General features: G+C 43.9%; 5 protein-coding genes across 5 annotated transcripts in view; 3 read left to right on the top strand and 2 right to left on the bottom strand.

The window, feature by feature from the left end:
* Positions 1-15,089, top strand: part of vsig10l (V-set and immunoglobulin domain containing 10 like) — a 33,667-nt gene extending 18,578 nt beyond the window's left edge. The window contains exons 4-11 of the mRNA XM_051920515.1: positions 1,206-1,490; positions 2,321-2,569; positions 3,619-3,897; positions 6,629-6,928; positions 8,649-8,780; positions 12,555-12,595; positions 13,430-13,555; positions 14,254-15,089. Of these exons, the coding sequence (XP_051776475.1) occupies positions 1,206-1,490; positions 2,321-2,569; positions 3,619-3,897; positions 6,629-6,928; positions 8,649-8,780; positions 12,555-12,595; positions 13,430-13,555; positions 14,254-14,322 (1,481 nt within the window). The 3' untranslated portion in view covers positions 14,323-15,089. The remainder of the gene's footprint in view (positions 1-1,205; positions 1,491-2,320; positions 2,570-3,618; positions 3,898-6,628; positions 6,929-8,648; positions 8,781-12,554; positions 12,596-13,429; positions 13,556-14,253) is intronic.
* A 5,212-nt stretch (positions 15,090-20,301) lies between these two features.
* Positions 20,302-26,791, top strand: LOC127526179 (uncharacterized). The gene is made up of 3 exons (XM_051920774.1): positions 20,302-20,619; positions 23,148-23,444; positions 26,481-26,791. Exons 1-3 carry the CDS (start codon positions 20,574-20,576, stop codon positions 26,789-26,791), a joined length of 654 nt encoding a protein of 217 aa, XP_051776734.1. The 5' UTR covers positions 20,302-20,573.
* A 24,014-nt stretch (positions 26,792-50,805) lies between these two features.
* On the top strand, positions 50,806-61,815 carry lim2.5 (lens intrinsic membrane protein 2.5). Its single transcript, XM_028823377.2, has 5 exons — positions 50,806-50,898; positions 54,597-54,822; positions 55,724-55,873; positions 59,549-59,683; positions 61,534-61,815. Exons 2-5 carry the CDS (start codon positions 54,648-54,650, stop codon positions 61,593-61,595), a joined length of 522 nt encoding a protein of 173 aa, XP_028679210.1. The 5' UTR covers positions 50,806-50,898; positions 54,597-54,647; the 3' UTR covers positions 61,596-61,815.
* A 3,235-nt stretch (positions 61,816-65,050) lies between these two features.
* On the bottom strand, positions 65,051-105,992 carry LOC114667527 (Schwann cell myelin protein-like). The gene is made up of 8 exons (XM_028822851.2): positions 105,772-105,992; positions 92,732-92,785; positions 86,941-87,324; positions 79,162-79,452; positions 70,922-71,182; positions 68,760-69,029; positions 68,503-68,626; positions 65,051-66,181 (listed from the first exon to the last, which is right to left on the bottom strand). The coding sequence occupies exons 2-8, from the start codon at positions 92,775-92,777 to the stop codon at positions 65,998-66,000; spliced, it is 1,560 nt and encodes a 519-aa protein (XP_028678684.2). The 5' UTR covers positions 92,778-92,785; positions 105,772-105,992; the 3' UTR covers positions 65,051-65,997.
* A 4,928-nt stretch (positions 105,993-110,920) lies between these two features.
* LOC114667524 (sialic acid-binding Ig-like lectin 14) lies at positions 110,921-142,779 on the bottom strand. Its single transcript, XM_028822848.2, has 8 exons — positions 142,505-142,779; positions 142,056-142,418; positions 137,308-137,604; positions 131,991-132,254; positions 131,338-131,604; positions 125,546-125,645; positions 114,370-114,625; positions 110,921-112,641 (listed from the first exon to the last, which is right to left on the bottom strand). Exons 1-8 carry the CDS (start codon positions 142,554-142,556, stop codon positions 112,564-112,566), a joined length of 1,677 nt encoding a protein of 558 aa, XP_028678681.1. The 5' UTR covers positions 142,557-142,779; the 3' UTR covers positions 110,921-112,563.
* Between the last annotated feature and the right edge of the window lie 1,400 nt (positions 142,780-144,179).

Genomic DNA, 144,179 nt, shown 5'->3' with positions numbered 1-144,179 from the left:
AGATGGCACTTCACTATGGGTGAAAGAGAAGATACAGGTAGCATCAGCCCCTCCTCTAGTCCTCTTGCCTCTTCAGAGCCCGCATGGTGGTCACCAGACTCACAAATGCATAACAATGTTTATCAATTAACAAAATCCTTTTAGTCCTTCATGTGCTGTCAAGTAAATCCATCCATTCATCACCAACCTGAGCCCCAAAGATTTGAGGCTTGAATGACACCATCTCAAAATCTCAATATTAAATAACTGAAATAAAACTACAAAGATTCTTAATTTATAGGCATCATGTTTCAGCCAGGATTCCTCCCATGGCTTGGGTTTGATTTCTTGTTTACTGTTCATTTTTGATTGTTTGGTCTCTATTAGTATTGTTATGCACTTCGTTTAGTTTATGTGTATTTATGAAGCCTTTGTTATGTGCTTTGTTGGTGGTCCCCCAAGAGATGGGACCACGTGCTCATCACCGCCAGGGACTGTCCTCCACCATATAAAGATGAGTGTTTCCCACAGTTCATGGTGGTTCATAATAATAATAATAATAATAATAATAATACATTTTATCTATATTGCATCTTTCTCATTCACCGGGAGTCTTTGAGTGTTTGTCGAGGTTTTGCTCCGCCTTGTGCTGTTTGTGTTTTTTGGATTTTTGACCATTTTGTTGTATGTTTTTTCTTTTTTTAAAATTATTTATTTATTTATTTTACTTTTTTTTTGGTTTTCTTGATTGCTTATGGACTTGCCTTTTTCTGGTGTTGTATGCCTTTGTGTTCTTTGGACCTTCACATTGTGAAGGTGCCTTTTTGTGATAATACACTTTTTATTTTTAATAAAGATCCTATGCTTGCCTTTGTTTCTAGCCAGTAAATCTCCCCCTAGTGGGCATTGTTGGAACTCTAAAGTGCTTTGAGCTCCATGTTCATAACAGTGGGTTTTTATCACTGGACTGCAGGCAGCGCCCTCTTTCTGTGCGATGTGAGCCCTGCAAAGGACTGGCGTGGGTGACTGAGGACTGGTGTGGTGCCACACTGAGCCAAACAGCTGATTTTTCATGAGAATAGAATCGGGATTACCAGTCCAATGACTCTGTTAAGGCCTGTAGGTGGCTGTAAGCTGCCACTCACTACTTTTCATTCATCTTTTCCATGCCCGGGTACTGCCAAAGAGTGTAATGACCCATCTTCTCTCTCTTTATTTATTTACAGATGGGCCCAACAACGTTGCAGTGCTGTCATCCACAGGCTCCAACTCTACACCCATCAGCTATGCCCTCGTGGGCAGCAATGTGAGTCTGCAATGCAATGCTGACAGTTACCCCCCGGCCACCATACTGTGGAGCGTCCCGAACTCGCCCAACAACCAACTGGTCAACACGAACCCTCTGAGTTTAACCAACATCCAGGCGAGCCAGGCTGGGAATTATACGTGTACTGCCTTTAACAGTGCCAGCAGCAGTGGTGCCACCAGCTCTTATACGCTGAACGTGTACCGTGAGTATCACACTGGAGATGAAAGGATTTAAAAAGATTATAAAGAAAGCGATCTGTGAATCAGGAACAGCAACAGAGGCAGCGTTTGTAAACCACTTCACACCTGCCGGCCGTTGTTTCAGCCACATCCTAGAATTCCTAAACACAAGAAATCCCAAACAGGGACTCAAAATGTCCACTAGAGAGGGAAATCCGTCAAACCCTGGCAATGAAGAATCTGTAAAAATAAAATAAGGCTCTGAAGCAACGAGGCCCAGCAGGGTTACCAGAAAGTCCAAAAAAAGCCACAAATCCATAAGACGAAGTCAGGAACTGAGCATCCGGTCGGCTTTCTTTCGGTTATTCCTGGTTCCTAGAGTTTTTGTTCGTATTCCTGACTTTGCCTTGGGGTTGTGTTTGGGTTTTGTTCACCTCAGATTGCCTTTGACACAAATCCTTTTTTTTTTCTTTGCTCTTTCCTGATTTTTATTAATAATTTTTCATTGATTCCTAGTTTGGATTGTCTTAACAAGCCAGGGTTTTACGTGTCCTCTCTCCCTTGTGTCATGATTTATAATTTTGTTTAAGTTATTATTCTTTTCCTGAAGTCTTTACAGATGTTAAGTGTATTCCCTCCAGTGATTTTTACCCTGAAGGGTCAGGGACACCGAGAGTGGAAGTCACAGTTTAGATCTCCATATGGAGACAAATCTGAAGGTCCAACAGTGGAGCTCAGGCCATGAGTGCAGTTTAGATCCTGGGCCACACTTTGTTCTTCTAATCCTAAAAGTGTTTGATTTCCTTCAATTTCTTTCTCTCTTTCTTTTTTTTTGTTCATGTTGTTATCACAGAGTATCCTGCTAGTAACATCAGCTGCTCCGTCTCCACACTGAATCTCATCAGTCTCCAGTTCCTCTGCTCGTGGCCTGGGGCCATCCCTGCAACCTCTCTGTCATTTCTGGGGTTGAATCCCCCTGTCACTGGCACTGGGTCCCTCACCACTGTGGTCGGCAGCTCCTCCGCACCAAACCTGAACGGCAAAACGGTGACGTGTGTGGGGGTCCACCCGCTCCTAGCGGAAAACTGCTCACTCCAGATCAGTAAGTACAAAGTGGGGACAGAAAAGGGGGCACAATCTGATTCTGCGACAAGTCAGCACCAACTCGCCTTAACTGAAGGGTGTTAAAAAAACTTACAGCTGTCAACGGGCAGGATGGGCAGCTCAAGTTCACCTCTGCCCACAGCCAGCAGCGTCTTTGAGGGGAGGCCTGACAACAGCCCTCATGTCCTAGGCTGACATCTTACAGGCGTCTCTTTCACTTCCTTCACCTCTTAAAATGTAGCATATTGACATTCATGGAAAGCGCTTTGAACCTTAGGAACTTCTCATCCTCATCTTCAAATGCCTCATGTTTTATTAAAAAGACCAACGTGAAACGTTACATGGTGGGAGTGCCACCTCCACGGTCAAATTGTACTCTGCATGTTGGACAGACTTTGTGTGATGTTTTATTGTGTCGTGCTAAATGTGTTCTTGGAGCAAACGAGCTATCTATCTGTTTTATAGTGCCTTTCACATCTGTCTATCAGTACTTGAATTATATAGTGCCTTTCATCTATCTATCTATCTATCTATCTATCTATCTATCTATCTATCTATCTATCTATCTATCTATCTATCTATCTATCTATCTATCTATCTATCTATCTATCTATCTATCTATCTATCTATCTATCTATCCTGCCTACTACACTACATTTCTGTCTGTCTGTCTGTCTCCTTTCATATCTTTATATTATTATATATATTATTATATCTATCACTCCTACTGTATGTCATGTTCTCTTGGTGTCTTGTCTCATATGTTATGTGCCTTTTAATTGTATTTACTTTCTTATATGTTTGGCTGTAACACCAAGCAAATTTCCAAGCGATGATCTTACCTGATATTAATGTTGAAGTTAATTTCAATTTTGCCTAATTGTAGCAAAGGTGGTCTTGACCCAGCAGCCTAAGAGTTTAAGATTTTTCTGCCCTCACCACAGTATGCCCCCCCCCCCCCTTAGTTGTTGCACAATCCTCCATGCCGCTTGTTCAAGTCCTTTGCCCCACCTGACTCCTCTGTTATCCTGTCTTCTGCTTTCCTAGGTGGTCCGCCTGCTTTCAGCCCCCTTCACAACGCCACATGGGACCCCACATCTGGCAACGTCTCCCTGATGCTCTTTTACCCCACCAACGTTCAGCCACCCGCCACTTTCCAGTGGTTTAAGAATGGAACTCAGCTGAAGTCGGGTGGCAATTACATAATAAGCAACAACAGCAGCATGCTGACCGTCCTCAACCTCAACACCTCCACTGACCTGGTCACGTATTCCTGTGTGGGCAGCAGTCCTGTGGGAAATCAGACAAACACCTTCCAGCTAACAGGTATTTACTAATTATTATTAGTATTATTATTATTAGTAGTATTATGATTATTGGTAGTATTATTATTATTAGTAGTAGTATTATGATTGTTCAAAACGTATTTGGGGATTGTCCCGTTGCCACCGCCTGTATCGTCCAGGGCCGTGACATCTTTTTTCCGGGCTGTGTGTATGTGTGTAGATGTTTTATGTTGTCCTCGCAATGTGACCTTTCTGTCATTTTCTGGCTGTGTTTTGGTTTCTCTGTCATGTCTGTAGGCCTTTCTGTAGCATCTGTGGGATGACACCAGTGCTGAGGGGACACTACAGTGGGCCCAGTGGTCCACTTGTCCATTCTCCATCAGTGGTGTGTTTCTCCAGTCACTTCTGCGTTTTCTTTGTCTGTGTATTTTGTACGTCGTGTGTGTTTGGTACGGCCGTGTCAGGAGAATCTGTCATTCTGTTTGTCACGACTGCTCTGTTATGGTGGCTGCTCTTTCCTGTCCCAGTCAAGTTTCTGTGTGCCATTTTCTGGTCCTCCTTACCTGGTCTGTATGTGCCCACTCATTTGTGTCACAGTGCCAGCTCATGACGTCTGCCATCAGATTGTGTGTGTGTGTGTCATGCCGTCTGTCTGATGTGACACCTTGGACTGTTTCTTGTGGCCATCATCTTTAAGCTTGGCACTGTTAAGAATCTAATCTCTGCAGTTTCTTGTGTTTACAACTTGATCCCATGTGGCCCAGCATAAGCTCTTCTGTGTCGCCACGTCTTGGACCCATGCAGGGTCTGAACTTGAAGACATTAGAGATGGCCGTTTGACGCCATCTTATCCACACCATGCTAGTCAAGTTCATGAAACTGTCTGACACACGGTGATTGCTCGGTCCAGGCTTGTGTGTTTGTGATGTCCTCCTGTGGCATGGAGGTCAAGTGGTGTGGACTTTGTGTCTTCAGGGCCTGATGTGCGTGCGTGTGTGTGTGTGTGTGTGTGTGTGTGTGTGTGTGCGCTCCTCTTAAATTCTAAATCTATGTGCCTCCTTCCTCCCTGAGTTGTTCTGTGGGTGCTTTGGGGTGCAGCTGTGTGGCCGGGTGTGGGAATGACAGGTCAGGATGCAGTGAGGAAATTTTGGGGTGCCAGCCAGGGTCGTCCCTTTTAATAAAACTGAAATAAACAAAAATGAACACTCAAAGGCGTGCCCTGCAGTGGGGATCTCAAAAATGAATAATGGCTTGTGGATGTCCCAGAGGATGGACGGGTGTCCTGGCCATGATGGAATAAAATCCCTTACCTGGCCGGGGTGCCGTAATAGAGGTATGCCACACTTATGGACATTGCCTTCCTTGGATGTCTTATAATGCCCGTCCTGATTGGGATGCCCATAGAGACAATGGATTGATAAGGACTGAAGGTGAGGAGCAGTGCGTTCCCCTCAATACTTAATGGCGACTTCCCTCACATATGGTCCCAGTTTGGACACCCGCAGGCCTGCATGGGATTTGGAGTCCAGGGGTGCAGCCCTGTAGGGGTCAATGAGGGACAATAGACGGTGCTGCTAAGGCAGGACCTCCCTGGCTTCCATATGACCCAGGAGTGCTTCCAACGAGCTATGCTGTGTCACCAGAAGTACCCCCGGGTCCACCATAAAAGGAGCCCGCTGCAAAGACACTGGGGGTCCGAGTCGGGAGGCAGTGCCCTTTACATCAACTTGGTCGAGGAGTAGGAGAAGAAAAGAAAGCATTTTGTGCAACCAGTTGTGTCTCAAGTGTTGTAAGTCACCTAGGGTAAACTTGCACCATCATCATCATCATCATCATCATAAAGGCGTCTGCCAAATAAATGCAGATTTATGCACATTGTTTCTATTTTTTGTTATGTTTGAATGATTATTTTTCAATTTTTTAATGTAATTTCTGTTCTTATTTAGTATTTATGCTCCATGTGTTTTGTGGGTGGTGCTGCAGAGGTGTGGCCACCATGATGTCACTGCTGAAGCTCCGCCCTCCTCCTTTATGTTTGAGTTTGGCGAGTTGGTCCTTCGGTGCTCCATTGATGTTTGGAGGCTTTCTGGTTTTGGGTTTGTTGTGATTGATTAATGAATTCCTGATTATTTATTGAACTTTTTTAGGCAAATACCGTTTTTCTTTTTTATCCTTTTTTTATTTATTGTTTAATAAATTTTCTACTCATCAAGGTTATTTTTTTAGTCTTATTGAGCCAGAGATCTGATGGCTTCTCCCCCTTGAATGTTATTTAGTTGTATTTTAAAAGCCAGGGCTTCACTTTAGGCCTTTGTAGGCCTAAGCCTGCCTGTGATGGCTGGGCTCCTGTCGTGGGTCTGATACGCCGGGATGAGCTTCGGCTCCGTAGATTTGAATTCTTTCTCTTCAAGATGGATGGAGAGTGGGAGCTGGCGACTGTGTGGCGGACTGGCATCCCTTCCTGGGTTGGTTTTGGGTTTATTTATTTATTTTTGCTGAATAGGATCACTTAACCCTACAAGGGTCCCCATTCATTCTGTGCCAAAGACTCATTGTGTGACCCCTGAGCTGCACAGTTTAAGGCCAGTTAGGTATGTGGCTGATGGGAATAAAAGGCATTGATTTACCATCTATATGTTAATCTTAAAAGGAAATGTAACGAATTATCGACACTTTCATGACTGAATTTGAAATTCTGTTTGGGTGGAAGGCATGAAGGGGCTTCTCAGTTTGTGTCCTCAAGGTCACCTTCTCTCACCATCTCTCTTCAGGTCCGGCCATAACAAGATCTGGGATTGTGGCTAACAGTAACCGCACCATCATCACCCTGACCTGGGAGATCCCACTCACCTCGGTGGTCTCAGGTTTTCTTGTGCAGAAGTTGGGTCCAGCTCTACAGAGACATGCCCGAGACACCACGACATCCTGGGGGACCATTCACACCAAAGGGCCCAACGATCGCAGTGATGACGTCCTCGGCCTCAGCCCCGATCTGACCTACCAGTTCAGAGTCATACCTGTGCTCGGCCAAACGCAGGGGTCACCTTCAGTGGTGCAGACCATCGGGCCGGGTGAGTGAATTGAAATGGGGCTTTGGGGCTTTTAGAAAATCGGAGACGTCAGGAAGACCACACCATCGCTGCTGAGCCTTCGCCTCCTTTCCCCAACCGCGAAAAGACAGAAGTTCTGACTTTGTTAAATGTTTCAGTGTTGAATTTGTTTTCCAGTTCTTTTCCTATTTTGAAGCGTTTTTATAGAAAAGACAAACTGATATAAAATGAACAACATAACACAGACATAAATATAAAAAAACAAAAACAACAGGATCAATCAGTGGAGGTGCATGACAGATTGATAGACTTGAAAAGTACAAAATGAAAAGAAAGATAAATGGATACGGTGCTGTACTGTTAACTGATCTATAGAAAGGAGCTATATAATAGAGAGGGAGATATCAAAGGTACTATGAGATACACAGACAGACAGACAGATAAGAAATGCAATATATGATAGATGATAGATGAAAGGCACTATTATATTGTAGGGAAACAGATATGAAAGGCACTATATAATAGGTAGGTAAACACTATTTAATCAATAGATAAATTAAGAGTGATAGATCTGGAAAGCACTATATAATAGATAGATAGATGTCAAGTGCACTGTATAATTAATAAATAGATTGATAGTCTTTCACATCTATCTATTAATTATAGGGAAAATGATATGAAGGCACTATATAATAGGAGAATACTATATAATCGAAAGATAAATTAAGAATGAAAGATATGGAAAGCACTATATAATAGATAGACAGATGTGAAAGACCATATATTAAAGGGTGGTAGTCATGAAAGGCAGTACATAATAGATAGATAAATAGATCTGAAAGGCACTATAAAATGTTACATAAATTTGAAAGGTATTCTATAACAGATATGAAAGACATACATTTAGGTCCATAAATATTTGGACAGAGACAACTTTTTTCTAATTTTGGTTCTGTACATTACCACAATGAATTTGAAATGAAACAACTCAGATGCAGTTGAAGTGCAGACTTTCAGCTTTAATTCAGTGGGGTGAACAAAACGATTGCATAAAAATGGGAGAACAGAACCAAAATGAGAAAAAAGTTGTCTCTGTCCACATATTTATGGACCTAACTGAAATGTAATAGTTACTGTAAACAGATGTAGAAGACCTGCTGTTATAGGGAGGTGGATATTAAAGGCACTATATGACAGAGAGAGATAGAAAGACACTATGAAATGTTAGATAGATGTGAAAGTCGCTATATGCACAGGAGAGATAGCTAAGACACTGCACAGCAGATACAGTACGCTACCAGTCAACACTCTGCACACATGTAGACCTTTTCATGTTTTAGATAGAAACTGATACTTTTTTTTTAATATATAAATCAAGACTCAGTTCGATTGTTTTCAAAATCCAGCTCAGACGTTCCTATTGTTTCTGAAGGCTATCACTGCCGATTTTTACTTTCTTGTTCACGCTGGACTGCAGAGCCGTGTTTTCATCAGCGGTTCTTTCAGAGTCCTCGTGGTGAACTCCCTTAAATTCTCTCTAGTTTGATGTTTGACGTGCCGATCGGTTATTAGAAAATCCTCGGTCATTGCAGTAGCGCCGCTGACACTCATCACTCTCTTCACTTGGGCTGTGAGGTGTTCCTGGTATTCCTAAAGTTCAATTCTGGGTTCAGAGATGAGTGAAACTAAACCTCTTTGTCAAGTAACATGTCCGCCTATTGTTTCCTTTTTTTCCCACCAGCGTCGTCCGGCCTGAGTCCCGGTGCGATTGCTGGCATTGTCATCGGCTCCGTCTTTGGTTTCCTCCTCCTGTTGCTTCTCCTGCTTCTTCTCATCTGCTGCTGCTGCTGCCGCCGAAAGAGACAAAACGAAGGTGCGTATTTGTGCAGACGCCTCTGGTTAGTTCTTGACAAACAACTGGGAGAAATGAGCACCAGGGAGTCAAGTCCACTTTTTCTAACTATTTCATAAAAACTTTGTTAACACTACATGACCACATACAGCACCCTGAGTGACGCGCCCCCTGGTGGTCGGCACTCTCAGATCTGCTCCTAGAAGCTCAATTCTGTTCATCACATTTGTTAACCCTTGTTGCTATTGCTGTTTTTTTTTATTAGCAATTGTTGTTATTATTTATTTATTTATTACTATATATTTCCATTTATTTCTATCTCCTCCCTTAGCTATTGCTTACTAGCCGGCGCATAATTTTGTATTGATGGGTGAACACGTCCTGAACGACACAGTTGTCCAAATGGGGTGGGTTTGAGGATACGACTGTAGGTGAATGAAAAGATGGAACTCTGGAGAGGGCAACATACAATTGTCCGTGACTGAGAATTGGAGGACCGCCGTCGCACGCTCATACAGCGATTCACATCCGCGACAAACATGATTTTTCTTAGATGGTCCTATCGCGTCCATCCTCGCACCTCCTGGTCATGTGCCCGCTCGCAAGAGCAACTCATGGAGACCCACCCACCAACTCTAAGACCATGGCATGTAAAACAGTTTGTGATGGTGGAATAATAAACAATAATGAAAACTCAACATGGCTCAGAGGTGCATGTGGACTGTAGCAGAGACAAACGCGAATGACGCCGTGTGTTGTGAGTTGCTGCGTCCGAGTTGGTGGGCGTGGCTCTGCGAGTTGTCGTCGTATCCAATGGTCTTAGAGTTGGTGGGCGTGGCTCTGCGAGTTGTCGTCGTATCCAATGGTCTTAGAGTTGGTGGGCGTGGCTCTGTCCTGCGTGCTCCATGGGTGTCTTGCTTGCGCTGGCGGTGGCTTAGTTAATTATATATATAGATTGTTTTTTAATGTATAGTGTTGTGTAACATTACTTGTTTTCCACTCGTCCCGTGTTTATGTGTATGTTGTACCGTGGTGGTCCTGTTATTTCGTGCCACCGTATGCTGCAATGTGGTGTATAGTGACAGTAAAGACACTTGACTGGACTTAATGGGACTGGGCATGGAGGACAGAGCTGACAGCTTGGAATGCTCAGGAGATGAAAAAGCTTTTTTATTTTTAACGGCACAGACAAAAGTGATAGTTGGGGGGAAAAAAAGAAAAAAAAACTTGCCAGGGTAAAAATATCAAAAATAAAAAATAAAAATTGAGCATCTCATCCAAAATAAATAAATAATGGTGGTAATGAAGTAGGCGGCATGGTGGTGCACTGGGTAGCACTGCTTCCTCACAATTAGGAGACCCGGGTTCGCTTCCCAGGTCCTCCCTGCGTGGAGTTTGCATGTTCTCCCCATGTCTGCCTGGGTTTCCTCCCACAGTCCAAAGACGTGCAGGTTAGGCGGATTGGCGATTCTAAATTGTCCCTAGTGTGTGCTTGGTGAGTGTGCTGTGTGTGTGTGTGTCCTGTGGTGGGTTGGCACCCTGCCTGGGATTGGTTCCTGCCTTGTGCCCTGTGTTGGCTGGGATTGGCTCCAGCAGACCCCCTGTGTTTGGATTCAGCGGGTTGGAAAATGGATGGATGGGTGGTTAAGAAGTAGTGGTAAATATACAGCAAAAAGTAAAATAAAAAAAGAATACTAATGATAAAGTTACAAACCTTTTATTTATTATTATTATTATTATTATCAATATGCGGACAGATGATCCACTGTGGCAACCCCTAACTGGAGCAGCCGAAAGAAGATTATTCTTATTATCAGCGGGTTGGAAAATGGATGGACGGATGGATGGATTATTTTTAATAATATTTAATATTTTTTTACCAAAACTAGGCTAGTTGAATGTGCTTTTCTGAGATCCTACCTTTTCAATGAGGTCAGATGAATGAAATGGCCATGCAAGCCACAAACAAAATGGCCACAGAAATGGATGACGACCTTCTCAAAATGGCGTCAGTAAAGGGGCCAAAACAGCAGTTGAAATGCAGAAAAATCAGACCACTCAGAATCAGCCGGAGGCTCAGGACACTTTTTAATTTGGTGCACTCCTCATTAGGCGGCACACATCGACGTAAGAATATTACTTGTATTTTCTCATTTCGTATACACATTTGCTATAATTTTATTTTTTTTAACCACCAGATGATTAAAATGCTGCGGTGGGTTGGCACCCTGCCCAGGATTGGTTCCTGCCTTGTGCCCTGTGTTGGCTGGGATTGGCTCCAGCAGACCCCCGTGACCCTGTGTTCGGATTCAGCGGGTTGGAAAATGGATGGATGGATGATTAAAATGACAGGTCAAAAAGCACAAAAATGTTTTTTCTAGAACAGCTAATGGGACAGAAGAGAGCGACAGGGCTGAGCAAAGGAGTAGCTGAAAACTGGGACAAAAATGTTTCATTGGGAATTTCAGACCTCTGAGCAAAACCGGGAGATCACATAAAGACAGCAAAAAAGAGTCAAAGCCTGGAAATCGGAAAACAGCAAACAAAACGCGAGGCAAACTTTACAGTCAGAGGGTCCGAGCAAAGGGGCCAAAACCGAATGAAATTCACAAGTCGTATATTAGCAAAAAAATAAAAAAGTTTTCTTGTTATCCATAGATTGGATAAGGAAGAGAACCCCCAGGTAACCTTTTATCCCGTTGCACTGATTTGAAACAGGTCACGACCTCTGAGGCCACGCCCCTAGAAACACTGGGCACAGAAATAACGAGGGGCACTCAAAATGGCGTCAATCGAAGGACCTAAAGTGGTAAAAAAAAAAAAAGCACACAACACTTAAACCATTAGGAAAATCAAGCAAATAACGAGGGGAGTGGAATGCTTGACCCCCAAAACCCCCAATTCAAGTAAGAGCTGGAACCATTTACTATGCAAATGAACAAAGGAGCCAACAGGCAAACCAAATCACGACCACGCGCCGCCATTGTCTTCAACCGCCAGTAACCACAGGACCTCAGCCGAAATTTCGGGGGGCTAGCCGGACCACCCTGTCTACCTCTTTGATCCAAGAACAAAATAACAAGAGCACGATTGTGCAAAAAATCAGACAAATCAATAAAGCCGTCGGCTATTACGACGTTTCTTAATCTGGCTTGTTGTCGGATTTCCTTCCTGCATGGTGGTCTTCTTCCAAGGGAGAGCCCTCTGTTTATTGCTCCTGGTCTGGAGGGGCGGCGTTAGTTGCCCTCACTGGGCCGATTGTCTGGGTTGACATTGGAAGAGGAGACAAGGCAGTTAGCGATTGCACTCCCTGGTGTCCCTGGGTGGTAGGAGCTGAGAAGGTGACCCTCTGATGCACAGGAGTGGCACCTTCTTTTATACTCTCATGGCCGATGATGCCACAGGCACCAAAATCACCTCGCTTCAGATGTGCTGCGCTATCTGCTACATGGCCTGTGCAGGAAAGTCGCCGAGATGGAGAACATCTGCTCATTTTCAGCGAGGAACCTTTTAGAAAATGGTGATTACGTCCCGTGATGCTCCGAATGTCTTTGTTTGGTGAGCTGCTTGTTTTTGACCACCCGTGTTGAAGAGGTGCTGCCTCATGGAGCTTGAACTGGTCTGTCATCTCCACCAACATTAAAAACGATTCTTTAGGAAAGAATACTAACGTACAGAATAGCACGCAAAATCTAGACGACGGTGTGGATGAACCTTCTGGAGGTCACCAGAAATCATTGAGACCCTCGGCGTGTCCTGCACTCTGCTAATCTCTTGTGTTCTTGTCACCCTTAGATAAGAAGGAGAAGATACCTGTTGGCCAAAAGCCCGTGCAGGTAAGCGTTCCTCAGTCCTGTCTGTCTTTTGTTTGTTTCAGTAGGAGTTATGGACCCATCAAGGCCGAGTCTGAAGGCCCCGAGCCTGAGTAGCCACACTTCTGTTTTTTTGGTGTCTCTTATAATGGCGTTCTGGCTGATGATGGAAGTTTTCATTTTGTAAGTCTGCAGTGAATTTGGGAGTGGATGACGTCCTACAGGGGTACACGTCAGGCTGTTAGAGGTGGCATGGTGGGCTAACGCTGCACCTTACAGTCCCGATTTCCCGAGTTCAGATCGCAGCCCCTTTCTCCTGGTACTCCAATGTTCCCCACCAAAGACACGAATGTTTCATTAACGGGTACAGCTAAACTGACCTCTGATGTATGACCTCCACCCTGTCCACCGTTAGTTCCTGCCTTGTGCCCATGGGATACGGGACAGACTCCTGCACCTATATATATATATAAGTATAGACGGCTTTCCAGTAAGCCAAGACGCCAACACTCTTGGTATGAACGTCCTCATTAAAAACCAGGAGGAGGTTCAACCAGTTGGACCAGACCAGGTGAAGCCCATTACCATGGGTGACGTATATTTAAAATAAAAATAACAAGCGCAGTCATTCCTTTACTGAGCGCCCATTTAATCAGCGATGGGGGATCTGATCCTCATGTGGTGTCCAGGATTACGGATCCTCAACAGTCAAGTCAGCCTCGCCTTCCATGGTGGCGTTCTATCGTGTCCAGAAGTGAACAGACTCTCTCTCTGGGCTCATTGGTTGGATTGGTTGGCATCAAAGTCTTCTGGATTGTTTTCCAGAAGTTTCATCTTCTTTGTTTTTTCCTTTTCCAGACACATCGGAAAACTCAGCCAGTCCGAACCCCCAATCCGCAGCTAGTTGGTGGAGTCATACCCACGAGCAATGGGGTCTCCGCCTCTGTCAGAAGGACCCCCAGTCCAGTCTCCACACTGAGCCAGGTAAGCATGTGTCCTCCTTTGTGGGTCAAACGTTCATTCAGAGTTCTCTAATTATAGTGTGGCTGATAACTTCAAGCCCACCCTTCAGCACAAAAGTGACAAGGGGTGGGTCTGCTGTCTCACCGATGCAGTGTCCTGGGTTCCGGTCTTGTGTTCTTGTGAAGTGTGCACATTCCCCCCAAAACGGTCAGCGTGGGGATTCCTTCCACATTACAATGATTTTGATGAAGAATAGCCCATTCATACCTACAGTCCTATTCATCTAGAATCTCCAAAGTAACAGCAAATTGAGATTTGAAGGTCCTGTCACACACACACCCCAGGGGGGTTCAGGCTAATGCTGAAACTCCAGTATAGGGGGCCAATCAGGCGTACTAAAGCCAACTGTGACTGACCTCACTTCTGCTCTCCTCTCCAGATGACCCGCCTCTTCCTTCCCCACCACCTTTGCTCTGCACTCGGTCCTCTTTGGTGACTCGGTCCCAATTGACTACTCGGCAGAGTGTCATGCAGCTCTGTTCCCTTATCAAGGTCTTGCGCTATACAAGGTGGATCCCCAACCCTTTATCTTTGTGTTCTCTTTTCCTTACAGTCCCTAGTGTCCTACTCGACCCCGGACTACTTATCCCTCCATGGTCTTCCTTGATGGTCTGCTGCGGTTCCATTCACATCTCAATTTTCCTTTTCTTGCCTTTCAGTTTTCATCACAGGAGTCGTCGTCCACCGAACCCCCCAAGCCAGTCATCCGTGCGGCGACCATCTTGTAGCTGTGGAGGCCACACTCCTTCTCCATTCTTTGCTATTCCTGGAGCTACTGTACGTTTTTCTTCATTTTTGTCAACTATCTCAGTCCCAACTTCTCTTGTGCTCCCCAAAATGCTTAAGAACATCAAAACAAACAAAGTGTCGGCAAACAGGAGGAGACCACCGAGCCCATCAAGCTCATTTGGCCGTCTAATACCCGAACTCTCCCAACATGTCATGCGGATACTTTTTGAATTTTGACTCCATGACTTGACAGGTTCTTCCAGGTGTGCTTCCTGGCTTTCCACTTGATTTCCATTACAACACTGTGGTAATTCCACATATGGGTGAAGATCCTTTCCTTGCTGTCACCTGGAAGAATGGCATGGATTAGGGATGTGTTGCAGGACAATGAGAAGAAAAGGATCATTTAGTGACTTGAAGCCCCTAGTCCTAGTTTACAGTTTTGAAGGACCTTTTGCCCAAGGATTAATCCAGAGGGTCAGCACTGTCTGCTAGCTCCACGGCGCCCCCATCTGGACCACCCTCTAGTTTCTCTTTTTCTCTCTGTAGTTTTGCACATGACTTCATAGTGGCACTGGCTCCAAAGGTACGTGGCCTTGGACATTGGGTAGCCCAGAGTGAGTCCAAGAAGAAGAAGAAGAAGAGGAGGAAGAATGGACCACAGAAGAGAGGCGTGACCCTGCTTTGGGCTTAAGGGTCATCAAAAATATTTTTGATATGATTTGTAAATATTTGAAAATGTATTGTAATCTTTCTTAAGTATTAACAGCGTATCTGTCATTATTTTAGTGATCTCGGGCCCATCGTCCTTAATGGGTCGTACAATTCAACTCGGAATAATAAGACCCTTGAAGATTAGCCTCAAGCATTGACCCCTCCTGAGTTTCAGTCCTTTGCTTGTGCCCTTCATCTCCTCAATGGAGCATCTCGAGCTCTTCTTGCCAGGCTTTGTGTTACCTGGACTGGTTACTTGCTCGTGGTTTTCCTCACATATGGCCATTATGATGTATCGGTCCCAGACTAACCTCTGGTTCCGGCGTTATTCATTAATATTCTATTACTGAGAGGCGAGATGGTGTTAGTTTGGTGATGTGCAGAGGAGAGATGCTGGGTATACTGAGAGAAGGGTACTAAGGATAGAGCTGCTAGGTAAGAGGAGGAGAGGAAGACCTAAGAGAAGGTTTATGGATGTGGTGAGAGGGGACATGGTGGGGGGGTGACAGAACAAGATGACAAGGACAGGAAGAGATGGAACAAGATGATCTGCTGTGGCAACCCCTAATGGGAGCAGCCGAAAGAAGAGGAAGAGCAGCATGTGTCCACTTGAACTGTCCGGTGATGAAATTCCAGTTCAGTTGTCCAAATGTCTGCCAGCATATCATGAATTGTGTGAAGAAGAAGACGAAAGCTTTAATTGGGCATAATGGGGGTACAGTGCACGGCTGTCTCTTGCTCTAAGTGAATATCTGGGGTGCCAGCTTATAGAGAAAAGAGGGGTGAGGACCCCAAGGGGACTAGAAATGGCTCTGGTGCCGTAGTTCACATTGATGGGAGGTTCTTGTTTAGTTCAGGTAAAGCTTAGCGAGTCCCAGGCTTGGATGAGTTTCAGCTCCATTGTGTTAAGCCCGATATGACTTGGGCTCGGAGGTCTGTGTAATTACGGTTAAGCCCGAGTCAGAGTCGGGGTGATGTGTACCGATCTGCTTTTAGAGCAGGGGTGTCCAACTCCGGTTCTGGTGGGCCGCAGTGGCTGCAGGTTTTCATTCTAACCCTTGTCCTAGTACGTTTTTGCTGATAATTAACTCCTTTTCCCTTCCTTTTCATAGCCCTGTTTTGATTCAGTCCTCTGAATTGATTTGTTTCTTTGTTAAACAGAAATGAGACGTGAAACGAGTTGACCGATGACCAGCTGAACCAGAACGTCAACCGCTAGCCAATTTCATTCCAACCAGTTCCTTAATAAGAAGTCGATTCTTGCTGTTAATTAAAGCCGTTATTGAATATTAGGACTTGTTGCTGCTCTCGTTCTGCCACAGCCGACTGTCGATTTTCTGTTTCTCCTGAGACCACCGTCAAGATGTTTGGGTGACATGAGCAGACCAACATGACCGAGACCTTCGCCTTTCTTCATTTTCAAGTGAGCTGGTCAGGTGGCGGCTCGTTTTGGGTCTCATTCTTGTTTGGCTGCTCGTTAAGGAAAAAGAAACAATTAAGGGGGTCTGAGTCAAGTCAATTAGAAGCGAAGGCAAAACAAGTGAATCCGCAGCAAAAATGGTTCACTGATTAAAACAATGGTGAGAATGAAAACCTGCCCACCAGGATCGGAGTTGTTCTCCCACCCCATAAGTGTATTAAGCCTAAGTAATGCTCAGGACAGTATTCTGATGCCACCTAGTGGATAAATGAACTGTAAGCTGCAAAGAGATCATCAAGATTTCTATGCAGGCACTTCATTAATATTTATGAGTTGGGCGGAGCCTCCAACCACAACACAATGGCGTGTTAACGTACATATGAAAGGAACCATATAATTGATAGATAGATAGAAAAGAAAGGCACTATATAATAAATACTGATTCAGTAGAAAAGGCACTATAAAACTAAACTAAAAAAAATTAATAAAAAAAGAGAAATAGATGAGAAGCCACTATATTTAGATTGATAGGAAAGGCACTATATAAATAGATACACATATATGAAAGGCACTATATAATTGATAGATATGAATAAAAGCACTTCATGATAGATTGGAAAGGCACTATATAATAGATAGATATGAAAGGCACTATATAGATAAATAGATATGAAAGGCACTATATAATTGATACATATAAATGAACAGCAATTCATGATAGATTGGAACAGCACTATATAATAAATAGATGTGAAAGGCACTAGATAGATAGGTAGATAGATAGATACGAAAATAACAATATGTGAAGCATGCAGCTATACCACATTATAGTGCCTTTCATCTTACTTATCAGTTTAAATAGATATGAAAGGCACCATATAATTGATAGATAGAAAAGAAAGGCACTATATAATAGATAGATAGATTCAGTAGAAAAGACACTATAAAACTAAACAAAAAAGTAAAAAAGAAAAGAAAAATAGATGTGAGGGTACTATATTTACATAGATAGGAAAAGCACTATGTAGATAGATGTGAAAGGCACTATATAGAGAGACTGATAGATAGAAAAAATACAATATGTGAAGTATGGAGCCATACCACATATTTATAGTGCTTTTCATATTACTTATCAGTTTTAGATAGACCATTACACAGATATGAAAGGCACTATATAATAGAAAATGTGTGAAAACTACAAGTGTGAAATATTAGTCATCGACTGAAGATATGCCTGTCCTAAATGAGTATATTCCCCATATTTAATTTATTGTGTGTTCATTAAAACCAGAGCACAATTTCAGTGTTCAACCAACAGGCCCACCTGATTACCAAAGGGTATCTCGCATACTTTAAAACTACAGAAAAAAATATATATATTTCTGTTTTTCTTATAGATGATTTCTTATAGACCTTTCTAAATGCAGAATAAAAAGAGATAAAAAACAAACCCAGCTAATCAAATGAGAGCAATTTGACAGAATAAAAAGCAGGGAGAAACAAAAACCTGCCACCAGGGGACGCCACAAGACAGAACGTGGTGTTCGGACAGTTTTGGCCTCATAGTAACAGCGAATCACCTAAAAAAAATCTCATGTGGAGTCCTCCCAGAGGGGATAGAATTCTGCTGTGACATCGTCCACAGCTCACTTGTGTCTCACAGTTTTGAACCCACCTTCCATAATGAGCATACTGAGGTCTTCATCTATCATGTGCAATGAACCAAGCGTGCATGAAAACAACCTTCTCCAAGCTGATTTGTGCAATTTAGGGATGTAGTGGGGCTGGAGCCTATCATAGCAGCACCGAGCGCAAGGCAGGAACCAACCCGAGATGAATAACCCCCTTTTTCGGGGCTATCTTGGCTACAAGCAAAAGTCAGGGGCCTGCTTTCAGTGAGAGAATCGGTTTATATGGCGGATGTACTTGCGCCGTTTCTGTGGCCGCAGGAGACCCCGAAGGGATTGAGGCGATGCAAGTGCTTTTGGTGTTTATCTGATGGTCTCAGAAGGCTGAATATTCTGCTGACTTTCTTTAGTATCAGAAATAGAAACGCGATAAAGAGTTCAAGATGAGCGGCTCGGGCTTCGTGGAAACGATAAAGAGGCGGCCGCCCTCAGTTTGGGCTTTGTCGTCTCCCTTTTAGGGGCATCGATAGGTGCACTTTTTATGTTATTTTATGTTTTTTTTTTTATTTATTTGTTTGAAGATTCTGGCTTATTTGATTTAATGCTGGGCGGCACGGTGGCGCAGTGGGTAGCACTGCTCGTTTCCCGGGTCCTCCCTGCGTGGAGTTTGCATGTTCTCCCCGTGTCTGCGTGGGTTTCCTCCCACAGTCCAAAGACATTCAGGTTAGGGGCATTGGCGATTCTAAACTGTCTCTAGTGTGTGTTTGGTGTGTGTGCGCCCTGCGGTGGGCTGGCACCCTGCCCGCGGTTTGTTTCCTGCCTTGCGCCCTTTGTTGGCTAGGATTGGCTCCAGCAGACCCCCGTGACCCTGTAGTTAGGATATAGCGGGTTGGATAATGGATGGATGATTTAATGCTGAAGATGGAGGCTCCCTATCTACTTACGTTAAACGCCCCTCTGATGGCAATTGCGTTAACGGGCTCCCAATGGTGTCTCTTTTATCCATCCATTCATCCATCCATCCTTCTTTCCAGCCTGCTTATGCAGAGCCCTTTATTGATTTTAAATAAAGCTATTAAAACGTGTTGTATTTTGTCAGCTTCTGTCCATTACAGTTACTGTGTAATATTCAAATGGCATTTTCGTTTTGATTTACCGTCATATTCGTACGATATAATTGTGCAGAAAGTTGCAGAAATAATAAACTGAAGGCTTATAATAATTAAAAAAAGGTAACTAATGCTAAAACCAATTCTAATTACCCATCACAATTTTTACAGTTCTGCATGCAGCCACCATTCTGTTGAGCTGCCAAACGCCATCATCGCGACGGACGAATTCTCGTTGACATCACAACGCCATGTCAGTCGGTGCCCGAGCGTCACTGTTAATAATCACAATTCACAAAATCGGGGCATTAGGGGGCCCGTCAAAAGTCGCAATCCGAGTCAAAAACGACGGAGGGGCTGCAGTGCTGAGACACGGACTGTGCCACACAGCAGGTCTAACATCAGAAACGGTGTCTCCCACATTTTAAAACGAACAAATCAATAATAAAAAGTGTTCAACACCAAATGTCCCTATACTCTCCTATGTACTGCAACGACAAGGACATCTGGAAACGGGACAAAGCGTGAACAGGTCGATCCTGCCAAAAATAAAAAATAAAAACGTTAAAATGAAAAGCTCAACTTGCGTTAAATGTCTCATCATTTGTACCCTGCACGTCTGTCACCGGAGCGCAGACTTGTAGACGGCTGATAGCATCGCCAGCGTGCCGCCCACCGCTCCGCTCTTCACTGCCTCGGCTGCGCATTCACTTCGACTTGTGACTCAAAACGCGGACCACGCCGGTAAGTTTGTCCTTTTTTGTCGCGCTTTTTGATTCTCTGCCACATCATGAAAAATAATTTAAAGGTAAAAACAACGCGCTCGGAGCGCAGGAATGTCCTCCTAATTCTTATTGCTTATGTGTGTGTGTTTTAAAAACCTTTTAGACACAAGACAGCCCGTGTGCAGTAGTAAGACAGACGGACTAACCGGTAAGTCTTTTGTTAGTTTCCGTTATTGTCACTTTATTAATAATAATCCGTCGATCTGCACACATCTCAAGAAGACAAAGTCAATCACCTTAAAAGACGAGACAGGACTGCGCTCTGCTTTGGCTCCGTGTTTGTGCGGTGCCAGTGAGAAACGTGAAAGAGAAATAAAGGAGTGTTGTGTGCCGCCTGCCTATGTCGGGGTTGGGGCGGCTGGAGCTCCCCTGGGCACCACCACAGACATCGATGAGTACGGACAGTCGTCCTCCTTACCAAAAGTTCCCAAGTACGCTCAACAAACGCTAATTTTCTCCTACGATTTTCTTCCTGTTACAAAATCGGACTGATTTGTGGGCACAACTCTTCACTCAAGTAACTCGCATTCTTGGTGTGTTCTTATTTCATCTCAATGTTCTTTATTTTAATTTTCTCTCCTCAGATTTCCAGTCATGCTGCCCAGAAGAGGACGCTTCTTCGTTTGCTTCACTCCTCCTGGTAGGTCCTTTCTATGAGAGCGGCAGGTGTAGCCATCTCGGTGGTGGGGGGTTGGGGTTGTATGGGGGCAATGCATATATCTCTGTTACATGTCATTTGGTATGTGATTCGTAAAAGCAGTGTTAAAATTTATGATGCACCATCTGTTGGAATGACAAATGCAATACATTTTATTACTACAAATGTTTGTGATTTGCCATCTGTTGGAATGATGAATGCAATGTATTTTATTAGTACATGCATTACAAAATGCATTTCAATAGATGGTGCACTGCAAACATTGTCTCTGGAGTCTACGTTGGTTACTTAAATTTTAGCCTATCTTAGATGAGTAGCCCCGCTAATTAAATATAAACTATTTTTTGTGGAACTAAACTAAACACGTATAGTAATAAAATGCATCACTTCAAATGTTTGTGATGCACCATCTGTTGGAATGATGATTGCAATGCATATGTCTTTGTTACATGTCATTTGGTATGTGATTCGTGAAAGCAATGTTAAAATTTATGATGCACCATCTGTTGAAATGACAAATACAATAAATTTTATTAGTACAAATTTTGTTATGTGCCATCTGTTGAAATGATATATGCATTGTATTTTATTACTACATGCATTACAAAATAAATTCCAATAGATGATGCACTGCAAACGTTGTCTCTGAGGTTTACTTTGGTTACATACATTTTAGCCTGTCTTAGATGAGTAGCCCAGCTAGTTAAATATAAACTAGTTTTTGTCTACTTACTATTCACCTTAATAAAAGGACAAGTGTCTCTGTGTCTGCATATTTGTGTGTCCATGCGGTTGCTATGTTTCTGTCATTTCAACAGATGGCACATCACAATTTTTTTTTTGTAGTAATAAACATTCTAACAGATGGTGCATGACAAAGATTTGTAGTACTAAAATGCATCACTACAAATGTTTGTGATGCACCATCTGTTAGAATGAAAAATGCAATTTATATGCCTCTGTTATATGCCATTTAGTATGGGATTATTAAAAGCAGAGTTAATGTTTGGGATGCACCATCTGTTGGAATGACAAATGAAATGCATATGCCCCTGTTATATGGCATTTAGTATGGGATTATTAAAAGCAGAGTTAATGTTTGTGATGCACCATCTGTTGGAATGAAAAATACAATGTATATGCCTCTATTATATGCCATTTAGTTGGGATTATTAAAAGCAGAGTTAATGTTTGGGATGCACCATCTGTTGGAATGAAAAACACAATGCACATGCCCCTGTTATATGCCATTTAGTATGGGATTATTAAAAAGCAGCGTTGTTTCTGTTTTGACAGCACCTTTCATTTGTAAACCTTTAATGGGATGCCATGGAGGTCCCCAACTCTTTGTGTCATCTCCTTACTATCCACCTTAGTGTCTGTGTGTATGTTTGGTTGGCAGGTCTTTCTCATTCCAGCAGATGCCACATCACAAGCATTTGTAGTAATAAAATGTGTCTTTTATTAAGGTGGACAAGTTTGGTATTTTTCAAGTCAAAGAGATTTTGTCACAAACATTGTATGTGCGTATTTTCCGCAGGAAATTGTGTTCAAAAGTCAAGCATTTGCTATAAATTCATAGCCAGTCCTTGCATATTACAATGCAGTCTTATATGGCATGAGGTGCCACTGGAAAATAAAAGCCTAAAAACTTACTGATGAAGTAAGAAAACACGCCTTCTGTGTTTGAGACGCATGTTTGTGATAACGAAAGAAATCTGGAAATTATCGTTTAATCGCATATTCCTGGTGCTCTTTGCGCGAGGTAAGGAGACGTTTTCTGTTCAAGTGTGTGCGTTGACACACAAGTGTGAAAGCTAATCAAAACGAAACCAACCACATGACATGAAAAGTCAACTGTGATTTGGTCTTTCAAGAGGAAACCCCGCCCCCCCGGAGGGTGAAAGGTCACGGTAGGAGAAGGTAAACGTTGAGGTTGCACCAACAGCTGGTCTTCTTTTAAAATGGCTGAGTTTCATCGTTTTGGCGTTAATGTTTTGTTTAAACTCGTGTGAAAAGGTGCTATATATGCGCCCGACCCGAAACACAGATTCATACGGAGGCACGTGTAAAATAAGCAGTTATTTATTTTTTTCTTCACCTGTGGGCGCACATCTTCCTTGTGTCCCACAGACATTACACAGTCCCAAAGCACAGTACACAAATACACACAGTTTTCTTCCTCCACCACTCCTCCTCCCTGGCAACCTCGTCCTCCTCCACTCGATTCTGGTCCCTGAGTGGTGGTCGCTGGCTCCCTTTTTTGGGTACCTGGGTGAGGCGAAACCAATGCCCACTATAAAACGGCAGAACTGGCTGTGCATTTAAAAAAATTGATAGAAAACGCTTAACTTTAGGACACACTTTCACGTGGCAAATGCTTCAACAATTGTGAAGAAATAACTTTTGACTTGGAAAATCCCAAATGTCTTCCTTTAAGTGATTTCTAAAGCGTGTGTTTCTTGTTTTGGGGTTTGTAACTGGTGGCTTTCTTTCATTTTCCCTGCCAGGCCTTTTGCTAATGGCTTTGTGGGGAGCCAGCAGCATGCCAGCTTCATCTTCAGCACCAGACCAAGACTCCTGTCTGCCCATCCACTGCACCTGCAACTTCTCTGCAGCTGCAGCCCCCCAGATTGTAACGGTGGTCTGGCACCAGTATGCGGATACACTGCAAAGCACTCTGGGGCCTAGTGATCAGCATCTCATGGACGGCAAAGACATTCGAGTTAATTGTGGCCTTCTGGTGGACAACTGTAACGGGACGTGTGGCGCCACTCTGTGCTTCAGGACTCACTCGCACGCCTCTGGTAGGGATGCAAGTTTAATGTTCGTTTACACATGATATGTTAATACATGAGTAGCACAGCTAGTTAAATATAAAATATTTTTTGTGGAAATAAACTAAGCATGTGTAGTAATAAAATGCATCATTACAAATGTTTGTGATGCACCATCTGTTGGAATGACAATTGCAATGCATATGCTCCTGTTGCAGGCCATTTAGTATGGGAATTGTTAAAGCAGTGTTAACGTTTGAGATGCACCATCTGCTGGAAAGACAATTGCAATGCATTTAATTCCAACAAATGTTTGTGATGTGCCATCTGTTGGAATGATATATGCAATGTATTGTATTAATACATGCACTACAAAATACATTCCAATAGATGGTGCACTGCAAACGTTGTCTCTGAGGTCTATGTTGGTTACTTAAATTTTAGCCTATCTTAGACGAGTAGCCCAGCTAGTTAAATATAAACTACTTTTCGTGGAACTAAACAAAACATGTGTAGTAATAAAATGCATCACTAGAAATGTTTATGATACACCATCTGTTGGAATGACAAATGCAATGCGTATGCCTCTGTTACTTGTCATTTGGTAGGGGATTCTTAAAAGCAGAGTTAATGTTTGTGAAACAATAAGCCAAATTTCCCCCTGAGACAAAATGAAATTCTCACTATCCATCTCTCTATCTAGACCTCAGAATTAATGTTTAACAATAAAATGCATTGCATTTCTCACCATGTAGTTTATTTTGCCCCCATCGTCTGTTTAATATTCACCTTAATAAAAGAACAAGCGTCTCTCTGTGTCTGCATATTTATGTGTCCATGCGGTTGCTACGTCTCTATCATTCCAACAGATGGCATATGAACATTTTTTTTCATAGTAATGAGCATTCCAACAGATGGCGCATGACAAAAATTTGTAGTATTAATAAATGCATGCTACAAATGTTTGAAATGTGCCATCTGTTGGAATGACAAATGCAATGCATATGTCTCTGCTATATGTTGTAAAAGCAGTGTTGCTACTGTTTATGCCTTGTAACCAACTTTTTAAACTAAAAGTGATATTTTAATAAGCAGCTAAATTTAAAAATGTGCTTTTCTGTTTCTTCTTGCATATAGAATTGAGATAAAGCAAACTGATAAGATAGCCACTACTGAGTTGGGTCAGCATTATCAAGGCCCTCGTGCTCTCGCCTGTTACACACGCTTATCTGCAGGAAGCTTCGGCCGCTACATGTCTGACGCTGTGTGTTTCAATGGCTATCCTAGATTCAGCAGTTTACGCTTATATTTACCCGCATAAGTGACATGCAGTTGATCTCTGTCCATAGTGTGCAAGGTGACCTGCTCAGGTCTGTGAATGTCAGCAGAAAGAGCTCTTAGCAGACAGGACATGGCCACTAAAGCTCTGAGAGAGAAGGACGGAAAGGCACTGGGACAAAGACAGGCCTGGCTAGTGGTGATAAAGGCGCCAGTAGAGACCAATAGAATTTTGTAGATTGTTATTTGTCCCCAGGGGGACATTTAGTGGAGTACTCTGCATGAAATGCATTAGGCAGTGGCAGCCCTCGGACCGAGAGCACAGAGCAGAGGTGGTAACACCTCCCGGCCACTAGAGGGCACACGATCTTCATGCTGAATGATTAAGTTTGTGCTTCCTCTCAGCAGCAGAGTTACTTGCCAGATCTGCTTCATTAAAGCTTTTGGGCAAGGTGGGGCTTCACTTGTCAAGCACATCAAAGACGATGATTAAATGATGAAGAACAATAAAGAATAAGCAGACAATAATAATGATAATTCTTTGCATTTACGTATATAGCGCTTTTCTCACTACTCAAAGCGCTTATCAATTTCAGGTTAAGGGCTTTGCTCAAGGGCCCAACAGAGCAGAGTTCCTATTGGCATTTACGGGATTTGAACCGGCAACCTTCTGATTGCCAGTGCAGATCCCTAGCCTCAGAGCCACCACTCCGAGGCAAGACACTGAAAGAAACAGGCAATCAAGACATAATCCTGAATATGGCCCAATATGTTCTGGAAATTCAAAAAATTTGGCGGGTGGCACTTTACTGGTCTATTATAATAAAAGTATGGCCCCCCTGCAAGCTTTTCTATTGATGACCCCCCCCCCCCCAGGACAAGATACATGCATGCAAGTGTATGTATGGCATTCATTGATCGCTGAAGTGATGGCAAAACCAAGTGATTGCTGCCATGATGGCAGAAAGAAAAAGAACAGTGGTGACATCTGCTGAGTGTCAATCACATTGCACAAGGCAATTCATTGATAAAGAACAAGAACGAATAAAAATCCAAAATGCTGAACCACATCGAGGAAAAAAGAAGTAGATAGATAGATAGATAGATAGATAGATAGATAGATAGATAGATAGATAGATAGATAGATAGATAGATAGATAGATACTAATTCTGAATATGGAGCAGTAGGTGAACTGGAAAGCTCATAGACTTGCAAGGCAAAGTCCAAGATAGAGAATGTAAGAAGGAGAACAAGAGAGGAAGATGTGATGACAATCAAGAAGATCTGCACATCGTTGGAACTTCTGATCATATGAAAGCTTTGCCTTTACATCTTTACAGTGATGTTTCTTTGAAGGGCACTGCTTTAGCTATGGGAGACTATTTGCGCCAAAATAAAACGCAATCCATCATGTTAACTACATTGCCATGCCATTTATATGCCCGCGGTGCATTTCATTTTCTGAAGGTTCAATCATGTGTCACACATGCGTGTCAGAAGGTCACCTTCCAGGCTTGTCAGAAGTGTAAGCACTAGGACACTAGAGGGCGCGATCACAGACTCCTCTTTTGTTGTCCACAGCTCAGAGGAGACGCCCATTGAGGGCACCTGGCCCCGCCCCTTCTGGTCCAAGAGCTTGAAAGCAGGGCGCTCCCGGTAGCCGAGATTAAATGACATTTATTCCACTTTTGCTTGTTTCCTGTGAGACAGAACTTCTTAATCACCTTGTAACCCATCAGAGGGCACTAATGCCATTTCATGTCGTCTTTTCTCTGATGACCAAACAGATCTGACTGTGATGCTACGCAGAAACAATGCCACATTGTTGGCCAGTGACAACGTGTTTATGTCCTGCTACAGCCGTGCCAGTCTTCCTGCTACGACACACCTGAATGGGACCAGGATGGTCGGCTTAACTTGGCTCTCCAAGGACCTGACGATATCGGATGTGGAGCGAGGTAGGAACATCTCCTTCCACAGGGAACAGAATGAAACAGGCAAAAGAAAATTGTTTGCCCCCCTGATTCCGACCCATCTTCCACTTTTACTTGCTTTATTTTTGGACATTTCCAACGATGAGATGCCCGAGGGAATCTGACTGGAAGCTTAGCTGACAGTGAAGTTAAGCAGATTACGTCTGCTGTGCTTATTTAAGATACCCTCCATCTTCGAGGAATCTCCCAGGTATGGAGTTTAGGGAAAAATACAAATTGGAAACCTGGGGTAGCAGGGTGGTGCAGAAGTTAGTGCTGGGAGAAATGGAGGCCTGCCTTTGATTACTGGACTAATTACTGCTGAGGTGGAATTTGCATCTTCTCCACATGTTCTTGTGAGTTCATTTCCATTGTCAAAAATGAACAACAACAAACATGAAAAGTGTGGGAGTTCCTCCATGAAACTCTCCGTTTAGTGGCCGTAAGCCTATAAGGCGTTGAGGTCATCCCGGCCTTAGGATAAGACAGCAGACAGTAGGCCTGTGGTCACCTCAACGCCTCACCTCCCCTGTGTGGCATTTAAATCAGACTCACTGCCCCCTCTGTCCTCAGGACCACCCCGTGTATCCCCAAAGACAAGAATGACAGTGAGAATGGAGAAAGGCCAGGGGTGTACTGCACATAGTACGGTGACCTGTTCATGTCCTTTGTTTTTCTTTCAGTACCAGAAACAAACCTGACAGCCACAGCTCTTATTTTAGTGGCCATCGTCGTCATCAGCATTCCTGTGATATACAAGGTGTACAAAAAAATGTAAGTAAGCAAGACGTCTGACCGTCAAACCAGTTGGCTTCTTCAGCTCCTCCATTTACCTGCTGTGTCTGTGAGAATCTACAGTGTGACTGCCCCCTGGTGGTGCCCTAACAAAAGTGATCGGACTGAAAGGCAGTATATGACAGATCGATAGATCGATAGATCGATAGATAGATAGATAGATAGATAGATAGATAGATAGACGTGAAAGGCACTATATAATAGATAGATAGATAGAAAGATAGATAGATAGATAGATAGATAGATAGATAGATAGATAGATAGATAGATGTGAAAGGCACTATATAATAGATAGATAGATAGATAGATAGATAGATAGATAGATAGATAGATAGATGTGAAAGGCACTATATAATAGATAGATAGATAGATAGATAGATAGATAGATAGATAGATAGATAGATAGATAGATAGATAGATGTGAAAGGCACTATATAATAGATAGATAGATAGATAGATAGATAGATAGATAGATAGATAGATAGATAGATAGATAGATAGATAGATAGATAGATAGATAGATAGATAGATAGATAGATGAAAATGAGTAATGGAACTCTAACATATAAGGTAGGTAGGCTGGTTGGTTGATTTACTTTTAAATGTCCACTTCTTTTTTTACATATTTCAAATTCAGTGTCTGTAGATGCTTTTACACAGAATTACAGTAAGTCTTTCACCACTTTCTCTCTATAGAGCCTTTCATATTTATCTTTATATATATATATATATATATATATATATATATATATATATATACATACATACATATATATCTAAATGCAGACACATTTTAAAGTTAATAGGAAATATATAAACATTAATATCACTAAGCATATATTTATTTAAGTTAACTAATAACATTGACACCTTCATGTCCATCTTCAGTGGCTCTTACTCACTTGTCTTGTTGACCCTTTGTGAGTTTTGCTGCTGCTTCAGCTTTTTGTACTCGGTGGTGCTGCTGGCAAATGGGTGATGTCCTGGTGCCAGTCAGCATGGTACTATATGATAGGTAGATAGACAGTAAATGTACTATATAGGATAGATTGATTGAGGTGAAAGGCACTATATAATTAATAGATAAATAGATAATAATACTTTATATTTATATAGCGCTTTTCTCACTGCTAAAAACACAGTCCATGGAGGGAGGACCCAGGAAGCAAACCCACAACCTCCTTACTGAAAAGCAGCAGCGCTAGATAGATAGATAGATAGATGTGAATGGCACTATATGATAGATAGATAGATAGATAGATAGATAGATAGATAGATAGATAGATAGATAGATAGATAGATAGATAGATAGATAGATAGATAGATGTGAATGGCACTATATTATAGATAGATAGATAGATAGATAGATAGATAGATAGATAGATAGATAGATAGATAGATAGATAGATAGATAGATAGATAGATAGATAGATAGATAGATAGATGTGAATGGCACTATATAATAGATAGATAGATAGATAGATAGATAGATAGATAGATAGATAGATAGATAGATAGATAGATAGATAGATAGATAGATAGATAGATAGATAGATGTGAATGGCACTATATTATAGATAGATAGATAGATAGATAGATAGATAGATAGATAGATAGATAGATAGATAGATAGATAGATAGATAGATAGATAGATAGATCTTTATTTGTCCCAAGGGGGATGTGACAGTTTTTGAAAGGAAAGTGTGAATGTCTAGAGAGACTTAGACAAGCACTAAATCAATCAATAAACTTATAAACAATGGATCCACAGATTTTATTTCCTGGTCTAATGTTCTGGTTTGGATGTTTATTGGAGGAGCCACAAGTCACAGGTGACATTGCAGTGGTTGTGCTGCTGCTTTACAGTAAGGAGATTGTGGGTTTGTTTCCCAGGTCCTCCCTGTGTGGAGAGCGCTTTGAGTAGTGAGAAGCGCTATATAAATGTAATGAATTAGTATTATTATTATTATTACTAAGTCATTGGAAGGTTAACATCAACAACAACATAACTGACTGACATTGCAGATTTCAAACATTAACAAGCTATGAAATGAAAGCAGATCTCTTAATGGTAAGGACTGGTTTGCGTTTATTCCATCAGATTGGAACTAAAACCCTGCAGCCACTGAGGCCCCCCAAGACCAGCGTTGCTCAGCCCTGCCTTAGATGAGCAGCGCCCCCTACATGTCCACCACAGCACGTCACTTGGACTTTCCCAGGACGTGCAACTTCCCCTTCTGGAGGCGTCTGGTGTTTGAATCTTTTTATTTTTCGGTGTCACGTGTCATTTTGAGCTTATGCTTGCTGTTTGTCATGTTTGCATATTTTTATTGTTTCGACAGAGCTGTCCGTCTGTTACAGATTCGTATGAATTTATGTGCATCTCATAGTTTATTGATGCTTTTGAGATGTTATCTTTATGCTATTTGGAGAGCACTCGATCCCAACACATGCTCGATAAACACCAAACACGGACCCTCCGGCTGTACCCAAGCACTCCAGTCTTTCACTTGACTGTCCAGCATAAACGTTTATGGCCGGCACAACGCTGTATACAAAGATTATTCCTTATTTGCCACTGAGAAGGCCTCTCATCTTTAACATTTTCCTTTTCTTTATTTTTCAATACAAACATTGCTTTCAGGTCTGCCCGGACTCCCATTGTTCCAAAAATAACGATTGATACGGCGGAAACAACGAAGAAGGAGTCGACGTACGTGAACAGTAAAAAGCTGAGCGATGACGACGGTGAGAAGTCTGCAGAACCTCTGTACAAGAATTTACAGGAGACTCCCCAAATGAAGACCATGAAAAAACTGGTAAGAACCGGTCTCATCTGCACATATCTAGCGTCCAGGATTCCCGGACATGGGCTATGGGGGTCTACATGTCCTCCTTAGGTCTTTATGGGTTTGATTGGAATGGTAAATCTGTCTGGTGGATGGATGGATGGATATAAGTGTACTGTTTGTGGACAGCCGTCCAAATGGTGGAGTTCAGGTGTTTCATTGTGAGCAGGTTCATCAAAGCCATGCAGTCCCCATTGACAATGAAGAGCCCAGAGCTGTCGCTGGATGTCACCTTTGTCACAAATGTGCTCTACTAGATTTGCCCCGGTCAACTGTCATTGCCATTATTGAGAAACGTCGAGGAGCAACAGCAGCTTGGCCATTAAGTTGTCAACAGAGCCACAGAGTACTGAAACCTGTGAAAATCACTCGCCACACAAGAGTCCAGGTGGCCTCCGGAAGTGACATCAGCTCAGGAACTGTGAATCAGGAGCTTCACGGAAAGAGCTTCCATGGCCAAGCCTAAGATCACCATGGGCAATGCCAGACATTGGCCAGAGTGTTGTGAAGACCACCGCTGTTGGATACTCGAGATGTGTCCACTGGATGGGCCAGTCTGGCAGTCGGCCTCCACCTTCTGGACTGCATGGTACCTGCTGTAAAGTAGGGGAGGGTTTGGGCTCGGCCCCCTTGGTTCCAGTGAGGGGTCCTGTTAATGCTACAGCAGACAAAGACATCTGAGACAATTGTGGCCTTTAGTTTGGGGAAGGCCCCCTTTTCTGCTCCGGCGTGTGGTCCATGAAGAGATGAATGAGCTGGAGTGGTCTTCTCATCCAACACCTGATCTGAATGGCCACAGACACACCCCAAAATCTCGTGGAAAGAAAAGTGGGGGCGGCCATAAGGCGGCCAACTCCATACTGACGTCCAAGGCTTTGGAATGGGATATCCAACAAGCTCATATAGGTGTGATGCTCCGGTGTCCACAAACGTTTGTCCATTTAATGCATAAATAGTGGCAGGATGGCACTGGCATGGTGATGAATGCTGCTAAATTACAGTTCTGGGAGGCTGGGTTCAAATCCTACCTCAGCTCTCCCTCATCATCAAGTTAGCAATTCCCAACTGGCAACTGTATGGCAAGCCTGAAAAACAGGAAAACGAGAGGGCCTGACTAGACCTCGGGCGGGGGCAGCGGCATCACTAGGGTTGGTGTCGCCAAGGGTGGTAATCAAGGCCGCATTAAGATCCCCACAGGTCCCCGTGGGTGACTTAATGAAAGGGGCTTCTTACCCAAGAGTTCCTCATACTTTAAACAATGCGGACGTTTATTAGTAATTCCCACTATTAAGAGCGAGCCAACTACTCGATCATTTCATCGAGTGGAAGTGGGGGCACAAAACATCTACAGACAGTCATTAGGTGTCACCCCCTCTGATGGTGTGACCAGGTGCGGGTCCACCCCCACCACTGAAACAGAGGTCAGGCTTTCAGATTTAAAACTAAAGCACTTTGAACTTTAGCTGACCAGAGGGAGATCTGTGAAAACTCTGGCTGGAGAAGACATAAGACCACCAATAATCTTTTACAAAACAGGAGGTTTATTATACGAAAGCAGAATTTAAAGAGCAATAAAGGAGTTGCAAAAAACAATCCAGAGTCAAAAAACACAATACGTTGTAAGACAAAAAAAAATCAGAAATCACAAAGAAAGCCAAAACTTATAAAAACCCGCGACATCAGAGCGCTTTTACAATGAACCGCACCGGACTTGAGTTTCCAGCCTGACTTTATAGGGCTGGGGGCGGTCCTTGAACTGTGATGGACGGGTGGGGGCCCCGCCTCTTAGGGAGGTCCACCTACAGAATACAAGAAACATAAAAGACCTGCAAAACACACAGAGATACTACAAAATAACGAAATAGGGAAAAAAATAACACAATTAGGCATGGGAAAAACGAACGGAATAACACAACATAAATAAAGAAGAGCCAATAAAAACACACAAAAGCACTCCTGCGGTGGGATCTGTTTTACACCAGTAATTCTTAGCGGTGATTTTAGTCCTGTCTGAGTCACTCCATGTCAGCAGGGGCGGCCTTAGGCCTGTGCAAACTGTGTACCTGCACAGGGCCGCCACGCCAATATATATTGAATATAAAACAGAAAGAGAAAATAACGACACAGCTGACGGCAATGTGGCCGAAAGACATTGTGTTTCTAGTTAATTAGTACGCTGTATTTACTAATGTCGCTAGAGTCGGAGCAGTAAGCTATATGGAGTATTATAACGTTCTGCCGTAATGAGAATATCATGGGCCGCCATTTGGTTTTCAAGTTACGGACACGCACATATAGAAGCGAAGCTGGTGCAAGTGGGCGAGGCGTCTTACAAGTTAATAAGATACCATACTGACATTGGCGGGCGAAGGGGCCACCGATTCTTTCTCTGCCCAGGGCCGCCACGAGTCTAGAGCCGCCCCTGATGTCAGACTGTGTGTCCTCGTCTCAGTAAAGATTACAGAGCCTTTTAACTCGTGTTATTATTCACACATGAGTTGACGTGTCAGTAAAATGGCATCATTTGGGTGATTCGGGCAGGACTAACGTTCCAGAGGTCCTCTGGTTAGAACAACTTCTTAATAAAAAGTGCCTGAAGTGGAGATCAAGAACGGCCTGGTCCCCCAAATTGTGCCTGCTGGAGAACGGTGGTGGTGGTGGTGGTGGTGGGGTATCTCCAGGGTCCGAAGACGCGGTGAATTATATTTCTTTATAGCTTGGGGTCAGTAATGTTGGCCGAACAGGCGTTACTCACAGGGTAGGAACTGGGAAATGCTAGGATGGAGTCCCAGTTCAAAGACTAACGTTAGTCCTCAAATCCCATTAAATAGGACAAAAGGAAGCACTTTAGAGAGGAGCCATGGAGGAACCCGGGCTTGATTGGGGTCATTGTCTAAAATGATGGACAACAGCCTGTTGATTTTGCTTTAATGCGTTTTTTCTTGTTTATTAATCTTTTTCAGGAGAAGATGAACAGACAGCGGCAGGCAGATAAGCACCTTTATGAAAACGTTGCTCTCACCTAATAACGATAATAATGACGATTATACGAGTAGAAACGCCTGAACGAGACATCCCCCCAGAAGAGGACTCCGACAAACCCCGGGTGCTTTCCTGAATTCCACTCTCCACCCTAAATGAACTCGCCAGCTGACCCTTGACGTTTCAGTTTGTGTTTTTATCCCTTCGCCCCTTTGTGTTGTTGCTCAATTGCCGTCCGTGGGCCTCTCATCAACTTCACCGCGTTCACTCGGGTGCTGCTGTGTCTAGGGCTGCAGTCACCTGAGTCGGCTCTTTAAGATGCAGCCACTCCGCTCTGTAATCAGAGAACTTTGACCCCTTTTGTTTTTTTTTTTTATTATTAATTTGATTGTAAGGGAAATTTACTGCGTATTTAAAATTTCATATACCAGATGATGTGACGAGTGGTGACACAGTGGCCACATGGTCTGGCTATGTTATGGCTTTTAGGTTTTCTTAAATTCATTTCTGTTTTGTTTACTTTTATGGCCTTTACATGTCACATGACATCAAGCCTGTGTGTCATGTGATCTGCTTCTGTCTCGTGATTGCAGCTTTGTGTCATTGCTCTGCACTTCCTGATTGGTGGAAATGTTCTTGTCAAGCCAATTATGGCTGGGATAATTATGGCCACGCCTCCAATGTTTAACATTCCGTGTGAAAATCAGACGGTTTTAGGTTGCGATCGGCTCTTCTGGTTTCTCAACTCCTTTATTTTTTGTTGTTTTGATTTACTTCTCTGTTTTCCCTTTTTATTTCCTTCCTTCACTTGGTATTCATCTCTCTTTCTGGCTTCTGACGACCACCCGCTCCTTTGGACTCTTGGCAGCCTCTTATTGCAGGGTGGACCCCCAGAGTCATATCGAGATATCGGAGTCGGCTGTTGCCCTGCTAACTTCTCCAGACTTCCCCGGGAACATGAGCTGTGTGACATCTTTAGGGTGACCCTATAAATGGAGTGGCAGGTTAGGGCAGTGGGTCTCAAACTGTGGGGCGCAAATGTTGCCATATGTGGCGTAATTTCACTATTCGTAGGAAAATTTTAAACTTGTAGCGGTGTATCGGCAGCAAAAAATATAGCAATACATTTTATTAGGGTTTCAAAAAAAACATTAGGGGGGCGCGATTAAAACTGTTATGAAACTCGGGTCGCAAAAACTTAAAGGTTGAGAAACGTTGGGTTAGGGCTTCCTGTTTTGAAAGTCCTTGGCTTCGGTTGTAGGATTTTATCCCCTGACGTATCCTTTGGGTTCATTTGTTTCTGAAATCTACAGTAGTTATAGTTTGAATTTGGATTTGTTATTTGTGTTGTTACGCAGCTGCCATTCTGATTCCACTGTTGTTTATTTCTATCACTAAGCCCGTCCCAGAGTGGGCGTGTCCTTATAGGGTGTGGCCTGTCACTCACCACATGACGGGATAAAAGGTCATCCAGCGGTCAGCCTCCTCATTCCGACTGTATGGATTCCTAAAGCCCTTCATAACTTTTTGAATATTTTCCTTGATTTTTGAACTCTCTGTGCTTTTTTCCGTCTTCGGTTTTGTCTCGTGATTCTTGGTTTCCCTGTTCTTCGGGTTCTGACCCCGGTTTCGTTTTTTTTTTTGACTACATCCTTGTCTTTCAGTTGCCTTCTTCAATCTCATCCCTGCCGGCATAACGGTGCTGTTTGGATTATCAAACGACTTCATACGCCTGTGTGCTCCTCCGCGCCTTTTCATCTCCGCTTTCCGATTCGCTTTTCATCTTACGCCTCTGATTCTCGTCTACGTTTCCAGCTTGACGAAAGAGCAAATTGGCGTTTTGGAGTTTCGACCCCTGTGCGCACTTGTCCTTGATCTCGTTACGTCTTCTGATCTTTTAATTCAAATTCTTTCGACTGAGACAGAACAATCTCAAACTCTTGGACTGACGACACAGTGCGGTGTAGTCAAATGCAGTTTTACGTGTGCTACCATACCGGCCGTTTCTCGTGATGCTTTCGGGCAGACGCCTCAGTAATTTAGTGTATTGTGGTTCATTAAAAAATCTGTCCATGCGGGAAACAAACTTTTTTATTAAGATGTCAGTTAATGTTGAAAAATAGGATCATCATTGTCTTGATGTTCAATATGACCAGACATTTTGTTTTTGGCTTCGAGAAAAAAAAAATCGTCGAAGTCGCGCAGACGACTAAAGAACAAACATCAGAAATATGGTGTGTCACACCTGTGTGATTGGGAGGCAGCCAGAGGGCCTAAATAATAGTAGTACCATGCCTGACCAGGGGGTGGCGAGCTGAACTAACTTTCTCTCTCCATCCTGCCGACTACGCTACTGTAACAAAGATGGCCAAGAGACATCAAAGGTTTGGGGCAGCCACCCATATAATATTCCCTGGTTGCAAACGGGTATTTCAACCTGAACACAACTCACAAAAAATACCCGTTTGCAGCCAGGGGATATTATATGGGTGGCTGCCCCAAACCTTTGATGTCTCTTGGCCATCTTTGTTACAACGGACTCGATCAAATCAGCACGACGTCACTGGCGGACTGATTCAAAAGAGTGTAGGCATACCCTACCTCGCAGCTCAGTCCATAACTACACCCTACTATTGACCGATTTCGGGAGTTTATGGGTCCCCCATCGTATGTGCGATCCCTCAGATCTGACTTAATAATCTACATCAGTTGTGGTGGACAGCCAGGGGCCCTTGCCCAGCTGGGACTCCCCTATAATGGAAGGACCAGGGCATATTCAGGGCATTACCTCCCCCGGAATGCTAGAGGGCAGTCCCCCTGGCTTGCAGTGGGTGTCACACAGGTTTGGAGCATGGAAGCTCAACCCTGCTGAGGCCTGTGGCCACCACCCGGGGGGCGCCTGGACGTTTGCTGAGCCCTTTAGTGCAGCACCTCCACCACACCTGGTCATCAAGCATCTGGAGCACCTCTATAAGGGTCCTGGACGTCAGAGTCAGGAGGTGGTGGACAAAGCTTCCTAGGAGGAGTGGCGGCCAAAGGATTAAGAGAAAGAGAGAGAAAGAGAAGAAGAAGAAGAAGAAGAGAATGGTGCTTTGGTGCTGTCTTTGTACTGCGAAACCAAAGTGTTCCCAATAGAAATAAAGTGCTGGAACTCGCGTCTCTGCCTGTCTGTGTCGGGGTTTGGGGCGGCTGGAGCGCCCTGGTAGTCCACACAGAGTTAAACAGCTTCTTTTGGTGTCGTGACCCATTTTTTGCTACGTAACTGTCTTTGTGACCCAGACAGGGGGGAGTCCCCCTCTCCGTCCACCTTGTTAAATCAAGTGTGGTCATTCAAGTGGGGAGGGTTATCCCTTTCTTGGTAAATTGAGCCTGATCATCCGACTGGAAGGGGTGTCCCCACCTAGTGAATTGAGTGAGTGCAATACTCAGAGTAAGGGGCGGCACCCCTATGTGACTCGAGTTTGATCATAAGAGCTACGAGGAGATTTCAAGTGGGGGGGTGGGGGTCTTCTCCCTGGGTGAATTGAGCGTTCGAATCGTATCACCTGTTGGTGACTCGAGTGGGTGACTTGAGTGGTGAGCGGATATCACCGGCGTGCTGCGACCCACCTCATGAGCCATCACGACCCGCTGCCACCATAAACGAGAGCAACTCGCTACCCACCGGCGCCAGATCTGACTTCATAAAGGGCGACCATAGTGGAGCCGCTAGAGCGGTGATATCAGCCGTTATTAAAGCAAATTGCATCGACATCCAACCATTAATAACTTGGAGTTTTGGGATTCCTCGCCTTTGCCACTTTACTCGACTTTCTTTTTAGTTGCATAATTTGAAAAGTTTCTCTGTGTTTGTTAAATTGTTCACTGAATTATTCAGTTTCTTCATTACTTTGTTCTTCATCTTATTGTTATAATTATTGAATATGTTCTTCTTAGCATTTAAAACTTTTGAAATCTTTCTTGTACTTTTTAAAAAATATATTCAAATAAAATTAACAGCATTGTGTTGTGGAGAGTTTTGGTCTTTGTGTGTGGGGAAAACTCACAAAAAATCCATTTACCTTAAAGAATTAAGTTTGTTGTTATTAAAGTTATTCTCTTGTAATCGTGTCATACATTCATTTGGCAGGAAGAGGAAAACAAAGTTAAAAAAAAAAATTCTCATGTCTAAATTTGAACCCTGACCGTCAACCTTCTCGGTGCCTTGGCCCAGAAACTTGTCTTGTAAAGTGAAATCCATCCATCCATCCATCCATTATCCAACCCTCTACATCCTAATTACAGGGTCACGGAGGTCTACTGGAGCCAATCCCAGCCAACCCAGGGTGCAAGGCAGGAACCAATCCTGGGCAGGGCGCCAGCCCACCACAGGGCACATAAACACACACACCAAGCACACATTAGGGACAATTTAGGATCGCCAATGCACCTAACCTGCATGTCTTTGGACTGTGGGAGGAAACCCACGCAGACACGGAGAGAACATGCAAACTCCCAGGCAGGGAGGACCCGGGAAGTGAACCCAGGTGTAAAGTGAAATTGCATTCATAATCTGATTACATTATAAAATGCTAACATCTATCTGTGTGTCCCAGTCCCTCTAAGAAATCTGATTGGTCAGTGTAGCTTTGCCCTGATTGGTCAGTTTCACTGGGGTTGCTCAGTCAAACACAATCGAAACAGGAATTGACTCACTTAACGCTCTGACGCTCTGGTGATCACATGGGATGCCACCCCCAAACTTGAACTATCTCATTTGGTTCACCTAGGGGGACCACCCCATTGCCCCCATTGTTCATTAGACACCCCTGGAAGGTCGCAAACACACTAGCAGGTGAATAACCCAGTCTGTGACACTACAAAGACTGAGAAGCACTGCACTATTAGACAGATAGATACTTTACAATGGATATAAGGCAGTGTGATGTAGTGGTTAAAACACTGGACTTCAAACATCAGGGGTTTTCAATTCAAATCCCACTTCTGACACCAGGTGTCCATGAGCAAGTCACTTCACCAGCCTGAGCTCCATCTGGAAAAAACAAAAGAAATGTGTAAAATCGTATCTCACGTGTGGAAAGTTAGCTTAAGTAAAGGCGTGAGCCAAATAATAACCAATAATAAAATAATAGATAGATAGATATGAAAGGCATTATATAATAGATAGATAAAAAGGGCACTATAGATAGATAGATGTGAATGGCCCTATATTATAGATAGATAGATAGCGTAGTTGGCAGGATTAGATAGATAGATAGATAGATAGATAGATAGATAGATAGATAGATAGATAGATAGATAGATAGATAGATAGATAGATAGATAGATGTGAATGGCACTATATTATATATAGATAGATAGCGTAGTTGGCAGGATTAGATAGATAGATAGATAGATAGATAGATAGATAGATAGATAGATAGATAGATAGATAGATAGATAGATAGATAGATAGATAGATAGATAGATAGATGTATGTGAATGGCACTATATTATAGATAGATAGATAGATGTGAATGGCATTATATTATAGATAGATAGATAGATAGATAGATAGATAGATAGATAGATAGATAGATAGATAGATAGATAGATAGATAGATAGATAGATAGATAGATAGATAGATAGATAGATAGATAGATGTGAATGGCATTATATGATAGATAGATAGATAGATAGATAGATAGATAGATAGATAGATAGATAGATAGATAGATAGATAGATAGATAGATAGATGTGAAAGGCACTATATAATAGATAGATAGATAGATAGATAGATAGATAGATAGATAGATAGATAGATAGATAGATAGATAGATAGATAGATAGATAGATAGATAGATAGATGAAAATGAGTAATGGAACTCTGTAACATATAAGGTAGGTAGGCTGGTTGGTTGATTTACTTTTAAATGTCCACTTCTTTTTTTACATATTTCAAATTCAGTGTCTGTAGATGCTTTTACACAGAATTACAGTAAGTCTTTCACCACTTTCTCTCTATAGAGCCTTTCATATTTATCTTTATATATATATATATATATATATATATATATATATATATATATATATATATATATATATATATATATATATATACATACATATATATCTAAATGCAGACACATTTTAAAGTTAATAGGAAATATATAAACATTAATATCACTAAGCATATATTTATTTAAGTTAACTAATAACATTGACACCTTCATGTCCATCTTCAGTGGCTCTTACTCACTTGTCTTGTTGACCCTTTGTGAGTTTTGCTGCTGCTTCAGCTTTTTGTACTCGGTGGCGCTGCTGGCAAATGGGTGATGTCCGGGTACCAGTCAGCATGGCACTATATGATAGGTAGATAGACAGGAAATGTACTATATAGGATAGATTGATTGAGGTGAAAGGCACTATATAATTCATAGATAAATAGATAATAATACTTTATATTTATATAGCGCTTTTCTCACTGCTAAAAACACACTCCATGGAGGGAGGACCCAGGAAGCAAACCCACAACCTCCTTACTGAAAAGCAGCAGCGCTAGATAGATAGATAGATAGATAGATAGATAGATAGATAGATAGATAGATAGATAGATAGATAGATAGATAGATAGATAGATAGATAGATAGATAGATAGATCTTTATTTGTCCCAAGGGGGATGTGACAGTTTTTGAAAGGAAAGTGTGAATGTCTAGAGAGACTTAGACAAGCACTAAATCAATCAATAAACTTATAAACAATGGATCCACAGATTTTATTTCCTGGTCTAATGTTCTGGTTTGGATGTTTATTGGAGGAGCCACAAGTCACAGGTGACATTGCAGTGGTTGTGCTGCTGCTTTACAGTAAGGAGATTGTGGGTTTGTTTCCCGGTTCCTCCCTGTGTGGAGAGCGCTTTGAGTAGTGAGAAGCGCTATATAAATGTAATGAATTAGTATTATTATTATTATTACTAAGTCATTGGAAGGTTAACATCAACAACAACATAACTGACTGACATTGCAGATTTCAAACACTAACAAGCTATGAAATGAAAGCAGATCTCTTAATGGTAAGGACTGGTTTGCGTTTATTCCATCAGATTGGAACTAAAACCCTGCAGCCACTGAGGCCCCCCAAGACCAGCGTTGCTCAGCCCTGCCTTAGATGAGCAGCGCCCCCTACATGTCCACCACAGCACGTCACTTGGACTTTCCCAGGACGTGCAACTTCCCCTTCTGGAGGCGTCTGGTGTTTGAATCTTTTTATTTTTCGGTGTCACGTGTCATTTTGAGCTTATGCTTGCTGTTTGTCATGTTTGCATATTTTTATTGTTTCGACAGAGCTGTCCGTCTGTTACAGATTCGTATGAATTTATGTGCATCTCATAGTTTATTGATGCTTTTGAGATGTTATCTTTATGCTATTTGGAGAGCACTCGATCCCAACACATGCTCGATAAACACCAAACACGGACCCTCCGGCTGTACCCAAGCACTCCAGTCTTTCACTTGACTGTCCAGCGTAAACGTTTACGGCCGGCACAACGCTGTATACAAAGATTATTCCTTATTTGCCACTGAGAAGGCCTCTCATCTTTAACATTTTCCTTTTCTTTATTTTTCAATACAAACATTGCTTTCAGGTCTGCCCGGACTCCCATTGTTCCAAAAATAACGATTGATACGGCGGAAACAACGAAGAACGTACGTGAACAGTAAAAAGCTGAGCGATGACGACGGTGAGAAGTCTGCAGAACCTCTGTACAAGAATTTACAGGAGACTCCCCAAATGAAGACCATGAAAAAACTGGTAAGAACCGGTCTCATCTGCACATATCTAGCGTCCAGGATTCCCGGACATGGGCTATGGGGGTCTACATGTCCTCCTTAGGTCTTTATGGGTTTGATTGGAATGGTAAATCTGTCTGGTGGATGGATGGATGGATATAAGTGTACTGTTTGTGGACAGCCGTCCAAATGGTGGAGTTCAGGTGTTTCATTGTGAGCAGGTTCATCAAAGCCATGCAGTCCCCATTGACAATGAAGAGCCCAGAGCTGTCGCTGGATGTCACCTTTGTCACAAATGTGCTCTACTAGATTTGCCCCGGTCAACTGTCATTGCCATTATTGAGAAACGTCGAGGAGCAACAGCAGCTTGGCCATTAAGTTGTCAACAGAGCCACAGAGTACTGAAGCCTGTGAAAATCACTCGCCACACAAGAGTCCAGGTGGCCTCCGGAAGTGACATCAGCTCAGGAACTGTGAATCAGGAGCTTCACGGAAAGAGCTTCCATGGCCAAGCCTAAGATTACCATGGGCAATGCCAGACATTGGCCAGAGTGTTGTGAAGACCACCGCTGTTGGATACTGGAGCACTCGAGATGTGTCCACTGGATGGGCCAGTCTGGCAGTCGGCCACCACCTTCTGGACTGCATGGTACCTGCTGTAAAGTAGGGGAGGGTTTGGGCTCAGCCCCCTTGTTTCCAGTGAGGGGTCCTGTTAATGCTACAGCAGACAAAGACATCTGAGACAATTGTGGCCTTTAGTTTGGGGAAGGCCCCCTTTTCTGCTCCGGCGTGTGGTCCATGAAGAGATGAATGAGCTGGAGTGGTCTTCTCATCCAACACCTGACCTCACAAATGCTCCTTGTGACTGAATGGCCACAGACACACCCCAAAATCTCATGGAAAGAAAAGTGGGGGCGGCTATAAGGCGGCCAACTCCATACTGACGTCCAAGGCTTTGGAATGGGATATCCAACAAGCTCATATAGGTGTGATGCTCCGGTGTCCACAAACATTTGTCCATTTAATGCATAAATAGTGGCAGGGTGGCACTGGCATGGTGATGAATGCTGCTAAATTACAGTTCTGGGAGGCTGGGTTCAAATCCTACCTCAGCTCTCCCTCATCATCAAGTTAGCAATTCCCAACTGGCAACTGTATGGCAAGCCTGAAAAACAGGAAAACGAGAGGGCCTGACTAGACCTCGGGCGGGGGCAGCGGCATCACTAGGGTTGGTGTCGCCAAGGGTGGTAATCAAGGCCGCATTAAGATCCCCACAGGTCCCCGTGGGTGACTTAATGAAAGGGGCTTCTTACCCAAGAGTTCCTCATACTTTAAACAATGCGGACATTTATTAGTAATTCCCACTATTAAGAGCGAGCCAACTACTCGATCATTTCATCGAGTGGAAGTGGGGGCACAAAACATCTACAGACAGTCATTAGGTGTCACCCCCTCTGATGGTGTGACCAGGTGCGGGTCCACCCCCACCACTGAAACAGAGGTCAGGCTTTCAGATTTAAAACTAAAGCACTTTGAACTTTAGCTGACCAGAGGGAGATCTGTGAAAACTCTGGCTGGAGAAGACATAAGACCACCAATAATCTTTTACAAAACAGGAGGTTTATTATACGAAAGCAGAATTTAAAGAGCAATAAAGGAGTTGCAAAAAAAATCCAGAGTCAAAAAACACAATACGTTGTAAGACAAAAAAAAATCAGAAATCACAAAGAAAGCCAAAACTTATAAAAACCCGCGACATCAGAGCGCTTTTACAATGAACCGCACCGGACTTGAGTTTCCAGCCTGACTTTATAGGGCTGGGGGCGGTCCTTGAACTGTGATGGACGGGTGGTGGCCCCGCCTCTTAGGGAGGTCCACCCACAGAATACAAGAAACATAAAAGACCTGCAAAACACACAGAGATACTACAAAATAACAAAACAGGGAAAAAAATAACACAATTAGGCATGGGAAAAACGAACGGAATAACACAACAAAAAGAAATAAAGCAGAGCCAATAAAAACACACAAAAGCACTCCTGCGGTGGGATCTGTTTTACACCAGTAATTCTTAGCGGTGATTTTAGTCCTGTCTGAGTCACTCCATGTCAGCAGGGGCGGCCTTAGGCCTGTGCAAACTGTGCACCTGCACAGGGCCGCCACGCCAATATATATTGAATATAAAACAGAAAGAGAAAATAACGACACAGCTGACGGCAATGTGGCCGAAAGACATTGTGTTTCTAGTTAATTAGTACGCTGTATTTACTAATGTCGCTAGAGTCGGAGCAGTAAGCTATATGGAGTATCATAACGTTCTGCCGTAATGAGAATATCATGGGCCGCCATTTGGTTTTCAAGTTACGGACACGCACATATAGAAGCGAAGCTGGTGCAAGTGGGCGAGGCGTCTTACAAGTTAATAAGATACCATACTGACATTGGCGGGCGAAGGGGCCACCGATTCTTTTTCTGCCCAGGGCCGCCACGAGCCTAGAGCCGCCCCTGATGTCAGACTGTGTGTCCTCGTCTCAGTAAAGATTACAGAGCCTTTTAACTCGTGTAATTATTCACACATGAGTTGACGTGTCAGTAAAATGGCATCATTTGGGTGATTCGGGCAGGACTAACGTTCCAGAGGTCCTCTGGTTAGAACAACTTCTTAATAAAAAGTGCCTGAAGTGGAGATCAAGAACGGCCTGGTCCCCCAAATTGTGCCTGCTGGAGAACGGTGGTGGTGGTGGTGGTGGTGGGGTATCTCCAGGGTCCGAAGACGCGGTGAATTATATTTCTTTATAGCTTGGGGTCAGTAATGTCGGCCGAACAGGCGTTACTCACAGGGTAGGAACTGGGAAATGCTAGGATGGAGTCCCAGTTCAAAGACTAACGTTAGCCCTCAAATCCCATTAAATAGGACAAAAGGAAGCACTTTAGAGAGGAGCCATGGAGGAACCCGGGCTTGATTGGGGTCATTGTCTAAAATGATGGACTACAGCCTGTTGATTTTGCTTTAATGCGTTTTTTCTTGTTTATTAATCTTTTTCAGGAGAAGATGAACAGACAGCGGCAGGCAGATAAGCACCTTTATGAAAACGTTGCTCTCACCTAATAACGATAATAATGACGATTATACGAGTAGAAACGCCTGAACGTGACATCCCCCCAGAAGAGGACTCCGACAAACCCCGGGTGCTTTCCTGAATTCCACTCTCCACCCTAAATGAACTCACCAGCTGACCCTTGACGTTTCAGTTTGTGTTTTTATCCCTTCGCCCCTTTGTGTTGTTGCTCAATTGCCAGCCGTGGGCCTCTCATCAACTTCACCGCGTTCACTCGGGTGCTGCTGTGTCTAGGGCTGCAGTCACCTGAGTCGGCTCTTTAAGACACAGCCACTCCGCTCTGTAATCAGAGAACTTTGACCCCTTTTGTTTTTTTTTTTTATTATTAATTTGATTGTAAGGGAAATTTACTGCGTATTTAAAATTTCATATACCAGATGATGTGACGAGTGGTGACACAGTGCCCACACGGTCTGGCTATGTTATGGCTTTTAGGTTTTCTTAAATTCATTTGTTTTGTTTACTTTTATGGCCTTTACATGTCACATGACGTCAAGCCTGTGTGTCATGTGATCTGCTTCTGTCTCGTGATTGCAGCTTTGTGTCATTGCTCTGCACTTCCTGATTGGTGGAAATGTTCTTGTCAAGCCAATTATGGCTGGGATAATTATGGCCACGCCTCCAATGTTTAACATTCCGTGTGAAAATCAGACGGTTTTAGGTTGCGATCGGCTCTTCTGGTTTCTCAACTCCTTTATTTTTTTGTTGTTTTGATTTACTTCTCTGTTTTCCCTTTTTATTTCCTTCCTTCACTTGGTATTCATCTCTCTTTCTGGCTTCTGACGACCACCCGCTCCTTTGGACTCTCGGCAGCCTCTTATTGCAGGGTGGACCCCCAGCGTCATATCGAGATATCGGAGTCGGCTGTTGCCCTGCTAACTTCTCCAGACTTCCCCGGGAACGTGAGCTGTGTGACATCTTTAGGGTGACCCTATAAATGGAATGGCAGGTTAGGGCAGTGGGTCTCAAACAGTGGGGCGCGAATGTTGGCATATGTGGCGTAATTTCACTATTCGTAGGAAAATTTTAAACTTGTAGCGGTGTATCGGCAGCAAAAACTATAGGAATACATTTTATTAGGGTTTCAAAAAAAACGTTAGGGGGGCGCGATTAAAACTGTTATGAAAACTCGGGTCGCAAAAACTTAAAGGTTGAGAAACGTTGGGTTAGGGCTTCCTGTTTTGAAAGTCCTTGGCTACGGTTGTAGGATTTTATCCCCTGACGTATCCTTTGGGTTCATTTGTTTCTGAAATCTACAGTAGTTATAGTTTGAATTTGGATTTGTTATTTGTATTGTTACGCAGCTGCCATTCTGATTCCACTGTTGTTTATTTCTATCACTAAGCCCGTCCCAGAGTGGGCGTGTCCTTATAGGGTGTGGCCTGTCACTCACCACATGACGGGATAAAAGGTCATCCAGCGGTCGGCCTCCTCATTCCGACTGTAAGGATTCCTAAAGCCCTTCATAACTTTTTGAACATTTTCCTTGATTTTTGAACTCTCTGTGCTTTTTTCCGTCTTCGGTTTTGTCTCGTGATTCTTGGTTTCCCTGTTCTTCGGGTTCTGACCCCGGTTTCGTTTTTTTTTTTGACTACATCCTTGTCTTTCAGTTGCCTTCTTCAATCTCATCCCTGCCGGCATAACGGTGCTGTTTGGATTATCAAACGACTTCATACGCCTGTGTGCTCCTCCGCGCCTTTTCATCTCCACTTTCCGATTCGCTTTTCATCTTACGCCTCTGATTCTCGTCTACGTTTCCAGCTTGACGAAAGAGCAAATTGACGTTTTGGAGTTTCGACTCCTGTGCGCACTTGTCCTTGATCTCGTTACGTCTTCTGATCTTTTAATTCAAATTCTTTCGGCTGAGACAGAACAATCTCAAACTCTTGGACTGATGACACAGTGCGGTGTAGTCAAATGCAGTTTTACGTGTGCTACCATACCGGCCGTTTCTCGTGATGCTTTCGGGCAGACGCCTCAGTAATTCAGTGTATTGTGGTTCATTAAAAAATCTGTCCATGCGGGAAATAAACTTTTTTATTAAGATGTCAGTTAATGTTGAAAAATAGGATCATCATTGTCTTGATGTTCAATATGACCAGACATTTTGTTTTTGGCTTCGAGAAAAAAAAAATCGTCGAAGTCGCGCAGACGACTAAAGAACAAACATCAGAAATATGGTGTGTCACACCTGTGTGATTGGGAGGCAGCCAGAGGGCCTAAATAATAGTAGTACCATGCCTGACCAGGGGGTGGCGAGCTGAACTAACTTTCTCTCTCCATCCTGCCGACTACGCTACTGTAACAAAGATGGCCAAGAGACATCAAAGGTTTGGGGCAGCCACCCATATAATATTCCCTGGTTGCAAACGGGTATTTCAACCTGAACACAACTCACAAAAAATACCCGTTTGCAGCCAGGGGATATTATATGGGTGGCTGCCCCAAACCTTTGATGTCTCTTGGCCATCTTTGTTACAACGGACTCGATCAAATCAGCACGATGTCACTGGCGGACTGATTTAAAAGAGTGTAGGCATACCCTACCTCGCAGCTCAGTCCATAACTACACCCTACTATTGACCGATTTCGGGAGTTTATGGGTCCCCCATCGTATGTGCGATCCCTCAGATCTGACTTAATAATCTACATCAGTTGTGGTGGACAGCCAGGGGCCCTTGCCCAGCTGCGACTCCCCTTTAATGGAAGGATCAGGGCATATTCAGGGCATTACCTCCCCCGGAATGCTAGAGGGCAGTCCCCCTGGCTTGCAGTGGGTGTCACACAGGTTTGGAGCATGGAAACTCAACCCTGCTGAGGCCTGTGGCCACCACCCGGGGGGCGCCTGGACGTTTGCTGAGCCCTTTAGTGCAGCACCTCCACCACACCTGGTCATCAAGCATCTGGAGCACCTCTATAAGGGTCCTGGACGTCAGAGTCAGGAGGTGGTGGACAAAGCTTGCTAGGAGGAGTGGCGGCCAAAGGATTAAGAGAAAGAGAGAGAAAGAGAAGAAGAAGAAGAGAATGGTGCTTTGGTGCTGTCTTTGTACTGTGAAACCAAAGTGTTCCCAATAGAAATAAAGTGCTGGAACTCGCGTCTCTGCCTGTCTGTGTCGGGGTTTGGGGCGGCTGGAGCGCCCTGGTAGTCCACACAGAGTTAAACAGCTTCTTTTGGTGTCGTGACCCATTTTTTGCTACGTAACTGTCTTTGTGACCCAGACAGGGGGGAGTCCCCCCCTCCGTCCACCTTGTTAAATCAAGTGTGGTCATTCAAGTGGGGAGGGTTATCCCTTTCTTGGTAAACTGAGCCTGATCATCCGACTGGAAGGGGTGTCCCAATCCCGTGAATCGAGTGAGTGCAATACTCAGAGTAAGGGGCGGCACCCCTATGTGACTCGAGTTTGATCATAAGAGCTACGAGGAGATTTCAAGTGGGGGGGTGGGGGTCTTCTCCCTGGGTGAATTGAGCGTTCGAATCGTATCACCTGTTGGTGACTCGAGTGGGTGACTTGAGTGGTGAGCGGATATCACCGGCGTGCTGCGACCCACCTCATGAGCCATCACGACCCGCTGCCACCATAAACGAGAGCAACTCGCTACCCACCGGCGCCAGATCTGACTTCATAAAGGGCGACCATAGTGGAGCCGCTAGAGCGGTGATATCAGCCGTTATTAAAGCAAATTGCATCGACATCCAACCATTAATAACTTGGAGTTTTGGGATTCCTCGCCTTTGCCACTTTACTCGACTTTCTTTTTAGTTGCATAATTTGAAAAGTTTCTCTGTGTTTGTTAAATTGTTCACTGAATTATTCAGTTTCTTCATTACTTTGTTCTTCATCTTATTGTTATAATTATTGAATATGTTCTTCTTAGCATTTAAAACTTTTGAAATCTTTCTTGTACTTTTTAAAAAATATATTCAAATAAAATTAACAGCATTGTGTTGTGGAGAGTTTTGGTCTTTGTGTGTGGGGAAAACTCACAAAAAATCCATTTACCTTAAAGAATTAAGTTTGTTGTTATTAAAGTTATTCTCTTGTAATCGTGTCATACATTCATTTGGCAGGAAGAGGAAAACAAAGTTAAAAAAAAAAATTCTCATGTCTAAATTTGAACCCTGACCGTCAACCTTCTCGGTGCCTTGGCCCAGAAACTTGTCTTGTAAAGTGAAATCCATCCATCCATCCATCCATTATCCAACCCTCTACATCCTAATTACAGGGTCACGGAGGTCTACTGGAGCCAATCCCAGCCAACCCAGGGTGCAAGGCAGGAACCAATCCTGGGCAGGGCGCCAGCCCACCACAGGGCACATAAACACACACACCAAGCACACATTAGGGACAATTTAGGATCGCCAATGCACCTAACCTGCATGTCTTTGGACTGTGGGAGGAAACCCACGCAGACACGGAGAGAACATGCAAACTCCAGGCAGGGAGGACCCGGGAAGTGAACCCAGGTGTAAAGTGAAATTGCATTCATAATCTGATTACATTATAAAATGCTAACATCTATCTGTGTGTCCAGTCCCTCTAAGAAATCTGATTGGTCAGTGTAGCTTTGCCCTGATTGGTCAGTTTCACTGGGGTTGCTCAGTCAAACACAATCGAAACAGGAATTGACTCACTTAACGCTCTGACGCTCTGGTGATCACATGGGATGCCACCCCCAAACTTGAACTATCTCATTTGGTTCACCTAGGGGGACCACCCCATTGCCCCCATTGTTCATTAGACACCCCTGGAAGGTCGCAAACACACTAGCAGGTGAATAACCCAGTCTGTGACACTACAAAGACTGAGAAGCACTGCACTATTAGACAGATAGATACTTTACAATGGATATAAGGCAGTGTGATGTAGTGGTTAAAACACTGGACTTCAAACATCAGGGGTTTTCAATTCAAATCCCACTTCTGACACCAGGTGTCCATGAGCAAGTCACTTCAGCAGCCTGAGCTCCATCTGGAAAAAACAAAAGAAATGTGTAAAATCGTATCTCAGGTGTGGAAAGTTAGCTTAAGTAAAGGCGTGAGCCAAATAATAACCAATAATAAAATAATAGATAGATAGATATGAAAGGCATTATATAATAGACAGATAAAAAGGGCACTATAGATAGATAGATGTGAATGGCCCTATATTATAGATAGATAGATAGCGTAGTTGGCAGGATTAGATAGATAGATAGATAGATAGATAGATAGATAGATAGATAGATAGATAGATAGATAGATAGATAGATAGATAGATAGATAGATAGATAGATGTGAATGGCACTATATTATATATAGATAGATAGCGTAGTTGGCAGGATTAGATAGATAGATAGATAGATAGATAGATAGATAGATAGATAGATAGATAGATAGATAGATAGATAGATAGATAGATAGATAGATAGATGTGAATGGCACTATATTATAGATAGATAGATAGATAGATAGATAGATAGATAGATAGATAGATAGATAGATAGATAGATAGATGTGAATGGCATTATATTATAGATAGATAGATAGATGTGAATGGCACTATATAATAGATAGAGGCTGTAGGTTCAGATCCCACCGCTGACACCATGTGGCCTTGAGCAAGTCACTGCACCTGCCTGAGCCCCAACAGGAAACACAAAAGAAACGGGACCAGCTGTAGCTCAAATATTGGATGAAGCCGTCAGCCTAATAATTGTAATCATACACAAGACTGTAGAAACACAGAACCAGTGTGTCACATTCAGAAGTTCTGGTGGCTTCCATCTTGAGTCAAGTGTAATTTTGGGCCCAGTTGTACTCACAGCAGGCAGGTAAGTTATAAGAGAGGCCAATGATCCTCATTTGTTTTCCTGTGGGATGTGAAGGGAAGCTGGCGTGCCCCTACTACTAGGGCATTAGAGGAATGTGCCAAGCTGACCAGGACATGAGCCCAAATCTTTGGGGCTATTTGTTGATTTCTCACACAGGTGTGCCACCCATATTCCCTAGAAGCTTTTCTCAGACCCCTAACTCTTAATATCAGGGTTGCCCCAACCAGAAATGAATGCATGCCAATGAGAGCGTTGGCTTCACAGATGGCGCCCATGACGTTTCTGCTCCTCTTGTGGCCCCTTTGGTGTCTTGTTCAATGCCACCGTTCTCGTGACTCTCTTTTGATCCCTCTTTGTGTATAGGAGGGCATGCCTGCTTTTGTTTGCGTGTCGGCCCCCAGCCGCCTGTGATGTCCCACACTTCGGTGTCCTCTCTAAATGACTCTCTTCTTTCAATCATTTCAACAAAATTCATTCTGCAAAGCAGCGGTTTACACAGACTCGTGTGGCTAATGTCACGCCATTGTCCTTCTAATTGTTCTCTAAGTCCCGCTGGAGTGGCCCCAGTAGCCCCAGGGCACAATCGATCCTGTTGACCTCAGCAACTTCTTTTTACTGGTCAAGAGTGCAGCCTCTGCACATCGGCTTTCCAGAAGACCAACGCACCGCGCTGATAGGCCGGCGGGAGGTGGTCACATGACCCGGCCACGGCAGCCCGAATTCTTTCTTTCTTTCTTTCTTTTCTTTTCCTTTTCAGGTTCAAAAAAGGATTTGCCTCCATCAACAAAAACGTCAAAGGGATAACTTTTTGGAGTGTGGCCTAGCGGGTCTCTTTGGCTTCATGCTTGCATAGAGTTAGCATCACTCTGTCAACCTCTGAAGGCAAGGCATCCACACAGGTGAGTAGGGCTGCGGGCGCGATTCTTTATGGGATTGGGGACAATGATGCCACATCGAGCAAGTAGAGGTCAGGCGCTATCTGACAGAGAGCCATCAAATTAAACACAAGAATACCAGACAGAGGACAAAACGAAGGAAGGGCAATGGCAGCCTGCTGAAGTGGTGATTGGGGCACACCTGACTACCGGGGTATCAATTAAAATACAAATTCCGGGAGCAGTTTGGTTCAACTTTCGCTCCATTATTATGGACACGTTTTGAACGTACTGTGAATGATAGAAACTATTATGGGTTGGTCAGTGGTGCTGTACCTTAACTTAGAAGGCTGCTGCTTCAACACCTGGCGAGTCGCAAAACCTGCCCGGGCTGCCACTGTTAAAAAAGACGGGCAGATTACGGGCATCAGTGTACTGTGGCAAGGTGTCAGCTGAATATACAACTTAAATAAAAATACAAATACAAGTGGCCGAGTAATCGGAATTAGCCGAGGTGCAGGTCAGTTACCTTTAATATTCTTTATTGTATTCGCTGGCTTTATACTGACAGGGTTATATTAACGAAACTTAAAATTAAATGAAAGCTGTGCCATCCTCGTCTTAAACTATTATGGTAACGCTTTCTTTTTTTTCATTTGCTGAAGAAATGTACTGAATTACAGGGAGCCACCGTCCATCCAGGCGGCTTGTAAGTGAGTGTAGGACACCAGCCTGCCTGTGATGGCAGTTCACCCCTGGGCACACACACACACACTGGCGCTGGACAGTCAGCTTCAATAAATAATCAGCTTCCATCAACCAATCGATCAATCTTGATTTTGTATAGTGCCTTTCACAGATTCAAGGTGTGACCTAAATGTGCGTTATTAAAAATTTAACCGTGATTGGCTGAATAATTGAATCAGGTCGCTGTGCAGGCTCTCCTCGTGTTACACGTTTAAGATTTCTTTATTATGCAGCATAATGCTGACCTGGAACTGAAAAATTGATTGCTTTATATTAGCAAAAATTAAACACGAGAGGCTGAGTAGCTGAATCTCATCATTCTGCACTTACACTTTGAAGTGATGCCTATTATATTTTAAGTGATGTCTATTATATAACCATCATAATCATCCATTTTATTTATATATTACCTTTCACATGCCTATATACAGTATGCTGACATTATGCTATAACACAAATTGGCTTTTCCATGTGATCAAAAAATTCTTCCACACATTCAGATATCCACCCATTGCTTTTCTGAACCCTCCTGGTCCATTACAGGGCCACAGGGAGCCACCGCCCTTCCAGGCAACATACAAATGAGTGCAGGACACCAATCTGCCAGTGTACCCTTGGGCACACACACTGAGTCAGGATAGCCTAGACAGTCATCTTTAATAAATAATCATGTTCAAGCATGTAATCAATCAATCGATCGATCAATGTTCATTTCATATAGTGCCTTTCACAGAGCACATTGTCACAAGATTAAAGTTGTTCGCTAAATATGACTCATTGAAAATTTTTAAACATGATTGCTGAAATAACTCAACTTGGTCATTCTCTGTGTGGCACTGGGTCTTACACTTGTAGGCGCTCTTGGTTGTTTATGCTGGCATCATCCTCAGAGTATATTGCTGTCTTCCATCCATCCATCCATCCATCCATCCATCCATCCATCCATCCATCCATCCATCCATCCATCTGACCTTCCATACTTTCATTTTCTGAATCATTCCAGGCTCATGGAGAGAGAAAAGTCTAAAAGAGTGCAGGACACCAACCTGTCCGTGATGCCAGTTCACCCCTGGGCACACACAGGGAGTCGATTCAGACAGACCAACCAGCTTCAATGAATCGATCAGTCATCAATCTTTGTTTTTGTAGCGCCTTTCATAGAATACACTGTTACAAGACGTCAGCTGAATACTCCGTGTCACGTCCCTATAATTTAAACACAGCGGCTGATCTTTCGGCATGCAGTCCTTGTCTTACACTTTTAAGTGCTGTCTATTTTATGTACTGACACTAGACAGAGTGGCAGACTGGGTTTTTCCATCCATTCAGCCATCCACTCATTCCCAATCCATTACAGGACCACAGGGGAGCAACAGTCCACCCAGGTGGCATCTAGATGAGTGCAGAACACAAGCCCCCAAGTGATGCCAGTTCAATTTTGGACTCACCTATCCCCACACAGACTGAGTTTAGAGTGGCCAATCAGCTTTAATCAACTGATCAATCAGTCCAGTTCAAGTAGTAAACCAGCCACTCAATCAAAAAGTCAATCAATCGACCAATCAAGCCACTTTAAATTCATCTTTGACGCAGTGCCTTTCATAGAGTGCCCCATCACCAGGCTTTCAGCAGCTGAACAACACTGAGGAGGAGGAAGAGGAGGAGGAGGACGAGGAGGATATGCAGTGCCTCCAGGTTTGGAACTGACAGAACTGCAAGGCAGAAAAACTCACCATCACCGCGTTGCTGTGCTGCTTGCATTTCAACTCCATTAAACCATTAGAACGTCTATAGAGACATCAGCTGGTACTCCCTGTCACATACTGTCACGTGTCTGGAGCACATGAGCTGACATGACAGCATCCCGTGGCAGTTTGTGTGTTTAACTTTGAATTTTGGACTCTGAGCGGGTTCTTCCAGATGCTTTCAAACAGCATTTGGTGGCATGGAGGTGATGAAGGTTCACTTCAGTGTGTTCAGGTCTTTATCTGTGTGGAGTCTTCATCTTCAGCATGGGAAAGGCGTTATATAAATAAAATGTATTATTATTATTGTTTATCTTCTCCCTGTGTCTGCTAGGTGCTCTGGATTTCCTCTCACATCTTCAAAGATGTGCAGATTAACTGAGCAGTTTGTCTGAGGGCGCCATGTGCTGCGTGGGCCTGCTTCACCATAACATTAGTTTTCAAATCAGACATTAACTTTTATTATTTTAATTGGTACACACTAAGGATTCTTTCTTTTCACCTGTTTTCCATCATCCAACCCACTATATCCTAACTACAGGGTCACGGGGGTCAGCTGGAGCCAATCCCAGCCAGCACAAGGTGCAAGGCAGGAAACAAAACCCGGGCAAGGCGCCAGCCCACACACACACACACACACACACACACACACACACACACACACACCAAGCACCCACTAGGGACAATTTAGGATCGCCAATGTACCTAACCTGCATGTCTTTGGACTGTGGGAGGAAACCAGAGCACCCGGAGGAAACCCAAGCAGACACGGGGAGAACATGCAAACTCCACGCAGGGAGGACCCGGGAAGTGAACCCACCTTACTGAGAGGCAGCAGCGCTACCCACTGCGCCACCGTGCCGCCCTTCACCTGTTTTATAACTGTAAATTTTCTTTATCTCCTTGTAAACCTATTGATCTGCTCTTCACATGGAGAACCATAGACACATGGAATAAGATACCAAGTAGTGTGGTAGACAGTAGAACTTAAGGGATAATAAAATAAATGTTATCACTGCCATCTGCTGCCTCATACCCAGTGACGCTGAGATGGGCTCTAGTTCTCCACCATCCTGATTAGAGTTAAATGTACAGGCAGCTCGATGACATGGCCCAGAAATGGTGGTGTGCAAATGTTGGGTGCAAATCTCACACCTGGTGCTTGTCTCTGTGCAGTTTGCCTGTTCTCCCTGTCTATGTCACCTGTTAATAGGACCACTTGCTCTCGTTTCAGATTGAATTTTTCTCCTCTGGCTTTGTCTGCCACACTGGTTCAGTCCTCACGATGTACAGTTTCATGGGAGGTGGGCTGTTCTGTGCCATTGTTGGTAACATCCTTCTTGTGGTCTCCACGGCAACAGACTACTGGATGCAGTACAGACTGTCGGGGGCTTTCGCTCATCAGGGCCTGTGGAGGTACTGCATGTCGGGGAAGTGCTACATGCAGACGGACAGCATTGGTAAGGAGGACAAGGAGAAGGCACACTGTGTCACCTGATGTGACCACTTGATAACGAGGTCACTGATCCTATCTATCTATCTATCTATCTATCTATCTATCTATCTATCTATCTATCTATCTATCTATCTATCTATCTATCTATCTATCTATCTATCTATCTATCTATCTGTCATTATATACTGCCCTTCTATCTATCTATCTATCTATCTATCTATCTATCTATCTATCTATCTATCTATCTATCTATCTATCTATCTATCTATCTATCTATCTATCTATCTATCTATCTATCTATCTATCTATCTATCTATCTATCTATCTATCTGTCATTATATAGTGCCTTTCAATCTATCTATCTATCTATCTATCTATCTATCTATCTATCTATCTATCTATCTATCTATCTATCTATCTATCTATCTATCTATCTATCTATCTATCTATCTGTTCTACTTATCCAGATGTGTCTAGATGTCCATTATTCACTCTGTGTATTTATTTTTATGAGACTATGACAGGATGTCATCACATATTTTTACTTTTTAATTGTAATTCATGAATCCAATGCAGTACCTAAGAAAATAAAATGAGTTACCAAACTGAAACCAAATCAAATATTTATTAACTAAATAATATTAATACTAATACTGTGACCAGACACCATAGAATGGCTACTTAGCATCCTGGACATCTGGACTCCACTAGAAGTGCTCTAGAAATCACCGGCACAGCCGTCACATCTTCCTCTGATTAAAGTCGTCTGCCAAACATCTCAGGGTGCTGAGCAGGTGACTGACATGGCCGACATGACTGCAGTTGTTCCCGTTGAACTGAAGGGCTTTGTTTGAACGCATTGCCGAGTTTTTCTGTCCTCTCATGAAGTTCTTCTCTTTCTGCAGCTTACTGGAATGCCACAAGAGCATTCATGATCCTGTCCGCCATGTCCTGTTTCGCTGGGATCATCGCTGGCATCCTGTCCTTTGCTCACTTTTCTGCTTTCGAGAGGTTCAACAGGTCCTTTGCAGCTGGGATCATGTTCTTTGTTTCCAGTGAGTACCTCCTTTGAGCCCACAATAGCATTGATAGTCATTTGCTGTGTTTGCGTGGAGATGTGAGACCTGACCTGATGACATCTGAACAAATGACAGTAAGTCAAAAAGAAGGTGACAGGTACTTGAGATGTTCTGATGTGCAGTAGCACTGGTCCTTGGGGCCTCAAAAGAGCTCAAAAGAGGGCACAGTCATTGAGTGAATTCTTGGTCTCCAGCTATTTAAGATCACATTGGTGTAGTTTGGATTTATTTCCATATAATCTATCGTTATATCAGTTTGGACAGCAGCATCTCTCCTGTTTAATCAAACCGTTGAAACTCCATTTGAAAACGCCACCCCCAAAATCCTGCTATGGGACAGAGGCACCATTTTTGTAACTCAAGGGGCGCACGGTCCAGACACTGAGATGGACCCACACCCTCCATTCTTCAAATTCTAATAATACTGAATTTGTGATATCAACACAGAAGAAAGCTATTTGGCTAACTGAAGGGACAAGCATTCCAGATACTGTGGGGGACCCCCCCCCTTCAGTCCTTAAATTCTAATAATACTGAATTTGTGCTATGGACACTGAGAGATTCCATTTTGATACCTCAAGGGTCACATGCTCCGGACATCCGGGGGAAGCCTATAATATTATTATTATTAATTTTTATTTATATAGCGCCTTTCCTATGATCAAGACCCTCCATATGGGCTTTGACCGTCACTCGACATATTGTTTCAGTTTAAGCTTACTGGATGACGCTTACAGAATTTCTTTCCTCTTACATTCATTTCTAGATGGGTGACATTTTTCTGTGTGTGTGTGTTTCTGTACGAGACCCTCCACCAGAGTTTTGACTCACTTGTACTCAGGATCCGAGGGGCTGACAGGCAAAAAAATGATCAAAATGCACAAGTTGACGTAACTGCATTGCAGGGAAATTTGAAACCGTGAACTGATTCATAGTTGAAGCAGCACCGAACGTTTCCCCTTTTTACAACACACAAATTCGTCGAAGCTTTTCAAAGGGAGATTTTGAAACGTCTCAACTTTGTAGAGTACAATCTGTTTAAGATATCTCAACAAAAATTGATTTTGAGATGTGCCACATTTCAACAAATTTGGTCCACTGGAGGGTGATTTCATATCAAGCAGACAGATGGACAGACAGACATGGCTATTGCAGTAGGTGCTCCTCACATGCACCTGAAAACTGATAACATACTCTTCTTGTTAGAGAGTACAATCGTTCAGTTATAAGAATAATGGCAACATGATTATAAATGTTATGGTTGCCCAAGAAATGTTCTACACCTTGGGTGCTTCAGTCCAGAAGGTTTTCAACTTTGAAATGCGTCACCATTAAGACATGTAAAATGTAAGCACATCAGGATCCACAACATCTAATCGATGAACACCATACTCTGAATGAGGAGACCGAGGGTGAGAACCTCTCCTTGTGGATCGTCACTGAGGCTGAAACCAGAATCCATCTCTCTTCACTGGAGTCCAAAAAACAGTTGATGGAACACCACTTGGAAGAAGAAGTTTATAGTTACCCCTTGGGAGGGTAGAGGTTTAAGTCTATGATGTTGTACCACACAGTTAGTCTGTTAACTCAGATCTGCCTGTTCCAATTCTTAACAAGTGTTTAAGGATAATCGACCACCTCAAAAACTCTATCACTCTTTTGAAAGTCTGAAAATGTGGAAGGTGATTTCAAATCTTAGATCAGATGTTCTTCTGCCCCAACTCTACAGCCCTGTTCTCGTTTCCTCCGATTTCCACCCCTTAGAAGTCCACATCTGTGGGGAATGGAGTGACAGCAAAGGTAATGAAGAAGCTGCCATGAAGACAGGAGGCAGATGGGTACCATAAGGCTCGTTCTTTTCTCCCCAGTGTAACGTGTTGTGCCATGTTGATGAGTGACCAGAGGGGAGATGTAGTCAGAAGCTTGTCAAAGTCCTAAATCATAAACCAGTCCCATCTTTCATTGTAACACAAAACCAAAGCAAAGATCAGTCAACGCACAGGGGTTGACACCACCAGGGCTATTTGTTTAGGTCCATCCATCCATCCATTTTCCAACCCGCTATATCCTAACTACAGGGTCACAGGGGTCTGCTGGAGCCAATCCCAGCCAACACCGGGCGCAAGACAGGAAACAAACCCCGGGCAGGGCGCCAGCTGTTTAGGTACACCGACTCCAAAAACTGGGAAAGAGGATTCTAGAAAGACGCACAAGAAAAGGAGACGTTGTCAAGACTTGCAAAGTCCGGTGCTGAAAATCAATTCGCTCTTTTATCAAACCCTAAAACAAAAAGCAAAAATTTTAGTCCAAAGCAATTTCTGAAAATGTCACATACTGTACCAGAGAGTCAAAGAAACAGAATCGCACGACAGACCTGCAGACTTTATCCGCAATCTCGGATGAGTGCAGGCGTGAACTGCCTGACCTTAACACAGTTTGTGTGTCTGACGTCTCATTCTGTGCATTTCTTAGCAACCGGGACACAATGGTGGAGACCACGATAAACAACAATTCATCACAAAGAGACGATCAATATATTTCAGCAATATTACATTAATTTTTAGCACAAAAATGAACTACAAATTTTAAATCCTCATACTGAAATCCTCAAAATTCTGTGAGAATTTTGCACGTTCTGGTTGTGTGGTTTTCAGTTTAACTGGTCCAATTGGTTAATTGGTTAGTGGGTGCACGAGAGGACCTGTCCTGACCGCCCGGGATCAAGAGTGAGAGTTGGAATATTATGGTATGTAAGCATTCTATAGAGGGTGCTGTTAGGCCCATTGTCATGAACTGGAGTCCCAAGCACTTCCAATAATGCCCACTAGAGGGGGATATCATCCTCAAACCCCAGCAAGTCATATGGGCGAGCACCGACTCGTTATTCAATAAATTATGTATTCTTCACACAAAGTATTCCAAACGCTATGAAGTTCCATGGAACACAAAAGCAAAACTGCATTGCCTGAACGACGTAGGCCATCCAACTCAAACAAATTCCAAAGTCAAATTCAAAAAACAAGACAGAAATCGGAAATGTCAGAGATCCAATGATTAACCAAATTCACAACAAACTCAAGTAAACTCAGCGCTCCAAGGAACTTTTGGAATGAACTGTCGGGAATTGTGGGAGACACTCTGGATTTAGAAGTGCAGAGGGCAGTTCCTGGTGGGGAGTGGCAGGTGGCCCCACCTCTTGGGGGACCACCCACAAAGCACACGACACATAAGTCAGGCAGCTTACATGCATAAACAAAATCAAAAACAAAGGATAATAATAACAATAGTAATAATACCTGCGGTGGGCTGGCGCCCTGCCCGTGGGGTTTGTTTCCTGCCTTGCAGCCTGTGTTGGCTTTGATTGGCTCCAGCAGACCCCCGTGACCCTGTAGTTAGGATATAGCGGGTTGGAAAATGGATGGATGGATGGATAGTAATAAAACATTTTATGTATATAGCGCCTTTCCCATGTTCCACACAATCATCATAAATCAAAGAATCAAAAATGAACAAAAGAGACACAAACCACAGCTGGGGAAGAACCCAGGTGGAGACATGACAGCTCCTCTAATGTATTGGCCAGAACATAATTCTCTTACATGGCTGAACCTCTCACTTCCATCTCTGTCCCCTTTCTTTCTTCCTTCACAGCTTTGTTTGTGCTGCTGGCGATGGCCATCTACACCGGCGTCACGGTCAACTTCCTGGGTAAACGCTTCGGAGACTGGAGATTCTCGTGGTCTTACATCCTTGGCTGGGTAGCTCTGCTCATGACGTTTTTTGCAGGTGGGTTTTCTTTAAAGAACAAATTGTACTTCTTTGGAATAAGTTCTGTTTCATCCCGGGTTCCTCTTATTCTTATTTTATAGCTTTGTTAAATATCTTTGACGTATGTGTAGGTGTTCCTATTGCTTGGCTTTATGATTTGCATCATTCATTAGGTTTTGTGTATCCGCCTTTGTTGTGTGCCTTTTGTTCTGAGTTTGGTTCCCTATGCGGTGGGCCGACCTGCCCATTACCACCATAAGGGTCTGCCCTCAGCCCTGTACAGGTGAGGAATTCCCTCCCAGTCCCCTGCGGTTCATTGTGAATGCTGAACATTTCTTTTTTGTGGTTTCTAGAATTTTTACTTCCCCCATTGGATTACTATATTAAGACTTGGTTTTGATATCAGATCTAATCGGGTGGCCTTCGTTATTCAGGCCACTAATTTTGCCTTTGTGCACCTGTCAGCTGATGTTTGTGCTTCATAACATTTTTATTATTACAATTCTATGTGGGGCGGCACGGTGGCGCTGCTACCTCACAGTTAGGAGACCCGTCTGGGTTCGCTTCCGAGTCCTCAGTGCGTGGAGCTTGCATGTTCTCCCCGTGTCTGCGTGGGTTTCTTCCCACAGTTCAAAGACATGCAGGTTAGGTGCATTGGCAATCCTAAATTGTCCCTAGTGTGTGTGTGCCCTGCGGTGGACTGGCGCCCTGCCCAGGGCTTTGTTCCTGCCTTGTACCCTGTGTTGGCTGGAATTGGCTCCAGCAGACCCTTGTGACCCCGTCTTAGGGTATGGCAGGTTGTAAGATGACTGACTGACTGACAATTCTATGTGTCCCTCTGTATTATTAGTTGAGGTTTTCTCCCCTCTTGTGGCCATTATTGGAATTTGTTGTGACTTATGTGCTTCGGAACTCTCAAGGGTTTGTGGCGATATGCTGTGCTTGGTTTTCATCAAACATGGCACCCTGCATGGCAACCAAACATATCCACCTTGGACACAGCCGTCCAGAATTGTTGTCATTGCTAGCTTCTGTAAACAGAGACGTCTCACCTCAGGTGACAAAGAAAACGTCAGATCAGACCACATCAGGCAGAGCATGCAGCACATCTCCTGGATGAAGCTTTGGTCTTGTCACATCTGGACTAATGCTGGCAGGAGAAGTGGCATGTGTCACCAAGCCACAGCAGGCGATACAATGTTCAGTTGTGTTCAGCGGCACGTGTCACTTGTCTTGTGGTGGCCAGTATTGAGTTCAGATCCTTGAGGATAGTACAGAGGGACACCCCGGAGGTCCTGAGCTCCTTCTCACCCACTCAGATAGATGTGCTGAGGAGTGGTGTCAGGTGAGGACGCCTCCATGTGCCATCAGATCTCAATCCAGACTCTCTTCATGTGGTGCTCCAAGCTGCCCACCTCCATCTGACCTTCTGACCCCCTCAGCGTCTCTAAGAAGCATCCGAGGACTCAGCTGTGGTGAATTTCTGTTAACTGATATTAGCTGTCAGGTTTTTGTGACCTCGGATGTGTCACCTGCTGGCATTTTGTTCTGCGCTCCTCAATCCTGATGGTCAGTTTTGTACCCCTTGTCCTGTCACACTCGTTCCCACACTGTGTCCCAGGGTGATGTTTGTCACTTTGGATAGAAGTGTCTGTTAAACAAATCAATGTAAATGTAACAGGTATAAGCGGGTGGACCCCAAAACCATTGACAGTCATGTAAACTGACGATGGGCCATTTTAGATAAGTCCATGTGTGTGTCTCCGAAGTCATCCATCCCTGTGCTCCATCAAGCTTCTGCAGGGCGTTAGGAACGACTTGTCCTCTGCTTTCTCTTCTCTGACCCCACCGTTTGTTTTCCCCACCAGGTATATTTTACATGTGCGCCTACAGAATGCACGAATGCAGAAGAGTTTCCGGACCTCGCTGATAACATCGGGAGCTCGGAAACGACGGAGTGGTCAAAGTCAAGAAAAACAAGACGAAGGGTCCCGACACAAAGTTTCAAGCTTTTTATTTTTTCATTTTTTTTTTAAAGTCTCATTTACTTTGATTTTAAAAATAGAAATCTTACAACATTGTCATTATTGCACAACTGTTAAAAAAAATAAAAAAAAGAGAGAGAGAGAAAGAAAGAAAGAAAAAGGAAAAGGAAAGGTGGCGGTGCTCCTGGCTGTAACTGTTCTTCTAGCAGATTCCAGAATAAAGACTAAATGTGTCGAAGGCTCCCTGCTGCCTTAGCAATAAGAAAGGCCTGGGCTTTGATGAATCTGTCGATGGTCTTAGTCAAGAAGTGTGCGGAGTCTGCAGGAGACCACTTTGGGGTGGGGTGGGGTGGGGTGGCGGGGAGGGACATGACAGAATACTTCTGATCACAGAGCTCACACCACAGAGTCTTACACTTCAGTGCCTTAGCCACCAGGGGGCACCCACTGCCTGTTGGTAGCCCTTCATAAATTTGCCAGAAATGGACGGAGGGTCTGCTCAGCACCTCTCTTTGGGACAACAGATGGCAAAGTGTGACACTGCTGCCACCCTAACCACTTCCCTGTCATCTGTTCAGTTGCTGATGACATTTGAGTCCAGTTCAGAGTTTTTTTTTTGGGGGGGGGGCGGAGCTGGGGCTATCCTATCAGCGGGGGGTGCAAAACAGCAATAAGCCCTTAATGGGCACACGTGCCAGTCCACCACAGGGCACACTCACACACAAACCCACACTCAACACCTACTGGGCCACTAAGCTGGGAGGGGAATCAAAACTGGCAGCGGTGACACGGGTTCAAGGACCTTCAGGAATGGACATCCAAAACCTATGAATTTCATGAGGTTTTGCCCTACCCAATTTATAAACTTTTAAAGTGAGCAAAAAACAAAAATGTATAAAGCATAATAAAAAAGAGAAAAACAAAAATACAGAATTAATCCAACCAAATATTTGCATTTTAACACACACACACCAAAATCCCTTAAATGGCTATGCATTTTTAAAACAAAAGAAAACCCAACTGTTAATGAATAAAAGCGTCAACACACTTCTACACAATCCAGTCATACAGTGGTATATGTCCTCATATAAAATATATATTGCACAAAATATACTTTTTAAACAAATCCCTTTTTCCATTTATTTTTACAACAAACATTAATAATTTTCATACACTTGCTCTGAGTAATCACCTGCATCATTCACCTAAAACAGAAAAAGAAAAGAAAGTTAAAATCAAGAACAATGGCGCCTTTACCCTCATCTTTTTTGTATAGTGTGGACCCCCCGATCCCACTGTTTTCTCTTCATGGACTGACATTTTGAAAAGAACAATCATGATTGGTAATTAAGTTGGAGGGGCGTGGCTCAGTTTGTAAAAGTTCAAGCTGATTGGCTGTGTTATTATGTTTGGCCACGCCCCCTCCAAAGAACTTCCCTGCAATGTCATTGGCTAATCATGTGAAGAGCTGGTAAGGAGTTAGAAATGGTTAGACTGCACATAAAGGAAGTGATTTTCACAAAAACTTGGAAAAGCAAACAGAGTGGTTAAGGCTGTGGCTGGTGGTTCAGATCCCACTACTGACACCATTGTGTGGCCACAGTAACCAAGTATGTCAATCAGCCAAGTAATAGTGAATTATGGAAGAGCAGCAGGAATCGACTACAGGACAGTTTGCAATACTAGAGAAACAACACAAGCCTTGTAGCTGAGTGGGCGGGCAGCCCCATATTCACAGTCATAGTCAACACCGGAAATTTATTTCAGGTAAATCAGAATCATTTTCTTTAATAATAGAAGGCTTTCACTTTAATTTAGTAATGAAATTCAGATGATCTCACCACATGTGGCTTGCCTGCCATGACATTACATGCCTCATCGACCAAATGTTCTTATTGAGAAATGGTGTGTAGCTTCACAGTGGCAAAACGTCAGACAAGAGAAGCCAGTAGTGTCAACAACAAGAAAATATGCATTTAAGAACGACAAAGATGAATTTAAAAACAAGACATCTATGGGAAGAATGACAAGATGAAACTAATTATGCTGAGGCAAAACCTAAACAAGTGGCGCTTTGGAAATTGTGGTGGGGCCACATGGACCTAAGAGAGAAATACAGAGATGCTGTCAAAGGGGGCGGGGCCTAGAGGACAGATGCTGTCAAAAGGGGCGGGGCCATCCTGAACAACTGTGTAAAGGATCTGCATGAGAGAGGGAGGGAGGGAGAGAAAGAGAGAAAGAATGAGCGAGAGACACACAATTTTAAAAAGGGGTGGGGCCTACAGGACAGCCACTGTCAGAAGGGGTGGAGCCATTCCTGAAAAGCTGTGTAAAGGATCTGTGTGTGAGAGGAAGGGAAAGAAAGAAAGAAAGAAAGAAAGAAAGAAAGAAAGAAAGAAAGAAAGAAAGAAAGAGCGAGTGAGCGAGAGAGAGACAATTTTAAAAAGGGGCCGGCCTAGAGGACAGACAGTATCAGAAGGGGTGGAGCCATTCCTGAATAACTGTGTAAAGGATCTGTGTAAGAAAGGAAGGGTGGGAGAAAAAGAAAGAGAGAGAGAGAGAGAGAGAGAGAGAAAGACACAAGTGGTGAAGCGAGGAGTGTCAGCATTTTAGCGTCGGTAATCCACTAGGGGAGCCCCCTGGTGGATGGAGGTTTTTTTGCCGATGGTTACAACTAAGATGCATCTCCAGAGACGATTGTTTTTTTAGTTGCTCTGGGACAGTCAGCCTATGGGCCAGCTGGACAGAACGTTCCTGCTGTTGTCATCAGCTGTTTGCGAATTCTGTTGTTCTTCCGGCATTTCATCATCCTCTTGAACTTTAAGGACAGTGAGCCAAACTGTGATAATTTGGTGGAAACGGGTTATTGTTAGCGACAGCATCTCACATCCTAATTTGTGAATATCGGGAAGCGAATGAGAGAGAGAAGGACACATAATTTTAAAAATGGGCGGGGCCTAGAGGACAGACACGGTCAGAAGGGGGTGGATCCATCCTCAACAACTGTATAAAGGATCTGCGTTTGAGAGGAAGGGAGGGAGAGAAAGAAAGAAAGAGAGCGAGAGACGCACAATTTTAAAAAGGGGCGGGCCCTAGAGGACAGACACCCTCGGAAGAAGTGGAACCTGGGAGAGTGAAACTGTCAGAAGGGGTGGAGCCATCCTGAGGAACTCTGTAAAGGGTCTGTGAGCAACAGTTGGAGAAAACCAAAGAAGAAAGAAAGAGAATGTCAAAGAGGTGGAGCCTAAAAAAGAAACATTTGTAGAAGGGGTGGAGCCTGGGACAGACACACACTATGAGAAGGGGTGGGACCATCCGGAGAAACTCTGGGGGAGAGAGAGTGTGACACATTCATAAGGGGTGGAGCCATCGTCAGAAACCCTGTGTGAAAGGAATGGGGGAGGAGAAAACATGTAGAGAGAGAGAGAGAGAGAGAGAGAGAGAGAGAGAGAGCGACGCTGTCCGTCAAAAGGAGGGCAGCCATAAAGAGAGGTGATGACACACTTTGTGATCTGCACCTACTAGATCTGCTTCCCTGTTTAAGTCCACTGCCCTGGGTCCTCAGCCGCTGGTGACCTCAGGAAGGATGCTGGCTTGGATCAGTTTACAGAGTTGGAGAGCGTGAGTGCAGAGAGTGTTTCCTCTGACCAGAAGAGAGTGATGTGAAACAGAGTGGATGTGGCAGAGAAAGGACCATTGGAGTTGCACAGAAGGAGCCGTGATGGATGAGCGCGCTGGAAGGTGACCGAGGAAGGAGATGGCCTTCAGTAAACCTCAGTGCGAGGAGACAGGGAGAAACACGATATATTAGTCCGTTAGGAAACAGAAAGCCGAAGAGCCGACTTGCTAAATGTTTATGCATGCACGGTGGTTATGCATGTCGCCCGAGTGCCCGAGGGATGTGGATTCAAATCTTGTCCCAGTATGTGTGTGTGGACTCTGCACATTTTCCATTGGGCGCATATAGGGTTTGCTCAGCTTTACTCCAATTGTACATTTAACTGTTTGGAGATGTGAGTGTACCCTACCTACTACTGCCAAGGTAGGCTGTGACCCCCCAAAATGCATTGTGTGGGATGTAACTGCTATATTTAACATAGGGGTCTACATATTGGGGGATTTTCAAACTCATCCAGCGCTGAGAGTCTTTGCTACATAGAAGCCCTCTTGGGGTCTTAATTCTTATTTTTAATAAGGTGCCAACACAGCCGAGTCCCATTTTGTAGATGAGGCTGCAATGACATGGCATGACAGGCACTTAGGAGAGAGAAGTACAACTCAGTAGCACTTGTTACAATGAAGGGTTAAAGAAAGGAGCTGCCCTGGACCCTCTCTGGGGGTTCTGAGTCACCGGTCACATGCCTGTGGGGGGCTGCTGCACGCAGGGCTGTTGCCATAGATGGTTTCACTGGGTTGGTAGCTGTACTCGTTGCCGGCAGGGGTGTTGGCGTAGATGTCCTCGTCTCTTTGCTGGTCTCTTTCAGGTTTCATGTCCTGAAATGTCACCATCTTGTCAAACTCCGGCTTCTTCCTAACAATGTCACAAACAAAAAACAAAAATAAGTAAAGACAAATGTTAGTTCCAGGGACATAGCAGGGGGAGTCAAAGGGCAGCACCTCTGAACCACTTGAAACTCAGATGACCAGATCTCAGTGTGCTGATAGGGGATGTGCCAGGGTGCCCACTGATGAAGTTGGCATAACAGATGGCATCAAGCTAGAGCAATCTAGACTAGCATTAGAGCGTCAGATGAGTGCCCTGAGTGGACGCATGCTGTCCAGCTTCAAGCAGACCACTGTGTATTTATAGCTTGGGCTGAAGGCAGGGTTGCCCATTTTCTGCTCATGAGCAGCTCGTGCAGAGCAGCCTGCAACCATCAGATCAGGCGGGCATTGATGTCTCAAGCAGTGACCTAAAAATAGCAGCACTTCATGCCAAGGCTCTTTATCTTTCAAGTTCACTTTGTATCTTCAGGCCCCATTGGGTTAACTCAGCACTTTTACTTCTGTTATTTTATTTCTATCATACATGCATCTCTCTCTATAAGAGCTCATCAAACACAAACACAAAGTGAGAGTGTTAGGCCGTCACCCGGTCTCCAAATGAGGAACACAGAGGAGCAGGGGGTTCAACGGAGTGGGTTTCTGAGTTTCAATGCAGCCGCCACTAAGTTGGAGGTTAATCTCTGCTCTTCATTTTATTGGAAGAGTATAACAGGACAGCACCCCCTAGTGTTTGTAAACACTTTAAACAAGTGCCTGACCTGGCCGTTTTTTAAAAATATGTAATATACTATTTAAACCACACATGGAAGGAATGATTAAAGGGAGGGAAACATGAGATCAACTGGAGCAAAGGGTCAACTGGAAAGGGAGAAGTCTGACAGCTGCTGATTTTCATTCAAAGCAGACACTTAGTTAGAAGTTAATTGCTGGGTTTATTAAAGCTATTGCTGATACAGGGGTGTTAGAACAGAACGGCGCCCCCTGGTGTCTGTAAACCTTTAAGCAAAGAGCAGCATTTACAAACATTTCATTTACTATTTGAACATAGGGAATGGAGGATCATAGTAAGAGAAGGAAGGCTTCAGTAGTCCTGTGGAGCAAACGTTCAAAAGGAAATGCAGGAATCTGATAGCTTCTGATTTTCATTCCAACGAAACACTTAGTCAGAAGGGAGTTCCTGCACTTATTTAAAACTTGAATTATGCTGTTGTGTGATAACACGACAGCACCCCTTGATGTGTAAAAATGGAGTGTATTTTGTAGTAAAATGCATTACATTTGTCATTCCAACAGATGGTGCATCACAAACATTGGCATTCATAAAATGCATTGCATTTGTCATTTCAACAGATGGTGCATTTCTTATATGCCATTGCATTGGATTTGTTATTTCACCAAATGGTGCATCACAAACATTGGTATTCATAAAATGCAGTGCATTTGTCATTTCAACAGATGGTGCATTTCTTATATGCCATTGCGTTGGATTTGTCATTCCAACAGATGGTGCATCACAAACATTGGCATTCATAAAATGCATTGCATTTGTCATTTCAACAGATGGTGCATTTCTTATATGCCAATGCATTGCATTTGTCATTCCACCAGATGGTGCATCTGTTATATGCCATTTGGTATGTGATTTGTAAAAGCAGTGATGATGTTGGTGTCGCACCATCTGTTGGATAACAGACACAGTGCAGCTCAATGGAAACACTGATACAACACAAACAAACAAACACTTGTCATTTTATTAAGGTGGATGTCTATGTTGGAGTTTTACAACATGGTGGCAATGTGCTTACATGTAGGTTATAACAGGACAGCGCCCCCTGGTGCCTGTAAATCCTTCAACAGTGAACGGTCTCATTTGCTATTTAAGGCACATATGGACGGGGTGATTTGAGTGGACAGAGGGCTTAAAGAGAGACTTTGGGAAGCGAGTGCAAGTGGAAGTGGGCAAAGCAGGTAAGCCTGTGCACCGAGGCATGCTGGGGTAGCCGAGACCTTTGTGTTCTCCCTTTAATCATCCCTTCCCCGTATAATCAAATGATCCTATTTAGATAAAGATTTGGATTTTCGTTTTTGCCCCGGGTAAGGGTGGCAGAGATATGGTACCCCCTACCACAATATCACCAAACCTTAAAGATAAGAATAAAAGAGGATGATTAGGGGAAAAGGCTGCACCCTGCTTAAAGGAAGATGAGTTCCTTCTAATAACATTAACAGGACTAGGCTGCATTTATATAGCGCCTTTCTCATCCTTAACTAAAAAAAAATCGAGTGCTGTCCTTAAAGCTGACTACGCAGAGGGAGAATGAAACATGCTGCTGATATGGCACCTACTTGTGCCGACACATCTTGCAGGCAGCCGCGGTGACCATGACGCACAGGACGACCACAGTTGCCACCACAGCGATGACCACAATGAAGTTTTTCTCCTTCCACTGCTGACGTTTATCTGCCGTGACTGAAACAGAAAGAGGAGACTCCACTCACTCACCACTCATTGACCCCTCAAATGCCAGCAAACCCAGTTCCCCATCCACGGCCCCACGTCCCCAGCTTCCCAGAACAGGAGGCGTACACAGAGTTCAACACACCTGTGATCACCTCTAGGTGGCGCTCTGAGGACCCATGCTGGTTTTCGGCAATGCAGGAGATGTTCAGCTGTTCCACCAGGGACCCACTCAGTATTCCTGTCACCTTACCGCTGTCACTGGTAGTCTGGGTGACATTAAAGCCGCGTGTGTCTGCAGATCCGTTCTTGTTCCAGGTGACGGATGCTGCCGGCCGGGAGTCGACTTCACAATGGCAGCTGATCACATTTTCCTTGATAAAGCACTTGGAGTCCAGGCTGATTTCTGGGGGATCTGCCTTACAAGGAGAAGGACACAACAGCTCTCAGTTTAGCACACACATGGAGGTCATCGTGGTGAGTGACCATGGGGGGAATAATGAGAAGTGCAGGGCCATCAGTGGCAGTGTGCGTGAATCAGACAGAAAGAGCCCTTAAAGAGCCGCACTCGGGAGAGACGCTACTCGGCCTAAATCCATTGGCCCGGCTTCATGACTGTTGGGGAGTCTTGGGAAGGATTCTGACTTGGATTGGCTGATGGGAGTTTCGGAAAGTGAGTGAAGGAGGCACTGCCATCTACTGAATCAAGTGAAAGTGTGAGGTGGAGCAGGTGGTGTGAAGGTGCAGGCAGTGAACGTGGCAGAACATTAGAGACACGTTGAGGGAGCCATCAGAGCACTGGCTTTGATCTTACGTGAGGACGGAGGGGCGAGACACTGCGTCTGGTGAGGCGTTAGGCTACCAGCACCAGGGAGGATAAAATCTCAACTACGTAAAGCCATTAAAGGTGACACAAAATGAAGAGCTATGAGCATATTGTCATACAACACACCGAACAAAGGATGGGAATAAAAGACATCTCAAAATTAAATAATCAAAACCGAATGCAGCAACACAAAAAGAATATTTGATAACGATGATGACGACTTGTCCAAAATGACGAGATCTATAAGTTCATGCAGCCTTCAAACTGCGTCACAAAAACACCAAACAAAAAAATCAGTAAATGGGTCAAATGAGCTCCGGACTTGAAAAAGGGGGAACTGAAAACCGGGGAAACATCTAGTGAGAACACCAAGGGTCACAAGGGCCCACCTCTGCCACCCTGAAACGACTGGCCATGCCAGAAGGGTCTAACTGCTGACGCCCTGAGCTATGCTGAACAGCCAATTGGATTGCACGGTTTCATCACATGATTCGGGTAGTGGAAATGACACAGCTGTCTCGGTCTATGAGCCACAGTTCTGGCATATGACACGCCCACTGCAAGAACACGCCTGCTGAATAGTCATTATTATTCATGAGTCAGATAACTCCTCCCACATCATGAATCTTAACCACAGTGTAAGGAGGTTTCATAAAAATGAAGTACGAGGTACCGTTAAATTGGAGGGGTTGAGAAGAATAGAAATGACTCTCCGTGTGGTGTAACATTACTAAGACGTAATGCGAAGGCCACTAAACGTCATCCAAAGGCAAGACCACATTAAGACCCCACCAGAGGGTGACTTAGCTCCTTAACCATAGGTGTTTCCTCCCACTTTTCAAAGACATGCTGGTCGGGTGAACTGGCGACACTAAACTGGCCTTAGTGTGTGTTTGGTGTGTGTGTGTCTGCATGTGTGTGTGTGTGTTGTTCATCTTGTGATGGACTGGCATCCTGCCTTGTGCCCTGTGCTAGCTGGGATAGGCTCCAGCCACTTCCCCTACTGCCCTGGTCTGGATTAAGCAGGTTAGAAGATGCCCTGATATTTACCCACAGTTCCTGTTTACTGTGTCATCACCTATGTATGCAAATGAAGGCAATATCACCATCCAATCAATGGTCAGCATCCAAGATTTTCTAGCAGATGTGCCACTTTAGCATTCCAGGACAGACAAGGCACTGCGGCTCTGGAAACAGGAGCTCCTCTGCCAGGACTCGGAGTGAGTGTGGCGAGTGCAATCAGTCGAGTCAAAGGTGGCGGAGAACAACGGGGGGCGATTTTCGTTGGGCTTTAACGAGTGCAAGTCCAATGCATTGAAAATGTAGACTTACAGCTCACTTGTCCTGTGCTACGCCATTTGGAGGAGTATCACGAATGTTAGCATTGGATTATTATTTGTGTTGTAGCCAATGATTTTTTGCCACCTCAAACCCCCCCCCCCCCCCCATCATAGCTACAAATGATATAAAAAAAAACTCACACTGCACCACCAGGCTGATTGCCTCTGACTTTGTTCCTCCAATCCCGTTGCTCGCCTGGCAGTAATAGCGGACGTCACTTCCTCTATGAGGTGTTATAGTGAGGAGCTCCCCGCTTTCCAGGAGTGTGGTATTTTCTTCCTCGATCTTGTACCACTGGAACGTTTGCGGTTTGGGGTTCCCGTCACTGTTGCAGCTCAGGGTGGCTTTGCTGCCTTCCACTATGGATGCTGGTAGCTGAACTGTCACTTTTTTGGGGGCAACTGTGAGGAACAGAAAAGAAAGACCAGCAAGACATTAAACAGGATACGTGGAACAGAAGCCCCTCAAAAATACCTGAGGAGGTTGGCTTAACCCTTTAGGGTAGTTTGAGAATCCTAAGACCACTGGGACACTTTGGAGCTCTAAAGAGCCTGAAGCCATTCCTGATCCCAGAAGTGATCTCCAAGCTTTCTCTGGAAGTACTTCCTGGCTGGGGCTCTTGGGATAATCCAGTGTTGTGTGTTTCATGGATTTAATTTATATGTGCCATTGTACTCTGCACATGTGACAATATGGTCCCTGTAAACCTATCAATCCTACAATACTTTGATATCGGCTTCTATCCAGTGCTATTTATTGATCTTTATTCAAGGCTTAAATTCTTGTTGTACTTTTCTGAATATTTATGAAGAGCTTTTAGCTTAGGAGAGGCGCTAAATCAATTAAACAGCTGATTATGGGGCTTAAAGGCTCCATCCAGATACTGGACAAGTCACCTTAGAGAGTTGTGAGGAGCAGGGGTGTAACTGGGGGGGGAAAAGGAGAAGAACAAACAAAGGGGCATGCATCTCGTCTTTGGGATGTCAAAGAAAACTGAAGGAGAGAACAACGGGGACCTGGGGAGGACATGCAAACTGCACACTGGGATGAACCTGGGCAGGGTCCCAACTGAAGACGTTAGGGCTTTGAGGTCACCGTGTCACCGAGCTAAATACAAACATTTATCAATCAGTGTTATGTAGTGCCTATCTATCTATCTATCTATCTATCTATCTATCTATCTATCTATCTATCTATCTATCTATCTATCTATCTATCTATCTATCTATCTATCTATCTATCTATCTATCTATCCCTGCCGACTATACTAAACTTAGTACGTTCTATCTATCTATCTATCTATCTATCTATCTATCTATCTATCTATCTATCTATCTATCTATCTATCTATCTATCTATCTATCTATCTATCTATCTATCTATCTATTATATAGTGCCTTTCACTTCTATCTATCTATCTATCTATCTATCTATCTATCTATCTATCTATCTATCTATCTATCTATCTATCTATCTATCTATCTATCTATCTATCTATCTATCTATCTATCCCTGCCGACTATACTAAACTTAGTTCGTTCTATCTATCTATCTATCTATCTATCTATCTATCTATCTATCTATCTATCTATCTATCTATCTATCTATCTATCTATCTATCTATCTATTATATAGTGCCTTTCACTTCTATCTATCTATCTATCTATCTATCTATCTATCTATCTATCTATCTATCTATCTATCTATCTATCTATCTATCTATCTATCTATCTATTTCTCTGTTTAATAGTCCCTTTCATGTCTTGCTATTTATGTATGCTATTTAGTGTGTTACATGTCTATCAATCTATATGTTCTATAGTGTCATTCATGTACATTTATTTATATAAGTGTTATATGGTGCCTTTCATGTTTGTTTATCTATATAGTGTATGTGTTTGCTTAAAAGTGCCTTTCATGTCTTTCTGTCTAACATAGTGTCCTTCATTTCTATCAGTATGAAAATGTTATATGGTGCCTTTCATGTCTGTCTTTTAATGTTACATAGTGTCATTCTTGTATATCTATCTACAGTATGTAAGTGTTATATAGTACTATCTATTGTATATGTCAGCGTTTCTCAACCTTTAAATATTTGTGACCCGAGTTTTCATAACAGTTTTAATCGTGCGCCCCAAACGTTTTTTTGAAAGGAGCCCACTAATACCAATTTGTTCTTTTTTAATTAATGATACAGTATATAATAGATGCATATTTTATTATACCTACTTAACTTTTGTCGACATTTATATAAGTCTATATTTATTTTTCTAGTATCAGAATGTAGTTTATGTTAATTTGTTTTGGTTTCAATTGATGGATTTTTCATATTTTTGATTCTTGTTTTCTTTTTTTCACATCTTCACGCCCCCCTTTTTGTTACTTCGCGCCCCCCTAGGGGGGCCCGCCCCACAGTTTGAGAACCACTGGTGTATGTAGAACCTTCCATTTCTAATTTCTATGCATGTTCAATAGTGCCTTTCATGTTTATCTATATAACTACATATGTGCTGGTGCTAAAAGTGCAACAGACGGTGCCGCGTAACAACGATGTTGTGCTAATGCTACTAACACAAATGAGGAGACATGATGTTGAAATGAAGCAAACGCCAAGGATCACAATGTGCAAGTGAAACACCTTAGTGAAGTTTTCACTAAAAACATTATCTATCTGGAGGGATTTTCTTGAGACCAAGATTCATAGGACTCGCATGCCAGCGATACGGCTATGGTATGGTATCACCAGTGCCATCTTATGAAAACCAGTGGAGCAGCAAGCACAGGTGCGCCCACATCCTCTGCCCCGGGTCATTCTTAAAAGTTAGCTGACGTCTCTCCAAGTTCACAAACAAAGTAAAACTGCAAGGGAGTCTTCAGGTTGTCTTTTGTCTCATAGACCACGTGCAGCTAGAGTGTGTATATATATATATATATATATATATATATATATATATATATATATATATATATATATATATATATATATATATAATGTGTGTATGTGTGTATATATATATATATATGGAAGAGAAGGTCTGTTGTACGGTTTGCATATTTGCAGCTGGAGATCCACAAAGGGAGAAAAAATGAATCACGTATCATAAAGTAATTTTAATTCCTGAGCTTTCAGCCCCTGCCAGGGGTCTTCATCAGAGGATAATGACTAGACATACAAGAATCAAAGGCAATATATAGCAAAAAATTACGTGGGGGGGTGGTGTCTAAGTCAGTGTGATCGGGGGGGGGGGGGGGGGGTATTGGGTGTAAAGTCTTGTTTATTTGAGTATGTTCTTCTTAAGTTTGCATATGCTGGATTTATGTCCAAGTGTCTGTTGATGGCGTTCTCATATATACAGTATATATACAGTATGACTATCTAGATACTCCATGTCAAATAGTAACTTCCATGTCTTATACTGTATGTATATGTGTGTCATGTAGTGCCTTTCATGGCTCTCAGTTACATTGGGCTTTTCATGCCTATTTGTCTATCTCTGTGTGTTAGTGAATTTCATACCTAGCTATCTATATATCTCTATCTGTGCTAGTGCTTTCATGTCTTTTTATACAGTATCTGTGTATTTATATACAGTACATATGTGACTATCTACATACTCTTTATCAAATAGTAACTTCCATGTGCCAGTGTTATATGGTGCCTTTCATGGCTATCTTTGTATGTCTGACTATCACATACACGTTATATAGTGCCTTCCATGTCTGCCTGTTGGACTGTCCTCTTACATATCATTTGCTCTCAAAGGTGAACACTCTGACCCTGGCAGCTCGTGGTCCTGGTGGTCCACAGCCATCATTTAAACGTTTGCTGTGCACCCCCCCCTCAATGTTCCCCCACTGGAAGGGGGTGCCAGATGTTGCACATGGGGCGTCTACTGTCTGGTTGACTAACAGGGCGGGCACAGTACAGTGCAGAAGGGCGACTTACTGTAAATGCAAATGGTGTGAGGAATGTGTGAGGTGATGAGTACGGCTGAGTGAAAGCAGAGCTAGAAAGTGGAAATGAAACTCGGGTGTTTTTCTGGCTCTGCGCTGCTCTTCAATGGAAATAGGAAGCAGGCGAATGCTTAGCCTCTTTCAGCGCTGAGTGGCACAGGATATGGTAGCTCAGCAGAATGGCTGCAGCTCCTGCTAAGCAGGCCCAATGGCACATGTCTTCATGCAGAGCGAGAGCCTTTAGGACTTCAAGCCTGTCAGAAGTTGGGGTTGGAAACACCAGGATGGTGTGCCAGAAATGTCTGCGTCCCCACCCTTTCCAACCAAAAAAAACTTTTAAGAGAGCCTCCCTGAAATTTTGGCAGGCTGAAAATCCTCAGTGCTGTTTCAGAGGACTACATAAACAAATTGGGTGGCACGGTGGCTCAGTGGGTAGTGCTGCTGCCTCGCAGTAAGGAGACCCGTCTGGGTTCGCTTCCCGGGTCCTCCCTGTGTGGACTTTGCATGTTCTGCCAGTGTCTGCGTGAGTTTCCTCCCACAGTCCAAAGACATGCAGGTTAGGTGGATTGGCGATCCTAAATTGTCCCAGGTGTGTGCGTGGTGTGTGGGTGTGGGTGTGTTTGTGTGTGTCCTACGGTGGGCTGGCGCCCTGCCCGGGATTTGTTCCTACCGTGCGCCCTGTGTTGGCTGTGATTGGCTCCAGCAGACCCCCGTGACCCTGTGTTAGGATATAGCGGGTTAGAAAATGACTGACTAACTGACATAAACAAATTCCTTTGAACTCCAGATGCCCGTCGTGATTCTCTTAATTGTGTGGAGCTCCTGCCAAGCTTCAGTATTTCCTGTTTTGAGTCTGAGATAAAGCTGGAAGCTGCAGGCATATAAAGGGGGTCCGCTCTGAACCTGTCAGCCCCACCCATCCATCTGGCCTGCATGGAGCACCAGGAGGAGACCCACGCAGATACAAGGAGAACACACAAACTCCACGCAGGCATCACTCGGGACTTGAACCCTGGCAGTACTAACATTGTGCCAACCGTACTGAACTGTTAATGTGCATAGAGCCCTTCAAATAAGGGCAACGTGATGACGCAGAGTCAGCAAAGCAGAAAACTCCTGGGTTTAGATCCTGCCCAGAGCACACTCCATGTGAAGGCTGCATGTTTTCACCCAGGATGTTAGCAGACAGAAGACGATTCCTATCTGGAGTAGCTAGCAGCTTTGGGGGGCACTAAGAGGGTCTGGACCTGCTATCAGCGGGCATTTCAGATTCAACCCCATCCCCTTTAAAAGCCACCCCTGGCCTGTGAAGGTGGGGGGTAAGCTGGCAGTTCAGGATGAGAAACTGAAACTGAGGGAGGGTTGGGCGGTGAAAAGGAAATCCATAGAATCCAACTCAGAACTTCACGTCCCATGTAGTCAACCCAGGAGCCTCATCTGTTTCTAATGCAAAATCCAGGATTTATAAAATACAAACATGACATGAAAGTGAGCCTAATGTCACCATTCATAAGTCCTACGCAGAATTCTTTGGTGTTAGCATTTTAGTAACTCAAGGGGCACAACAGAAAATCTCGTTTCATTGTGCTTTATGCTCAGCGGTAATTGTCTTAGTGTGTACCCTATAGAAAGGGTGTGCTGTGTGCCATCACTGACAATGGCGCTGCTACCAGGAAGCCAACCATTACACACAACCTGCCCCTGAAGTCAGCTTCACACACTCCTATCCACCCTGATAAAAGGACAGGTGTCTGTGTGTCCATCCCGTTGCTTTGTCTCTGTTATATGCCATTTGGTATAGGCTCCGTAAGAGCAGTGTTGGTGATGTGCCACCTGTTGGAATGAAAAATGCAATGCATTTGATTACATCATAATACAAATATTTGTGATGCACAATCTGTTGGAATGACAAATGTGATGTATTTTATTACTACATACGTTTTGAGGCACCATCTGTTGGAATGACAAATTCAATGCATTTTATTACTACAAATGTTTGGATGTGCCATCTGTTGGAATGACAAATGCAAAGCATTTTATTACATCATAATACACATATTTGTGATGCACCATCTGTTGGAATGACAAATGCAATGCATTTTATTACTACAAATGCTTTGATGTGACAAACACAATACATTTTATCATGTTGTACTTCAAATGTTTCTGATGTATATTCTGTTGGAATGACAAATGCAATGCATTTTATTACATCATAATACAAATATTTGTGATGCACCATCTGTTGGAATGACAAATGCAATACTTTTTATCGTGTTGTACTTCAAATGTTTCTGATGTATATTCTGTTGGAATGACAAATGCAATGCATTTTATTACATCATAATACAAATATTTGTGATGCACCATCTGTTGGAATGACAAATGCAATACTTTTTATCGTGTTGTACTACAAATGTTTTGATGCATCATCTTTTGAAATGACAAATGTGATGTATTTTATTACTACAAATGTTTTGATGTGCCATCTGTTGGAATGACAAAGTAATGCATTTTATTACTACAAATGTTTTGATGTGCCATCTGTTGGAATGACAAAGTAATGCATTTTATTACTACAAATGTTTTGATGTGCCATCTGTTGGAATGACAAATGCAATTCATTTTATTACACCATAATACAAATATTTGTGATGCACCATCTGTTGGACTGACAAATGCAATGCATTTTATTACTACAAATGTTTGTGATGCTCCATCTGTTGGAATGATAAATACAATTCATTTCTTTACTTCATGAATTACAAAATAAATTCCAAAACATGGTGCACTGCAAACATTAATACTGAGGTCTTGAATTGAAGTGAAAGATTTGTTATTTGGTGAAAGTGAAATCCACATACGTGAGCAGCAGAGATGTGAAGTGGCTGGCGCGTAGAGCAGGCATCGGGGTTGGCGAGCGAAGCCCCCTAGTATTCTTTAATAAATGTCACGTCGTGTTCACGTTTCGATTCTTTGTCTTTGTATTTTGAGGGACTGAAGTAAACATAAGGGCACCGAGTGTGGGCAGTTGTTTATCCCACGGGGTCATCAAGGCTGAGAGTTTGCAGCTCAATATGGTGTGGTACAAGGGAGCCATTGTCTGGTCGGTAGGTGGCATCAAACCAAAAAAGTTTTGAGCCTTCGTGTGACGCAGTTGGTGACACAGAGTCCCTACGGAGGATAGTTGGCGTCACTCTTGTATGGAGTTATGTGAAGAGGGTCCTGTGTAGTGTTCTGCGGGGTTGTGACTGGCATCACCCGAGACTTTGTCTGTCTAAGATCTCTAAGTTGCGGTAGAAGACGAGCCTAGGAAGTCTCACAGATCCTCATGTTACCGAAGTCGATCAATTAATCGATTAATCGATGCCACTGAGAACTTTGCAGGCCTCTCTCAGATGCGCATGTGGCCGTCTCTCCTCAAAGCCAAAGTGCTTAGGTTCCCTTAGGCTATGTTTTCAGTTAAACATGACATTTTTTTAAAAAATAAAAACCCCAGCAATCTCCGTCCATGCTAGTGCTTTCACATCGTTTACGAAAGGATCTCCACTCACAAGAAAACAACTGAAAAAACGGGAATGAGAAGTGGTAACGAGCAGGATCCAATCTAACACATCAGAGCGTGATTACAGCCACGGATTTTAAAACTCAGAATCCGTTTTCGCTTGTCCACGTTGTCACACTGAGGCGTACAACTCTGGAGGGCGTTTTCAAAAGTCACAATTTTTCGAGGGGGGGGGGGGGTCAAAACCATCGGGATGAAAGGCGAAAGCAGAGACTGAGACATGTGTTGAAAAATGAAAAGGAGGCTGCGTGGAGCACGTCAAAGGTTTGGCTTTCAGTGTCACACGATGTTCACTTCTGTCATAGATAGATAGATAGATAGATAGATAGATAGATAGATAGATAGATAGATAGATAGATAGATAGATAGATAGATAGATAGATAGATTAGATAGATAGATAGATAGATAGATAGATAGATAGATAGATAGATAGATAGATAGATAGATAGATAGATAGATAGATAGATAGATACTTTATTAATCCCAAGGGGAAATTCACAAACTTGAATTGTTTTGAATTTGAAAATTCCAAACTTGAATTTCAATTGTTAACTTGGTGACATTTTGTGACTGGCACCTGAGCGTTGCCTCTGTCGGGGTCTGCCTATTCTTCCTGTGCTCATGTAGATTCTCACTGACTTTGAACACTGGGCACCAGGTGACAATGAGTGAGTGTGTGAGTCGGGCTGATGCCACCACCCTCTATTTGTGGCCAGGCCGGCCTCGAGATGTCCCCATACTGAGTACTTACAACATGTTCGTACAGATGTGGGGGTCTCTTTCTCCACCCCCTCAGACAGCTACGAGTCTGGCATTGTGAATGTTTTACTTTGGTCAGTCATTGGGATTCTCTTACTTACATCTGATGCTCAATGTGGCAGACCGTTCAGCCGTTCTCCCTCCCGGATGTTTGACCGTGCAGGTCACCTTCCTTTCGTGGTCCACGTGTGACACATTAAACTGGAGCTGGGCAGTCGATTTCCATTTGCCCTCCCTGACTTCAGTGTGCTCCACCATGCTGGTGCCACCCGGGTAGGACCAGGTGAACGCGGGAGGAGACGGGGGACACGTGTGCACAGTGGAGCACTTGAGAGCCACCATGTGTCCTTCTCTGTCACCTTCAACGGAAACGTCGGGGGGAGATGCATACTCTAGGGAAGAAGAAAAGCAGAATGAGGAGAGGGTAACATAAAAACGGCACCTTCTGGACATCATGTGGCCCCTTTTGTTCTGGCGTAAAAGCAGTAAAAAAAAAGCAGCGCCAAAGGACCCCTTGAAGAGCGACTCTCTGTGCCACTTGAGACACAAACCAGCTGGGCCTCTTAAGTGTAGGACAAGTCACAGCAAGTCTGAGAAGGACTGGTACGAATAGGGACCCCCAGGGGACGTCATGTCTCCTGTTTCTAAAAAAGTCTCCCAGACGGGTGTCCATTCATCTTTTATCAGGGTAAATCAAAAAGTAAAAGCAATTCTAAAATTAGGCAGTCACCACAATGGACCCAAGCTGACATAATACAATGCGTTCGTGATGGCTTATGGGTAACTCAGATACGAACAGCGCAGCTCTCTGCCAGTGGTCTAGTTCAGGGGTTCTTAACCTGAGGTCCATGGACCCCTAGGGTCTCCATAGATGGGTTTCAGGGGTTCCACGAGGAGAGAGGTCGGGAGCCACTCCCACCACACAACGAAACCCCCGGATTGAGATCCGAGTGCAGCTGTGGAGTGCCAATCCTGCCACCAAGCTCCAAGTTCTCCCTACAGGGCTGATTGAAGGTTAACATCATACCCAGGATGGAGCCATTGCAGGTTAAGGACCTTGAAGACCCAACAGCGTAGAGTCATTCTGGCAATTTTTTCAGGATTTGAACCGGCGACCTTCCAATTGCCAACGCGGATCCCTAGTCTCAGAGCCACCACTCCACCGGGGTCCGTGAGGGTCAGATAAAAATTAACATTTATATTCACTTATACAGCCCGGTACTGTGGATTCTTCTCGCATGAACTTTCTCATGTGATTTTACGTCTCTAACCCTAATTTTTCTCACGTCTGATTTTTCTCGTACGAATCTTACCTAAGCTTAATGCGTGAGTTCTGTACTTGTGAGAAAAATAGTGTGCACGAAAAATAACGGCGAGAAAAATGTCACATGAGAAAAATCACGTGAGAAAAATAGTGGTCACCATACAGGCCCCCCACCCCCAACCCAAATCAACGGCTCCCCATCGAAAGAAATGAAAGAAAACACCCCCCCGCTACTACTTACAGCGCTGACAGTCAACATTGTTAACTTTAACGTTTAATAGTACGTTGGGTTTTATTGGATGATGATGTGGAGATAGTGAACCAGGAAGTGAAACGGGTTAGCAAGGAGGAAGTAAGGACAGCTATCGGTCCAGATGACATACCTGTGGAGGCATGGAGGTGTTTAGGAGAGATGGCAGTGGAGTTTGTAATGGAATCTTGGAAAGTGAGAGGATGCCTGAGGAGTGGAGAAGAAGTGTACTGGTGGGCCGATATTTAAGAATGAGGGGGATGTGCAGGACTGTAGTAACTACAGGGGGATAAAATTGATGAGCCACAGCATGAAGTTATGGGAAAGAGTAGTGGAAGCTCAGTTAAGAAGTGAGGTGATGATTGGTGAGCAGCAGGATGGCTTCATGCCAGGAAAGAGCACCACAGATGTGCTCTGAGGATGTTGATGGAGAAGTTTAGAGAAGGCCAGAAGGAGTTGCATTGCGTCTTTGTGGACCTGAGAAAGCAAATGACAGGGTGAGGAGAGAGGAGTTGTGGTATTGTATGAGGAAGTCGGGAGTGGCAGAGAAGTATGTAAGAGTTGTACAGGATATGTACGAGGGAACTGTGACAGTGGTGAGGTCTGTGGTAGGAGTGATGGAGGTGGGATTACATCAGGGATCAGCTCTGAGCCCTTTCTTATTTGCAGTGGTGATGGACAGGTTGATAGATGAGATTAGACAGGAGTCCCCGTGGACTGTGATGTTTGCTGATGTCATTGTGATCTGTAGTGAGAGTAGGGAGCAGTTTGAGGAGACCTGGGAGAGGAGGAGATATAAGAGAGGAGAGGAATGAAGGTCAGTAGGACCACCAAGACATAATACATGTGTGTGAATGAGAGGGAGGTCAGTGGAATGGTGAGGATGAGGGGAGTAGAGTTGTCAAAAGTGGATGAGTTTAAATACTTGGGATCAACAGTACAGAGTAATGGGGAGTGTGGAAGAGAAGTGAAGAAGAGAGTGCAGGCAGGGTGGAGTGGGTGAAGAAGAGTGTCATGAGTGATTTGTGACAGACGGGTATCATCAAGAGTGACAGGGAATGTCTACAGGATGGTAGTGAGACCAGCTATGTTATATGGGCTGGAGACGGTGGCACAAGAGACAGAGCTGGAGGTGGCAGAGTTAAAGATGCTAAGATTTGCATTGGGTGTGACGAGGATGGACAGCATTAGAAATGAGGACATTAGAGGGTCAGCTCAGGTTGGACAATTGGGAGACAAAATCAGAGAGGTGAGATTGCATTGGTTTGGACATGTGCAGAGGAGAGATGAGGGGTATACTGGGAGAAGGGTGTTAAGGAGCTAGAGCTGACAGGGAAGAGGAGAAGAGGAAGGCCTAAGAGAAGGTTTATGGATGTGCTGAGAGAGGACATGCAGGTGACGGGTGTAACAGAATAAGATGTCGAGGACAGGAAGATATGGAAGAAGATAATCTGCTATGTCAACCCCTAATGGGAGCAACCAAAAGAAGAAGAAATTCATTGCATGCAAAGTTGTCTTTATGTGAATATTTCTGGGGAAGGGGGTCCATAGCTTTCATCAGATTCTTAAAGGGGTCTGTGACTCAAAACAGATTAAGAATCACTGCTCTAGTTGAAGCCAAGGAGAAATGAACATGCGAGATGGCAGCGTTATTGAACAACACACCACTGGGAGTGAGAGAGTGAGGCCTGCTGAAGTTCACCGAAGGATGTTGGCTTCTGCAGAACACAAAGATGTTTGGGTAACCAAACCTTACGGTACCCCAGGTCATCATGGACTGTGGCGAGTGTGCAGATCCATAACTGACATCCAAATCTGCTATCAGTCAGTCTTCCCTAATGAACGCATTTGCCATATCGATGTGGGCTTGTGTGTGCCAGGTTGATGGTTGGCCATAATGAGCTTCATCAGTTACACTTGTTCAAACCGTTCTACCCGTTCATGAACATCTCGCTGATTCACGCTCTTCTCACTTCCATACTGAGCCAACACCCCTCGGTGAGGGAGACGCCGCTCTCATTCACATCGTCTCCTCCTTCAGCTACAGACTAGATGATCCAAGACTCAATGACCCCATGAAGACATGCCCACTTCCTCAAGAAACTCCACCCATTCCGAGTCAAAGACCATCATAAAGGTCACGACTGCCACAGAGCAGTCACGTTAATGGACTCGTGTCTGAAAAGATGTCTTGCATTTCTGCCATTTGCAAATGATTTTATGTTCCTGTTCAACCGTCACATGACCCAAACCTTTCTCCGTGTTTTGCCTCATTGTTTACAATTCAAAAACACACAATAATTTGCTTTCTTACCTTAACCCTTTACACATATATTGCATTGTTATTGGAATTTCTGCCTGTTGTGTTACAGTAGCATACAAATGGCACAAAGTTTAGGGCCTTACAAAGAATCTGCTCCAGGAAAATGGGAGGCTTAAGGCCTGACTAGGCCTCAAAATGGCCATAAGGCACTGAATTAAAAAAAGAGTAGCAAAGAGGCTCAAAAAAACATAAAGTGTGTTCATCAAGAGGGAGAAACTGTATAAACTCTGGCATGGGGTACAGACAAGTCCACAAGAATCTTTATAAAATTGAAGGATTATTAACACAAAAAAGGTTACTAAAGAACAAAGAAAAGAACAGAAAGGGGCATAAAGGAGCTACCTGACAGGCAATTCCCAGCAAACATAGTCCAGCAACAAAAATCCTTAAACACAGCAATAAAATAGCTAAAAATAAATTAAAATACAGCAATTATAAAAATTCACCGTACTCACAAGAAAGAGGAGAACTCACCAAAACCAAGTGCATACAATGCACTACCACGCGGGACTGCAATTCCCATGAGCCTTTACAGGGCTGGGAGCAGTCCATGAACAGAGATTGACAGGTGGCCCCACCCCTTGGGGAACCACCCACAAAACCCACGGGGACACAGTGGAAGAAGCAGTCAGAACACAGAAACCAAGCAATTAAGTAAACGGAGAAAAAATGCATAATTACACATAATTAAAATAAAAATACAACAATTGTAAAAATTCACAGTACAGTAATCCCTCGCTACTTCGCGGTTCACTTTTCGCGGATTCACGACTTCGCGGATTTTATATGTAAGCATATCTAAATACATAACATGGATTTTTCGCTGCTTCGCGGGTTTCTGCAGACAATGGGTCTGTTTACTTGCTTCCTCAGTTGGTTTGCCCATTTGATTTCATACAAGAGATGCTATTGGCGGATGGCTGAGAAGCTACCCAATCAGAGCACGCAGTTAAGTTCCTGTGTGCTGCTGATTGGCTCAGCGACGGAGTGTTGCATTAACCAGGAAGTCTCATCTCACTCATTCATCATTAACGTGCTAATGCTTCAGGGGCCGTGTCCAAGCACCAACATAAGATGCAAATGATTGCAGAAAAGGTAAAAGTTTTGGATATGTTGAAGGAAGGGAACAGCTACACCGCTGCAGGACATCGATTCTTTTTATTTAAAAAGAAGGAAAAGCATATAAGATCTACGGCCGCAGTGTCCTTTAACCAGGGTGCAAAACGAGTTGCAAGTGGACGTGATAAGGCAGTAGTCTGGATGGAATCTGCTTTAGGAATCTTTGCAACAAGGTCGACGACGTCATGACCGCCTACAAGCTGCTACGTGTACTTCGCTATACAGTAAGTGTAAACTTATCTACCGATTTCATATTGCTTAGCAGTTGTCCCTGTTTTTAATAGAGTAAATGGTGGGTTGTAAACAATACAGGGAGGGTTTAAAAACGTCCAACTACACGTTAAATAATTAAATAAATATAGTGTCCCTACTTCGCGGAAATTCAGTTATCGCGGTCGGCCTTGGAACCTATCTCCCGCGATAAGTGAGGGATTACTGTACTCACCAGAAAGACAAACACATCTTCTCCAGAGTGCATACACAAAATACCATAAGGGACTGCAATTCCCATGAGCCTTTATAAGGCTGAGAGCAGTCAATTGTGAGTGACAGGTGGCCCCGCCTCTTGGGGGAACCACCCACAAAACACACAGAGTATAACAGAGGCAAACATCCAATGACAAAAAATAATGCAAATCATAAACAAAAATAACATTAACTCAAAAAAAAAAGAATCGAAAATGAACAAAGAAGACACGAGAGAAGATTTAAGTCCCAGTCAGCTGGTTTGGAGGAAGGGCGGAATGGGGGGTAAACGACCCAGGTTGAAATAAAACACCTTCAAAGCAAAACAGCTGCGTCCTCCAAACTTCAGCCTACTGCTCTGCCCAGTAGAGGCTGACTTAGTCCAGCCAGGCCCTAACTACTACATGCTGGCTTCTGCCACAGCAGGCCCAAAAAACAAGGAAGTGGAAAAACAACTATAAATATTGCAAAAATCACAACAAACCTCCCACAGAGGAGGAGGGACATCGTAAACCTCTGGCATGTTCTCAGAAAGGGCAAAAAAGAACCTTTATATAAAAAAAAAATTTATTACGAATAACGGAAATAAAAAAAATTTTCAAAAAAGCCAAATGAGGCACCAGCAGCTGTCGAAAACAAGCGGTCACCAGTAGCAAATGCCCTGATATATTAAACAGAAATCAAAATTCTTAAACTGAGCAAATAACGATAAAAAGCAGCGTTTCTCAACCTTGAAGTATTTGTGACCCGAGTTTTCATAACAGTTTTAATCGCGCCCCCCCTAACGTTTTTTTGAAACCCTAATAAAATTTATTCCTATATTTTTTGCTGCCGATACACCGCTACAAGTTTCAAATTTTCCTACGAGTAGCAAATTTACGCCACATATGGCAACATTCGCGCCCCCTTTTTTGTTACTTCGCACCCCCCTCCCCCAGTTTGAGAACTGCTGATAAAAAGACAGAAAATCCAAATGAATGCAATAAACATAAGGAAGAGAGCTCACCAACACCAAGTGCATCCAATGTACTACAATGAGGGACTGCAATTCCCATGAGCCTTTACAGGGCTGGCAGCAGTCCATCAACAGTGATTAACCGGTGGCCCCTCCTCCTGGGGAACCACCCACAAAACACAAGCGGTTTAACAGAGGCTTGCATGCAATGACAAAATGAACAACAAAGAATATAATCAAAAATAACATTAAGCCAAACAAAATAATCAAAAATGAACACAGAAGACATGAGACAAGTGAACCCTGGCTGAACTACAACACCTCCAAAGCAATCCAGGTGAGGTCTCTAAACTAGTGGCCTGCCCAGTAGAGGCCCACTTCGGTCAGCCAGGCCCTAAATACCATTTGCTGGCTTCAGGTCCAAAAATGAAAAGCTGGAAAAACAACATACAGTGAAAGTCATATATGGAGGAGGGTCACCTTAAACCCTTGGCGTGATCTCAGGAAGAGCAATAAGGAATCTTTATAAATAAAATATTCATTAGGAAAAAACAGAAAACGGATAAAAAAAAAAGTTCAAAAAAGCCAAACGAGGCCCAAGGGAGTTGCCTAAAAAGGTCATCCCCAGTAACCAAATCCCAATGCATTGCTAAGTCAAAATCCTTAAACAGAACAAAAAAGAAAAATACAATAAGCATAATGAGAAGAACTCACCAACACCAAGCGCATACAATGTAATACCACACAGGACTGCAATTCCCATGAGCCTTTAGAGGGTGGGAGCAGCGCATCAACAGGGATTGACAGGTGGCCCCACCTCTTGGAGAACCACCCACAAAACCCAGGGGACACAGTGGAAGAAGCATTCACACATAGAGAAAATGCATACTGTAATTACACAAATAACAAATGTAAAGAACAATAAAAACATAGACGACAATATTAAAAGGGTAAAATGGGAACAGAACAGAGGCTGAAACCTAACATACTGTATACCCGGACAGTGCCAGGTACATCGGCTAGTCACACAGTAAATGCGTACTGAAATTATAAAGCGCCTTGGTTAACTGACCGCTCTAAACACGAGTGAAGGTACCCTGTGGCAGGCTGGTGTCCCAAACCAAGGTTCATTCCTGCTTTCTGCCGGATGCTACTGGGATTGGCTCTGACCCCTTGCCACCCTGAGTTGGATAAGAAATTTAGGAAAAGTGAAGGCAGTGACAATGAGTCCATGTAGGGTGACTCCATCCACCCATTCATCATTTCCCCTCAGTCCCCTTAATTCATCTTCTCTGAAGTAGTCAAGCACAGGCACCAGCCCTGGGTGGGATGCCAGTTGACACAGGTTCAATCCCATGGGTCAGTTTAGTGTCTTTGGGAGTGAAGCCAGAATGCCTATAGACAACACCTCAGACTCCACAACCCGGGGTCCTGGAGGCTGTGAGAGACCCCGTCACCCCGCACAGAACTTCCACACATGCTTAGAATATATGATCATTCTTACCGATCACATTCAGCTGAACGGTGTGGTCATAAAACTTATAAGTGCCGGAGCCGATGTTATCCGGATCAATCCAGGTGTAAATCTTTTCTCCGTTGAGATTCCTGACGACGTCACTGATTTTCAGACTGCAGTTCCCATTTCTGACATTCCCAACGAGGTTTGTCCGACCTCGGAATTTGTCAATCACGTTGCTGGGATTATTCCCGTCGTAAACCAAAGGGTAGCCCGAGCTCTGATACTGGTACCAGACGGCAACAAATTTCTTGGGGCCGTTGGAGTTGTAGGAGTACCTGCAGGGGATGACCACGCAAGAGCCCTGCAAGGCGGTGATCTGAGAGGGCATTTCCACCCACCAGCCGCTGGCAACATGCCAGAGTGAAAGTCCTGTGGTCAGGGACAAAAAGGGCACATTCATTATTGTCACATAACAGAGCACAAGGTCACGAGTTAGAGAGGGTGACAGGTGAGAAGTCCTTGCTACCCATTATAAAGGCTGGGCACATGCTGGGCATGAGGCAGCAAGGAGACCTGGACAAGGGGTGCCAGTCCATGAGGGGCATTCAGAAGGACTTAAAGTTAACAGACTTCAGTGCCACCTGATTCTATGAGAATCAAAATTGAAATGTTTATTGATACTGGCCTGGACATTTTTAAGAAGTCGTTATTAAGCCAATAGTGCACAAATATAAAGTCAATAAAATATTAACACTTAAAATGAGAAAAATAAAAAAACAATATAACAATAAAATAAACTGAGACCTGTGAGCCTGAGCTGTAGCACACAGGCTTGGACTTCAAGAAGTGCCAGGGGGTCGACGATGTGGCACAGGACAGTGGACTGGCCACAGTTTGGGTGAGACTTTCCAAGGCAGTCTGGCGTGTCCCCTCTGCCATTTAAACAGACCGGACAATTTAGAAGCTGACCAGAGTAGCCAGTCGGGAATGAAGGAACAAAAAGAAGGTGAAGTGGGAAGATGGCCCTGGGACTCTCATGGGGATGAAAAGACATGCATGCCTATGGGGGAGTGGCTATGGGGCGTGGTCAGGGGGCGGGGTCTATACTGAAGTGGGAGGAGAGACGTAAAAGAGATGGGGAGTCGGCAAGGGGACTGCAAGGAAGGCAGACGGGACTCCCTGAGGATGCTGTAACACAGAAGAGAAGCCAAAGATTCAGTCAGCCTGTCAGAGGACTGTCACAAAGCAAACAAGGGTACAACTAGAGTGTTTAAGTTTGGGGACTTCCTTCTGTCATCATAGAGCAGGCAACACGGTAACTGCTAGGAGCTCACAGGTGTAGTCCCTCCAATTACCACTAGGGGGGAATTTTCCACAATGTGTTTTCTGTGGAGAATCTGGAACTGAATGGCAGCGTGACATTAAAAGCTGGAGCTGGGAGGTGAGGTGGTGGCACAACCTGTCTGGCAGAAAGGAGAAGAGAAACACAGAGAAGAAAGGTGAGAGGAGGTATGTAGTGTTGATATCTGGGATAGCCAAGGAAGTAGTGGGGGGGGTATCAGATGTGTGTCATGGAGATTCAGGAGAAGTGCAGCTTATATTGGACTGTTTGAAGCTCCGGTTGGCATTCATGACTGGCATGGAGATGTCTAAGTGACTTGTACCTGCCCATACTGTGTGTTTTCTGTCACACTGGAAACCTAAACTTAGGGGGACAACAAATATGCAGAACAGCCAGTCTAGTGTTGTGAAGGTTAAATATTTGTACCTATCATATGGTATCTTTTAAGTCTATGCATTAGACAGTGTCTTTCAAATCAATTTTTATATATAGTCTCTCTGAAATGTATTATATCTAATATATAGTGCCTTTCATCTGTCTATTGTATAGTGTCTTTCACATCTATTTCATATACAATACTTTAAGTCTCTATATTAGATTGTGCATTTTACATATACTATATTTTATATAGTCTCTTTTTAAATCTCGGTGTATTAAATACTACCTTTCCTATCCAATATGTAATGCCTATACCGCCTTTTAAGTCAACGTATTAGTGCCTTTCAAATGTATATATCCTTTGTTAAATCTCTATGTATGATTCTGCTTTTCCTACCTAATTTATAGTGCCTTTCATCTGTCTATTATATAGTGCCTTCACATCTATTTCACATAGCATTTTAAAATCTTCTTATTAGATAATGCCTTTCAAATCTATTTCATGGTAGCACTGCTGCCTCACACTAAGGAGACTTGGGTTCGCTTCCCGGGTCTTCCCTGCGTGGAGTTTGCATGTTCTCCCTGTGTCTGCGTGGGTTTCCTCCCACAGTCCAAAGACATGCAGGTTAGGTGCATTGGCGATTCTAAATTGGCCTTAGTGTGTGTTGGTGTGTGTCCTGCGGTGGGTTGGCACCCTGCCCTGGATTGGTTCCTGCCTTGTGCCCTGTGTTGGCTGGGATTGGCTCCAACAGACCCCCGTGACCCTGTGTTCGGATTCAGCAGGTTAGAAAATGGATGGATGAATGGAAATCTATTTCATATAGTCTCTTTTAAATCACTATGTATTAAATACTACCTTTCCTATCTATTATGTAGTGCCTTTCACATCTATTTCTTGTACCACCTTTTAAGTCTATGCATTAGTGCCTTTGAAATTTATATAGCCTTTGTTAAATCTGTATGGGTTATGCTGCCTTTCCTACCTATTATATAGTGCCTTTCACATCTATTTCACATAACATTTTGAAGTCTACCTATGAGATAATGCCTGTTGAATATATTTGATAGTCTCTGTTAGGCCTCGGTGTATTACATACTGTATATGTCATGTATCTAATATAAAGTGCCCTTTCATCTGTCTATTATATTATAGTGTCTTTCATATACAATCATTCGAGTCGACGTATTAGATATATAGCGCCTTTTAGGTCTACGTATTTCATCTTTTATTCAGACCACTTCACTTTTTGCGCATTTTGTTATGTTGCCGCCATGTACTAAAATGGTTTAAATTGATTTTTTTCCTCTTCAAATGACACTCAGTAACCCAGAATGACAAAGTGAAAATGAGATTTCAGACATTTCTGCCAATTTATTAGAAGTGAAGAATGGGAATGTCACTGGGACACAAGAATTCAGACCCTTTGCAGTGACACCTGAAATGTGGCTCAGGTGAAGCCCGTTCTGAGATGTTTCTCCACCTTGTTTGGAGTCCACCAGCGGTTGATTCAGTTGATTGGACTGATTAGGGGATGTACACACACACACACACACACAGACGCATACACACACGGCTGCCTATAGAAGATCCACAGGTGAGCACAAACCCAGCCATGGTGTCAAAGGAGCTGCCTGCAGAGGACTGTGTCGAGGCCCAGACCTGAGGATGTCTACAAAGATATTCCTGCAGCACTGAAGGTTCCCAAGAGCACAGCGGCCTTCAGAATTCATAAATGGAAGAAATTTGGAACGACCCTGAGCTGGCGCACTGGCCAGACTGAGCAATCTGGGGAGAAGGGTCTTGGTAAGGTGAGGTGGCCAAGAATCCCAATGGTCACTCTGCTTGAGCTCCAGAGAACCTGTCTGGAGATTAGACAAAGTTCCAGAAGCACAACCATCCCTGCAATGTTCCACCAATGTGGGCTTAATGGCAGACAGAGGTTCCTCCTCAGTAAAAGACACCTGATAGCACACTTGGATTTAGAAATAAAAAAGGCACCTAAAGGACTCTGAGACTGTGAGACATGACGGGACTCTCTGGCCAAGATTAGCATCATGTGTGGAGGAAGCCAGGCAGCGCTCGTCACCTGTGCTGTGCCATTCCAGCGGTGATGTGTGGTGGTGGCAGAATCAGGGACTCAAGAGAAAGCTAAATGGAGCCAAAGTGCCGAGATATGTGCTCAGGGCGCTTTGGACCTCAGACTCCACTTACATTGGGAATGTCCTCGAGTAGCCCAGTCATAGCCCAGACATGAATGTTTATGGAGAGACCTGAAAACAGGAGTCCAATGATGGTGTCCATCCAACCTGAGGGAGCTTCAGAAGAACAATGGTGGAAAGTTCCTCAAGTCCAGGGGTGTGAAGCTTGTCATGTCAAACCAAGAAAACTCCAGGCTGGAATGGCTGGTGTCACAAGAAATGACCAGCGACATCAGAAACGTTTGGGGCAGGCAGCCACCCATTTGTTATTCTCTGGTCTGCAAATTGGGTTTTAAGCAAGTGCGATGTGCACAGGTTCGAGTCCAAGATAGAACTGATGCTCTAAAGATGGTGGCTTTAAAGGGCAGTGGAGGAAATGATGTCATCATAGGGGCCCGGAACTGGAAGTGATGTCCTAGAGATTGGGACCAGAAGTGACGTCATCATTTGGGACCAGAACCGGACGTCACATCATTGAGGCCAGGGCAGGACGTGACGTCATCTTTGGTGGGGGGGTCTGGGTTAGAGGGAAATGGAAGTGACATCAGTGAGGCCAGGACTGGAAGTGATGGCATCTTTTGGGTGAAACCGGAAGTGACATCATTGAGCCCAGGGGCCGGAAGTGATGTCATCTTTGTGGGGGGTTGGGGGGAACAGAAGTGACATCATTGAGGCCGAGACACGAAGTGGTGTCCTCTTTGGGCGTGGAACTGGCAGCGACATCATTGAGGCCAGGACCGTAAACAACATCATCTTTGTGATGGCTTTAGGTTAGGGGGAAACAAAAGTGACGTCATTGAGGCAGGGACCAGAAGTGATGCCATCTTTGGGGCGGAAACGGAAGTGTCATCATCGAAGCATGGGCCGGAAGTGACATCATCGGGGCCAGGCAGAATTTCACGTAACTGGTCTGCACTCCGCCACCCCCTGGTCTGGCATGGAATGACTCTCATTCAGGCTCTTCAGCTGACACTGGCAAAGGGGCTTCAACGTGCACTTGTGAACGTCATATTTCACTTTCTCATGTTTTTATTTTTCAAACTCTCCGCAATCCTGGTTTTGCTTTTCCATTCTGGGGTGTTGAGTGTTGCTTGACGAGACAGAAAGGAACTTCAAGGCTAAAAGTGCCTCGAGCATGGGAAAGGCGCTATATAAATGAAATGTATTATTAAATGTGTGACCAGTGACGTGGACAAGTGACTTTCTGAAGGCCCTCCTCTCCTATTTTCCATTTATGTGATTGGACCCCATGCCCGCCTGGTCCCATCATGTCTTCGGTCTTCTTCGAGGAGACTCCGAGGGCTCCATGGCTGCAGGTTTATCGCCACGTCTCACTCACTCTGCTCATCTCGGGCTTTTCTGCTTTTCACACTTTGGACGTCTGCCCTGAGCTCAGCACCAGCAGTCTGAAGAGCAGGGAGCCGTTCTTGAAAATGTCTCACGTGTGTGTTTGTGTGTGTGTGTGAAAGAGAAGGAAGCTTTTTATTTGTATGACAAATGAAGAACATAAAAAGCAGAAAAGGAACCTTTCAACTGAAAACTCCACAGCTTCTAAAACAAAATAAAAAGAGCGCATGGCAGAGGAGACGAAGGAGGAACAGAAACAGGTCTAAATAGGAGCAGGTGGGCCATGCAGGAGAAATCAAAAGGGGTCTTTGTGAAAGTGTGAAGGGGCCCGGCGAGTTCTTTCACAGGTTTTATTTGGAGACCCGTGAGATGCATTTCTAATGACATGTCAGCGCTTGCACTTTGTGGCGCACACTGAGCTCAGTGTGGTGGGCCTCCTCGCCCCTCGGCCTGTGCAGATAATTCAGAGACGTAGTGAATTCAAGGAGGTCTGCAGGGGTCGGCGTCGGCGCCACATTCACGTTACGACTTTTCACAAACAGCAAAGAAATCAATAAACAAGCAAATTACCTTTCAGAAGACAAAGAATGAGAAGCGGAGGGTTTGGAGGGGTCATCGTCAGAGCTAAAAACAGAAAAACAAAGAGAAAGTCATTTAAACGCATTGACAGAAAAAAACATCACATTGAGACAAATAGGAAACCAGTGGGCAGCTTTACTGAGAGCGTCTGAGCCCCCTAGAAGAGACGTGTGGAGACCACAAGACCGGAAGAGCAAAACCCACTGGTCCAGGATGGGGGGGGGGGCAGTCAGAGCCCATGGACAGGACGCCAACCCATCACACACACACACACACACACACACCAGGGTGTGCATGCCAGTGGACTATGGGAGGAAATGGCACCCCCTGGACGTAACTGACACAGACACAGGCAGAACTGGGAAACCACGTCTTCGTACTACAAGGCTGCTGCCCCACCATGCTGCCCACAAACTATCTCCCCAGAAAACATTTAACCCACTTATCCTGTTTCAGTTTTGTGGGAAACCACTGCCCACCCCAGCAAAAGTGGGGCATAGGGCAGGAGCCAGCAATGGGCAGGGCATCTGCCCATGACTGGGCACACCAACACCCTCAGTCTCACATCTGCCCGGGCACTTCAGAGTCCTCGAATAACTTCATGCAAAGTGGGAGGAAAACAAAAGAGGGATGGGGAGAACCTGCAAACTCCACATGACAATGGAAGTGTACGTGGCATGGCCACCAGGAAACGGACACTTACTGCCCAGAGAGCAAGCTGGAAGCAGACCAGCCTATAGATAGAAAATGTGAGTTAAGAGTTAAGATGATCTCGGAGAGATTGTTCTAATATGAAAGGCACTGTATGATTGGGGTACACAATATGGCAGGGGGTCAGCATCATTGGCATGGCGACCTGGCATTGGGGTAAGCAATATGGCAGGGGACAGCATTGTTGGCATGGTGACCTGGAACTGGGGTAGACAATGCTACAGGGCTGTTCATCATTGGCATGGTGACCTGGTATTGGGTTACGCAGTATGGCAGGGTTTAGCATTGTTGGTGGTCCTGGAGGGCCGCAGTGGCTGCTGGTTTGCTTAATTAGGAGCCCCTCCTGGCCCATAGCAGAAATAGATAGATAGATAGATAGATAATTTATTAATCCCAAGGGGAATCTTTATTAATTAATTAAATAATTACATAATTAAATAATAATAATTAAATAATTAATCTTTACTTTATTAATCCCACAGAGGACTTGCGGTGTTTCCAGTCGGCCATGTCAGCTCCCTCTTTAATCGTACATTTTGTTTCTTTTCCTTTCTAAGGGTGTCATCCAAACGATGTGAAGCCTGAAACAGAGGAGTCGTTTGTAGGATTTCATCTCCTTCTAAGTATTTTATTAAACCAAACAGACCCTGATGAATACACACAGGTGTGACTGGAGAGAAGTCAGACGGAGAACCGCTGGCTCCGCTGTCATCTGCATGTCACTGCTAATGAGCAGCCATTAAGAACTGTGAATGAAGCTGTTTAAGAATCAAATGAGCAATTCAGCGCTCAAAATCTTAACAAACAAGACAACTAAAATGAGGCAGAAAACGTCACTGGAGCCAGAAGTGCTTCCTCAGCAATGAACGACTTGTCATGAAGCAAAAACCTTCAACCGCTGCGGCCCACCAGGACCACCGATGCTGCTCACCCACTGCAGTACGCTGTACTTTAATTATAGCAAATCAATGATTTGATGCGTTGTTTTGTTTTTCATTTTCCGTTATTGTATTGTCTGGTCCTGCCAGCGGACTGACTCCGAGTGTAAAGGGTTAACTCAACTCCAGGGTGGAGAGACGGCTCTAGAGTGCCCCCTGCAGTCCGCACTGTTTATACAGTCGAAATGTGGACATTGTGTACGGAGTGCACTTCAAACTGGAGACGGGGGGCCGTGTAAAGCAGACCCTGCAGGGCTCCGAGGGCAGTGGCTTCACATAAATAGACAGCAGGCTTGCAGCACACATAGGCAGGGGGGCACCGCCACTACACAGGCTGCCTTCTTCCTTTTTCTCTTCCCGTCCTTAAAATGCTTCATTTAACCGCATTCTGCTGCTAGAAAAATCGACAGCACTGCGGCCATCTAAAAGAGCGCCTGCCATGTGAGAAAACGCAAAGGGAATGAAATGAACTGAGGAGAAGGTCACAACGCACAGCGACATCCACAAACAGCCCACCCCTCAAACACACACACAAACAAACGCTTTATGGTCTCCTCGTCTGCCAGATGAATTCACACACAGCTCTAGAGACCGTCATCTACGGTCAAGAAGGTACAAAATGAAGAAAAACCGAAACAAATAAACTCGGGTTCTATACAGACATAAAAAAACAGGGAAATAAATACAAGTATGCAGGCGGGCGGGCGGGCGGGCACAGCGGCTACCGTGGCTCTGGGGACTTGGGACTTTATTCTGGTCATCATTTCAGGCTCATTTTGAAATGCGTTATATTAATAAAAGTCTACAGCTGTACGTGAGAATGAGGTGACATTGGAACTGACAGGCTGTCACCTAGGGGTCAAGGGAGACTCGGGAGACAGATAGACGTGAAAGGCACTATATGATAGATAGATAGATAGATAGATGGATAGATAGATAGATAGATAGATAGATAGAAATGAAAGGCACTATATAACAGATAGATAGATAATTAGAAATGAAAGGCACTATATAACAGATAGATAGATAGAAAAGGCACTATATGATAGATAGATAGATAGATAGATAGATAGATAGATAGATAGATAGATAGATAGATAGATAGATAGATAGATAGATAGATAGATAGACTTCAGTTGTAGTATAGTCGGCAGGATTTCATTGCCAGATAGATTATATTAGGCCACCAAACAAAGTGAGAGAGAGCAGGTGGGCCTGTAGGTGTAGATACAGGTAGGTATGTAAATATCCCATAGTTACACTCTGTTGATGTATTCAGTGTATTATCTTTGCACTACATATCATGATAAACTGCACTGAATTTTTAATTCCCACAGGTGGTGCATCAACAACATTAGCACTTTTAATCAGGATACTTTTCAAATTAAGAGCCCCTAGCTTTTCTTTTAAAGGAGGTGCTTCATGTAGCCCCCTTTTACGCAATTCTTTTTTTGTTTGTTCCAAGAGAGAAGTTTTGTTTCTCCACAGGTTTTACAAAGAGACCGCAAGATAACAATAAGAAAATCACAAGGAAGACAAAAACAGTACAAATCAATAAAATCCAGCAGTGAGCATCATTCTTCTGGTGAAAACATTACAACAAATATATGAGACATAAAACAATCAAACTGACAACAAGACCTGACTGCTAGTTGATGCAAATGTCACCTTTTTCACCCTTTGATTTAAGCCTTAGAAAATTTATTAATGTTTAACTGATTTAGATTTTTTTTATCCTTGGAAACTTGAACCTCTGACCTGATAGCAAAATATTCCTGATGCTCTACCCTGAGAAGTTTTATATTATATTATTGCACATTGTGTTTTATTGAATTGTATTATATTATTAATGCATCCATCCATTTTCTTTAATATTTTCAGATTATATTACATTATACTAGCTGAAATACCCACCGTTGCCCAGGAGGAAAATAAAGTTTTTTTTTAATTGTTTGAGAAAAATATATTAAAAAAAAAAGCACAACTTTAAAAATAAAAATAAATTAAGATACAAAGAAGACTCACTAATGTGCTTGTATTGTTCACTGAAGTGCCTTGTTATATATTCGATGTGTTTAGTTTTTCCATCTTTAGCTGATATATAAAGGTTCTTAGGACTTGCCACCCTTAAACACGCCACATAAAGTTTCCCATGTGAGAAATGGGCTGTGTCCAAATTTTACCACTACAATGTCACTGCAATAAGAATAGTGCAAAATGAAAACTAGAGACAAATATTAAAGAGCAAACAAATAACACTACAGATTTTTCATAATAAAACTGTCACTTGCTTTTATAGAGCTCACCAGAAACATTCCGAGCGTCCACTGGATGATAACATACATACCAGACCACAAGATTGTTACAGTCTGCTTTATATATTATATTATATTATATTATATTATATTATATTATATTATATTATATTATATTATATTATATTATATTATATTATATTATCAACCCTAATAAATGGATTAGTGTTTGTGTTTCTGTCTAGTTGTTATGTCTTTGTCATTCCAACAGATGGTGCATCACAAACCTTAACACAGCTTTTTCAATTCCTGTACCAAATGGCCTCAGCGACACATGCATTTCATGGTGCACTGCAAACATTAACACGGAGGTGTACATTTATTACTTATTTATTATTCAACCTGTCCCAGACGGCTAGCACAGCTTGTATTATATAAAGTGACCTCTGTATACCAGGCAGCCTGGTGGCACAGTGGATAGCTCTCCAGCTTCACGAATTCAGCCTCACAGGTTGTCTCAGCGACGTCTCCGTGTTCTCCCTAAAGTTGTGCAGGGTGCTTTCTTAGCCATTCTCCGTGGGCTCTGGGGTGTACCCTACAATACACTGGCATTCTGCCCACGGTGGTCTCCTGCCCAGAGAGGATTCAGCCCCCACTGACTCCAAATTGTTTGAAGCACTTCTGAGGCTGTTATGACTTATACTCCTTTAATCATACAGTGGTCCGTGTAATGGACGCCTTAGTATGGCTCTGTCACTAAAATGTCGTAACCCTTCTTTGTTTCTTCCTCTTCGCCCCTTTTTATTTTTCCTTTTGCTTTTGCGCTTCACATAACCTTTTAAACTTCAGGGTCAGGGGCTGTGGAGCCTATCCTGGCAGTCCTGGGTACAAGGCTAGAAGTAATAAAGGTGGGGTGCCTGTCCATTAAGGGGTCTTCTCACTCACACACACACACACTCGTACGCTTACACAGAAGAGCTCTCTTAGATCACAGACTGAGCTAACAGGCGGAGGACCACCGGAGGACCTGAAGTAAAACCTGCAAGCACACGGAGAGCTCAATGCCACGCAGGCAACATCGGCCCTGAATTGGAGGATGCTGGGACAGCATGGCAGCAGTGCTCAGGGGCTTCGCCCCTTGAGGTCCAGCAGCTTGACGGCCCGCCAGTCCTACCTGATTTGGCTGTAGTGGGTGCGCCTGATCCCGCCGCGATTCCTCCAGTAGTGTACTGTAAGGGGTCACTGCGCAGTTTAATTTCTCCAATTAATATAAATAGACAGTAGGGGCTGCAGAAGAGCGACTGGCCGGATTTAGACCCGGGGTGACGTGACACACACATTAGCAGAACTGCACGGTCTTGCTGTGACAATGACCACAAGGATGGAAATAACCCTCACACTTCTTTGTATGCAGCTTGACTTTTTATAATTCGCTTATCTGACTGACGCCTTTTATCCAAAGCTACAATTATCGGAGGTGCATTTGTTTTGTTTTGCCATTTGGAGCCCCGGCAGGTGAAGCAACTTGCCCAGAGTCACAAAAGTGATGTCAGGAATGGGATTTGAACCCACAACCTCAGGGTTTAAAGTCCAAAGCCTCAACTACCTGTGCCACACTGCCTGCCATTACGTTTCATTGCGGCAGGATGAAAACCAAAACGTTTTTGGGAGGGGGGGGCTTCATGCGTGGGCTTCATGCAGGGTCAGAATTTCCCTGTCATCTGTGCACGTAACAAGGAGAGTGGACTGAGAGTCTCTTAGACGCCATCAGAAGGCTCACTTTTTATGTCCCTTATTTTCAAATCACATTTCATACGGTCATTATTGTCACAAACTCCATGATGGGGCATTTCTGTGACAAACCTTTAAGCTTTATAACACACTGATGAGGCCTCATCTGGAGTACGGGGGGCAGTTTTGGTCTCCAGGCTACAAAAAGGACATAACAGCACAGGAGAAAGTCCAGAGAGGAGCGCCGAGGCTGATTACAGGGCTAGAGAGACGAGTGGTAAAGATTAAAAGAGCTGAGCCTTTAAGCTGAAGTCTTTAAAATGATGAAAGGTGCAGTCCAGTCCAGTGGCTCGAGACCCTGACTTTAAAACAAGTTCAGCAAGAACACGGGGGACACTGAGGGAAACCTGTGAAGGGGAAATTTGGCAGAAACATTAGGAAGAGAAAAACAGACACGTGGAATGAGCGAGCAAATCGTGTGGCGGACAGGACTTTAAAAACTCAACTTGATGTCATTTTAGAAGAATTAAGTGGGCAGGACTGGCGAGCTTTGTCAGTGTCAGTGAAAAAATAGCGGGACAAAGCGAGGTCAGAAATAAAAGACAAAGAGTAGGAAACAAAGTAAAACGTCATAAAGAGGTTCAAAAACAAGGGGGCCAAACACGTGCAGAGCAGGTTAGAGAAAACGAAAACTGGAATTCAAAAGACTCAAAAAAAAACGTAGGTGCGAAACACATGAGAGCAAAATAGAGAATATGAAAGGAGAAAAAAACGAAAGTGTCAAAAAACAAAGACAGCAAAGAGCGCATTACCGCAAACAAAGAGAAATTATTACTTGGAGAAATAACGAAAAGGCGAATAGAGATCGAATATATGGACACGGGATATGTCAGAAGTATGGAAATATTGTAAGGCTTTGAAATTTAAATTAAGAGAATTTCAAACACGGAGTTTACCTCACATGCATTTATTGGTCACTGATGATGAAGATCGCTTTGTCTGTGCTGAAATTCCAAACGGAGAAACCAATCCTGAATTACGGTATAGATAGATAGATAGATAGATAGATAGATAGATAGATAGATAGATAGATAGATAGATAGATAGATAGATAGATAGATAGATAGATAGATAGATAGATATGTGAAAGGCACTATATAATAGATAGATAGATAGATAGATAGATAGATAGATAGATAGATAGATAGATAGATAGATAGATAGATAGATAGATAGATAGATAGATAGATGAAAGGCACTATATGATAGATAGATAGATAGATAGATAGATAGATAGATAGATAGATAGATAGATAGATAGATAGATAGATAGATAGATAGATAGATAGATAGATAGATATGTGAAAGGCACTATATAATAGATAGATAGATAGATAGATAGATAGATAGATAGATAGATAGATAGATAGATAGATAGATAGATAGATAGATAGATGAAAGGCACTATATGATAGATAGATAGATAGATAGATAGATAGATAGATAGATAGATAGATAGATAGATAGATAGATAGATAGATAGATATGTGAAAGGCACTATAATAATAGATAGATAGATAGATAGATAGATAGATAGATAGATAGATAGATAGATAGATAGATAGATAGATAGATAGAAAAGGCACTATATAACAGATAGATTGATAGAAAAGGCACTATATGATAGATAGATAGATAGATAGATAGATAGATAGATAGATAGATAGATAGATAGATAGATAGATAGATAGATATGTGAAAGGCACTATATAATAGATAGATAGATAGATAGATAGATAGATAGATAGATAGATAGATAGATAGATAGATAGATAGATGAAAGGCACTATATGATAGATAGATAGATATGTGAAAGGCACTATATAATAGATAGATAGATAGATAGATAGATAGATAGATAGATAGATAGATAGATAGATAGATAGATAGATAGATAGATAGATAAGGCACTATATAACAGATAGATTGATAGAAAAGGCACTATATGATAGATAGATAGATAGATAGATAGATAGATAGATAGATAGATAGATAGATAGATAGATAGATAGATAGATAGATAGATGAAAGGCACTATATGATAGATAGATAGATAGATAGATAGATAGATAGATAGATAGATAGATAGATAGATAGATAGATAGATAGATAGATACTTTATTAATCTCAAGGGGAAATTCACAAATATACCCAAAATTAAACACACGTCTCACGAACCTCATTTTAGAGATTCAGCATGTTGGGACTCTAAAGATTTCAAATATTGTTTTTAAAGAAATAAAAGTGAAACTAACGAAATAGCAACAATTCAAAGAAAAAAAAAATCTTAAAAGTGTGTTATCTGGAAAACCAAACACGAGGGTTGGCGAGCGAAGCGAGCGGGGGCAAAGCCCCTTGTAATATTAAATATTATTTATATAGTGCCATACCCACGCTCAATATCTTCCGCAATGGACTGGTGGGCTGGGGTTTGTTCCTGCCTTGTGCTAGCTGAGGGAGGCTCCAGCACCCCCATACCCTGGTCTGGATTACGCGGGTTAGAGGTGCCATGAGGGAAGCACAGACATCCTGGCCAGAATAAAGGAAGGATTCTTGTTTGGCCAGGAGGGCCTTAATGGATGGACAAAATGAGCGGACCTGCCGTGAACAGTTCATTCCCCCAACCAATAGGTGGCAGTGTTCCACAAGGCTAAATCCCAATTAAGATACCAGCAGGGTGGCATGGGAGTTGGAGTCCGGTAACGCAGCAATGTTGAGTGCCACCAGAGGGCGCTGCAGGTGGAAGAACTGTCCTAATGTCAACACGAAACTGAAATGCTCCCAACAACCTGGACATGCGGCCGGAAGCAGTCCCTGGGTTGAATTTCAAAGAGAGCCCGGCTGCGAGGTCGGTGGGCTGCACTCTTGGAGGTGGAAGGAGAGAATTGCGAATTAATGTATTTTGCTTGTGGTTTTGTGCAGAAAATAAAGTCGTTTATTTGAACCTGGGATTGTGCTGGTGATTAGTGTGTCTGTGGTTTGGGGCTCAGTGGCGCCCACTTGCGGTTACAATTGGCATATTCCCTGCATTGAGGCCTCCTGGCTGGGCAAGAATTCTTCCTTAATCCTGGCCAGGATTCCTGTCCTACCTTCTTGGGACCTGCAAGTGACATCTCACTCTATCACAATATAGCTGGTAAAGAAATAAAACTGGGCACCCAAATGACAACACCAGTGGCTGCAAGAGTCAAAAACGTCTTTACGAAGAACACAAATACAATTCTGGAATGCAGAAAGTGAAGGTGACGTCGCTTGAAACCTGAATCAGCCATCTCATTCAGTAGAGAAAAGTCAGGACCCTCAAGAAAGCCAACTAGTGAGGGGGGGGTTTGAAGGCAGGTGCTGATGTAATACAACAACTTGTATCTGTGAGGGAAGAAAGAAAAACATGGTGACCTGGCATTGGGGTACACAGGGGTCAGCAGCGTCAGCATGGGGGTACACAGGGGTCAGCAGTGTCGGCATGGTGACCTGGTATTGGGGTACGCAGGGGTCAGCAGCGTCAGCATGGTGACCTGGCATTGGGGTACACAGGGGTCAGCAGCGTCGGCATGGTGACCTGGCATTGGGGTACACAGGGGTCAGCAGTGTCGGCATGGTGACCTGGCATTGGGGTATGCAGGGGTCAGCAGCGTCGGCATGGTGACCTGGCATTGGGGTACACAGGGGTCAGCAGCGTCAGCATGGGGGTACACAGGGGTCAGCAGTGTCGGCATGGTGACCTGGTATTGGGGTACGCAGGGGTCAGCAGCGTCAGCATGGTGACCTGGCATTGGGGTACACAGGGGTCAGCAGCGTCAGCATGGGGGTACACAGGGGTCAGCAGTGTCGGCATGGTGACCTGGTATTGGGGTACGCAGGGGTCAGCAGCGTCAGCATGGTGACCTGGCATTGGGGTACACAGGGGTCAGCAGTGTCGGCATGGTGACCTGGTATTGGGGTACGCAGGGGTCAGCAGCATCAGAATGGTGACCTGACATTGGGGTATGCAGGGGTCAGCAGCATCGGCATGGTGACCTGGTATTGGGGTACACAGGGGTAAGCAGTGTTGGCATGGTGACCTGGTATTGGGGTACACAGGGATCAGCAGTGTCGGCATGGTGACCTGGTATTGGGGTACGCAGGGGTCAGCAGCGTCAGCATGGTGACCTGGCATTGGGGTACACAGGGGTCAGCAGCGTCAGCATGGTGACCTGGCATTGGGGTACACAGGGGTCAGCAGTGTCGGCATGGTGACCTGGCATTGGGGTATGCAGGGGTCAGCAGCGTCAGCATGGTGACCTGGTATTGGGGTACACAGGGGTAAGCAGCGTTGGCATGGTGACCTGGTATTGGGGTATGTATAGTTCAGTATCATTGGCATGGTGACATGGTATTAGGGTATGCAATATGGCAGGGGTCAGCATTGTCGGCATGGCAACCTGGTATTGGGGTACACAATACAGCAGGGTTTAGCATTGTTGGCATGGCAACCTGGTATTGGGGTATGCATAAGTCAATATCATCGGCATGGTGACCTGATGTTGGGTTACGCAATATGGCAGGGGTCAGCATTGTCGGTGGTCCTGGAGGGCCGCAGTGGCTGCTGGTTTGCTTAATTAGGAGCCCCTCCTGGCCCATAGCAGAGGACTTGCGGTGTTTCCAGTCGGCCATGTCAGCTCCCTCTTTAATCGTACATTTTGTTTCTTTTCCTTTCTAAGGGTGTCATCCAAACAATGTGAAGCCTGAAACAGAGGAGTCGTTTGTAGGATTTCATCTCCTTCTAAGTATTTTATTAAACCAAACAGACCCTGATGAATACACACAGGTGTGACTGGAGAGAAGTCAGACGGAGAACCGCTGGCTCCGCTGTCATCTGCATGTCACTGCTAATGAGCAGCCATTAAGAACTGTGAATGAAGCTGTTTAAGAATCAAATGAGCAATTCAGCGCTCAAAATCTTAACAAACAAGACAACTAAAATGAGGCAGAAAACGTCACTGGAGCCAGAAGTGCTTCCTCAGCAATGAACGACTTGTCATGAAGCAAAAACCTTCAACCGCTGCGGCCCACCAGGACCACCGATGCTGCTCACCCACTGCAGTACGCTGTACTTTAATTATAGCAAATCAATGATTTGATGCGTTGTTTTGTTTTTCATTTTCCGTTATTGTATTGTCTGGTCCTGCCAGCGGACTGACTCAGAGTGTAAAGGGTTAACTCAACTCCAGGGTGGAGAGACGGCTCTAGAGTGCCCCCTGCAGTCCGCACTGTTTATACACAGTCGAAATGTGGACATTGTGTACGGAGTGCACTTCAAACTGGAGACGGGGGGCCGTGTAAAGCAGACCCTGCAGGGCTCCGAGGGCAGTGGCTTCACATAAATAGACAGCAGGCTTGCAGCACACATAGGCAGGGGGGCACCGCCACTACACAGGCTGCCTTCTTCCTTTTTCTCTTCCCGTCCTTAAAATGCTTCATTTAACCGCATTCTGCTGCTAGAAAAATCGACAGCACTGCGGCCATCTAAAAGAGCGCCTGCCATGTGAGAAAACGCAAAGGGAATGAAATGAACTGAGGAGAAGGTCACAACGCACAGCGACATCCACAAACAGCCCACCCCTCAAACACACACACACACACACGCTTTATGGTCTCCTCGTCTGCCAGATGAATTCACACACAGCTCTAGAGACCGCCATCTACGGTCAAGCAGGTACAAAATGAAGAAAAACCGAAACAAATAAACTCGGGTTCTATACAGACATAAAAAAACAGGGAAATAAATACAAGTATGCAGGCGGGCGGGCACAGCGGCTACCGTGGCTCTGGGGACTTGGGACTTTATTCTGGTCATCATTTCAGGCTCATTTTGAAATGCGTTATATTAATAAAAGTCTACAGCTCTACGTGAGAATGAGGTGACATTGGAACTGACAGGCTGTCACCTGGGGGTCAAGGGAGACTCGGGAGACAGATAGACGTGAAAGGCACTATATGATAGATAGATAGATAGATAGATAGATAGATAGATAGATAGATAGATAGATAGATAGATAGATAGATAGAAAAGGCACTATATAACAGATAGATTGATAGAAAAGGCACTATATGATAGATAGATAGATAGATAGATAGATAGATAGATAGATAGATAGATGAAAGGCACTATATAATAGATAGATAGATAGATAGAAAAGGCACTATATAACAGATAGATTGATAGAAAAGGCACTATATGATAGATAGATAGATAGATAGATAGATAGATAGATAGATAGATAGATAGATAGATAGATAGATAGATAGAAATGAAAGGCACTATATAACAGATAGATAGATAGATAGATAGATTGAGTATCTATCTATCTATCTAACAGATGTATCTATCGTCTATATACAGATATTTGTATCTATAATGTAGTACCTTACTTGTTATATTGCGCCTTATCAGTTATATAGTGATGTTTATATCAATTATACAGTGCCTTAACTATCTACTGATCTATTATATAGTGCCCTATACCTATCTAACAATCTGTCACAGAGCGACGTTTATATCTATTATGTAATACCTTATTTTTCATTCTGTTATACAGTGACGTCTGTATCAGTTATATAGCGCCTTAACTATCTGTCAATCTGTTATGACATTTGTATCTATTATATAGTGCCCTATACCTATGTAATAATTTGTCATATCGACATTTAAATCTATTATGTAATGCCTTATTTTCCATTCGTGTATCAGTTATATAGCGCCTTTGCTATCTGTCGATCTGTCGACGTTTGTTTCTGTTATATAGTAGTGCCTTATCTATCCATCGGTCCACCATTTTCCATTCTAGGGTGACGGGGTGGCTGGAGCCCGACACCCATCACAGGGCACGAGGCGGGCACAATCTATCACTTTGTTTATTAATAAGCTGAAATCGAAGCAGACGCTCCAGCCGCCTCACTGCATCAATGACTGCTCTTGCAAACGTCCTCGCTGAATGTCAAGTTCACCGTTTATTGAATTTCTCTTGTTTTTAATGTAATTTTTGTGTTTTATTTTGGGGAGTCCGACGAGGCTGGCTGTCGATAGCCACGTTATATCTAATGAATGGCCTCGACAGAGAGTCGGGCCGAATTTTCGGTGTTGCCCTTCGGTGCGTCTCATTTCGTGATCCGTGCGCTCGAGAATAAACAGCGCATAGGGGTGGCCCCTCCAGACCGATAGGTTTCTCCTCCTTCTCCTAACTACCACCTCGTTATTTTTGACGGTACCTCCTTAAAAAAAAAAACCCAAAATCAACCCGCGCAGTGGCCGCCAGACGATCGCAGCGACAGGTGCGTAAAGACGGCCGGCACTTACAGGTGAGGATGCTGGACGCTGCTGAGCTCCGCTTGATCTCGGGCAGCCCGAACGGAGCAGACGTCCTTCTTCAGCTCGCCGTTCTCATTTTTAACATGGAAGCCGCCGTCACCTCGCCGCTCATCGGAGGCGCAGCCTTTTTTTTTTTTTTTTTTTTAAAGAGTGCGGAGGAGTTTTTTTTTTTTTTTTTTCCTTACAGAGCAGAGCTGCTGATTTCCGCTGATGGCTGTGAAAGTCTTCTTAAAGAGGCTGCGCGCTCAGGCGCGTTTGTGTCGTAAAGGCGCTATATCTGAGGATGCACAGGCTCGCTCCTGGGGGGCCGATTATTGAGGCTAATGCGGGTATTGCTCAAACAAAACATCCACCCACCCATCCATCCATTTTCCCGCTTCCACAGCAGAGCCAAGGACCACCAGGAGCCTCACCTAGCAACATCAGGCGCAAGGCAGGAGAAGCAACTGCACACATTTCACGTCTACATGGGTTTGCTTAGCAGACAAGAGACTTAACAAAAGGTCGTCATAATGAAGTAAACATCCGTCTGGGGGGGCTGCTTGGGAACAAGTGGCTCTGAGGCTAGGGGTCTGCACTGGCAATCAGAAGGTTGCCGGTTCAAATCCCGTAAATACCAAAAGGGACTCTGCTCTGTTGGGCCCTTAACCTGCAATTGCTGAGCGCTTTGAGTAGTGAGAAAAGCGCTATATAAATGCAAAGAATTATTATTATTAAGTGCGACAGGCAGGGCCGGATTTATATGAAAAGAGGCCCTAGGCTATTCCACTTATGAGGCCCTTTCACCTTCCATTTTTAAGTTTGTAAATTACATGAGAGATAATAAAATACGTAATACGCGTTGATCTTAACCAATACATTTTTATGTTTGTTTATTAGTCATATGCGTAGAATTTCTCCTTATTGTCGGTTCAGTGTTTTAGTGTTCACTGTTTTTAGAATAGTGTAATTTTAATTTTGCTAACAATTTGAATGTAGGCCCCTCTTGATCTTGAGGCCCTAGGCTGAAGCCTAGTCAGCCTATAGGAAAATCCGGCCCTGGCGACAGGACAAGGTGACAAAATTGATCACCCACAAGTGAAGCGCTCATCATAAAATAGAAGCGAGTTACAGTTCATTCGTTATGAAAGCCTCTCAAAGCCATCATCAGTTAGACAGAAATTCACCAAACAGGAGGGTCTTCAGACTCTCCTTAAACCCTCTGAGGCAGACAGACGCTCAGACGGAGGTGGACGGCTCATTCCATCAGCTGGGAACTGCACGTGAAGAGAGTCTGGACTGAGGGTTCATACCACGCAGAGGTGGCATCAGCAGAGACGAGCGGTCGAGAAGGACCAGAGGTGCAGATCCATTGACTGCTCTGTAGGCCATTGTCAGATATTTGAGGTTAATACGTTCAGGGGGCCAATGTGGTGATCTGAAGAGACGAGTGACATGTGCCCGCCTTGGCTGGTTAAACACCAGGGGCCTCATGTATAAACGCTAAAACATGGCGTACGGACAAAAACAGAAATGTGCGTACACAAGATAGGGGGCTACCATGAAAATGTGCACAGCTTTACCCCAAATTTAGTTTTTATACATTTCAAAGTGTGAGAGGAAACGGGCGTACGTACCATTTGTACATGAGGCCCCAGATGTGCCGCTACATTCTCAATCATCTGCAGTGGCTTGGTGCCACACGGCGGTACTCCTGCCAGCAGACACCTGCAAAAGACCAAAGCCTGGACCGGAGGCTGTGCCACATACTCTGTCAGATGGCCATTGATGACCACAGACTTTAAGGCTGTTAGTGATCATGAGCAGAGATGGGGTGCTGAACAGAGGGAGACACCCAGGGATGACAAGGAGGTCCGTCTTTACCAGGTTGGGCTGGAAGTGGTGCTCCTTCATCCAGTTTGCAAGATCAGTGTGTAGCGAGTGCCACATGCTCCACTGGCCCGTTGTTAGTTTGCATCTCCTGAATGTGCACCTCTGGAAATGGGTTTGCTGTGGGTTCACCCCAAAGTGGGGAACTGCGCCTTTAAGGAGAAGACATGGTGTGGACAGGACAGCTGGCCTAACGAGGATTTAATCCAGAAGGGAAGGATGGGAGAGAGAGAAAAAAAAGAGAGAAAGAGAGAGAGAGAGAGAGAAAAGAGAGGTAGAGAGTGTGTGAGAGAGAAAGAGAGAGTGAGAGAGAAAGCAAAGGAAAAATTGAAAGTGAAAGAGTGAGAGAGAGAAAGTGAGAGAAAGAAATTGAGAGAGGGAGAGAGAGTGTGTGAGAGAATGAGTGAGGGAGAGAGAGAGTCAGATAGAGAGAAAGAGAGAGAGACTGAGAGACAGTGAAAGAGAGAGTGTGTGTGTGTGAGAGAGTGAGAGAAAGAGAGACAGGGTGAGAGAGACAGAGAGTGAGAGAGGGAGTGAGATAGAGAGAGAAAGAGAAATTGAGAGAGAGAGAGAGGCGAGCGGTGAAGCGAGCAGCATCAGTGTTTTTGCGCCGCTAATCCACTAGGGGAGCCCTCTGCTGGAAAGAAGTTTTTTTGCCGAGGGTTACAACTAAGAGATGAGTGTTTCTGTAGTTGCTCTGGAACGGTCAGCCTATGGGCCGGCTGGACAGAACGTTCCTGCTGTTGTCATCAGCTGTCTGCATATTCCGTTGTGTTTCCGGCGTTTCTTCGTCCTCTTGAGCTTTAAGGACAGTGAGCCAAACTGTGATAATTTGGGGGAGACGGGTTATCGCTAGTGACAGCATCTCACATCCTAATTTATGAATGTTACTCCTGTTATGCACTTGTTGTTTTGGGGGCTTATGTTTACACTGTCTTGTCTGTTAATATGTAAATATATCTTTTCTTTTCATTTCTTTAATAGTTTTCATTGTATGCGGATTTGGGACTGGTGGTGGTGAGTGGCTTACATGGGACAAGTGCTGGTCACAGAACCCTGAAAGATTTCTCTAAAGTAATTGAGTCCTACTGCTATGTGCTCTGATCATGTGGCTGCTCTGGGCTCAGTTGTTCCCCCGGGGTAGCGGTGCGAGTGACGCCTGCAGAGATTATATCTGATACTGCGAGGTCCTCTGGAGGGAATGGCAGGTATAGCTGTATACAAGGCCGCATAAAGACCCCTCAGGCCCATGGATGACTTTATGAAATAAGCTCCTTAGGAGACAGTTGCCCGAACTTTAAACAATGTGGCACACGGGCACCCTGCGGAGGCTTGGGCAGTGAAGAAGGGATGGGGAAGAGTCCACCTGTTAGCACAGGTTAGGGTTGCAGTTGGGGTTAGGTCCCTCTTGGTGACTTTGATGCATGAGGGAAGGAGAGTGAGTGGTGAAAAGGCCCCTTTGCTGTCATGGGCCCTGATAGAAACAACTATGAAACAGCAGTGTGACAGGACCAAGTGAGGAGATGTATAGACAGAGCAGAAGAGAGGGCCCAGCACCAGTCCTTGGGGTGTCTCCATACTTACCTGATGCACCCTTGGCATTTTTAATCACCAGGACACACTGCCCAAGAGTCAGGACTCAAGCCACCTGAGGGCAGTCCCAGTGACACCAAGATCAGAAGGTCAGAGAGGGTGATCACACTCACACACACACACACACACACACACACACACACACACACATCTGTCAGGGGTTATTTAGCATCACCAGTCCACCTAACATGCAGGTCTTTGGACTCTGAGTGAAACCAGAGCACCGTGCAGACATGGGGTGAACATGTAAACTCTACGCAGGGAGCACCCGGGCCATGATTTCGGGTCTCCTTATTGTGACATCACAGCACTAGCACTGGGCCACTCCGCTACCCCCTCGGCACCATTCGTTTCTGCTTCCTTGTCACTCGCTTGTTACGTGCCGCACCTTCGACTCTTAATTTCTCGTTTGTCTGTTTGCTCAGCCAGCCGCCCTTCAACAATGAGATGGAAGTCACAAAGAAACCGGCAGCCCCCCCTTCTAACCCGGTGCCATTTACACCTGTGTGTGCTCATCGTCAAGTGACTTATAGGGGAGAAGAATGCATAGTGGAGAGTTACTTGTAAGCTATAGGGGGCAGGGGCTTATAGAGGAGGGGGGTGGCAATATAATAAAAGGTTACTTTAAAATAGGGTGGTCCTATAGGAGAGAAAAGCCTTATGGGAAGAGGAACCTATAACTGATAGTTACTTGTGAAGTATAGGGGAGAAGAGCTTATAGAGGAGGGGGGCTTATAGGAGAGAGAAACATGTAATGGAGATTTACATATAAAGTAAGATGGTTCTATGAAAGGGGGGCTTATAGGGGATTGAAACCTTATGGGGAAAGGAACTGAGGATTGAGAGTTACTTGTAAAGTACAAGGGAGAAGAACTTATAGAGGAGGGACTTACAAGGGAGAGTTGCTTGTCGATGAGGAGGACTTATAGGGGACAGGAACATATAGTGGATAGTTACTTGTAAAGTAGGGTGGTCCTGTAAGAAAAGAGGGGCTTATAGGGGAGAAGGGCCTTACAGGAGAGAGAAATCTATAGTAGAGAGTTACTTCTAAAAACCGATGGTCCTATAAGGGATGGGGGACTTATAGGGGAGCAAAGCCTTATGGGAAGTGGAGAGTTACTTCGAAAGTACAGGGGAGAAGGGATTATAGAGGAAGGGGCCCTTATAGGGAGATGAACATATAGTGGAGAGTTACTTGTAAAGTAGGGTGGTCCTATAAGGAAAGAGTGGCTTTATAGGTGAGAAACTTATAGTAGAGAGTTATTTGTAAAACAGGTGGTCCTATAAAGAAAGAGGGGCTTATGGGGGAGAGAAGGTTTATGAGAAGAAGAACATTTAGTGGAGAGTTACTTGTAAAGTAGGGTGGTCCTATAAGGGAAGGGGGGCTTTTAAGGGAATAGTCATTGTTTGGGTCCCCTTTCCCATTCGGAGAGAACCATAGGGTAGCTAGCATGTACTGAAATGTTAAAGCTCTGCAGTAAGTGAGACTCGAATGGCCACTCGACACATTCCTGAGCAAACAGCGAGAGAACACGACAGGCGTCCGGAGTGCCCTTGTAAACACGAGACCACCCTCCGCGATGGTGAGTGCCACACAGATAGACATACTCAGTGCATGCCAAACGTATCCAGACCCTGGCACATCTTGCGACGCTGAAAATCAAACAGACTCCTTTTGTCCGTCACCCAACAACACTCAACGGCCCTGAATGACAAAAAAGGGAAAACAGGATTTGAGAATTTTGTGCAAATTTATTAAAAATGAAAAACTGCAGAATCGTCACATCGTCACAAGTATTCAACCCTTTTTGCTTTAGCTCAGGCGTATCTCGTTCTGTTGACCATCATGGAGATGTTTGGAGTCCACCAATTTGATGGACTGGACCTGATGAGGGGTCAATGGAAGGTCCACAGCCATGAAATTGAAGGAATTGCCAGCAGAGCTTCAAGGCAGGATCGTATCGCACAGTGGCCTCCATAATTCTTAGATGGCAGAAGTCTGGAACAGCCAGACACTGGAACAATCTAAACAATCAGGGGAGAAGGGTCTTGGTAAGACAGGTGACCCCTGAACCTGATGGTCACTCTGGCTGAGCTCCATCTCCAGAGAAACTTCCAGAAAGACAACCATTACTTCAACACACTACCCATCTGGGCTTCATGACAGTGTGGCCGGAGGCCTCTACTGAATAGAAGACACATGGAAGCCCACGTGGGGGCTGCAAAAAGGCACCTAAGGGGCTCTGGGACTGCGAGAAATTAGATTCTCAGGTCTGAAGAAACAAACGTTAAACTGTTTGGCCTCGATGCTAAGCATCATGTCTGAGGAATCCTGGCACTGCTCATCAGCTGCACAATGCCATTCCACATATGAAGTGTGGTGGTGGTGGTGGTGGTGGTGGTGGTATCATCAGGCCCTGGCAGACTAGCCCAGGTCAAGGAAAGCTAAACAGAACAAAATGCAGAGATGTCCTTAATGAAGACCTGCTTAGAGTGCTGTGGACCTCAGACTGGGCCGAGGAGAAAGAAAAGGCAACACAGCAGTGGCTATGGGACAACCCTGGGAATGTCCTTGAGTGGCCCTGCCAGTGCCCAGACTTGACACCAATTCAACATTCCTGATCTGAAAACAGCTGTCCACTGGTGGTCTCCATTTAACCTGACAAGAAGAATCCCCCAAATCCAGGCATGTCAAGCTTGTCGACTCTAAAGTGTGCAGCTTGAAAAGACACTCGTCGATTGCTGGTGTTGGTCTCTTTCTCACTCTGTGTCTCTCTAATTAACCCATTGGAGACACATCTGCTGTCCTGTGCCATCTCATGGCACTGCCACCTGGACAAGAACTTGAAAGTTGATGCAATGCCTTTGTGTTTTGGTGAACAGCAACCTGATGAAATCCTGCAGCCAGTTCTTCCATCGAGTTGTCCATTTTCTGAAACTGCTGTTTTCTCCTGCAGGGCTATAGGAGGACAGAGCCTCTCCACGTAGCACTTGGTACAAGAATCAAATCAGCCATAACTGGCGTTCCAGTCCATCATTCACTCACACATGTGCCCTCATTCACTTCAGGGTGGTCAACCTAAAGGCACACCTTCAGATTGTGTGGAGCAAAAAAACACACAGACGCAGAGGGAACACAAGGAAAGAGGAAATCAAAACTCTGTGAGGTCTGCAGTGCCACCCACTGTGCCACCGCACTGGACCTTATCAAAGGCAAACCCAAAAAGCTTCAGTAAGCAAATAGGACTTCTTAGTTTTCATGATTTTTTTGGCAAAGAAAAAAATATTCTAATGACGTCTTCCATCTTGATATTAAATTTATGCTTTCCCTGTGTGAAGGGCATGGAAGTTGAACCCGGCTGTCACATTTTCGTAGAAGTCAACCCTGTCATGTATCTGCAAACAGAATGATCAAATGTCATTATTAGGTTCAGGACTGGGAATCTGTGCGTTAGCAGGGCACTGCAGTGCCACCTCGTCCTGGGCAAGGACTGCAAACACTGTGGAACCGAGGGAGAATGGCACCCCTTAGTGGCCAGTGTGGACATTGAATGCACAACACAGCAGGTCAAATGCCCACCGCAAAGTCCCCAAGTGATTCACTCCTCCGGCTGAACAACAATGGAGACGATTCTGAGGTACGCATACGGCACCCTGAGGTGATGTTCATTATGGAAAGGTGCTACGCGTAGAATGGAAGCAGTTAAGGGTTTAATTTTAATGCCTGCTTATGAAACAAGGGTCTGAGATGCTTTACAGTTTAAAAGAATATAACATACGAAGATAAAATACAATTATATAAAACAGAGCAAGATAGAAGTTGCATTAAAAAGTGAATCCATAAAGGTTTTCTATGTGGACTTAAGCACCTCCTTGACCCCTTAATACCAACAGTAATGCACCTTACAGTATATAGCGCCTCACTACGACTGCAATTGCCAAGTCAGAAGTTTTCTTTCTTTTTAGTCATTCTGGTGCAGTGGAGAGATTACATTCAAGCATATAACGAGGAGATACAATAGAGCTCGCGGGAAACCCTAATGACCTTGTTAAGTGGGGAAAAGAAAGATCGGTGCACTCACATCCATCATTATGAAATGCTTCGAGAAGCTTGTCATGAGGCACATCAAAACCCCTCACTGGATCCCCTGCAGTTTGCTTACCGCCGGAACCGTTCAACAGATGATGCAATAGCCACCACTCTCCATCTGGCTCTCGCTCATCTGGACGATAAGGACACATACGTTCGAACGCTGTTCATCGACTTCAGCTCAGCATTCAACACGGTCATTCCTCAGCAGCTGACAGAAGAGCTGAGCCTGCTGGGACTGAACACCTCCCTCTGTAACTGGATTCTGGACTTCCTGACTGAGAGAACTCAGTCAGTCAGGATTGGAAACAACATCTCCAGAACCACCACACTGAGCACTAGAGCCCCTCAAGGCTGTGTGCTCAGTCCATTACTGTTCACACTGCTGACTCCTGACTGTGCAGCAACGCACAGCTCTAATCACATCATAAAATTCGCCAGTGACACGACTGTGGTGGGTCTCATCAGCAACAACAATGAGTCAGCATACAGAGAGGAGGTACAGCGGTTAACGGACTGGTGTAAAGCCAAGTCTCTGAATGTAGACAAAACAAAGGAGATGATTGTTGACTTTAGGAAGACTAAGAGTGACCATCTGCCACTGAACATTGACGGTTCAACTGTGGAGGTCATCAATAGCACCAAATTCCTGGGTGTCCACCTGGCAGAGAACCTCACCTGGTCCCACAACACCAAGAAAGGCCAGCAGCGGCTCTACTTCTCGCGTAGGCTGAGGAAAGCCCATCTTCCACCAGCTACTCTAACAACATTCTACAGACACTCACGTTGTGTGTCTTCTGTGGGTGGCACCCCAAGAGGCGGAGCCACCCTCATGTCACCACTCCCGAATCCTCCGTCGGCTCTTTAAGTCCCAGAGAACAGGAGCTCAGGTGGAGGTGCGTTGAAGTTTGGTGGAGTCTTTCATGAAGATTCTTGTTTCTGTTTGAATTTCTGCTTTTTGACGATCAACTCAAGTGACAAAACACAAAAGCTCATAACACCTGTGAATCACAACAACTGTGACGCCATCTTACCTGGCCTGTTCCGGCGAACGAGTCGTTTGCATATATCATGTCGTTGTTGTCGTCGTCATCGTCCTCACCATGATGCTTGTCGATTTGGAGGTTGATGGGCTTGTTCTGAAGATGTGAGGCAGGCGCAGTTGTGGCGGCCGCTTTATTTGGCTTGGTGGTCATCGGTAGATACAAGCCGTTCACCTTGGGCTTGACGTCTTTAGTGAACTCTTTACTCTTCAAAGGCTTCTCATTGAAGACATTTTGAATGCTCCTCCTGAAAAGAAAGATAAAGAAGTTAGAAAAATATAAGCATGGCATGACATTCCGGTATATTCCGTGACTTGGGTAACCTGTAGGAAATTTGGACCCCCTTAACTGGGTTGTATAAGTACAGTAATCCCTTGCTATATCGCGCTTCACTCTATCGCGGATTTTATATGTAAGCATATCTAAATATATAACGCGGATTTTTCGCTGCGTCGCGGGTTTCTGCGGACAATGGGTCTTTTTACTTCTGGTACATGCTTCCTCAGTTGGTTTGCCCAATTGATTTCATACAAGGGACGCTATTGGCAGATGACTGAGAAGCTACCTAATCAGAGCACACAGTTAAAGTTCCTGTGTGCTGATTGGCTCAGCGACGGAGTGCTGCATTAACCAGGAAGTCTCATCTCACTCATTCAGCATTAACGTGCTCCTGCTACTGCTTCCAAGCGCCAACAGAAGATGCAAATGATTGCAGAAAAGGTAAAAGTTTTGGATATGTTGAAGGAAGGGAACAGCTACACCGCTGCAGGACACCATTACGGCATGAGTCCACGATTCTTTTTATTTAAAAAGGAGGAAAAGCATATAAGATCTACACCCGCAGTGTACTTTAACCAGGGCGCAAAACGAGTTGGAAGTGGACGTGATAAGGTAGTCGTCTGGATGGAATCTGCTTTAGGGATTTGGATTGAAGAGTGCTGGAAGGAGAACAATGGCGATGCTAAACAGTCGCCTGAAGAGGCTCCTTTAGAAGAGCTGTAACGCTCTCCTTTGTTGTGCAGTAATATTAAACTCATCGTTATCGGACAAGTGTCATTGTTGGTGAGTAACCATAATTAATTATCTACGTACAGTACTTATTACATGTACATAGTTTAGTGTCACTGTACACACATTTTACTGTATACAATTTTTCTTGCATTGTACGTATTTATTGCTGGTGGCCTGTCTGTCTTAATGGCTGTAACATATGTGATATCGGAGACGCTCGATATCTTTAAATTAATATTTAAGTTTCACTGTATATAAACTGTGTTTACATACATAATTTCAACGAATCTTACCTAATATCTAAGAGAATACAAAGGGTTTATGCTGTATAATTGTGCGGGAAATGTTTATAATAGTGTGGAAGAGTTTATAAGGGCTTAAAATATATAAAAAGAACCATATGAACATATGGTTTCTACTTTGCGGATTTTCACCTTTCACGGGGGGCTCTGGAACGCAACCCCCACAATGGAGGAGGGATTACTGTATGAGAATCCTGCCTGCAGTATGTGCACATAGGGGCACGGTTTGTATTTGTGAAGGCGCCAGCTCTCCAAACACAGAGGTCGTAGAAGTCTGCTAATACCAACCATCCACTGTGCACAAGAAACAACATCAGTCACCCACGCCTACAGCTCCAAATGGGAAATAAATAGAAATAAGTACAGCGATGGGAAAAGCAGCAGCCTTCAATGTGAAATGAAAATGGCTAACAAACAGTACACTGAAGAAAAGAAGAAGAAAAACAGCAATCTGGAGAGTTACCTCGTATGGAGACATCGAGAAAAAGGACATTAATAGATGGGAGGCATTGGAAGTGTGGCTATGGAGGAGGATGGAAACGATCAGTTGAAAGGATAAACGATCACATTAAAAAGTGCTGGAAAGAAGCAGTAAAGAAAGGAGCACACGTGAAACAGTGAGAAGACGACGACAGAACTAGATGGGACATGTGCTAAGAGGGGAAAATGGAGGGGAAGAAATCAAGAGGATGGCCGAGGCGGGACATGTTAGACTACCGAAAAGAAATGAAGAGAAGAGTACGATGGAGGAACTGGCAATCCAAAGACAGATGACTAATGAAGAAGAAGAGGAAGAAGACGAAGCAAAGGGTGCGTGGTTCCGGGACCCCTCAAAGCGCATATCACCAAAGCTCAAGTCTATTATATAAAATGGTGTAGTCTCTGCACATAACCTATGTTATGTTAAATCATCTCTGAATTATTTAATATAAATTATATTAAATATTCATATAAAATGCTTAATTCATATACGGGGCCCCATAGGTATCAGGCAACAAAAAAATATCTTCTAATTCATTTGAATGGATTGTTTTTATTCTTTTCTTATTTCAGTAGCTGTTTATTTTTCCTGGAATGCAGTTGAGTGAACCGGAACTGGAAGTGTAGAGCCAGCAGTGAGGTGCAAAATGATCCTAAGTAGTGATTCACTTCGTTCAGTTCACCAAAACGCTTTAAATCTCAGAATCGCTGATTCGTTCACTTCAAAAACAACAAGAAGCTGCATGGTAGTTTAAAATTTATAGAACAGTATCATAACGGTGTAACAACTCTAACAATACAAACAATATTAAAAGCTAGCAACAAAGTAATTTACATATAATAATAAATTACTATTATTATTATACTCTTTATTGAATTTTGACAATAAATACAATTTCAACGATAAATGGAAAAAAATTACGTGTGTGTGTGTGTAAACAGATAACTTGACTTCGCTTTCACTTCGGTCCACCAAATTTTGCCTACAAGTATTCGGTACATAATGTAGATTTTGATGAACTTTTGGACTATTTCCGCTAACCGGAAGTGGTTCTATTTTATTCATGCATCTGCAGAGTCTGATTTATTCAACTTCACTTTTATAATAATTGTTCAATAAATTATTAATTTGATTTGATTTGTTTTTGTTAATCCTTGTCTTGCGGTTTACTCCTCAAATATCCATCCCCATATCTGAGTATACGAGAAAGTCTAGTGGAGAGCACTCCCGATTGTTTTTATTAGGGATTATTTATGTGTCTAATGTTAAAAGTACTAATAAGGGCACTGCTTAAACATTTGCAATTTAAATTAGAAGAATCACACCAATTTTACAAAATAAAATCATTTCAGGTGGGGATTTCAATTCTGTCTTTGACGAGACAATAGAGAGACACCCCACCTCCCTCTGCTCCTTAGGGACAAGCTGACAGAGATGGGTGTAGATTCATACCTGGTGACATGGATCGTGGACTATCTTACAGACAGACCTCAGTATGTGCGTCTCGGGAACTGCAGGTCTGACATTGTGGTCAGGAGCGCCGCAGGGGACTGTGCTTTATCCGGTCCTGTTCAGCCATCGGACTTCCAATACAACTCGGAGTCCTGCCACGTGCAAAAGTTCACTGATGACACTGCTATTGTGGGCTGCATCAGGAGTGGGCAGGAGGAGGAGCATAGGAACCTCATCAAGGACTTTGTTAAATGGTGCGACTCAAACCACCTACACCTGAACACCAGCAAAACCAAGGAGCTGGTGGTGGATTTTAGGAGGACCAGGCCCCTCATGGACCGCGTGATCATCAGAGGTGACTGTGTGCTGAGGGAACAGACCTATAAATACCTGAGAGTGCAGCTTGATGATAAATTGGACTGGACTGCCAATACTGATGCTCTGTGCAAGAGAGGACAGAGCCGACTATACTTCCTTAGAAGGCTGGCGTCCTTCAACATCTGCAATAAGATGCTGCAGATGTTCTATCAGACGGTTGTGGTGAGTGCCCTCTTCTACGCAGTGCTGTGCTGGGGAGGCAGCATAAAGAAGAAGGACGCCTCACGCCTGGACAAACTGGTGAGGAAGGCAGGCTCTATTGTAGGCATGGAGCTGGACAGTCTGACATCTGTGGCAGAGCGACGGGTGCTGAGCAGACTCCTATCAATTACGGAGAATGCACTGCATCCACTGAACAGGATCATCTCCAGACTGAGGAGCAGCTTCAGCGACAGACAGCTGTCACCGTCTTGCTCCACTGACAGACCGAGGAGATCGTTCCTCCGCTACACTATGTGACTCTTCAATTCCACTTTGGGGGGGTTAGGGTTGGTCAATGTTAACATTACACAAAGTTATTGTCTGTTATACCTGCCTGGCACTCTCCACCTTGCACTTTTTAACTTGCACCGTGTTTTTATCACTCTTTAATTAATATTGTTTTTATCAGTATGCTGCTTCTGGAATATGTGAATTTCCCTTGGGGATTAATAAAGTATCTATCTATCTGTTATATAGTGCCTTTCATTCTATTTATTATATAGTACCTTGCACATCTATCTATCTATCTATCTATCTATCTATCTATCTATCTATCTATCTATCTATCTATCTATCTATCTATCTATCTATCTATCTATCTATCTATCTATCTATCTATCTATCTATCTTGCTATCTATCTATCTATCTATCTGTCTAATTGTTTGTTTGTCATCTAGTGTTATTTCTCAAGAAATATGCCTAGCACTTGGAGTCGGTGACCCACAGAGGACACTCCACCCTGGTCTCAGACACTTGACAGGGAGCACTGACAGTCATCTTAGACAGCCCAGAATTGATTATCACTTAATCTCTGATGTCACCATTAAAAAAGTTGAACTTTCAATGTCAACAAATCAGAAAGCGATGTACTGTATCTGGCTTTGGATTTAGAAGTTGGAATGCTAAATAATGTTAATAAAAGCTACTGGAAATGTAATAATAAACTCGTGGAGGACACGTATCTAAGGCAGAGCTCAGGAAGATCATTCTATTACAGTGGAGTCACTTGAACAAAACATTTTGTAAATATTGGGAATTAAAGTTTGAAATTAGACTGCTTGCTACTGTATACGAAGAGGGAAAGAAAAGATTCAAATTAAAAAGATGAAAGAAAAGGAAATTACTGAGGAAATGATTTCTCTATTTAATGAAAACAATATCGATGAAAATGATAAATGTAGATTATCGAAACTGCAGTTAGATGCATGAGGAACGGGGCCTTTACAAGATCAAGGAGCACATGGCTAGAGAAACTAATTCAAAATATTTTTATAATTCAGAAAATAAAAATGGTGAATTATTATCAATAGATAAACTAAAAACAGAGGGGATTGAAACTCAGAACCCTGAAGATATTTCAAAATATACTTCTGAATCTTACAGTCCACTTTATTCATGTAAAACTGGTTCTATTAATGAAATCTTTAAACATCACTGGAAAACAATATTCACGCATTGATGAGAAGTTCCAGTCAAGAAGTAAGGAGAGGATTTCAATTGAAGAGACCAAAAACAGTAATAAGAATCTTAAATGTACCAAATCTCCCAGGAATGAAAGCTTCACAAATGAATGTTATAAGGAATTTCAAGATCCACTCATTGATTCTCTTTTAGGAGTTTATAAAGAGGCAGTTGCCTTCTGTGAAGACTCAAGGCTTATTTACTCTTACACCAAAATCAAATAAAGATCTTTTAAGTCTAGAAAATTGGAGACCAATCACACTTTTGAATATCGATTATAAAGTTCTTGCTTGCAGACTGAAAAGGGAGCTTGACAAGATCGGGTTTGGATTTTACTATCTTGAAAAATAGCCTGTTGATTCTGAGAGAGGCCCTTTTATTTTCCACGTAATGGTTCAATTAAAGGTTACTACAGTCATCTCTCTATATATAAAATCCAACATCTGTCTGTCTGTCTGTTTTTCATGTGAGAACTACTTAATGGATTTAGATTGGGTTTCTTTCTATAATTTGTTTGAACATTCTGGTTGATTTTGCGACTTCTCTCATCGTGCCAAGTATCACCGTTCACTGGCAGGACCGATTTATTTGTGTGAATCCAAGAGAGAGAGAGAGAGAGACACTGCGGGCTGAGGGGGCGTGGCCTCAGGAGTGGGGAGATGGGCGGGGCCCTCCTCACTCACACGCCAGCCTGCATTCGAGTCGCTCTGCCTCCTGCCACCTCTCGCCACCTCGCCTCCGCTTAGCTAGCAGTACCTGTTTGTTCAGCAGACATTATCATCTCGAGATTGTTAAGGAGTAACGTTTGACGTTTTTGGGAGAGAGATCAGAGCTCCATGTGTTTTAGAGGGTAGCTGATGATTGGTAGAGATATTACAGGCCACATGCTCTTCTCCCCATGCGGGGGCGCTCTCCTGTCAGAGCTGAACACAATCAGATACAGTGCCAATGTCTATTGATTTTTAAAGTTTGTCCCATTTCACTACTATGTGGGTGCAGCCTCAGGGGACAGCTAGTAAGGATATAAAGTTCAAAACAAATCTAGATTTTTTAAAACACCTATGGGAAAAAAAATGTGTGAAGCGGATTATTAACAAAAACTGTTGAGCTATGAAGAATGTATCAGCAAGTAGAGCGGGACAATCTCACCTTATGAGTCTGGAATGACAAGAAAAGCTCTCCCCCCCACAAAACCTTATTCAGTTGGTGGGCTATCATGGAGTCTCCACTGCAGATGCCACAGATTTCACCTCATCCATTCTTTTAGATGGAATTGATATTCGAACACCCAAATGGAGTAAGAAACATATTAGGACTGTTATTTGCCAGTCATTTACTCCTACTGTAGTTCTGAGATGGAATGCTGTGTTTGAAAGTAGTGACTGGAATAACTTACCGTTAGTACCTGACAAATATTATATCACGGATAAGGCAGAAGAGATTTCTTTTAAATTGACACATATGATTTAACCTGTTAAAGTTTTTTTTTTTTATTGCACACAGATTTAAGATTGAAACTGATGACAAATGTGCATTTTGTGAGAAAGATCCAGAAACATTCTCTCGTCTTTGTAGGGAACATCAAGACTCTAAGGCAGGGGTGTTGAACTCCGGTCCTGGAGGGCCGCAGTGGCTGCAGGTTTTCATTCTAACCATCTTCTTAATTAGTGACCTGTTTTTGCTGCTAATTAACTTCTTTTGCCTTTGTTTTAATTAACTCAACTCAGACCCCTTAGTTCTTTCTTTTTCCTTAATTAGCAGCCAAACAATAATGAGACACAAAACGAGCTGCCATGTGACCAGCTAACCAGATTATCTGAACATAAAGAAAGGTGAGGGCGGAGTGGTGGCTCTGAGGGTAGGGATCTGCACTGGCAATTGGTTCGAATGCCAATATGGACTCTGCTCTGTTGGGCCCTTGAGCAAGGAAGGCCCTTAACCTGCAATTGCGAAGCACTTTGAGTAGTGAGAAAAGCGCTATATAAATGCAAATAATTATTATTATTATTACAGTAATGTTGATCTCTCAGGTCACCAAAACCTTTTGACAATGTTTTGAGAAAAAACAGGAAATCAACAGTTTTGGAAATGTCTGCTCTGGCAGAATGAGAGCAACAGCAAGCCATGGAATTGAAAAACGGACTTAATTAACAGCAGGAATTGCCTTCTCATTAAGGAACTGGCTGGAGTGAAATTGGTTGGAGTTTGAAGCCCCAGTTTAGCTGGTCATCTGTCGGCTCGTTTCATGTCTCATTTCTGTTTGGTTGTCATTAATGAAGAAAAAAAATCCATTCAGAGGACTCAATCCTTAAAAACAGGGAAATTAAAATGAAGGGAAAAGAAGTTAATTAGCAGTGAAAAACTGGTCAATTGTTAGAATGAAAACCTGCAGCCAGGCCCGGAGTTCGACACTCGTGCTCTAGGGTGTAATGGACGGATTTACAAAACTTGACGAATTACTCTGTTAATCTTGTATGAAACTTAAATGACAGTGATAGATTTCTGTGTTTCAAAAGGAATGATGTTAAGCCCAATTCTTGGATGAGATCATGGTCTAAAGGAAAACGACACTGTAACATTAACTTAACCATTACCTCCAGTCTGTAAATGGCTGCATGAACACCAAAGCTATGAGGGCACGGGATAGGGTGAATGCACTCATATTTAAAGTTGATATAACTATAATGTGGGCAGCACGGTAGCGCATTGAGTAGCGCTGCTGCCTCGCAGTTAGGTGACCCGGGTTCACTTCCTGGGTCCTCCCTGCATGGAGTTTGCATGTTCTCACCGTGTCTGCGTGGGTTTCCTCCCACAGTCCAAAAACATGCAGGTTAGGTGCATTTGCGATTCTAAATTGTCCCTTGTGAGTGTGTGTGCCCTGCAGTGGGCTGGCGCCCTGCCTGGGGTTTGTTTCCTGCCTTGCACTGTGTTGGCTGGGATTGGCTCCAGCAGACCCCGTGACCCTGTAGTTACGATATAGCGGGATGGATGGATGGATGGATAACTATAATGTGCCTCTTCATAAAATAAATGGTTCTTATGCCTATATTATATTCGTACTGCACTCCCGATGAATGGCATTTGTAAGAATGATGTACTGTAGCGTCGCGAAGAACTGAGCGGAGGACTGACAGCTGCTGGTATGATTGACAGGAAAAGGGGCGGCGCCCTGAACGGAGGGGCGGAGAGATTTTTATTTATTTTTCCGGATGGCTCGCCAGAGAGGGCTGAGTGGGATGTGAAGGTGCTGATGCCTGTGAAGTCAGCGGTTTTGTTGTTCTTGTCATTTTTGGGGGGTTTATTAAAGGTGATTCTCACGGCCAGCTGTAAATAGTTCAAGGTTAAAAGTCGGTCATTTTTGCTTTTACAATCGTGTATTTTTTTTTTTTTTACTGTTCCAGTAAACTGTTCTGCAATCTCTACTTCGTCCATCTGCGTTTCTTCCTTTTCGAACCTGACATGTTGAGGTCACTACACTACTTTAGTTAAAAAAGGTTAATAACAACTGGACTACAAGGGGGTTGGGAATAATAATAATCTGTTTGAACGAATTAATACGGAAATAAGAATCAGGAAAAAAAATATCTGTCATACAGTGTCTTTCATATCTATCTATCGAAGATAGAACAAGGCTGTAACATAGCAAAATGTGAAAACTGAAGGAGTTTGAAGCCTGTCTAAAGGCGCTATAATTCTCATTTCATAATACGTAAAAGCTTTGACTGAATTGTCTAATGAAGTATTAAAATTCTCAAGCGAAACTTTTCGCCAACAACGGACCCTGATGGAGAGCAGTTTGCTGTGGAACTTTGCTGATAAATGACAGCGTACGCGAAATGCGGGATCGATCCTTAAAAGTAGACACTTATTCACTGCGCAGAACAAGACTTACGTAGCTTTATTGCTCTCCCGTTAATCTTAGTTTTACTTTTACGATTAACTTACCTCAGGCAGCAGCAGGAGACGTGAGCTGATGTGACGGCCTCACTCCGTTATGAGACACACACCGCGACTCTCCCAGCATTTCACTCATTTGTACTCAGCATCTGCTTTTACCCTCAGAAGCGGCTAACGGACAAGTACAAGGGAAAAATACACAAAACGTACACGTTTAAATATCCTTTGTCAAGGTGATTTTGAAACCACTCCATAACTGGAGTCGCACAGAATGGTACGTTTCATAGCAGTAAACTCCAGTTCCCAGCAAACCATGGGCTTCCTACGTCAGCGGACTGCCACCACCTGCTGCGCGTGGCATTGTGGGAAGTAGCCTGATTTGATGCTGGAGTTAAACGGATGCTGAGTTTGCAAGAAGTTATTATTATTATTATTATTATTATTATTATTATTATTATTATTATTATTGTTATTACACCATTTTATTACACAATTTTATGCAACTTGTCGTCTCTGTTTGTCTGGGTCAATTTTTGCTGTCATTTTCTTTACCCACTTTAATCGAACCGATTTCTTTCAAACTTTTCATGCATGCTGATCTCCAGTGACAATGCAATAGTTCATTAGTTTTGACCCGGGATCTGTATGTTAATTCCCGGTACGTCAAATTAAAATTTCTCATTTACTTATATCATACTTTTAGCGATTACGCACATATATAGTGTTTTTAGCCAACCCACATATATATGAAAAATGAGCGGTGCCGGTCAAGTGATTAGCGTGTTGGATTTTCGATCAAACAAATTAATTAAAAGAAAAAAAAATAATTTTGATTAATTGATATTGAAGTTTTGTCAAATTACTTCAATATGATAATAGTTAAGTAGCTTTTGGTCAAGTGGCCAGCGTGTTGGACGTTGAATCAAATGTTTGTTTTTTTTCATTTTTCCAATATGTCATCATTTATGTACAAATTTGGCGAAATACTATTTTGTGTGATTTGGCGAAATTGATTCAGTGTTCGGCTTTTCTAAAAAAGATTGGCGATTCGAATCTTCAATAGACAAAAGCTCATTTACAGTACCTCACACGTTTCTGAAATGAGATATAAACCTGAATGAATGCTATACGTTTCACTTTAAGATCGTAGGTTCGATTCCACTCTGTTGCTAATGTCATTTATGTCACCCAAGTCAAGGTTTTTGTAACGTGCCGAGGACTGTGTGGCATTAGAGAGAGAGAGAGAGAGAGAGAGAGAGAGAGAGAGACGGTGTGAGCATGCGCTGAATGTACGCGTTGTCGCAAACACCACACGCCGATCCACCTGGATTGGGACCGGAGAGCAGCGGAGGGACATCTCAACACCACACCGGAACATTTTGAACAAATGTCAATCTTTATGTATATGAATGACATGTTAACAATTTGTACAAAATGCATTTCCCGTAAACGTGTACCAGGAGTCTAAGCCTGCACTCGCTGAAGGCCGCCATACAAAAATAATCTGAGCTGAATTGAATTTATTAACTCTTTGATTGAAACTGTGGACATAACTGCTTTTCTTCTGGGCAGTGCCCCCCCCCCCCCCCCAGATGATGTCACACACATGCGCATGGGGAGCAATTTACAGGCTTAGTTTGGTGCCAATTTTACCCCAGGCAACCTGAGGGCATTAAGCAGTTAACGGTATCTCTTCTTTTTTCCCTGACGTGATACCATCTATGACGTCACAGCAACCCAGCTGTGTCCTCCTCTTCCAACCAGGAAACATCCTAACTGGAGACCCCATCATCTTAATTGGGGCAGACTCAATCGTCAAAATGCGGCTAGTCTCAGTTGCGCCCTTTCAATATACAGGGTTTGCCTATGGGTGCCCGAGACCCTTTATGAGCCTCATTGTGTTCTGTTTACGATGGTGACACTACCTGTGACTCTGAGCAGAGTGGAAGGGTCTTTTTGTTGTTGTGGTTTTTTTTTACTTACCTGAGTGGCCTCTTCTTGTACAGTAGGACTCCGATCACAATGATCACCGCCACCAAGAGCAAGGGCACCACGATGGCAGCGGCTGGGCTGCTTGAGTGACCTGTTGGGATGACAATGGCATGAGAGACATTAGCCCGAACCAAGTAGCAGTGATTAGCCATGGGGGAGAAAAAAACATCTTTTACTCTTGAGAGTTCAGAATGGTACTTTAGACAACTGGATGTGTCTCGAATGTGTCTTGTGGACCACCAGGGGGCGTACGGCTCCTACAGTTCTGACACAGACAGAAACAGAGTCCAAGTTCAACACAGCACACGTTTATTCTTCAGTGAAGAAGCGTTTTCTGTTGCCTCCTACTTCACAGCACGGTACCATACATAGCACCAAATATGCAATACGCAGGCTTTTCTTCCTCTCTGAATTCTTCACTCTTCCTCCTCCTCCTCCTGACTCTGGCTCCAGGAGTAGTGGCTGCTGGCTCCTTTTATATGGCACCCAGAGATGCTCCAGGATCTACTTCTGAGTGTGGCAGAAGTGCTGCCAACCAAGGGCTCAGCAGTTATCCAAGCGCCCCCTGGTAAGTGGCCACGGGCACCAGCAGGGTTGAACTTCCATACTCCAAACCCCGTGGCACTGCTGCACACCAGGGGTAAGGGGGAGCTGCCCTCTAGTGATCCAGAGGAGGTAACGGATGTGCCCTCTCCCCCGGACTTTCTATTATTGGGGCATCCCAGCCGGGCAAGAGATGCCTGTCAGTAGTTTTCTCTTTTATGTTTCTTGTTCTGAGAGTTGTCTCATCTAAAAGTGTAGAGAATTTTGATCAAGGATTAATCAATACGCTTCATTATCAGTTTTAGTGCTCTTAGCTATGAAAAGTCAAGGCCTAAAAGAGCTTTAAAAAGGACACCATTCATTTAGGGCCTTCCTGCCTTTTCACTTGCTTTGTTTTGAACTTCTGTGAGTCGAAGTCGTCGTGTTCTCTGAAGAAGCAAGCAGGCATTTTGTTTTGGGAAAGCAGGTGTGGAGCTTCTCAATGACAGGGTACTGGGCAGGCTCTCCGGCTAGCGCATAAAACATCCATCCTCTTCGTCCCTTGTGGGACATAAGGCTTCAATGAGCTCCCTGCATTGCCTGCGGTCCTTTGCAGCATGTTGTGCTTCTCCCCATGACAGGTTCATCTTTTGAAGCTCTTGTACCATCGTTCTACGCCAGGTGTTTTGGGGTCTTCCAGTTTTTCTTTTTCCAGGTGGTGTCCATCTTAAGGCAACTCTTGGGATGCGGTTTTGCTCCATCCTTAACACATGTCCAAGCCATCTTAAGCGTCTTAGCTTTCTCTTTGGAGATTATGATGGCTACTCCATGTGTATGGGCGCTTCATGGCCTGAGTGGAGAATGATGGATCCATCTTGTAGAGCTTGGCGTTTGGAGCCCTTCCAGTGACTTTCACTAATCCCCAGGATGTCCAGGTGGTATCTCTTCATTTCATTGAGGACTTGTGATGTCTTGGAGGTCTCGAACATGGTTCGGACATTCCTTGCTCCCAGGCGGATCTTGGTCTTTGGCCCAAGCAGTCCCCCCATTGCACCACAGACTTCCTTTCGGCTTTCATCAGGGGTGGTCATACTGCCATAGTGGCAGAGAACTGTTATGGACCTGTTGTTGATGGATTTGCTCATTGTAGTTTCTGTAATGGTAACTATTTTACAAGGTGGTGTTGTTAGCTCCACGCCCAACTACCAACCTGGAGGACCAGTGTGCTGTCTTTCGTCTGGCTACTCGCCTAAGGCCAGTCTGGTAAGGATGGACCTACTAGGAGCCAAGGCTCCTCCCAGCATAGCTCTTAGGGTCTTTGAAGCACGCAAGCCTCTCCACCACGACAAGGTTACAGCACAAGGAGAAGGGCGCATAAAACATACAGGCACTCAAATGGCATTTAGAAGTATTAGTGCCAGTCCAGTCAGTCATTTGGAGGGGCGCCTGTGCACTTTGGGCCTTTTATTGTATCACCAGTAAACCCGCAATTCTCTAAAGAATCGCAAATCCAAGAATGGCAATTACTTTCTGTTCCCTCCAATCTTTGTAGGGATGTAAGATCATGGAGGGTGGGAGCGTCCTGGGAAAGTTTTCATTTAATGAAAGAAATATATTTGTAGTAAAGCTGTTTCTCTTTGGAGTCGTGACTCGTTTGGTTCTGGTGTTTCAGAAGCGCGTTGTAGGTGCCTGCGTTCATTGTTTTTATCCATGCAGTCTCGTTTTTGTTTTTCTGTGGGTGTGTTGTTAGCCAGACGTCGTTTGCTGTTAGGAATCCTAATTGAACCCCTGACCGCAGGCACTGTGGAGTAGCTGACTGCTGGCACTGTCAGTAGTCACCACCACCTCAAGTTTAAATACATACACATATATAGATAGACGCCGCATTCACTGTGTTTCCCAGTAGACACGATACGTCAGCCATATTGCGAGTGGCAAAAGTGCCATTTAAACTAATACAGGTAGACGTGGACGATGAAAAAACAATAACATTTAAAACAGTATCGTTTACATACAACAGATTGTGGCGAATCGTTTAAATGCAATTATTAATATCCATTTATACACTAATAATGGTAATTATTAAATAATTATTATTATTATTAACCATTCCTCCCATATAAGTAAGATTTCGGGGACTGCCTTCACACTCCTCTCGCTCACTCAGATCTTGTAATATGAGAGTATTCAGTCTGGCACTATGGTGCAGCCTTAGTTTGTGGAAGACAGATACGACAAGACGTGAGCATAAAATGATGGTCGTCAATTTCAAACTGTGTTTCCTCGATGAGCTCCTTGAGAAAGAACATCATCAAGTTTGAAACATATTAACAGCTAACAACAATCTACATAGTGACTAAATACGTTTAGCCAAAACGCTGTTCAGAGGCTCACTTGAGCACATAAATGCATAGCTTTGCTAGCTTAGCCTGGCTTAGCTAAAGTAAAGATTATAAAACGGGATTTCCTAACAGCCAGATATAACCAAAACAATTGTTCAGCCTTACCTATGAAATGTAATCCCCCGGGATCTGGTTTGGAGCGTCCAGCGGTTTGTACAATCCCAAGCAGCACATTATTCATTACTTCACTCCGCAGCAGTGCCACTCACAATATGGCGGCGACGTTGACGTACGATTCTGCTAGTCATGAGGCGTCTTGTTATTCTATGTCAATGTTTAAATATGTCACCATGGCAACTTGTTGGCGTACACGCTTTACGTCAAGTTTAGTTTACAGGTTGTGTTGTGTTGTTTGGGCGCCACTTACTGACTTTGGGAAGCCGCTGGGTTTGACTGTTGGGCGCTGTGCGAGTGCGCGTGCGCGTTTGGCACGGGTTGTGTGTGGCGTCCGTGTATATATACAACCTTCGTAAATATTACTAAACGAAGGTTTTATATGTGGTGGTGTGTGCGTTCGGGCGGTGGTTGTATTGTGACCTGAAGTTTAGTTTACAGGTTGTGTTGTGTTGTTTGGGCGCTACCTACTGAGTCTGGGAAGCCGCTGGGTTTGACTCTGGGGCGCTGAGTGGCAGTGCGCGTGCGCTTCAATGTGTCTGTCATCCTGCATCCGTGCATATATACAACTGTCGTTTAGTAATATAGATAAGTGTTTATTTATTTATTTTTTATATGAATCAATGTTGGGCGGCACGGTGGCGCAGTGGGTAGCGCTGCTGCCTTGCAGTAAGGAGACCCATCTGGGTTCACTTCTCAGGTCCTTTCTCCATGGAGTTTGCATGTTCTCCCCGTGTCTGCGTGGCTTTCCTCCCACAGTCCAAAGACATGCAGGTTAGGTGCATCGGCGATCCTAACTTGTCCCTGGTGTGTGTGTGTGTGCCCTGCTGTGGGTTGGCACCCTGCCCGGGATTTGTTCCTGCCTTGCGCCCTGTGCTGGCTGGGATTGGCTCCAGCACACCCCCTTGACCCTGTGTTAGGTTATAGTGGGTTGGATAATGACTGACTGACTGACTGACTGACTGACTGACTGACTGACTGAATCCATCTTTAGTAAGCCAACATGTATTTTTCTCTTTAAAGAAAATGAAATTTAAAAAGTCCCCACTTTCAGAAGAGTCCCTGAACGCACAGCAGTGTGACGTCACTTGATGTTTCTCCTGCTGTTCTTGTGCAGCTTTTTGGATTTCCCCTTTGGCTTTGGTTTCTGCTGCTTTATTAATCTTGTATTTGTATTCCCAGAGGTTTTAAATAGTTGACAGAAATTCAAAAGGAATCCTTTTGTTTTTTGTGTCTCCTTTATGTCGTTTGTCTGACTCTTCCTGTTTGTTGTAGTTTTCTTTATTTGATTTAATAAGTCAAGTGGCTCTTTTTTTTAGATTCTGCAGGGCATTTTGCAGGGGTGGAATTCACAACATTATCAAATCTGGAGGACCAGAGTTCATATTGGTGGCCTGGGGCACAAGGATGTGCCAGTCCATCGCCTGGCACTTGGGTTCACTTGTACAGTGCCCAGTTTTAGAGTCTCCAACCAACATGGCACAAAATGGAGAGAATGTGAAAGTCCGTGGAACTAGGATTTGAACCCCGGACTGTGCTGGCGTGCTGTGTGATGCCAGTGCTAATTAACCCTTTCATGTAAAGCCCGTCTCTTTGTGCTTTTGCACAGAAAACTCCACTTGATGTTATTGTGGAGGGGTTACGGTGAGTAGGACTGGCGAGCCTTGTGGGGCTGAATGGCCTCTTCTCATCTCGATTGTCCCCATGTTACGTGTGTCCGGTGAGAATGGCTATCGGCTCAGATGCTGACACCTCATGCCCTTCCAAGACCCCCGAGAGTGCAGAGGAGAGGCGCTATACTGTAGTGCTGCTCCTGATCTTGCACTCTCGGTTGTGGAGCCCAGCCAGGTGCTCTTTAATGGGTTTTCAGGGTTCTCGACATGTCAGGTGGGACTCTGCTCTACCAGCCAATGAAGTTCTGCAGCTTGTCAAGCTCGGTTCAAAGAGTTGCACGAGGTTTCTGAGGACGAAGAACTTTATTGCTAAGCAGGCAGGAACAGTCTCGAGGCTTTACTCAAAACAGGAGTTTTTCTTCACAGGTTTTCAAGCAGCGACGCGACCCGTCAGCCTCCCTCAGCTCCCTTCTTCAGATTGAAAGAACTCAAAGCTTTCTTCATTGAGCAGGTTCAGCGGCTCAGAAGTGGCGACTGGGGCAGACGCAGTCTGGAGAAGAGACGATGGGACAGAGAGATCAAGCAGACAGGTCAGCGCCCGCCTGTAAATGTTGTAAACATCGTGTGATGTGCGCATTACTCGGTAAGCCTGCAAACCCACAGCTGATCCTGCAGATGGCCAGTTAAGACTCTGCTTGTTTCCCATCGACATGCCGTCTACGAAGGAGGTTTTCGAAGGGCCGTTGTGTTACTTGCCATTGGTGTACTGTTTAACCGTGTGGCCGCCGCCAGCTGTCGGGAGGTAAACATCACAGAGCAGCCTCAGAGCTGCTCTTTGTCCAACTGCCATCGGAGGGGCCGAATTGGTGGATTTATTGGTCACAATATGCATGAGGTTGATTAGCATGCTCCATATATGGATGTTTCAGGGCGGGGTTGGAGGCGTGGTCACGTATGCACATTTACAAGATGATTGTGATTTATGAATTGTGTAGAAATGTGCATACGCCAGGTTTTATCAATCAGATCCCACGTTTTCACGCTCGAATCCATGCAAAGTTTTATAAATGAGGCCCCCGGACTGACGGTCAGCAGACGATAACCTGACGGATGCCATTCCCATGGTACTCACCTGATGCCATTGGTAGTTGGAGCTCTCGCTCTCCATGCTTGTTCGAAGCATAACAGGAAACCACAACTGGGGTCTCAGCCTTGGCAGTCAGGAGTGTAGTCACCACGTGGTCCTTTATGGTCTGAGAGATGTTAAATGTTCTTGTGTCCAACGTCCCGTTCACAGCCCATCTGACTAAAGATGGTGGGTTTGAGCTGGCCACACAAAAGCAGTTGATCTTATCCGCTTTCAGGCGGCAACTGGATTCGAGGCTGATGTCCGGCATATCTGTGGAAGTACAGACAAGATGACACTGGCAGAATGAGACCACCATTGAAATTAGTGGGCAGGATGCACAATAAACGTGGTTACCCACCCAGTATTTCATAGATGCCATCTATGATGGGGTGAGGGCAAAGGGACTGAATCGTCCAATCTTGGAACAAACTGAATTAAACTGTAAACCTACAAGAGGGGGGGGCACATGGCAACAGAGTCCCCCATATCATGCCTTGAATGCCCAGTTACTGGATTAACCATCACTAGTTACTTGCCATTGTGCAAGTCGATCTCCTGCCCAACACCCAAGGACCGCCATCTTGATTGCACACTGTGTCCATAAATGACACCTCGCAGACAAAAAAGATCAAAGAGAAAAGGAGTTTGTCACTCACATTCCACTTCCAGTGCGAGGGGCTCGGATTCCTTGCTGCCCAACATGTTGTGCGCCCTGCAGATGTAGACGGTGTCCCGCCGGACACCCGAGACAGTCAGGACCTCAGACGTATTGCTCAATTCGACCTCAGAGTGTGGCTGGGCTTCATACCACTGGAACTGAACGGGCTTTGGACTCCCATCACTCTGACACTTGAGCTCCACCGTGCTGCCCTCCGTAATGGACATGGCATTTGCGGTGACTTTCACATCCTTTGGTGCAACTGAATCGGAGGGAAACAAAATGACACGGAGTACAATCCTTCTGTTAGCTTTCTATCCATTTTCAAACCCACTTATGGGGAAGCTGGAGCCGATCCCAGTAAGCCTCGACCACTAGACAGGGCTCCATCCCATGACAAGGTGACCCCACACACACACACTTACCAATTTAACAATTCCAAGTCCTCTAACCTGCATGTATTTGGACCGCTGGAGGACAGCGGAGCACCCAGCTGTGAATGACACTTGGGTAGCAACACCAGTTCTTACCACTAGGTGGTGCTACATGCAAAAGCAGATTTCTAATAATAATAATAATAATACATTTTATTTATATAGCGCCTTTCCCATGCTCAAGGCACTTACAGAATATAATAAAGAACGGCAGAATATACAGTATATAGCATTGTACAAACCAGATAAATAAATAAAGAAGATTAAGACAGTAAATTCTGAAAAAAACAGACAACATAATTGATGGTCTAGCACACACACACAGGTTACATTAGCATCTTGACAGAGATGTAAACTGAGAGAAGGGTAATAAAGTCAAATAGAGCTAAAAGCCAAACTGAACAGATGAGTTTGGAGTTGTTTTTTAAAAGAATTCATGGAGTCAGCTGACCTGATTAATTTCGGTAGGTCATTCCAGAGTCTGGGCGCTATACAGCTGAAGGCCCTGCTGTCACCCATGGAGTGTAGATTAGTGAGGGGCACAACAAGATTACCAGAATCAGAGGACCTTAGTGGGCGGGCAGGCACATAGTGATGGAGGAGGTCACTGATGTAGTTTGGTGTGAGGTTATTTAAAGCTTTGTAGGTTATTAGTAGGATTTTATATTCGATTCTGTAGGACACAGGGAGCCAGTGAAGACGGAGCAGGATGGGTGTGATGTGCTCGCTGCTGCTGGTTCGAGTAAGGACTCTTGCAGCTGAGTTTTGAATAAGCTGGAGCTGTGATAGAAGATTAGAAGGGGCACCTGCCAGTAGGGAATTACAATAATCGATGCGGGATGTGATAAAAGCATGGACAAGTTTCTCAGCATTAGAGAAGGAGAGGAAGGAGCGAACACGGGATATGTTACGGAGGTGAAAGTAAGAAAGTTTCTTAATGTGATTTATGTGGGTGGAATAAGTGAGGGAGGAATCAAAAATGACACCAAGATTTTTTACAGTAGAGGCAGGTCTGATGAGATCACTGCCAAGATGGACTGGGAAGGAGCTCATTTTATTAAGTTGCATTTTAGTCCCAATTTGCAGGAGTTCAGTTTTATTGCAATTTAATTTTAAGGAGTTCTGCTCCATCCAGGTTTTAATTTCACTAAGGCAGGTTGTGAGCTGAGAAAGCTCTGATGAAGTTCCACTTTTAACATTGAAGTAGAGTTGAGTATCATCTGCATAAAAATGATAACCCAATCCATAACTACGGATAATATGGCCAAGGGGAAGCATATAAATACAGAAAAGCAGAGGACCAAGGACAGAGCCCTGAGGGACTCCTTGTGTGACTGGCACGGAGTTGGATCTGCTGTTGCCAAGACTAACAAACTCTTGCCTATCACTCAGATAGGACTTGAACCACTGGAGGGCAGTGCCAGAGATACCCAGCATGTTCTCCATTCTGGACAGTAGAATGTCATGTCTGACCTGAGTGTCAAATGCTGCACTGAGGTCTAACAGAATTAATATGCTAGTTTGTCCAGAGTCTGCTGCCATAAGCAAATCATTGGTTACCCGTAGCAGAGCAGTTTCACAGCTGTGCCGCGCCCTGAATCCAGACTGAAAGGGTTCCATCAAATTCTATAGGGGTCTAAACTATTTAGAGTAAAACAATGAAGAATGATCAAATAATATAGCAGGAGTCTGTGAATTTAACAAGATTCATGACCAACAGGGGGCAGCACTTGCAAAAACAGGCATTTTCAGGACCCGGAACTGTTTAAAATAAATATTCCCATTAATATAATTTCAGAGTTACAAAGTTAGCAGAGATCAAGATGGAGTTTCCCTGCAGTAGGTTTGCACTTGTCAGAGATTCCGATAGGGGGCACCCTGTTTGGGGTTCACCAACCTCGTTCTGTGGTTGATGCAGCATCAGGCGCTCTGCTTAGATGGCACCAGGACTTCTACATGGCATCCAGGGGGTCAGGAGGTGGACGTAATTCTCATGGGGCATCTGGAAGTACCCATGGCCGTGGGCTTGAAGGTAAGAACTTTTCACCTTTTGAATTGTTTTTACCCCTATGCACTAGAGGGCGCTCTGCTTAGATGGCTCCAAGGTTTCTACGTGGCACCCAGAAGGCTGAAGTAATTCACAGGGGACATCTGGAAGTACCCATGACTGAGACTTTAAGGTAAAAGGTGAAAAGGTCTTAAATTATTTTTACCCCTATGCTCTGCTTAGATGGCACCAGGGCTTCTACAAGGCACCCAGAAGGCAGATGTAACTCTAATGGGACATTTGGAAGTACTCATAGCTGGGGGTTGAAGGTAAGAGCTTTTCACCTTTTGAATTGTTTTTATTCCCCCCACTAGAGGGGGCTCTGCTTAGATGGCACTAGGTGTCTACATGGCACCCAGAGGGCAGAAGTAATTCACAGGGGACATCTGGAAGTACCCATGACTGAGACTTTAAGGTAAAAGGTGAAAAGCTCTTAAATTATTTTTACCCCTATGCACTAGAGAGTGCTCTGCTTAGATGGCACCAGGGCTTGTACGTGGCACCCAGAAGGCTGAAGTAACTCTATTGGGACATCTGGAAGTACCCATGGCTGAGACTTGAAGGTAAAAGGTGAAAAGTTCTTAAATTATTTTTACCCCTATGCACTAGAGGGCACTCTGCTTAGATGGCTCCAAGGTTTCTACGTGGCACCCAGAAGGCTGAAGTAATTCACAGGGGACATCTGGAAGTACCCATGACTGAGACTTTAAGGTAAAAGGTGAAAAGCTCTTAAATTATTTTAAACCCTATGCACTAGAGGGTACTCTGCTTAGATGGCACCAGGGCTTCTGCATGGGCTCCTGCAGGCTGATTTAATTCTAATGGGTCATCTGGAAGTACCCATGGCTGAGACTTGAAGGTAAAAGGTGAAAAGTTCTTAAATTATTTTTACCCCTATGCACTAGAGGGCGCTCTGCTTAGATGGCACCAGGGCTTCTACAAGGCACCCAGAAGGCAGATGTAACTCTAATGGGACATTTGGAAGTACTCATGGCTGGGGGTTGAAGGTAAGAGCTTTTCACCTTTTGAATTGTTTTTATTCCCCCCACTAGAGGGGGCTCTGCTTAGATGGCACTAGGGGTCTACATGGCACCCAGAGGGCAGAAGTAATTCACAGGGGACATCTGGAAGTACTCACCGCTGAGGCTTGAAGGTAAAAGGTGAAAAGCTCTAAAGTTATTATGTATCCCCTCCACTAGAGGGAGCTCTTGGCAGACGGCTTCAGGGCTTCTACGTGTCATCTGGACACCACAAGTTCCTGCCATTGGACACTTGGAGGTGGCTCATGGCTGTGGCTTTATGTAAGGCCCCTTTAGTTTCTAATTCAATGTTTTTTCCCACTTTCGTGTCTATTCTTAGCCCCCCCAACTCTCCACGCGTCATTCACTTTATTACAGTACAATGACTCAGTGTGCCTTTCTAAATTTAGCCCGGTTTCTTAGTTCCGGTTCAGTGGCACATCTGCTGTATACAAGGGGGTGACATTTAACAAAAGGCTGACCTGCAAAACACCCGGAAAGGAGAAAGCCATTTTGTTTTAAGGGTGCAGGAAGAGCAGGCAAAGATATCTAAGGAGCCCACCTTCCAATGGGTGGGCATGGCCGATTTGTCTAAAAATGTAGAGGAAACTCTGTCAAGGAGTATTGGGGCACACAAATGCGCTCCTTCTGAAATTGAAATGTCCCTCCGAATGGAAAGCTGATGTGGCAGTGGGCACCGCGCCAGCACCTGAATGCTCCTGCCCAACTTGTTGGAGTGACAGACACCTAACAACCGGATAGGACACACGGACACACAGACGCTTATTCTTTAGGTGGACTGGCAGCCAGAAGTGTAATTGGCACCACCAGGGGGAGCTCTAGGAGTTTGGCCAGGCTAATCCCAGCCCCAGGGGTGATTGACCTGGAACTGCTTCAGGACTGCAGGGGTTCAAAGGACCATCAGGCTTTAGTGCAGTGGTTGCCAAGGCTCATGTGGCACGAGGAAGAGCGGGGAATGTGGGCACAGTGGGGACACCTCTTTTTATTTTATTGCCATCCCTGTGTAATTCCTGTCCCGTGTGGTGGTGTGTTTAAGGAGGCCTTTTCTTTTTTGGTTGTTACCTGAGCCTCCTTAATTGTTTTCTGGGTTTGATTTCTGCTCCATTGCTCCCCCTATGGCCATCACGATATAATGTCATTAGGACCTGCACACATTTTTAATGGGCACATTCATTTATGGGGGGCAGTCGGTGTCAGTTGAACCCCATTTGGAGCACTGGATGGGGTGGACGGACATCCACTTATTGTCCATAGCAGTGGGTATCGTTAGACATTGGGTCCCCCTCAGTGTCCAGTGTGCATGCCACTTTGTGTATACACTGTGGGCTTTAAGGTGTGTGTCCAATTTTACCTTCATAAACGGTGCCCAGCAGGTAACAGCGCCCACTCAATATAATCAGAGTTCTACAACTGTCCCCCCTTGGTGTCCGAAGTGCACGCCCATTAACTCTCATAACAGGTGCCCCGCAGATGAAGGCACTGTGTTGCATAATGAATTGACCAGCTCAGTGGGCAAAGCAAATGCCATCACGTTCACACAGGAAAGAGCTCTTCAAGTTATGCCACTCTTTCAGCCAGTAGCAATTTAGCAGTGCCAGTCTTTGAGATTCAGAAGGAAAATCCACACAAACCTGAGGAGAACATGCAAATGTCACATGAGAGGAAACCAGAGAAGAATTTCAATTGGGGTCTCTGGAGCTGAGAGACAGCAGGGCTAAGTCTGATGCCAACATATCCTTCAAAAGAGTGCAGTTGGCACTTTATTGAGTGTTTAATGGAGTCTTTTCTACTCACAGTTTACTTTCAGGGTCACTGAGCTCACCGCCATTCTGCCTCCTTCGTGTTGGACCGTACACGAGAGTTTCTTTCCATCATCGATGTGTGAAGCTGTCCAGGAGAAAGCAGATTTCATTTTCCAGTTGCCGACCGCATCCTTAGCAAAGTGGTCAACAGTCACGACCCCGTCATCCCGGCTCCAGGTGAGCACTGGCGGGGAATCAGGGCAGGCATGGACAACTTCACAATGGACAGTCGCCAGCCGGCCCTCAGCCAGCTCAGTGGGTTGAAACATCTGAGGAGCGGGTACCTGACCTGAAATGAAACGAGTCCATGTCGTCAGACCAGCGAACACAACGGGCAAGAGAACAGGAAGGGCAACTTAAACATGAGAGACGGTGAGATAACGACACAGGCTATAATCAAGAGACACGTGAAAGGCACTATATAATACAAAGACAGATGTTAAAGGACAATAAAGGGCACCACATACAGTTTTGATGAATCTGACATCCATCAAGGGTGCAGATCATGAGGGGGGAAAACAGAGCTACACGGGTTAGTTACTGAACACTCGGTTAGTGCACTAATAAGCTTGGCAGAGGGCGCAAAATAACCTCGCACTGGCACTGAGTGTGGCATCGCAGTTATGGCATTGGAGTTCGTCCTTGAAAGGGTGGGTTCAAATCCCACTACTGACACCAGCATGCGGCAAAAGAGCAAGTCACGTCACCTGCCTGAGCCCCAACTGGAAAAATAAGTGGAGCCAAATGTACCTGTGATGTTGTAATAAAGGCATCAGCCAAATAATGCAACCGTTTGATTAGAAATTTACAGAATTCAGTAATAGACAGGCAAGTAAGTGCTATAGTGGAGGGACAGATAGAAGACATGATGGGCGCCATATCCAGTAGACTGGCTTTATTTGAAACACTTAGATAGATAGATAGATAGATAGATAGATAGATAGATAGATAGATAGATAGATAGATAGATAGATAGATAGATAGATAGATAGATAGATAGATAGATAGACTGCAGTGGGTTGGCACCCTGCCTGGGTTTGGTTCCTGCCTTGTGCCCTGTGTTGGCTGGGATTGGCTCCAGCAGACCCCCATGACCCTGTGTTCAGATTCAGCGGGTTGGAAAATGGATAGATAGATAGATAGATAGATAGATAGATAGATAGATAGATAGATAGATAGATAGATAGATAGATAGATAGAAGAGGTATTACAATAGGTATTACAAGTCTGATTGATAAGCAGATAATGGAGGGCACTATATTGAAGAGAGACATGCATCATTTTTTCACAATATAATACACAGACATGAAAGGTGTGATATTCAATGGATGAATTTTATCTAAAATCTTACAGCATAACAGAGATAATAATAATAATAATTCATTACATTTATATAGCGCTTTTCTCACTACTCAAAGCGCTCTCCACACAGGGAGGACCCGGGAAACGAACCCACAATCTCCTTACTGCAAAGCACCAGCTAAGAAAGTGCTACATGAGACAGATAGATATGAAAGGCATTATAAGTCTGACTGATGAAAGAATAAAGGCGCTATATTCAATAGACTCATAACATTATTTTCTTTTTTTTTAGAAATGCACGATATAAGACATACGAAGATGCTATAATAGGTAGACATGAAAGGTGGTATTAATCCGATGGATTATGACGATAGGCACTATATGTAATAAATATATATGGATTAATGCTCTTTGAAACTCTAAAATGCAGATAAGATGGTGCTATATGAGACAGATTTTAAAACACTACATCGCATGGATGAAAGGAAAGTGACAGGCGCTATATTCAGTGGACTGATGTATTAAAAAAAAACTACAACTTAGATATCAAAGACGCTATGAGTTTGATGGATGGATAAATAGTGAAATAAAAACATCCTCTTAGTTAGAAACGCACAGAATAACAGACAGACATGAATGGCAGTATTCAGCTGATCGATGAAAGGCGCTATATTCAATAGGTGAATTTTTATCTGAAACCCTATAATATAGATGAAAAGGTGCTTTATGAGACAAAAGATACAGTGCATCCAGAAAGTATTCACAGCACATCACTTTGTCCACATTTTGTTATGTTACAGCCTTATTCCAAAATGGATTAAATTTATTTTTTCCCTCAGAATTCTGCACACAACACCCCATAATGGCAACGTGAAAAAAGTTTACTTGAGGTTTTTGCAAATTTATTAAAAATAAAAACATTGAGAAATCCCATGTCCATAATTATTCACAGCCTTTGCTCAATACTTTGTTGATGCCCCTTTGGCAGCAATTCCAGCCTCAAGTCTTGTTGAATATGATGCCACAAGCTTGGCACACCTATCCTTGGCCAGTTTCACCCATTCCTCTTTGCAGCACCTCTCAAGCTCCATCAGGTTGGATGGGAAGCGTCGGTGCACAGCCATTTTAAGATCTCTCCAGAGATGTTCAATCAGATTCAAGTCTGGGCTCTGGCTGGGCCACTCAAGGACATTCACAGAGTTGTCCTGAAGCCACTTCTTTGATATCCTGGCTGTGTGCTTAGGGTTGTTGTCCTGCTGAAAGATGAACCGTCGCCCCAGTCTGAGGTCAAGAGCGCTCTGGAGCAGGTTTTCATCCAGGATGTCTCTGTACATTGCTGCAGTCATCTTTCCCTTTATCCTGACGAGTCTCCCAGTCCCTGCCGCTGACAAACATCCTCACAGCATGATGCTGCCACCACCATACTTCACTGTAGGGATGGTATTGGCCTGGTGATGAGCGGTGCCTGGTTTCCTCCAAACGTGACTCCTGGCATTCACACCAAAGAGTTCAATCTTTGTCTCATCAGACCAGAGAATTTTCTTTCTCATGGTCTGAGAGTCCTTCAGGTGCCTTTTGTCAAACTCCAGGCGGGCTGCCATGTGCCTTTTAATAAGGAGTGGCTTCCGTCTGGCCACTCTACCATACAGGCCTGATTGGTGGATTGCTGCAGAGATGGTTGTCCTTCTGGAAGGTTCTCCTCTCTCCACAAAGGACCTCTGGAGCTCTGACAGAGTGACCATCGGGTTCTTGGTCACCTCCCTGACTAAGGCCCTTCTCCTCCGATCGCTCAGTTTAGATGGCCAACCAGCTCTAGGAAGAGTCCTGGTGGTTTCAAACTTCTTCCACTTACGGATGATGGAGGCCACTGTGTTCATTGGGACCTTCAAAGCAGCAGAAATTTTTCTGTAACCTTCCCCAGATTTGTGCCTCGAGACAATCCTGTCTTGGAGGTCTACAGAAAATTCCTTCGACTTCATGCTTGGTTTGTGCTCTGACATGAACTGTCAACTGTGGGACCTTCTATAGACAGGTGTGTGCCTTTCCAAATCATGTCCAGTCAACTGAATTGACCACAGGTGGACTCCAATGAAGCTGCAGAAACATCTCAAGGATGATCAGGGGAAACAGGATGAACCTGAGGTCAATTTGGAGCTTCACTGCAAAGGCTGTGAATACTTATGGACATGGGATTTCTCAATTTTTTTATTTTTAATAAATTTGCAAAAACCTCAAGTAAACTTTTTTCACGTTGTCATTATGGGGTGTTATGTGAAGAATTCTGAGGGAAAAAATGAATTTAATCCATTTTGGAATAAGGCTGTAACATAACAAAATGTGGAGAAAGTGATGAAGCGCTGGGAATACTTTCCATATGCACTGTATAAAAGTCCCTCTAAGTCTAGCGGACTGATGAATTTCGAAAGGTATTATTCAATAGACACACGGATCAGTTGTGTTAATAATACACAATGTAACAGACGGATACTTATGAAAGGCGCCGTTAATATCGTGAATGACTGGATGACGCTCCTCATTAGAGCGATTTAGCCCTATAGTAAATTAGCAGATATGTGTGAAAGGCGCTATATAACATATAAAAAATTACATTATATAAAAGGCAGAAATCAAAGAGCCCCATATGCTGCTCAGCCCCCCAGTCCACGTACCGCCTCGTTGTGATTCCTGCGCTCTCTTTTATCCTCTCCTGGCACCCCACCTGAGGTCGTGTTTTGGGGGTCCGATCCAGATCTTATAAGTGGGCACATTAAAACTCAAAATATTTTTGCCCGCCTGAAATGAATTAGAGGACCAGGCAGTGCCTGTCGAATGCCCATTGGGAGGACAAGGAGGGGCGAACGGATGTCGCCCCTCGAATCGGGTAGTCGGAATTATTAGACTTCGACGACATGGGTTTAATTTGGAGGTCTCCTCAATAGCAGAAATGGCTCCACTTTGTGTGTATACCTTGGATTTTAAGGAGCGAACCCAACCCCGGTGTCCGAAACGCGCGTATTTTACTTTCTGAAACGGCCTAACAGTTGGTAACGGCGCCCACTCAGTATCATCAGGGCTCGACGACCCGGACACCTCGACGTACAGAGCGTGCGTTCCGCGCCCCTAACTTTAATTAACGGCGCCACTTGGATGACGGCGGTCGCCTAAGTCGCCTAAGGGATTGATTGTCTCTTTGGGCAAACCAATTGCCGTTACTTTCGGACGTGACATATTCCTCCAAGACATGCCACCTATTTAGCCCGGGGCCAGTCTCTGGTGACGAGTGGTGGTGTCACCCCGATGTCTTACACTAAGCGCTCAGGTGGTCCACTTTTTGGTGCATATGTTTCTGCCCGATGTCGCTGCCACAATCTCATTCACACGGCTTACAGTCATACGCAGTGACGCCCGTAGGTGACATTAGTCGGACGCCGCGCTTACCTGAAACAAGGAGCTGCACAGTTTGATCATAAAACTTAAAGTTGCTGTACTGATCGGGGTTGAGCCAAACGTAAAGCCGCACGCCGCTGTCCGACATTCGAGCACCACTAATCTTCAAAGTGCAGTTGCCATCTTCCACTTTGCCCACCAAACCGGTGCGTCCTTTGAACTCCGACAAGGCGCTCCAAGGTTCCTTACTATCGAACACTTTGGGGTACCCTATACTGGCAAACTGGTACCAGTGAATAGAGGTCACTTTGAATACAGGCGAAAACGAACACGGGATGATCACACAGGAGCGCTCGACCACCGACATGCTCCTCGGAAGCTTCAGATTCCATGAGGCGGCGCAGAACGAAAAACCTGAAAGGTAAAAAATGAAAAATGAAGACGCGGATTGTACTTCGCAGCTCAACGGCCCGGTCGGGACGCTTTCTGGGGTTCGTTACCTTGCAGGATACAAAAGAACGAGAAACGCGCCCTGACGACCCTTCTGTTCATTTTTGGAGGAGCAACAGCGGCTTGAGGCGCCTCTACAGCGTTGATGTTTAGTGGTGGAGGTGGCGGAGACCCCCCCACCCTCAAGCCCCCTGCCCGCACGTCAGGTATTTCTGTTCCTGTTGCTGCATCAACAGCTCGTCGCCCTTTATTACTATTTACGAGTCTTTCGTGTCTTATTTTTGAAAGGGTTTGTTGATAGTGAAACTGGAAGATGAAAGCAGTGACTTTCAACCTGTCTTTGTGGTGTCTTATTCATTTATTTTAAGGTGTTGTTCGAATGGTTCATTTACTTTGTTTTTCTTATATGCGCTTTCTCGACCCAAGGTGATTTTTTTTTTGCGTGTGATCTTTTTTACAATTTGAAACCAAAGTAGTCTGCCGCCGTCACCATCAATCAAAGACAATCGCGATTTTAAAAATAAAGTGAGGGGACTCAATGCACCCGTCCATGTGCACTCTCCAGGTAGCAAGCCCACCCAAGTCCCATGTGTGTTTTATACGGGCCCCATCGAACTGTGCACCCTGGGATCATACGAGGCCCATATGGGTTACTACACAATTACTGATTGCCAGATACGGATGTGGTGGGAGCGAACAAAAACATGGAAGGTTTGAGGGTTCCCCGAGGACGAGATTGAGCTCTTCTGGTCTAAATAACATGTACGTAAGCTTGAAGAAATCGTTAAAAATAATGAAAGATGTATTAACTTATTATTTAACTGATGCCTTTATCCAAAGAAACCTTCAACTGCTGAGATACAATCATTTTCCATTTCATTTTTCCAATTGGAGATCAGGCAGGTGAAGTGCCTTGTTGAGGGTCACATAATGGTGGCAGCAGTGGGATTGGAACCCTCACCCTCAGTGCTTGAGGTCCAAAGCCTTAACCACTACACTAAAGTGCCTGCCTTTGTTATTAGAACATAAAAAACATTTTTTTACAATTAACTTTTGTCACACTCAGAATGTCATTTAAATTTAGTGCACTCAAATGACCTTTTATTTTTGGGTATAAAATTTGGTGCAGTTTGAGCGCCACAAGACCAGAGAATCGCATTTCTCACAGTCTGAGAGTCCTTTAGGTGCCTCGTTGCAAACTCTATACGGGCTTCATGTGTTGTCTGGCTGCTCTGCCATAAGGTGTGATGGATAGAAGTTTATTATTTATCCCCAGGGGGACATTTGGCCTTTTACAGGAGCTCTTTAAATAAATAAAGATAGATAGATGTGAAAGGCACTATATAATAGATAGATAGATAGATAGATAGATAGATAGATAGATAGATAGATAGATAGATAGATAGATAGATAGATAGATAGATAGATTTGAAAGGCACTATATAATAGATAGATAGATAGATAGATAGATAGATAGATAGATAGATAGATAGATAGATAGATAGATAGATAGATAGATAGATAGATAGATTTGAAAGGCACTATATAATAGATAGATAGATAGATAGATAGATAGATAGATAGATAGATAGATAGATAGATAGATAGATCTGAAAGGCACTATATAATAGACAGACAGATACACACACACACACACACACACACACACACACACACACACACACACACACACACACACACACTCTGGTCTGAGCACACACCACA

The sequence above is a fragment of the Erpetoichthys calabaricus genome, chromosome 17 (assembly GCF_900747795.2).
Source record: "Erpetoichthys calabaricus chromosome 17, fErpCal1.3, whole genome shotgun sequence".
NCBI classification, from domain to species: domain Eukaryota; kingdom Metazoa; phylum Chordata; class Cladistia; order Polypteriformes; family Polypteridae; genus Erpetoichthys; species Erpetoichthys calabaricus.
The sequence above is the reverse complement of the archived record's forward strand: the minus strand, read 5'-3'. Positions and strand labels throughout refer to the sequence as shown.

Bases quoted from the DNA above. Each gene is read 5' to 3' on its own strand.
- LOC127526179 (XM_051920774.1), top strand. From the start codon at position 20,574: ATGCTGCCCAGAAGAGGACGCTTCTTCGTTTGCTTCACTCCTCCTG. The intron at 20,620-23,147 runs GTAGGTCCTTTC...TTTCCCTGCCAG, and splicing joins CGTTTGCTTCACTCCTCCTG to GCCTTTTGCTAATGGCTTTG. The intron at 23,445-26,480 runs GTAGGGATGCAA...ATGACCAAACAG, and splicing joins GACTCACTCGCACGCCTCTG to ATCTGACTGTGATGCTACGC.
- lim2.5 (XM_028823377.2), top strand. From the start codon at position 54,648: ATGTACAGTTTCATGGGAGGTGGGCTGTTCTGTGCCATTGTTGGTAAC. The intron at 54,823-55,723 runs GTAAGGAGGACA...CTCTTTCTGCAG, and splicing joins CATGCAGACGGACAGCATTG to CTTACTGGAATGCCACAAGA. The intron at 59,684-61,533 runs GTGGGTTTTCTT...TTTCCCCACCAG, and splicing joins GCTCATGACGTTTTTTGCAG to GTATATTTTACATGTGCGCC.
- LOC114667527 (XM_028822851.2), bottom strand. From the start codon at position 92,777: ATGACCCCTCCAAACCCTCCGCTTCTCATTCTTTGTCTTCTGAAAG. The intron at 87,325-92,731 runs GTAATTTGCTTG...CCCTGACCACAG, and splicing joins CATTCTTTGTCTTCTGAAAG to GACTTTCACTCTGGCATGTT. The intron at 69,030-70,921 runs GTGAGTTTTTTT...CTTGTAAGGCAG, and splicing joins AATCAGCCTGGTGGTGCAGT to ATCCCCCAGAAATCAGCCTG.
- LOC114667524 (XM_028822848.2), bottom strand. From the start codon at position 142,556: ATGAACAGAAGGGTCGTCAGGGCGCGTTTCTCGTTCTTTTGTATCCTG. The intron at 142,419-142,504 runs GTAACGAACCCC...TTTACCTTTCAG, and splicing joins GTTCTTTTGTATCCTGCAAG to GTTTTTCGTTCTGCGCCGCC. The intron at 132,255-137,307 runs GTGAGTAGAAAA...CCTCCGATTCAG, and splicing joins AGTGACCCTGAAAGTAAACT to TTGCACCAAAGGATGTGAAA.